Source organism: Tenrec ecaudatus, chromosome 3, assembly GCF_050624435.1.
Source record: "Tenrec ecaudatus isolate mTenEca1 chromosome 3, mTenEca1.hap1, whole genome shotgun sequence".
NCBI classification, from domain to species: Eukaryota; Metazoa; Chordata; class Mammalia; order Afrosoricida; family Tenrecidae; genus Tenrec; species Tenrec ecaudatus.
Genome location: NC_134532.1, coordinates 1906545 through 2050723, shown reverse-complemented (window position 1 = coordinate 2050723; position 144179 = coordinate 1906545). Strand labels below are relative to the sequence as shown.

At 39.4% G+C, this 144179-nt stretch overlaps 1 protein-coding gene across 2 annotated transcripts; it reads right to left on the bottom strand.

Annotated features, from left to right (window-relative positions):
- Positions 1 to 87268: 87268 nt before the first annotated feature.
- On the bottom strand, positions 87269 to 142601 carry GUCY1B1 (guanylate cyclase 1 soluble subunit beta 1). 2 transcript variants are annotated; one of them, XM_075543632.1, is made up of 15 exons: positions 142400 to 142601; positions 141718 to 141791; positions 130602 to 130748; positions 127034 to 127134; positions 125003 to 125121; positions 109993 to 110190; positions 106448 to 106678; positions 104412 to 104528; positions 101966 to 102099; positions 98449 to 98646; positions 93869 to 94106; positions 91926 to 92066; positions 91241 to 91395; positions 90807 to 90933; positions 87269 to 88489 (listed from the first exon to the last, which is right to left on the bottom strand). In XM_075543632.1, the coding sequence occupies exons 5-15, from the start codon at positions 125093 to 125095 to the stop codon at positions 88466 to 88468; spliced, it is 1656 nt and encodes a 551-aa protein (XP_075399747.1). In that variant the 5' UTR covers positions 125096 to 125121; positions 127034 to 127134; positions 130602 to 130748; positions 141718 to 141791; positions 142400 to 142601; the 3' UTR covers positions 87269 to 88465. The 2 variants fall into 2 exon arrangements, with proteins under 2 accessions (XP_075399747.1, XP_075399746.1); XM_075543631.1 differs by lacking the exon at positions 130602 to 130748.
- Positions 142602 to 144179: the final 1578 nt, after the last annotated feature.

The window sequence follows — 144179 nt, the reverse complement described above, 5'->3', positions numbered from 1 at the left end:
GGCAAACTTAACAAAGGAAAGAAAATTAGAAGATGCAAATTTCCAGAATAAGAGATGAAAAGGGCGGCATCACAACAGATCTAAACAAAATAACACACCTGTAAGAAAAGCTGTACTACAACAAGTTTGATAATGTAGAAGAAATGGACAAATATTTAGAAATACAGCATATACTTAAATTAACACAGAGGGAAGCAGAAAACCTCAATAGACCCATAATAAGAAAATAAATTTAAAAATCAGCAAGAAATTCCCAAGCAAGAAAAGTCAGGACTAGATGAATTTACAGCAGTGTTTCTCAACCTGTGGGTCGCGAACACTTTGGGGGTTGAATGACCCTTTCACACGGGTCACCTAAGACCATCAGAAATATTTCCGAAGGTCTTAGGAACTGAGACACGGCTTCTCTATCTGTCTCTAGGCAGGTCCGCCCACATGCAGATATGCTCACATATGAGTATGCAGCGTGATGATATCAGAACACCAACCCCATCACATACACCCTGTGCAAATACAGGTGTGTTTGGCAGGGTTGGCGCCATATCCTACTTATGCAGACCAATCAAATATGTGTAGAGAGCAGCTACTGTGTAGAGAACAGCTGCTGTGTAAACAGCAACCACTGCGTAGAAAGCAGTTACTATGTAGAAAGCAGCTACTCTGTTAAAAGCAGCTACTGTGTGGAAAGCAGCAATATTGGAGGTAAAATGACACTCCATGAATTATAATTACTGGATAAATGTAAAATCATGTACTGTAAAATCATCAAATACTGCAAAAAAATATATATCTGTACCACGGGAACTTAATCTGGATGCTGTTCAGTCTTTTTATATTCAGCTGTGGTTGATGTGACTACTGCCCCCTTGTGATAGTAACAGGTATGTAAAAAAATTCAGAGAATGGTAAATCGTAGGAAAGTTTAATGAACTGTATTGACTGAACTAAACCATGTGTCATCTTTTATATTAGTTAAGCTATTGTTATATATTATTTTCATTAGCAAACCATCCCATGACAATGGATTATGTAGAGAAGTACATTTAGAAAAGAAAATATAGAGAGGAGTTTTTACAGTATGGTTTTACCCAAAGAATTATAGCAGGTATTGAGAAACTGCAATGTGTTATTTGTTGTGAAGTTCTATCAGCTGAATCTTTGAAGCCAAACGAATGAAAAAGGCCATTTTGATAGCAAGCATCGAGCTTTGCCAGCAAGGATGCCAACTATTTTAGAAGCAAAGCTGATGGACTCAAGAAAGCCAGACTTGACACTGGTGGCAAGTGCCACAAACAAATTGTAGCAGCCATTGAAGCTTCATATTTGTTGGCACTCAGAATCACCAGAGCTATGAAACCTCACACCATTGCTGAGGATTTACTATTGCCAGTGGCCAAAGACATTGTTCGAGTTATGATCAGAGACGAATTTGTTATGAAATTGAATGCAACTTCCTTATCTAATGACACTGTCTGCAGAAGAATAGATGACATATCTGCTGATATTCGTGATCAGGTTATCCAGGAAATTAAATATGCTCCACTTCCAATAATTACTATCTAGCGTGATGAATCTACAGATATGGCAAACTGTTCACAGGTACTGGTTTAGGTGAGGTACATTAATGATGGCAATTTTAAAGATGTGTTTCCTTTTTGCAAACCTCTTGAAATGACAATTACTGCACGTGATGTATTTGGCACAATGGGTTCGTTTCTGAAAGAGCATAAGAGCTCTTGGGAAAAGATTTGTGGTGTTTGCACTGATGTTGCTCCAGCTGTACTAGGATGTCGATCTGGATTTCAACATGTGGTACTGAATGAGTCACCAAAAGTCATCAGAACTCACTGTATGATTCATAGGCAAATATTAGCAATGAAGATGCTACCACAAGAATTAAAAGAAGTAAAGAAAAGCCTCCTAAGTTCTGTCAATTCTGTAAGGTGAGCACCATAAACAGTGGACCATTTACATGACTGTGCAATGAGTTGGATGCACTGAGTAATGCTCTGCTATTTCACACTGAAGTGAGATGGTTGTCGAGAGGAAAAGTTTTAAAGCATGTTTGAGCTTCATGATGAACTCAAAAAGTTTTTTAATCAGAAAGCAAGACCGCAATTTGAAGCACTTTTTAGTGATAAAAGTGAACTGCAGACAATAGCTTACTTGGTTGCCTTCTTGAATGAATTAAATTGATCATGCAAGGATCAAATGAACATGCTTCAATGTGTCTCAAAAGACCCAATCATTCCAAATGAAATTTCAGCTTTGGCAAAAAAAAAACAAAAACCCAAAAAACCCCTGGATGAATAGAAAATTAACATGTTGCCTGCCTTATCTGCCTTCTTTAAGGAACATGATATTGAACCAGATGAAAAGATTACAATGATAATTTCTGTGAAAAAACACTTGCACATGCTTGCAGATGAAATCATTGTACTTTCCAAATCTACCTGACACCCCATTTGCACTTGCCAGAAGCCCATTCATAGTCAAAGTTGAAGATGTTCCTAAGACAGCACAAGAGGAGTTCATTGAACTTATTAACAGCGATGCAGCAAAAAATAATTTCTCTGCCATTTACATGCCAGTTACAAAATTCTGGATATCAAGTGGATATCCTATTCGGTCTGAGACTGTGTTGTGCCTTCTTCTTCCATCTCCAACAACAGATCTTTGTGAAGCAGTGTTTTCCAGCTTGTCGCCTATTAAGTCTAAGTACAGAAGTAGACGTGTAGAAGATGATCTTCATTCTGCTTTTGCAAAGACTGCCCTGAGAATTTCTGATTTCATGAAAAAGAAGCTACCTCAACCTTCACGCCGATGTTGGCGTTTTCCGCATACTGCTTCAAAATGTTGCAATGTAGTTTGCTGTTGTTATATTAAGATACCTGTGCTACACCATGCTTCAAGACAAAATTTCATTTATTTGTAATTAGAAATAAATATTTTATAATGTATAATTGCATATTGTTTTTGTGATTAATCACTATGCTTTAACTATGTTTGATTTGTAACAATGAAACTACATCTTGCATGTCATTTACATTATGATGCATAACAGTAGCAAAATTACACTTATGAAGTAGCAATGAAAATAATTTTATGGTTGGGGGTGACCACAATATGAGGAACTGTATTGAAGGGTTGAGGCATTAGGAAGATTGAGAACCACTGCTCTAATGTAATTTGACTAACTTATCAGGAGAGAACAATCCCTGGAGAATGACATGATGTTTGGTAAGGCAGAAGGGTAGTGAAAAAAAGGAAGAGTCTCAATGAGATGGATTGACTCAGTGTCTGTGACAATGTGCTGAAACATAAGAATAATTGTGAGGCGGGTGCAGGACTGGGTAGTGGTTTGTTTTGTTGTCCAGTAGGTCACTATAAGTCAGAAATGACTTGAAAGCACCTCAGAATAATATTAACAACATCACTTTGGTGGTCAGTGACCAGAAATGTTGTAGTACTATATTAAAGACATAATATGAGTAGAAAGCCAAAGAGCATTTGCAAGACAGGGAAGAACAAAGCAGATAAAAATGAATGCCAGAAGAAATTCTGAAAGTCTTTAGTAGAGAGTAACTAAAGCAAATGGAAGAAATGATGATGTGAAAGGGTCAAACATTTCAAAAGGAATCTTAAGAAGAGAAGCTAAAATATTATAAAGAAATGTGAGACAACCTGGAGTTGGAAAATCAAAAGGTATTTCTCAAGCTGAAGGAACTGAAGAAAAAATTCAACTATGAGTTGTAATATTTAAGGATTCTATAGGCAATTCATTGGCTGCAACAATGAATCTGAACATAGCAACAATTACTAGATGCTGAAGGACTCAGAAATATTTTTTCTGTTGCACAAGGGGTCAATATGAATGAAAATTGGCTCAGTGGTATGTAACAATAATACAAAATCGGCAAAATATTGGACCATACAAGAAGTATCAAAAGAAAATGGACAGAATACATATTGTACCAAAATGAACTGGTTGGTGCTGTGGTAGTTATATAATTTTATGTCAATTTGAGAGGATTAATAGTGAAGGGGTGGAGTTTAGCCTGTCGATCAAGTCATAGCCAATGAAGCCTCTGTGTGGGCATGGCCTTCTCCTGAGGATTCTGGGAACTCCTGCATTCTGTCTGTGAGATATCTCTGTGGAGAAGACACATGGAGAGAGGCTGATGGAGCCAGACTTCTGGAACTAGAGAAGCCACACTTACAATGCCACTGGATTCACAAGATTTCCCACCACTGGCCTGCGATCTTACTGCATTCAGGGTTATTGCAAGTGTTTTGTGAGTCTAAAGTGGACTTTATAGCTTGATATCAGACATTGGGCTAATATCAGACTTATGGACTTGATCTGAACTGAGCTGGGATGTTTTCTCAATATTCAACTGCTCTTGTATATGAAGCTCTTTCTTACACACATATGAATTTCTATGGATTTGTTCAGGTAGCATTTGATAAAGAACCAATGGTACTGAAAGAAAAAGTGCAAAGTGCATTTAAGGCACTGACAAAAATAAGGCTCCTGGAATTGACACAATACTAATCAAGATGCCTTAACAAATAGATGCAACACTGGAAGCTCTCTCTCATCTATGCTTAGGAATTTGGAAGACACTCATTCCGAAGAAAGGTGGTCCAAAGGAATGCAGAAATGATCAAGCATTTTAATACTACAAACTTATAAATGAATGCAGTCATACATGATATGGAATGGTGAGAAATTAAAATCAGATTGAAAAGATAATGTGGGATGGGGGATCATATGAATCTTGACTGAAATCACAATATACCAAAAAAATGTTTACTGTGTTTTGTTTACTACACAAAGATATTCAACATAACAATTTAACAGATAGCATTGTCCAGAATTGGAATTTTAAAACACTTAATTTTGCCCAAGGAGCACTAACCCATCGATAAGAAAGCAGTAGTTCTTACCGAATACATGTATTCTGTGTTGCTTCAAATTTGGGTGGGGGATAATTTGTATTCTTTCACCATATTATTCCTTCTGTATTTGGACTATATGAAGAACGTTTAAACCATCAGGAAAACAATGGAAACTTTAGCAATTTGTGTCTATCCTGATGTACCTCAGAAGACATCTGGTTATCTGCTGTAGAAAAATAAACCATGAACATCATAGAGCAGTTTTATTCTGACACATATTGGTTGCTGTGTATATACAAGGGGGTGCCCCCACAAACAGAATCTTCTCCCCAAAGCTATGCATTCATTTTTATTAAACCAAACAACCTTATCACCGTCAAAGTACTCTCCATTAGACTTAATATATTTGTCAAACCTATTATTCCATTCTGGGAAACACTTTAAAACTCATCTATTGGGATGGCTTACAGCACCTTTCTTGTTTTTTTCTTCACTTCTTCTACCTTGTAAAATCACTGTCCTTTTATGTCCCTGTGCATTCACAGAAACAAAAAAAGTTGTATGGAGCGAAGTTGGGTGAGTATGGTGTGTGGGGCAAGAGAAGCATGCTGTTTTTTGTCAATAACTAGTGCAGTGAGATGGCTGCAGGAGCAGGTTCATTGCCATGGTGGCAAAACCAGTGCCCTGTCTGCCACAAATCAGGCCTTTTTTATCACACATTGTTATGCTACCTTTTCTGAACCTCTAAATAAAATTCTTAATTGATTAACAGTGTGATCTGGCGGAATGGACTCCAAAGGCACTACAAGTCAACATTTTCATCCATTTGGGAAGTTGACGGACATCCAGAACAGTTTACCATCAATCGACATTTCACATTTTAATTGAGGAAACCATTCAATTTTTCTCATATCGCTGTCCTTGTACACTGTGTTCAACATCACAACAGTTTCTATCACATTTTTTCTGAGCAGGAAACAAAATTTCACAGCCACATGCTCTTCTCTTACATCGGCCATCACAAAATAAATGAGGTCCTAGGGAGACTGATTTTATGAAAAAATTCACTGCGGCCAGAGAGAACCTTTGCTGGTGATGGCACTGGGGACACTAACTCAGAGCGAGTTGCTTGATGCTTCCCTAGCTGGAAAAATGCATACTTCAAAATTGCCACTCTGCCCTTCGCAATTCCTCTTATTTGGGGGTAACCCCCTCACACACACACATGCACACACACACACACATACATGCACCCACATACATGCACACACACACATACACGCATGCACACACACGTGGTTTTGAATTGACTTCAGAGCAACCAGATTGTAGGTTTACTTAACACCTGTTACTGATATTTGTACTTGGGTTTCCAATATATTTATGGAGAAGTAGATAAAGAATAAAATCAAGAAAGAATGAAAAAGTAAACTAAAGGTTATTCCATTCTGAAGTATTTGAATGTTGAAAAGTTATGCATAATCTGAAAAGGTCATGCATGTAGCTGTAATCTAACACAAAAGAAAAGAATTTCAATGGAGAAATTCATTTATCAAGAGATTAACCTTTTTCCTAAAATCTTTGATTTAGGGTAGCTTTCTCAGGCTCTTCGATATACAAATACGACCCTTGAGATGATTTCATTTATGTCCATATAAGGCTAATTTTAACTGCTCGTGCTGAGAGTCAAAGAAATATATACACAAATAGTGTGTCAATAGTATGGGACCTTGATGGTGCTGTGGGGGTAAGCATTATGCTACTAGTAGAAAAATGAGGAGTTCATACCCAGCAGCCACTCCTAGGGGGAAGATAAGGCTCAGTCACACTAAAGCAATTTTTTCCTGTCTTCTGCTCACTTGCTATGAGTCTTAAGGGATTCAGTGGCATTGGGTTTTGTTTTGTTTTTAATGTCAATGATTAGTACTTAAATATTTATAAAACATAACACGATAGTGGCAAATCCAAGAAATGCTGTCAACAGAGATAGGTGCAATTTCTCATTCATGTCAAGAGATGGAGCCATTTATACACTAAAATGTGCATTCTGAAAGTTATTATTTAATCTACCACATTTTAATACTTTTTCAGTATTGCTAATAAATACTTGGCCCATGTGATTTATTAAATGCATATTTATTTTTTCATTCATTATTTCTTCCTGTAGAGGTATTTGCATTGTATTGGTTATTATTTCTGTTCAAAATAGCTTCATTGGTTACTATAAAAGAACTTCAAGCAAGAGAAAAAAACACCTTTATCGCCAACATTTCATTACAACTGCTGTTGAATAAACATTGTGTTGAAGAGAAAAACAGATATTACAGCTAAGCTAGGCTCCGGTGGGTCCCCGGAGGGTCATGGCCACTCCACAGCCATGCACATTGGGAAGATTGCCTTTCCACCTGAGGAGGCCATTTCCTAAGGACGCTTTGTGTTCGCGCTGTGAAAGCCCTAGGAAGTACAGCAGTCTTAGTTTGCAGCTTAGGCATTTTATGCAGCAAAATATGGCACACCAAGCATTTTAATGGCCCCGTGTTTTTCTACCTCAACTGTTGTGGTTTATATAAAGGCCACAAAAATGACGAGGGTCCTTGCGGAAAAGTGAATATACCCCTTACTTACTGAGAATTCTTGCAAACTGAAAGAGAAGATCGAAAAGGTAAAGAGAAAAATCCTCAGAACAGTTACAATGTTCATTTCTTTCTTTCTTTTTTTAATCGTTTTATTGGGGCCTCATACAACTCTTATTACAATCCATATATACATCAATTGTGTTAAGTGCATTTGTACATTCATTACGCTCATCATTCCCAAAACATCTGCTCTCCACCTAAGCCCCTGGCATCAGCTCCTCGTTTTTCCCCTCTCTCCCCCTCCCTCAGGAGCCCTTGATAATTTACAAATTATTCATTTGTCATATCTTGCCCTGTCCGACGTCTCCCTTTAACCACTTTTCTGTTGTCTGTCCCCCAGGGAGGATGTTATATGTAGATCCTCGTAATCGGTTCCCCTTTCCACTCCACCCTCCCAGTATCGCCACTCACACCACTGGTCCTGAAGGGATTACCTGTGTTTTCAGTTCCTATCTGGATTACCCTGGATTACCTGTGTTTTCAGTTCCTATCTGTACCAGTGTACATTCTGTGGTCTAGCCAGATTTGTAAGGTAGAATTGGGATCATGATAGTGGGGGGGGGGGCAATTTTCATTTCTAAAAGTTATAAATTAGCCATTTAGTCCCCATGAGAACTTTGATTTCCAATATTACTTGCACTTAAATACAAATATAAGTAATGTCATTTTTCTTACATTGAAAAATAATATTTTGTATGAGAAAAATTGTTTAAAATTTCACTAAAAGCTCCAATGTATTATTGGTTTTGGTTTTAGTTTCTATTTGCCATGTAACCTTGGTTTTACTTTTAGAATACTATAAAACTTCAATGCCCTTAAAAATTCAGTTATGAAAATCAGCATTTAATGAATTTCAAGGCTAATTACATAATTACAGTGAATAACCTTAATAAAGACAATAAAAGTTTTCTGCTTTATAGACTGGAAAGCAATTTATTAAAAACAACAATAATTATCAGAACACCTTGCCTTGTTTATTTACTAATTGTCTAAAATAATAATAATAAGCTGTATTAAGATCCAATAAATAGCTAAGAACTCCTATGAAACCAAAGCAATTGCCAAGGAATAGATTTATATTCCATGGATTGATTTTTGACAAGTAAATTTGAAACATATATTTGTTTTTCAGGGAAATACTTATCTCCTGAAATACTTTGTTTGGTCCAGTAAATGGTTACCAGATTATAATTCCCCTGATTCTGCTAATACCTCTAGGATGAAGGGTGAGAGTTACCAAGAGATTGAGTTGTCCTTTTGCCAGAGTGAATTTTTCACAAGGTCTTATTTATAACCCCTAAAAAATATGAAAAAGAGCTGATTTCCCCCTTATATTCACAAGATCATATTTTAAATTTCTTATTTTATCCTATGACTGTGCCACATATTTTACATTTTTTGTAAAAAGAGTGTAATATTTTACATTATTATATCATACTTTACATTAATATAGTTAAACATATATTACATTATTTGATACTAAGAACAACGTGTAGGAGCTAGTATAAAAGTTTAGTTATCCTTAACCTAATCATATTAATAAATTTTTTCTGCTTAGTACAGTTTTATGGCATAATTATAATATAATTGTAATTGTTTCTTAGTACTTTGAAAATGAAAGACATCGCTTATATATATATCATATACCACTTATATATCATGTATGTCCTATGAATTTTAATAAACCTAGCTATTGAGTTAATAGTAAGTTTAAAATAAATTAATAATGGTTAGTTGAACAAAATACTTCTTCAAATAAAGCAAAGAAGATAGAAGTTAATTCATCTATTATGAGCATTTATGCTATCATTTAAAACTCAAAATTTTAGGTCATTTTCAAAAGTTCCTTAAATTTTTGCAATTTACCATACTATCAATAAATTATAAATGTGCTGAAAATAGCTAATAATAGTTATTAACCATTTATGGTAGTCAAGGTAATGCTTTATACCCTTTATGAATAAATATTCATAATAAACTCAAGAAGCAGATAGTAAGGAAGATAACTGTGTCAGTTAACAGAAAAGGACTGAAGTGTTAGATCAAGATAGAATATATTCGAAAGGGTTCCTGGGGGGCAGGGTGGGGGAGGAGGGGATACAGGGGAACTGACACCAAAGATTTCAAACAAAAGGAGAATGTTTTGAAAATGATGGTGGCAACAATTGTACAACTGTACTCGATCTAATTGAACTGTGAATTACTAGAACATCTGTAAGAGCTCCCAGTAAAATGACAAAAAAGAAGAGGAAGTTTGGATGAGGCTGGTCGGGTTATAGCTAGCAAGACCTGGCCTGGAACAAACTTCACAATGCAAAGGCCATCTCAGTCTCTTCACTCTATTGCTACCTTCCTTCAGAAAAGGGGTGCTTAGTGTTTCTCCAACAAATAAACATAATTTCTGAATATGTTATATATTTCCATAAATTGTTGAATGGTTGTCTTTATTGTCCTTACCAATTAACTATCAATTAACATGATTTGATTTGATCATTTATTATTGTAAATTAATTCACTTGCCAATGAAGTAGACAAATGTTACTAATCGTGCAGCTTTAAACAATCTTACTAAATAATGGATAAAGATAACAATTGTTTATATTTAAAATATCTGAAGTTATAGAAGTTATAGTCAGCCATTAAGTAAAATACTGTACCACCAAGATTACTTGAAGAACTGATTACTTTTTAGCACTGTTTATTAAATAAGTCGGGTGTTTTTTAAAGTTTCAGAAAAATTGTGATACTTCAGAATCAACGAGTATTGGAGAATTAAAGTAACTTTAAAAAATTAAGACATTTTGAAGAAAGAATATAATTATATGATGACACTAGAACATTTAAATTAAAAGTAGGAATCACACAAAAGATATATTATCCATTTTTCTGAATAACATAGCATTGTCTTATTAGAGCTATGCAGTCAATTTTTAAAATTTCCTGATTCCTAAATACTTCACTCAAATTTTAGTCTTTATATTATATATATATATATAACAGGTAACGTGGCCCCAGAACCACGATATATTTGGTCCTTCAATGCTCCGCTTGGATTAATATGACAAGCTTTGATTTGAGAGGCAAAGATCTGCCCTTGTGAGTGAGGATACAGTAAACTTTCCCTTAGCACTAATCCCCATGCTCAGGGTAAACAGAGCCCAATCAAATAAGAATCAATCTGTACAAAGCAGCAACTCCTGGAGTGCAGCTTGCAGTTGGACTATACTCATATAAACTCCTAATATCAACAGTACCTTACATGTCATGGCATAGGATAAATTATTGATGTTATCAATGTAGTCATTCCTAACGGGATGATTGACAATGTTTTTCTTTTGGCATTTTTTAATGCTTTGTTTGATTTTATTTATTTGTTGTTGTTGATCTCATTTGTTCTGGTTTTGTTTATTGTTTTTATCATAATATGACCACCGAAGCAAATGAGTCATTCATAACCTGGGGACAAGCAGATGGTTTCTCAGCTCCCAAGTAATTCTAACCCTAATCTAAGAACAGCTAGTTCTTATAAGAAGGCTTTGCTAGAAATTTGTCTAGAGGAAATGATCACTAAAGATAGTGTGCTACAGCAAGCTTTGTGAAAAAAAGTAGATGGTGCCCGGCTATCAATTGTAATAGCGTCTGGGGGTCTTAAAAGTTTATGTTCAAGGTCACTAACCCAACCAAGGGGGGGGGGTATTGGTTATATCTTGATAGAAGAGGGAGAGAGGAACAAGACTTCAACCCATTGGGAAAAGACGTGAATGCAGCATACCAGAATGAAGCAGCTAACCAACAGAGGGGTCTGCATGCTGGCGCCAATCCTAACTACATGGCCCCTGTCCCCACTCCCCGCCTCTGTCCCCCCATCCAGAAGATGCACTTCAGGGGACAACACTGAAGCTGCAGCCTAGTGAACGGGGCACTTCTGATCAGGAGCAAATGAAGATGGAAGGAGAGAGAATGCAACACTTCCTGGCTCACCAAACTCCAAGGATGATATTCCGCCTGAGAGCAGCCAATGCACAGATGACCATAGGGCCAGCCCCACCGCCAGACACGATGTCCTTCACTGACTCATCTCACTACTGAGGACAACACTGGAGACACATGTAGGAATTGTGTCCGATCTGACCCCACTACTCTGGGGTGAAACACTAAGGGTGTGTAGCAGGGCAGCAAGAGGAACAGAGTGACAAAGTCCCTGAGAAATATAAAAAATAGACTTTGAGGTCAGGGCATGACACCCCATCAGATTCGAAGGGAAAACACTCATAAAGGTCAACAGACAGACCTGGAAATATTTACAGACTTCTTTTTTTATTTTTGCTGTTGATAATTTTTGTTGTTGTTATTGTTGCTGTTTTGGTTTTTGTGCTCTTTTGTTGTTTTGTTTGCACTGTCTTGTTTTTGTGCTCATTATTGTCACTGCATGTCTATGTATATAAGTTAGGCAAATTAACAATCTAGAGGAGAAAACAACAGGACTGATGGTTCCAGGGGGGCATGGGAGATGGGGAGGCAGGGGAAAGGAAGGGGGGTGACAACAAATCGAGGGTCAAGGGAAGAACAAGTGATCTAAAATTGATGGCGAGGAGGGCATAGTATGCCTGGTGGGACTTGATCAAGAGCAATGTAGCTGAGAGGAATTACTAAAGCCTGAATGAAGGCCGAACAAGATAGTGGAACAAGAGGAAAGTTAAAAGGAAATAGAGGAAAGAACTAGGAGGCAACGGACATTTATAGAGGTCTAAATGCAGGCATCTACATATGCAAATACATTTATATATAATGATAGGTAAATAGACCTATGTACATATATTTTTTAAGTAGTAAAGCATCATATTTGTTAAGTAGTAAGGCATCAGACGGACATTAGACCTCTACTCAAGTACCCTCTTAATGCAAGAACATTTTGTTCAAATAAACTGGCACTCTGTGATGCCCACCTTCCCTGATACAATCCCTGAAGACAAAATGAGTGCATAAGCAAGTGTGGTGAAGGAAGCTGATGGTGCCCCGCTATCAAAAGATATAGAATCTGGGGTCTTAAAAGCTTGGAGATAAACAAACAGCCATCTAGCTGAGAAACAACAAAGTCCACATGGAGGAAGCACACCAACCTGTGCAATCATGAGGTGTCACAGGGAAAAGGTATCAGGCATCAAAGACCCAAATCCAAAAATCATATTGAACAGAATGAGGGGGAGGGTGGAGTGAAGACCCAAAACTCATTTGTAGACAATTGGACATCCCCTTATAGAAGGGCCACAAGGAATGAACGAGTCAGTCAGGGTGCAGTATAGCACCAACGAAACACACAACTTTCTTCTAGTTCTTTAATGCTTCCTCCCACCTCCCGATCCCCACCCCCACTGTCAGGACCCCAATTCTACCTTACAATTTCGGCTAAGTCAGAGCATGTACCCTTGTATAGACAAGAGATTAAAATAGTGGGAATCTGGAGAGATAAACCCCTCAGTACCATTAATGAGGAGTAGCAATTCCAGGAGCATTGGGGGAGAAAGAAGGAACCAATCACAATAATTGTCATATAACACCTAACCCCCAAGGGGATGGACAACAGAAAAGTGGGTGAATAAGACATGACAAGAATAATAACTGATAAATTATCAAGGAGTCAAGAGGGGGCGGGGAGCTGATAACATGGGCTCAAGTAGGAAGAAAATGTGTTGAAAAGTATGATGGCAACATATATACAAATGTGCTTGACACAATGGATGGATGTACGGATTGTGATAAGAGCTGTAAGAGTCACAATAAAATGATTTTTAAACAGGCTATGTTCAAACAAGCAGCTAAGTGAGGAATCAGTTAAGTCCACAAAGAAGAAGCTCAGCAGCCTGTGTGATCCAAAATGACAATAACAAAACCCAAGAATAATGAAGGCAAACGTATCAGAGCTTAAACTGAGAACACCCAACTTGTAGAAGGCTATGGAGGATGTGGGGAACCCAAAATCCATCTGCAGAGTTTCTGGTTGGATTGGGTCTGTGGCAGATCTCTCTAGTCACAGAGGAGGGACTCAAATAGCTCTACTGTCAGGGATGGTTATAAACTTATTCAGGTGAATTGAACCAAGATATATTATAAAACTTGTTCAGTTGACCTCTCTCTGAACCAAACCTGAATTTACTCTATGTTCAAATATTTCTCGGTTGTTCTACATTTATCCGGAAAATTAGAAAGGGTAACTTGTGTGAATTAAATTCTATTCAGATACAACTGTTTTCTTAAGACTTTAATGTCTTTGTTTAAGAACTCTGGGAAAAGATAATGTTTTCCCTTTTTGAAAGACCATTACCATTGCCTAATTACCAAAAGAAATTTGACTACAACTTTGCCATTTCCACCTCCTTTCATGAAGTACACAATATTGTTAGGAACCAGAGCAAAATTCGGAAGGCGATCTGGTTGTTGGTAGTCCTGGGCTCAGTCTCACTTGTGGTGTGGCCGATATACAGTCACTTGGTTAACTACTTCAACTGGCCAACCACAAAATCTGTGGAAGTTCAATATGTGGAAAAAATGGAGCTCTCAGGTAATTTGGACAGGTAAAAATTATATTTTCTTATACAAAATGAATCCCAAAACTTTCCTAGGGTGGCCTCTTTTGGCTGGCTGAAGTAGAATTTTATTAGGCAATACAAAAATGCCAAATCATTACAGTTTCTAAAATGCATTTTAAATAACAAATGTAGGGGAGAAGAGACTTACAGTTTTTATGTTTTCCTATTTTGCTTCTTTATCTTCCTTTTTACATTTTTCTTTCCTTTACACCTATCTTCACAATCATATGTATATGCTAGACAACACACAAATGGATTAAAAATCTTGATTAACAAGAATGATTGAAAACAAGCAATTTTAATGTAACATAACCGCAGAATAAAAGAATGATTATGTATGGTAGTTACATAATCTGGTGTCAATTTGGAACTTGAGAGTATTAAGAGTGAAGGGGTGGAGTCTAGTCTGTCAATTGGGTCATAGCCAATGAGGTCTGTGTGGGCATGGCCTCCCCCTGAGGACTCTGGGAATTCCTGAGTTTCCTCCTTGGAGGCAGGAGACACACACTCTCTCCCTGCTCACTCCCTGAGAGATGCTCAACTGGCATGACAGAATGCAGTTCACTGATAGACCCTGTGCCCTGGGAAATGGAGAAGCCATATGGAGGCCAGTGCTCAGGCGCTTCTCTCACCACTGAATCCACAAGACTTTGTACCCACTGGCCTGTGATCTTCTGGCATTGGCAACATTCTATGTTTCACGAGTCTAAAAAGAACTTTATAGATTGGTGTCGGACATATGGGCTAATATCAGACTTGATCTGGACTGGGCTGGGATGCTTTCTCAATATTCAATTGTTCTTGTATATAAAGCTATTTCTTTCTTTTTTAAAAATCATTTTATTGGGGGCTTGTACAATTCTTATCACTATTCATACATACATATATTGTGTCAAGTGCATATGTACATTTGTTGCCATCATCATTCTCAAAACATTTGCCTTCTACTTGAGCTCTTAATATCAGTTGCTCATTTCCCCCCTCCCTCCCCACTTCCCACTACCTCATGAACCTTTCATCATTCATAAATTATTGTTACCTGTCTTATCTTACACTGTCCAACATCTCCCCCTACCCTCTTCTCTGCTGTCCATCCCCCAGGGAGGAGGTTATATGTACATTCTTGTAATAGGTTTCCCCTTTCTACCCCACATTCCCTCCACCCACCAGGCATCGCCACTCTCACCACTGGTCCTGAAGGAGTCATTTGTCCTGGATCCCCTGTGTTTCCAGTTGTTGTCTGTACCAATGTACATCCTCTGATCTAGCCAGATTTGTAAGGTAGAATTGGGATCATCATAGTGGGGTGGAGGAAGCATTTAAGACCTAGAGAAAAGTTATATGTTTAATTGTTGCTAACCTGCACCATGACTGGCTCATCTCCCCATAACCCTTCGTAATGGGGTATCTGGTTGCCTATCAATGGGCTTTGAGTCTCCACTCTGCACTCACCCACATTTACAATAATATGACTTTTTATTCTTTGGTGCTTCATACCTGATCCCTTTGACAGCTCGTGGTCACACAGGCTGGTGTGCTTCGTCCATGTGGGCTTTGTTGCTTCTGAACTAGATGGCCACTTGCTTATCTTCAAGCCTTTAAGACCCCAGATGCTCTATCTTTTGATAGCTGGGCACCATCAGCTTTCTTCACCACATTTGCTAATGCACACATTTGTCTTCAGTGATCATATCAGGAAGGTAGGCACCCACTGATATGATTTTTAGTTCTTTGTTGTCTGATAACTCTTCTCTTCAAACTCTCATGGTCAGAGAGGCTGGTGTGCTTCCTCCATGTGGGCTTTGATGCTCTCAGCTAGATGGCCACTTGTTTATCTTCAAACCTTTAAGACCGCAGATGCTATATCTTTTGATAGCTGGGCACCATCAGCTTTCTTCACCACATTTGCTTATGCACACATTTTCTTCAGCAACCATGTCGGGAAGGTGTGCATGACGGAATGCCAATTTAATAGAACAACATTTTCTTGCATTGAGTGGAGACCCAATGTCCATCTGCTGCCTTAATACTAAACCTATACATATATGAACATAGATCTGTTTCACCACACTCTTATATGAATACATTTACATATGTACATTACAGTCTTTAGGCCTTTATAAATACCCTTTGTCACCTAGTTATTTCCTGTAGTTCCTTTTACTTTCCTCTTGTCCCACTATCATGCTCAGCTTTCTTTTGGGTTTCAGTAATTTCTCTCGGTTACCTTGCCCTTCCTGAATCCTTATCAGGCCTCTCACACCCTCCTTGCCACTGATTTTGGATCACTTATTGCTCCCCTGTCCCTGGTTGGTCAGCATCACCTCCTTACCTCCCCCTCCTCCGTGGCTCCCCAGAACCATTGGTCCCTTTGTTTTGTCCTCCAGACTATTCATCCAGTCTATCTTATCTAGATAGATCTGTAGAGATATTAATATGCACCAAAAATCAAGCCATAGCAAGATAGGTGATGAGTGAGAACACAGCGATGACAACAAAAAAGGAAACCAATTACCCATAGAAGAATAAATTAATTAAAAGAAAAAAAAACTTTTAAAAAGAAAGAAAAAACCTGTAAATAGATCAAGGTCTGACTTTTGATCTCTAGGCTTGTCCTTCAGTCAGATCTGATGGGGTACCATGTTTTGGCCCCAGAGTCTGTCCTTTGCACTCCCTCAGGGGCTCCCTGCTCTGGCTCCCCTGTTTCTCTGCCGCATGCCTTTAGTGTTTTGCCTCGATGTCACAGGGTCAGACTGGGCCAGTTCTGACACTAAGTCTCAAGTGTTGTCCCCCGTAGGGCCATGGGTCAGTGAGGAACATCGTGTCTCATAGTGGGATCAGCTATATGTTCTACTCTGTGCATTAGATGTTCTGAGGGGGGAGATTGTCCTCTAGGCCTGGTGGGCAAGGATGCGCTCCACTCTCTCTTCCTCCCCATTCATTTGCTCCCGTGTGCTCTGATCAGACATGTCCCCCTCCCCTAGCTGCAGCTTCAGTGTCTTCCTCTAAAGTAAATTCTTCTGGGAAGAGAGGCAGTTGTACAAGTAGCTGGGATTGGGGCCGAGCCCTCAGGCCCCTCCAACAGGCTCCTCTCTCCATGCCTGCACACTGCATTGCATCCCAGAACACCAGATCTAAGTCTGGTCCTTCTTTTGCTGTGGGGACACAAATGATACCCTCCCCTTGGGTGGGTCAGTGCCCTATTCCCCCGCCACACAACCCTTCCCCCCCCATTTCCCTCCTTTCCCCTCCCTCCTTTTTATTTGTCTACAAGCACAGACTTTTTATTCAGTATTTCAACTTGGAAAGTTTGGAAAAGGTCTAATTGCTTGTATGGTTGGTTTGCTGAAACATGGATTGTGTGGTCTATAACAAGTCAAAGGGAAGTACTAGATCTACCTTGATACAGAAGATATTCAAAAACTTAGGGAAAGTAGTATATTAGAGGAAATTTGTCAAGATAGGTCCATAGACCACACATGGCGTGTCTGAAGACAAAACCTTTGTGCCACACAGTGAGGAACATATTTTCAAGGGGAGCTCTAGCAGATCTGAAGACAATGCTGACTGTTGTTTTATGGATCCAATTTAACGGTGGGAAATTCCCTAATTGAATTAGGACACCTAATGACAATGGGGCTGATTAGGCTCATGAGGGTGGGGGCCAAGTGACATCTCTTAATCGACACAGACAAGGTGGGCATGGTTAGTACATGGACTCCAAAACCCACATCGCCACCATTGAGTACAGGTGGACTCCTAGTGACCATATTGCACAGGGTCGAGTGTCCTTATGGGTTTCCGAGACGAATTCTTTACAAAACTAGGAAGCCTTGTCTTTTTCTCCAGATTGTCTGGTGGTTCACAGGCGGACGTCAGGGTTAGCTGCCCAACTTGGACCGCCAGGGCTTCTCTACCACAGTGGACAGTAGTTTGAAAGCAGCAAACATGATAGCCTGACTTTTTTTTGATTACATTTTGCTCTTCTTCCCCCTGTTTTTTTTTTTAATAAAACCTCCAAAGCGACTACTTAGGTTTGAAGGATAAGGAATCTGATGGGATATTTTGTTTTGTTTATGCTTTCTATAAACATGCTGTGTATATATTAAACAATCTATCTCAAGGAATGAAATTAGCAACAATATCCTGTGAAGCCCTCCATTTCTTTTGCCCCCTTCCACCATCCCTTCCCTTTTCTTGTTCCCACCTCCATCCGTACTCCCTTGTCTATTGGTGTATAAGCCATGTCTCGTCTTAGTTTTTCTTTATAACAATGATGATATTAAATATTTATCTTTGTAAGACTGAGTTTGAAAAGCATACTATTCGTTAGTCTTGTTCCTGTCTTGCTGTGTTTAAGAGAGTTTTCTTTTCTTTTTAATTTTTTTTCCAAAAGAATTTTATTGGGAACTAATGAAGATCATGACCTTCCTTTAGCTCTAACACATCAAGCAGTAGTGTACAATTGCTATCACAATCAGTTTCAAAACATTATTTTCCTCCTTGAACTCCTTGGTATCAGCTCCTCTTTACCCCACCATCCTGCACTGTACCCCTCCCCTGTATTCTATTGCTGTCTCTCTAAATCCATGAATCCTGGGCTTCATATACCTAAGACAAGAAAAGCATATAACAAAAATTCAAGAGGGTTACCTTCAATGACAAAATACATCTGAGATAAACCTCAATATGGAGAAAAAGGAAAAAAATACACAGAAAATGTTGAAAACCAGATCAGGTTCTACCTGCTGCATAAGAGTCCGCAGTATGAATGGACCAGAGGTTGTTTATCTATTCCTGGATAGTTGAGATTTTGTTTGTTTCCAAGTGTTTGCTATTTTCAAAACAGATTTAATAAGCATCGGTGTACATTTGTCTATTCATGTTGTACTGTTGATTTCTTTAGGGTATACACCTAGGGGAGTGACTGCTGGATCATAAGAAACATGTGTTTACACTGGTTTACGGAAGTGCCATATTGATTTCCATACTGGTTGCCCAATTCTGCAGTCCCACCAGCAATATAAAATTGGTTAAAGGTGTTCTGATCTCTCAACATCCTCTCCAGCATTCCTTTTCTGTTTCATTGAATTTTGGCAAAACTATCAAAGTGAGATATCTCCTTGTTGTAATTTGTATTTCTCTTATTGCTAAGGATCACAAATATTTCTTCATATGATTGGTGGGTGCCTGCATGTAGTCTTTGGTAAATTGATTACTCGTGTTTTGTGCCCTTTTTTGGTTGGATTATTTGTATTTTTCTTGTTCAGATGTTGTAGCTGTCTGTAGATTTTGAAGACTAGTCCTTTATCTGATGCATTATTACTGTGTTTCCCCTCTCCAATATGTGGCTTCCCTGTTGACGCTTCATGAACTCTTTTGATGTGCATAATTATAATATTTAGTAGGTCCTGATTCTTTATTTTGTCTTCTATAGTGTGGATATTTTTCATTACTTTTGTTAGTGTGCTTACGCTTTATATTAGAGTCTTTAAGTTTGTCATTTTTTTCATTGATGGTCTTAATATTTATGTAATTTAGATTTGTTTTTGATCCGTCTTGAGTTTAATTTTATACACGATGTGAAGTATGAGTTTTATCTCATTCTTTTGCAGGTGATGTTCCAGTTTTCCCACCTCTTTTTGTAGAAAAGCTTATTTCTTGCCCATTTAATGTGTTTTCATTCTTTTTAAAAATTTGGGTGTCTATAACTACTTGGGCTCTAAATATCTCATTCCTGGAGGGGTTGTAGAGATTAGAGCCACCATCAAGGACCTGAAGGAGGCAGGAATGATGATTCCCACCACCTACTCATTAAATTTGCATACTTGACCTGTGGGATTGTGGAGGTGATCTTGAAGAAAGACGGTGAACTATCAAGAATTGAACAAGGTGGTAACTACAATTTCAGCTGCTGTTGCAGATGTGATTTCATTGCTTGAACAAATTAATACACCTCCTAATACTTATATACAGCTATTAGCTCTGCCCAGTGCCATTTATTCAATTCCAGATTCACAGGCATTTTGCCTTCATCTGACAAGGGCAAAATTACACATTAATAGTTCTCCCTCAGAATTATATCAACTCTTCAACACTATGTCATAATGTAGCCTGCAGGAAACTTGATCTTCCACAAAATATCATACTCATCAATTACATTGATGGTTTGATGCCGATTAGACCTAGTAAGGAAGAATATCAATGACTCTAGATTTATTGATAAGATATCTGTGTGCCAGAGGGTAGGAATTAAAATTTGGACACCTTTCTCTTCCGTGAAATTTCTAGAGGTCCAGTGGTGTTGTGCTTGTCAATATTTTCCTACTTAAATGAAGGATAAATTATTGCATATGGCCCCTCCCAAACCTAAAAATGAAGTACAACGTTTAGTAGGCTTCTTTAGATTATGGAGGTAACATATCTATTATTTATCAAAGGATTCAAAAGCTTCTTGTTTTGAGTTGGACCCAGAATATGAAAAGATTCTGTAACAGGTTCAGACTGTCGTGCAAACTTCTCTGTCACTTGGGCCACATGATGTAACTGATCCTAAGGTTCATGAAGTGTCAGCAAATAGTAGTAAATAAAGGAGAAAAAAATTAAATGTTTCCCCTCAGTTACTAATAATGTTGTAATTCAATGTAAAAGCTTTTTTTATCCAAACCATTTTATTAGGAGCTAATCCAGACATCATACCACTCCATTGTTCAAACATATCAAGTCGTGTTGTACAATTGCTACCAAAATCGGTTATAAAACATAGTCTTTCTCCTTGTACTCCTTGAAATCAGCTTCCCCTTAAACCCCCACCTTCCCTACCACACCCCCAAGGAATCATTATTCTGGTCGTTTTCTCTGTAGATTCACCTGTCCTGGGTATCATACACCATCAAACATGGAAAAATGCATAACAGAGAGTCAAGAAGGCTACCAACAATGACAAGATACAACAGAGATAAACTCCAATAAGAAAAATAATGCAGAAAATATTAAAGACCAGATCCAGCCAGAAGTTTATCAGAAGGAACATCAAGTGACAAGGTTTAACCATTCAAGTCAGATTTATCATTTTAATCTATAGTCATCTCGCTTTTTTATTTTAATCATTTTATTAGGGGCTCTTACAGCTCTTATAACAATCCATGCATCCATTGTGTCAAGCACATTGGTACATATGTTGCCATCATCCTTTTTTTGTTTCTTTGTTTATTTTTTTAAAATTATTTTTATTGGGGATTCAAACAACTCTTTTCACAATCCATATATACATCAGTTGTGTAAAACATATTTGTACATTTGTTACTCTCATCATTCTCAAAGCATTTGCTCTCCACATAAGCCCCTGGCATCAGCTCCTCATTTTTTCCCTTTCCCTCCCCGCTCGCACTCCATCATGAACCCTTGATAATTTAAATTATTATTTTTTCATATCTTGCACTGTCCAACATCTCCCTTCACCCACTTTTCTGTTGTCCATCCCCCAGGGAGGAGGTTAAATGAATATGCTTATAATCGGTTCCCCCTCTCTACCCTCCTCTCCTTCCACCCTCCCAGTATCACCACTCTCACTACTGGTCCAGAAAGGATCATATGTCCTGGATTTCCTGTGTTTCCAGTTGCTTACCTCCCAGATACGATTGCTGAAGACAAATGTATGCATAAGCAAATGTGGTGAAGAAAGCTGATGGTGCCCGACTATCAAAAGATATAGTGTCATGATCTTAAAGTCTTGAAGGTAAACAAGCAGCCATCTAGCTCAGAAACAACAAAGCCCACATGGAATAAGCACACTAGCCTTGACCACGAGGTGTTGAAGGGATCGGGTATCAGGCCTCAAAGAACAAAAATTCATGTCATTGTGAATGAGGGAGGGGGAGTGGGGACTCAAAGCCCATCTATAGGCAACTGGACATCCCCTGACAGAAGGGTCATGAAGAGGAGATGAGCCAGTCAGGATGTAGCGTAGCAATGATGAAACATACAACTTTCCTCTAGTTCCTAATGCTTCCTCCTCACCCAGTATCATGATTCCAATTCTACCTTATAAATCTGACTTGACCAGAGGATGTACACTGGTACAGATAAGAACTGGAAACACAGGGAAGCCATCATCCTTTTGAAAACATTTTCTTTCTACTTGAGTGAGCCCTTGGTATCAACTTCTCATTTTTTCCATCACTTCCTCATCCTCCCACCCTTATGAACTCTTGATAAATATTATTTTCATAACTTACACTGTCCACTGTCTCCCTTCGCCCATGTTTCTGTTGTTTGTCACCCTGGTTGTGTGTGTGTAGGGTTATACATTGATCATTACATATGGTTCCCTCTTCCTCCCCACTGCATTCCCCCTACCCTCATGGTATCTCTACTTCCATTATTGTCCCTGAGGGTTTTCTCTGTCCTGAATTCCATGTGTTGAGAGTTCTCATCTGTACCAGTGTTCATGCTCTGGTCTAGATGGATTTGTAAGGTAGAACTGGGGTCAGCATAGTGAGGGGTGGTGGTAGGAGCATTAAAGAACTAGAGGAATATTGTATGTTTCATCTGTGCTATACTGCACCCTGGCTGACTCGTCCCTTCCTTGTGACCTTCTGTGAGGGGATGTCCAATTATCTATAGATGGACTTTGGGTCTCTTCTTGCCCCCCTTCGTTTGCATTGATATGATTATTTGTTTGGGGTTTTCTCATGCCTGATACCTATTCTTGTTGACACCTTATGATCACACAGGCTTGTGTGCTTCTTCCATGTGGTCTTTGTTGCTTCTTAGCTAGATGGCCATTTGTTTATCTTTAAGCCTTTAACACCCCAGACACGGTATCTTTTAATAGGCAAGCACTATCAGCTTTCTTCACCACGTTGGCTTATGTACCCATTTTGTCTTCAGCGATTGTGTTGGGAAGGTGAGCATCACAGAATACCAGGTTTTTAGAACAATGTTCTTGCAGTGAAGGAGTACTTGAGTAGAGGCCTAATGTTCATCTGCTACCTTAATACTTAACATATAAATCTATGTACATAGATCGATGTCCCTATTGTTATATATAAATATATTTACATATGCACATGCCTGTATTTAGACCTCTATAAATGTCCTTTTCCTCCTAGTTCTTTCCTTTATTTCCGTTTGCCTTCCTCTTGTCCCACAGTCATGTTCAACTTTCATTGAGCTCTCAGTAATTCCTCTTGACTACATTGTATTTGACCAAATCCCACTAGGCATTCTATCATCATCTCTTAAAAGATTTCTAAAACGATTTTGTTGTTAATATTCATAAAGTCTAAACAGTATGACACTTAAATAGTTTATGCCTGTATTTTTCACATATTCGATGGTTAAAAGTGATCATAAATATTACTAAGGATTCTGTGTGATCTGACACAGGAAGTGTTTGGTGGTGGATGATGCCTCGCCAGACGCCTACCCTTAAGTATTAAATAAAACAGAAAGGTAAGTGCTACCATCAGAGTTTCTGGGGCCATTTTGAAATGTGGGGCAAAGTTGAAAGTAACCTCAAAGCCACACGCTTTAGTTATTCCTGGGCAATGTGGCTCACAAAATGTTCCTTTCCCCTCCTTCTAATACTGTTCGGCTTTATCTCATTATTTTTAATCAGTCTATCCACATCGTCACCAACCATTGTTGGTAGAGCATACAACACTTTAAGAGGCTATTTTAAGGTGCCCTCCTCCTTAACATTTTTATCTATTGTGTTCATGCCCCCACACTAGTTATAACTCTTTTTATTTCTCTGCATAATTATTTTGTAAAGAATCCAGTGGATATTATGGGAGAGAGTAATTTGAGTGTGTGTAGCATTTAGAAATTACAGGGATTTAGAGAAAATTCTTTACACACTGTCACTTATTCAGACAGATGGAAAACTGGTTTAGCTTAAAAGTAGCTATCTCATTCTATCCTTAATTTGGAGCTCGCCCTGTATGTGTATCCACAGGCTACTGCAAATACAAATACTCAACTTCTCAGAAAATCGCAGGAACACTTTTAACCAAGAGCTATGGTTATTGGAGTTGGACTATTCTGTAGTTAGTCCAATATCATCATTACAGAACATTAATGGTGTCTCAGCAGGTAGAAATCAGAAGAGGAGCTTTAGATAGTCGCAATAATTCGATCTCTTTAAGGAAGACCTTGTAGTGCTTGAGACTAATAGATATCGGGGGAGTTTATGATGTAAGGACTTTGGAGTGGTGGGCAGAGGGAAGTAAAAAGCATTAAAGTGAATGTTGACGAATATGCTAAACATTTGGATAAGTAAATTGCTTTACTTCATTCAGTCTTATTTATCTTCCAGGAGCTTATGTTTCCTAGAGTTACTAGTTATTTTGATGGTTCTAGGTATATTTAACATAGGACAGAAGAGTATATTTTGTCCCAGTCTCCTTTATCAGAGAACAGATTACATTGTCTTTTGTTCTCCCCAAGAGCAAACTAAATGAAGCAAGACATTAATAGTGTGTCTTTGTGAGCATCACTTTAAATTCTGGTTTGAATTTCAGCTTGGTTTTGACTTGTTTAATGATCTAGGTTATTTTAAGTAAAAATAAAATACAGTTTTATGAAAATCATACAAATATGCAATATAAATTCATGTAGGATATATTGAAATAAAATTTATGTCTGTGCTTATTATCAACTAAAATGAATATATTTTTCATCAAATAGTTATGAAATTTTTCTGTATATTAGACATGGTTCTAAGTGCTGACAAAACACAAGCTCATTACTCCTCCTGGAAATCAATGGAGTTGTGAATCCAGCGCTATCATGATGTGGTCTATTAGTCCAGTTGCAAGGGGTTTTGATCACTGTATATTGAGTTGTAATCCATATTGAAGGCTGGGGTCTTTGATCTTTATCAGGAAGAGCTTGAAGTCTTTTTTTTAAATTCAAGTACGCAACTTGTGTCATCTACATGTTACAAGTTCGCCCCCACCCCCCTCGATCCTAATGCCTTCTGGATATAGTCCAGTATTTATACTTATTTGCTAGCAAACAGACTGAATTTGTATTGATGAAAAGACACAACTCTGATGCACAATTTTCCTGATTAAAAGTTGTTCTTGTTCTACACAAACAAGTGACTCAGACTAGATAAAACACAAAGCATGGTTTTTGTGCAAACATTAGGATTTGATAAATACTTTCCAGAGTACTACCTTTTTTTTTTTTGAGGAGGGGTTTATATCTTCCTTTTTTCCTATAAATCTACATAAATGAGGAAACCGAGATTAATAGACATTACCTGAATTAGCTAAAGTACATCCACACGTAATTTACAGATGTGCTTCCCAAAGACTGCTTTCAAGCATGAGTTGCTCCCAAGACTTTAATTTTCTTCATAGCTGCAGACAAAGTTCAAGAAGAAAGACACACTTGGAAAAGCAAGACATCTTACTAATCAACGTTAGTTTGTTTTGCTCTTTAACTCGTTATAATCCCTTCACAGTGAGCATTTCCTTATTGCAGGTCAGACCCTTCATAGCCATTTGTAAGTGGAAAATTCCACTTTGTTTCTTTTCTGGATCAGTGACTATGCATGGTTGCTAGCCTACTAGCCTTATAGACTACAATGAGGTGACAATAAGGAGAAAAGACTAATGTTTTGAAACTACCAGAGATTGAACCATAGTCATAGCTGATGCAGAAAAATTGGCGCAGACTTGAGTTCAGATAAATGTGTGGGGGTGATAAAGAGATGAGAAAGAATATGGCTGTCGCCTTGTTATGGGAGACGCAGAAGAGTCTTTTCAAAGCAATACAGTCAGCCACCGTCTGAGTGGGACACTGTGTCAGACGCTGCCAGGCAGGAGAGTTGGTTGCTATGCAATGGACACTACCAGTTTTCTAACTCACTCCAAATCCGCTGATTCTTAACCATCACCTGTGGGTTTCCAAGATTGTAAAGGTTTATGAGAGTAGAAAGCCCAGTCTTTCCTTTCTCCCACTCAACTGCTGATGGTTTTGAACTGCTGACTATGCGAATCACAGCCCAATGCATAATCATTACACCACCATGGGGTTCTCTCCTCGCTCTCTCTCTATAAAATATATAATTATATTGTATTTTAATATATAATTATATTAAAATATATTTGTAACATAGTTGCTATTATGCTATCAAGTAATATAATATTATTATACATAATTATATTTTGAAATTTAATTATATATTTATTATATATACATACATACATCAATGAATAGAGAGGACAACATAAAAAGTACACATAATGTGGAGGAAAAGACCAGTTCCCCCACACTAATCATGGGTTCAGTAAGCGCCAATTGTACAGTTAAGATATATAAAGATTATAATTATGTCATAATAAAGATATATAAAGATTATTAAAAAGCATGAGAGATAGAAGAGAGATTGAAATAATGGAGTCAGACACATTTCATAGTAGCATGCTCACCTCCTGGATCTGACCAGCCAGGTCTGCACACAGCGTGGGCTGAGGGCAGGAGAACAAGGCGAGGTAGGGTAGAGACCCCCGTTTGTTGCAAACCAAGACTTATATCTACTTAGGGTTGTATGATTACAGGTAACCACATGTCACAGGAAGGGGCACTATAATAGGCATACACATCATAGGAAGGAGATGTATGATAGGCATAAGTGTAACAGGAAGGGGATGAGCTAGGGGTGTGCACATGATAGGAAGTGAAGGGACTAGAGGTATACATGTGGCAAATGGGGTGTGCCCTAAATTCATGATGGTGGCCTAGGCCTAACCTTGGTCACCCTTGAGTGGGCTTGGCCTCCCTGGGCTCTCCTTCAGGGAAGCAATTTACTACTATCCTTATCAGAAGGAAGTGGGCCCTACTTATTGTGGGATAATGGCTTGATGGCTGATAACCCTTAGGGAGAATATGCCGGGACCTGTTTCTGTTGACCTCCAAGTTGAAAATAATTTGCCATGTGTAGCAAGCAGCTAAATTTGGAATATATTTGGAGGAGACAACTTAGGAGAAATCTTTCTGTTTCCTACAATTTCCCCTTTTGTTTTATATATAAAATTCAAAAGAGCCACAGTGGCTACGTGGTTATTTTCTATACATTGAAAGCTGTCGAGACAAATTTAATGACCAAATTAATATAGCTAAGCCAAAAACTCAGGCTTATGGCAAGCATTTTGAATCCAGGCATGGGGGATCAATTTCCCCTATGCCCATCTACTATTGGGAGAAGGTATGAGAGGATTTGGATGCCGTGGCAGGAAGAAATGGAACCAATAGGAATATCTGCTTCTATAGCGAGATAGAATCGACCATTTCCTAAATTTAAGGCAGCTCAGCTTTAGGGGAGAAACTGTGGAAATGATAGACTACCGCAGGAAAATGTACTCAGACTATATCTCCAACTACCAGAGTAGCGGTCTTCCAGCGATGGAATACTAGTCTTCCAGATTCCCTCTGTACCAGTCAGGGAATAAGTCCCAGTTTTATTTCCCTACAATGCTAGTATCCCACATTTCCCCTCTCTGCATTATGATTAAGGTTTAATAATGTCATAGAGGCAACATGGTCTCTCTTCATATCTCTTAGCTTCCTATAGAAGCGACAAGAGACTGCGAGCATAAAAATTGTGATAAGCAAAACAGTCAGACTGGAACTTAAGCTATGTGAAATGCTTTCAGCCCAAGCTCACGGGTCCAACCCTGCCATGCCATTCACCAACTGCTTAATCATATCAGAGCCAGGGGACGCTTCATGCTTTTCTTTGAAGGTATGGAAAATAGCCTTTTTAAGCTGATCAACATTTGATGAAAGGTTTCCCTTAAGCCCTTCCAAGTGTTTTCTAATCAAATCCCAATTGTTCAAGGTCATATCATATATAGAACATAAGATCTGCAACAGTCTAATACAATTTAACTTCAAATGATAATGAAAGTCCGTAATCTGATCTTTCAGCAAAAGAACAGTCTGTTGTAATAGTCCAGTCACTAGTGTATACAGTGTTCGGTTATGATAGATTCTGATAACGCCAGCAATGGAAGAAAGGATTGTGTTTCAGGATAGCAGCAATCTCCATTCTCAAGAGCCTGCAAGTCTTCTTGATGTTTTGGATGACTTCAGTAACAGGACAGGGTCAGGTCACGCATCAGCTGCCCTCCTTTCTTCTGGGCCTTGATGACTGAAGAGAAATCCACCTAGCTCCTTTGTCCGTGAAAGCATAGGTAAACCGCCCCTCTCTTCGGGGTGTCAGCAACTTGGAAGCAGAATTATGATTAAGATTGAGTGGCTTCTCCATCTCTTCCTTGACCATCTTTCTCCAAACATGGTTACATCCTTCTAAAGGGAGTCCATCAGCTTTATTCTGCTAAAACATAAATGCATAGTCCTTTCTCCAGGTGACAAATGGACCTGGATCCCAACTGCAATTTAGTCTTCTTGGAACCACCTTTCTATCCTGGGACACTGGCTTTCCAGATTCCCTCTGTACGTGTCAGGGATTAAGTTGCAGTTCTACTTCCCTCCATGTTAATATCCCACAACAGAATGTGTTGAAATTTCCCTAAATGCATGGTTCAATGTATATTTGTATTGTGTCCTAAACTGGTTTCAAGGTTTCCTTACAATTAAGTAATATATGTATGTAGGTAATTTGTAGTTAGGTAGCTATAGCTAGTAGGTAAGTCTTTTTTGTCAATATTTTTCTTTATAAGATATTAAGTCTTGCAATGTTACATTCATTGCTTTTGAGATAATGGACTAGAGTGTGGCCTACAAAGGCTTTATAGCTGTGTTTCTTCTGTACTTCCTTATTGATTTATTTTTAATTTCCAGCATTTGTATAAAAATCCCTCAGAATAATGAGACATTAAATATTACAGATGGCCTAGCGGAGAAATTGACCACAGAATATAAGTCCACTTTTATTCCTATGTACATTGAAACTATGTACATAGTTTCCATATAGATAGTTATATATACATAGACAGCAAAACTAAAAGCAAAACCAAAAATAAAAATAACATTTAATTCAACATCTTTCTGAATTCAAGATACACAATAACAAATAGTAAAACGTTCCAGTTATTTCTAAACCTGCTGAAATATTTTTCTGATTTGCAAAATATTTTATAAGTAGAATAGTTTTGAGCAATAATAATGGCTTATAATATAAAAACATTTTGTTAAGAATAGTTCAGATTTTTAGAATCCAAAAGAAATGTAAAAATTACTAGATATCACACTACTCTAAGAATTGCTCCATTTTGATGATGATCCTTTCATTTATTCATCTTACTACAAATATAGTACCTTTCAATACATGACTTTTTTACATAAACAGAATCATATCTAAGTGCCTTAAGTACTAGGGTAACATTTTCTTTTTCATTTTTGGTGGGAGAAGCCATCTTCTTAAAGAACAATCTCTTTTTTTTTGCTTACATACCCTTGCTCTCCAATAAATGCAAATTCTAAAGTAGATTTTATATATTCTATCAAACACTTATCTACACATATCACTTTGTAATGCCTATGATATGAATCGTTACACTTTTCATTTCATTTTTGATAACTTCATATATTTGTACACTTCCACATATTTTGTACAGTCCACATTCTGATTAAAATAGAAGTTTGCAGCTATTTCTTCCCATTTTGAGTTGTACATATTAGCAAATGAAGATCTTTGAAGATTTTGTTCCACTCATGTCTTTAAAGTCTACTCAATTTTGAGACCAGACATATTTTGTCTGTATTCTGAAGTGAATGGCTCGTCTTCTGGCATTGTACCACACAATACCCTGTATTAGTCATACAATTTTCCCTTGCGAATTTTTTTCAGAAATGCTTATCAGGGCCTCCTTTGAAATCTATCTTAATCTGGGATTTCTGCTGAATCTGGTCTATCACAGGTGACCCTGCTGACACTTGAAATAACACTACTTTAAATTTGGCCAAACACATAATCTACTATTTTGAATCCAATCAACATATTATTCCAGGAAATACAAATTAAACAAGAATGTAATTGCATTCTTGGCTTAAAAGGAAATTTCAAGATCGATCCTGAAGCACAATGTTGTCTGTGATATAGACCTCATAGTCTATTATAGAGTGTCATAGACTTATGTCTGCAAAGAAGTCAAGTTAATGCAGCTATTACTCAAATCTAAACACCAACAACTAATGTCAAAAATAAAGAGCGTTACCAACTTTTATTCTCACTTCTTTAGTCTAAAACTGCTCAGATATGCAGTCAAGATTCATTGAATGGCTGGTGACTGGAATGGGAAAATTAGAAATGAAGGATGAATAGTTGGGAAATACATTCTTAATAATAGAAACCACACTAGAGACCACGTGATATAAATTTTTAAGACTAATGACTTATTCCTTGCAAATACCTTTTTCAACAATATGAATAGTAACTATCTATACACATGGAACTTACCAAACAAAATACAAAGTAAGCATATCGACTACATCTGTCGGAAAAAAATATGGTGGAAAGATTCAATATCATCAATCAAAACCAGGCCAAGGTCTGACTGCTAGGCAGACCACCAATTTCTCATATACAAGTTCAAGTTCAAACTGAAGTTGAAGGAAGTTAAAACTAGCTCATGAGAGTGAAAGTACAACTTTTTAAGTATATCCCACCTGAAGAGAGTGACCATTTCGAGAAGAGATTTGGAGGGTGAAGACTCATGACTGAAGACTAGGCTAGTTGTGAGACAGCATCAAGGCTGTCATAAGTGAAGAAACCAAAATGTCATTAAGAGACAGGAAGGCTGGAAAACACCAACGTGGTTGTTAGAAGAGCCTCTGAAACTCACTCTTAAGTGTGGAGTAGCTAAAATGATTGGAGGAAAATGATGCCGTAAAACAGTTGAGCAGAATTTCAAAGGACAACTTGGGAAGACAAAGTCAAGAATTATAATGAAATGTGCAGTGAACTGATGTTAGAAAAGTAAAATGGAAGAGCATGTTCACTATTTCTTAAGTTGGAAGTACTGAGGGACCAGACATATGCAAGTAGCCATAGACACACATACACATGCACATGTGCATTTTGTAGGAAGGTCGGAGCTATTACCTATAGTCTTAAAGAAGTAGAAGATGTTATGCTCTGAAAGAAACTAAGTGTCAAGGTCTGGCAAACAACTTCATAGCTGATCATTCATCAGAGGATTTTGCAGAATAAAGGGTTTGTTTAGGAGAACAAAGGTGTTCAGTGAAAAAGCTAAGGAGTAACCAGTTCTTGAATATTTACCAAGAGTCCAAAGCAAGGAACAGTAGGGAAGTCTATTGGAAAGTGGTCTAAATGAGAACTGGAGCCAGGTCCCACTTCGAGTAGGGCTTATTTTACAGTGCATATTTATCTGAACAGCCGCCTGTGCTACGGGGAACAAGGCAAGATTTAAAGTAGAGAAGCTAAGAAACGGGCTTAGAGGTTACTGGCCTCAGACAATTACAAATCTTGAAACAGTTGCCCGTCGTTTTCACACCAGGATTTCTTGAAACAAATCTAAGTATAAATTTAGTTTAAATCTGAATCATTGCTTTTGTGATTGCTTGACAGTTCTCCTCAAAACGATGCTTCCCTACCTCTGTCCTTTCCAAATGTCTGGAACTTTATGGACACAGAGACCTGCTGAAAAGTTCTTATTTTTAACAGACATCTGAACTCAGTGGCTCCATATATCAAGAAAACAACCCTACATTTTATGATGCTTCGTTGGCTCTATTCATATTACAATATAAACAATACTTCGTAAGAAAAGAGCGATGTGACTTGTTAGTCACTGTTTTAAGTAATGAAAAGGTATTCATAAACTTTAAAACACTGTGACAGCTACACTGTTATATTGTTATTTTCTCTGCATATTCTGCCATGACTTTCATTTCAGATTACAGTAAACTAAGGGATTGTGTACAATGGGAAAGCATAACTCTATCTGCCTTGTGCCTTGTGAGAAACAGAACATCCAGCCGTATTCCACGTTGCTAAGCCAAAAAGCTTTGAAATATCTCTCCATGCAGTTGAATAAAAGTCAAGAGTATATCAGGTACTCTTACTAATATTGTAAGTAATTTCAATTAGCAGGAACATTTTCTTGACTCGGATTTCCCAAACTCAAGAAGTAAGATGATGATCAAAGGCTGCACTGGTTTTCGTCGCTGAATTAACAACAGCAGAATCACATTTTATGGTATAGGTAGGTAACACGATATCTTTTGACCCCTTAAGTTAATGCTGAGAAAAATAAATGACACTTTCTTGACTTGCTCAAGTATACACGTTTATTGGCTCAACTGGGGAATATAATAAGGCTAATATTATTGAATGCTTTAGAATTTGAAAACCCATTTTTAAGCATTTTAGAGTTTGAGTCTCCTCATAATTATATAAGATGAATGGAGCAATAATTGTTATTCTCACTCTGGAGGAAATTGGCAGACACTGTATTTTAAGTGACACTATGAATCAGAAAGGAACTTGGTAGGTGCGGGGGGATTAGACCAGCTATCCCGCATCAAGCTGGGTTCGAACTGAGGCGTGCGGATGAAAGGAAAAGAAAGAGCTATGTACAAAGCATGGGATCGGGAGGACTCCAATCTGATGGACTGAAGTCTCCAGTATATTCAAAGCTTGGTTTTTATACTCTTCTTACACAAGGGAATTGGTAACAAAACAAACATCAAAGAACTTAAACATTCCTAAACTCTTATCTATGCAAATGTTACTTAACTAGTCACAGTTTCTTAACCTTAGAATAATAAAAGCAGGTTCAAAAACAATCACATGGATATGCAAGATTCAAGAGAGCCTCAAAGAGATCTTAAATAACTGAGTTATCCCTCAATGCTTTTTAGCAGCAAAGTCACAAATAACAGTCATTTTGCAATGCTTTTGTCTGCAGAGACACAGAGGCGCAGGGGACTAAATAGTCACCCATTAGTAAACACCTTGATCAGCCTGATGCCTCCTACAGGTGGGTTAGGCTCTGGGTTAGCAGTTAGAAACCAGCAGCCGGCTGCATTCGATGGAGAGGAGACTTTCTGCTCCAGTAACGAGTTACAGCGTGGACACATTAGGAGCAGGACATTGTTTTGAGTTTTTTATATGAGCTGGAGTAAAGTTAACGGCAATGGGTGTCACCTGAAGATGGTCACTGACGATAGGACAACTTATGTGAAAGGCCCTTGACTCTGGTCCCCATGTATCTGTTAGGTAGCTTAGCCAAGGGATTGGGATGTCCATTGACGCATGCCCAGGAGAGCCAGCATAGGACAAAGCTGGATTTTCCTGCCGGTGGGCACTGATGGGCTTTAAACCTGGAGCAGCCCACCTGGGCCAGGTGATTGCAATTCAGCCAATGGGATCGACCTGGGGTCGTTCACCACGCCTCCCCCAGGAATCCTTGAAAAGGCAGGAACCGAGAGGGAGTGGGGGTTGGCTGGTCTTGTCTTGTCTGGTCGTCTTGTTTTGGAGGAAACTTGGGAGAGAGATCTTTGCGTGACCCTGAGCAGTCTCTGCCAGGCCGCATGGTCAAAAGAAATCCTATGGGTGCCGCGTAAAACCTGATGCTTCTTTGAACTCTCATTAAATTCACTTGGATCACGAGCCTGGCTTCGGCGTGAATTCTTTCTCATGTGGAGCCAAGGACCAAGGCTGAAATCTAGCCAAGAGAGAGAGACCTTACATATCTTCCAGAGGGATACACAGCTCTAACTCTCCTGATGAATCGAGCATTAAGTTAGTTCCCTCTGCTATATAATACTACTCTTTGATTAAATAAAACTTCAAAAAGCACTATGTTTTTGAAAATATCAGATAGCAACCTTAACATTTTTCTCTTTTTTATTTATGACTTTAAGTCTAGGGCCTGAAACAGCAACGTAGTGACTGATGTATGATGTATGATGTATGATATATATTACATGTACTATTATATGTAATTGATATAGTGATATATACTCTATATCATATAACAGATTTATTTATTAATTTAAAGATTCTTTTGCTTTGTACTTAACTTAGGGAACATGCTTTGAATAATTTCTTAAACTGCTACTGGAAAATTCTATGGGATCTGCTCAAATAACAGGGTGAAAAAGTAAATTAGTGATAGTTGACAAATACTATCTCCTCATGGAAATGCCTAGACAATAAAGTGGTATGCTCAAATCAGACAGATACAGGATTTCTGTTATGACTCGGGGAGGGGATTGATTGTGAATGATTAGCAGGCGCAAAGAAGCAAACGTTTGCAATGTCATCTATCTTTTCACAAATGTCTGTAGCACAATCATTTCTTTGGATTGCATTTTAATATGAGAGACTTATATGCTTGCAATATCATTCCTATTACTTTAAAATATAAGTGAGAAGAGCATGTTGCGTGGCTTTTGGCTGATTGTGATCTGAGAGTCATGATCGTTTAGTGGTAGAGAAAGGCCATCATTAAAGGAAAAATAAAAGTTCTCGGTGTCCCCAGGCAATTAGAGCCCTTTTCCTACAGCCCAATACCCAAGATAAAGTGTCCCCAGTGGCAGCATCACCCACTTGCAGAAACGTTTGCTTGCTGGTTTTCTTACAGCAGATGTTGGTAGCCAACCTATCATATCACTGTGTGTGTAATAGGGAGCTGGAGGCAATCTACACATCAATGTTGGGGAGAGAAGTAAATGATGTAAATGCATGTCGGAAGGATATGTGGCAGAAATATATCTTAGATTAACTGCATCCACAAGATTATTGATTGTGGGATTATACAGAGACTTTTGTTGAACCAGTTTGATCACAGGTATAGAGCTTATTGAGTACATGACCCCAGTGTCTACTGGATATGCATTTTGCTTTTGTTGAAGATGCCTGAAATGACCGCATGGACTCTTCAACCTCAGAAGTAGTTGGGGAATACAAAAGGGTCATAAGAATGCTAATAGTCAATTAGATAAATTTTTGCTTTTCTCTTCACAATGTTTTCAGATTTTTTCACAAGAAAATCACTGTACTATAGCATTAAAAGAAAGTGGTATTATTCAGTGGTTCAATAAAATGCATTGTATATATCTATTTATCCACATATATGGAAATGGATATCAATTCATATATTTTAATGCATGTTTATTCTTCTATTATGTAAGAATAGAAATAGGTACTGTTTGGGTTGTTTGTTTTATCGCCAGCATCGAGAATAGTAGAGCTAACATTGTAAGCATTTTATAAATCACTTAATGGATAAATTTTATGTAATAGAAAAAGACATTATTTATGATCAAATATGCAAATCTGACTGGCTAAGTCAACTACATAAGAAAGGGTGTGCCTACTTAAAAAATAACAATATGTGTAATTTGTGCTATATCAAATGGACATTTTCATTTACACTACTCTTCAACATGTTTTTTTTATCTAGGGGGTTCTAATATGCAACTGACTTTGGAAGGAGTCTCTATATAGGTGGATACTTAAAACTATTCAACAATTAAGTCTATAGTATAAACACATCATTTTTTTATGAGTTTTGAAAATACGTCCATGTAGTGCTTTAGTACAGAGAGGCTATGCACGAGTGGTAGTGTCCGCATTGTTGTTATAAAGCATCACAGTGGCAGTTTCCGACTTGGGACAACATTATGCACAATGGGAACAGTCCATAAGGTTTCCATTGGCTGGTTTTCAGAAATAGATCACCAGGCCTTTCTTTGTCTTCGTCTGGAAACTTTGCTAAAGCCTGTTCAGCATCATGGTAACATCCACACCCTCGTTGACACAGGTGATGCCTGTGTTGATGGTACATTGGCCAGGAATAAAATCCAGGACTCCCCCACGAAAGACAAGAGTTCTTTTAAAGCACCCCTGCCCTCAGTGTCCTTAGTCTCCCTCAGGAAGTCCGTTTACTTTCAGCCCACTTAGAAGAATTCACTTAATGATGAATGGCTCAGCAGCCTCCCATTTAGTAAATGATAATAATTCTACTTCACATTCCTGAACCCCAGCTTCTTCCTGCATAGATGACTATAACTCTGGAAACTCATAAAATGTTATATTGAGGATTACATTTAAGAAGGCATCCATGAGAATGGACCAAAGTAATCTGTCAGTACTTACATTAATGTACTGTGTATCACATTACATAGAAATTACAATCATGGGTAAGGTGGTTTAGAGAAACTGTCCCACCTTGTTGTAACCAATGAGGAAGTTTGTCATATCACTGTGTGCATAACAGGGAGCTGGAGGCAATCTACACATCAATATTGGGAAGTAAATGATGTAAATACATGTTGGAAGGCTATGTAGCAGAAATACATCTTAGATTAAATGCATCCACAAGATTATTGATTGTGGGATTATAAAGAGACTTTTCTCCAGCTTTGTCTTCCCCAAAGACATGTCAACCATTAGGGGATTTTTGCTAACGTATGGCGGGAGGTCAGATACTTAGAGACATCCTCCCTGAAGACATTCAATTGCCAGACAGGTAGGCCCCACTCTCCAGTGTTGCTGTTGACAACGGGCTTCTCCCTGAAGGCTTGGGACCATTATCTTGGTTCCTGTAGGTGGGGTTTACACCCTACTCATAATGGATTTTATGGAGAACAGATCAAACCGGCTAAGTGACTTCCAAAGTTAGGCTGCCATCCTGAATTTAGGATCAGCCCATCTTGTCACATATGTACCCCAAATCCCTCCTCTTCTATTGCATGTATATCCCTAGATTGTCCCCATATCATTGCTGTATAACCTATAGTGCAACCCCTTCCTGTGACGTATGTCTTTACCTGTAACTAGTGGGCTTGCCCTTCCCCCAAAGATATATTGGCCTGGGTTAGCAATAAAGAGCTCTCTCTCTCTGTTCCTCCCTTGGCCTCTAGTTGGCTCCCCCTCTCCTCTCCTGTCCTTGCTCCCCTGTTCCCTTTCCCCTCATCCTCCTTCCTTTACCCCTCTCTCCACGTGGACTACCAAGAGGGGCTGAGAGTAGCATTGCCACTATGAAATGTGTCTGACTCCATTATTTCAATCTCTCTTCTGTCTCTCATGCTCTCTAGAACTTTAACATTATATATATAATTATTAATTATAATTAATTAATTAATTAATTAATTATTAATTAGTTATATAATATATAATATTATATATATATATAAAACATATATATATACACAATTGTATCTATAAAACCCATGATAGTGGTGAGGGGCTGGCACCCTTCCAACCACAATTGATACTCCTCTCTTTGTTGTTCCTGAGTTGATTCTGACCCATACTAGTGACTCTGTCTAGCAACCCTACTAAGCAAAGCAGCACTGCTCCATGGGGCTTCCAATTAGCACATCATTCTCCTGTAGAGCCAAACTGTCTCAGCCAAAATGTCTCAGTTAATAGTCAACACTTAAATCACTATGTCACCAGAGTTCATTCCAACATTGATAGATCTTAAAATGTAATGCAGATTGGGGAAAAATTAAAAACACAGTAAGTCTCTACTTACCTATTGTACATTGTTATTCTCTCTATGTAAATTAGATATGCATGCACGTAAAAGAACATATACCATAACATAAAAGAACACATAACAAAAAATTAGATAGATTAGAGAAAATGGAAAATTTCTTGAAGCATACAACTTTACTCATGAAGAAATAATAAAACAAAACAGACCCATAACAAGTAAAGGACTGAATCTCTAATCAAAAAGCTCAGAATGAAAAGGCCTAGATCAGATGGCCTCGTTATGGAGAGCTACCAAGCATCTGCATAAGTGAATATAATACTTACACTTTTCCAAACAATTTAAGAGGAAGGATTGTTTTCTACCTCTTTCTATGATGCAAGGATTTCCCTGACACCCAAACCAGGTAAAGACACTACGCAAAGAAAGAATACTATGTGTCATTATATCTAATAAATATATATGCAAAATCATCAACAAGTATCAGTAGACAATTTTAAAATAGATCACAACATGATATACGATGATCAAGTGGAATTTAGCCACAGAAATATAAAGGTATTTCAACCGTAGAAAAGCAATCAGTATAATATACTACATTAATAGAACAAAAGAAATAATTGTGTAATGTTGTCAACTGATGCAGAAGGAACATTTGAAAAAATTCACTATCTTTTCATGACAAAACCAGTGAGCAAGCTACAAATAGAAGGAAAATTCTGTACAAAATAAAGGGCAGTTATTAAAAACATACAACTAACCTCCTATTCAATGGAGACAGATGCATAATAATAAGAGCCATTAAGATTAAAAATAAGGACAGGATCTTCACTTTCACCGTTACTATTCAACATCATTCTGGAAGTCTTCTTCAGGGTAATTATATAGGGGTGGGGAGAGGAATGGCATCCAATTCTAGAAGTAGGAAATGAAACTATCATCTCCTTCCACAAATGGCATAAATCTCTACATGCAAAACCCTATGAAATTCAAAATAAATGCAGCAAAGTTGCAGTTTTACAGAGTTGGCAGTGTCTTTATACAGAAACAATGAACAACCTATAATATAAATTAGGGAAAGATTAATATTTTCAATAACATCTAAAAGAATAAAGTAGGAGTAAATTTCAATAATCCCATTGAAATGAATTTAAATCGTAATTTAAATAAATTTAGATAAAAAACTTGTGCATGGAAAAATAGAAAAATTACTAAAATAAATTAAAAACAATCTAATAAAGAGAAACTGTATACTCATGGACTCAAAGGCTTAATATAGTTGAGATATTCTTATTCATACTTTTATTTGAATTCAAAACCAATGCTTATGGAAGCAGCAGTCAATAAATCAAATTAAATATTGCATTTGGAAATTCTGCTGCACAAGACTTCTTTATAGTATTGAAGAGCAATAATGTCACAAAGAGGACTCAGGTGCGCCTGAGCCAAATTGTGGTATTTTCAAATGATCCATGTCTATGAAGTTGAACAGTGAATAAGGAAGACCCAAGAAAAATTAATACATCGGAATTATGGTATTGTTGAAGAAATTTGAAGGTACAATGGGAGCTACCAGAAGACCCACTAAATCTGTCTTGGAAGAAGTATAAACAGAATTATCCTTAGAAATAAGGATGACAATACTTGCCCTCACATACTTTGGAAAAAGAGAAATAGGTAAGACAAAATGGGTTGATACAGTGACTACAACAATGAGCTTATTAAACATAACCATTGTAGAATGGCACAGGACTGGAAAGTGTTGCATTCTGTGGCGTTTAGAATTGCTATCAGTCAGAACCAACTAGATTGCACCTAACAACTACAGCAAGGAATCAATGGAATAGAATTGATTGAGTTTTTAGACGGTTGAGGAGACATTCACTGAACAAAAAATAAGGAAAGTGATAAGGGAAATCAGATGCGATAGAAACAACTTTAGATGGAAAAGGATGAAGATGAAATCGACAAAGCTACAACAGGCTTTTATAGTACATTTTTTGCTGATGGAAAGGAGGTTGAGGATGAGCATCTCTTCATCTAAAAGGCACCATACAATGCATTTCATCCATCTCAATTGGTTGAACTTAACCCATTAGCACCAAAAGAGGAGGGGGAGATAACGAAGGTGTTAGATAAAGGTGCTGAATATTCTTTAATGAGATGTTTGGCAGGAAAGATGATTGACTTCAAGTCAAAATCACTTTGCCAGGGTCCCTGATAAGGGATCTTCAGTTCTATACTATAAATAAGTATAATGATCTGGTGGTGGGGAACACACCTTTATTAGATGATGGTAACAAAGACATTGTTAGCCTTGCTGTAGAAACAGAGCACAAAATCTGAGAGGCCAAAATAAAACGTGAAAACTCTGGTGTCACTGCGTGGAAGGCATTAGAATTAACATGAAATAGACCGGGAGCAAGAAAGTGAAAGGGATGCTACGGCTCATTCACTTAGGTCTATGATCATAATTGAAACACTGGGATGCATTTATATGCAAATAAAGGATTTTGCCATTACTGACTTAAAGTCTCAGGATTATCAATTTCATATTCTGTGAGATTTTATTTGTTCATGCTAAATAAATATTTTTAGTCTAATTAAAGCACAAATCATTTTGAAAGTATCTTCAAATGAATGCATCAAGACTGGAATCTTTGCTAGAATTCTAACACTGTATCTCAGCATCAATTACAGTGGAAGCTATAAGTCACCTGATAGTGCAATTACTTATAATTCTTTTGAGAGATACTGGTTAATATGTTAACACTCTTACCGGAATAAAAACACTTTTCATAAGTACAGAGAGGATGAGATAGAGGCATGAAAGCCTGGGTAAATCGATAAGTATTACATAATCCATACGAATATAAATGGTACCAGAGGAGAAAGAACTTTGAAGTGGGTTCTGTTATGTGGGAATGATAAGGAAGGTAAATGATATTGTAGCCACACACTTGTTTTCACACCTAAAATCATAATCTTTTTCCTTTGGGCACACTTGTATAAAGCCTGGGATTACACAATTGTGTCCTCGAAGAAGGAAGCTTCACCATGAAATTACTCTTAAAATACAACTATTGTTTTGTTATGTATTGTGTGTGTGCTTATTATTGTTTCTGCATGTTTATTGGCAGAATAAACCATCAAGACGACAAAACAACAGGACCGGCAGCTGCCTGCGGGGGAACACAGGAAAGGGGGAGACAGGGAAAGTAAGTAGATGTTAACAAACCCAGAGATAAGGGAACAAGTGATCCAAAATTGATGGCAAGGAGAGCACAGGATGCCTGGTAGGGCTTGATCAAGGACAATGTCACTGAAAGGAATTACTGAAACCCGAATGAAGGCTGAACATGATTGTGGGACAAGATGCGATTAAAAGGAAATAGAGAACAGAACTAGGAGGCTAAGGGCACTTATAGAGGTCTAAATACAGGCATGTACACTTGTAAATATATTTATATATAACAATAGGGAAATAGATCTGTGTACATATATTTATAGGTTTAGTATTAAGGTAGCAGACGGACATTGGACCTCTACTCAAGTATTCCCTCAATGCAAGAAAACTTTGTTCTAATACCCTGGCATTCTGGGATGCTTCCATTTTACTGCTGAAGACAACATGGGTGCATAAGCAAATGTGGTGAAGAAAGCTCATGGTGCCAGGCTATCAAAAGATATAGCATCTGTGGTCTTAAAGGCTTGAAGATAAACAAGTGGACATCTAGCTGAGAAGTAACAGTCTACATGGAAGAAGCACACCAGCCTGTGCGATCATGAGGTGTGTATGGGATCAGGTCTCAGGCATCAAAGACCCAGAAAAATAATCATATCATTGTGAATGAGGGGGAGTGTGGAATGGAAACCCAAAGCCCATCTGTAGATAATTGGACATCCCCTTACAGAAGGGTCACAAGGAAGTGAAGAGCCAGTCAGGGTGCAGTATAGCACTGATGAAACCTACAACTTTCCTCTAATTCCTTAATGCTTCCCCCCCTCCCCACTGTCACGACCTCAATTGTACCTTACAAATCAATATAGACCAGTGCATGTACACAGATACATAAGAAAGCTGGGAACAAAGGGAATCTAGGGCCTATAAACCCCTCAGACCAATATTGAGTGTAGTCATACCAGGGGTGCACGGGGAAGGTGAGAGGAGAAAGGGAGAACCAATCACAATGATCTACATATAACCTCCTCCCAGGGGAATGGACAGCAGAAAAGTGGGTGAAGGGAGATATCAGTCAGTGTAAGACATGAAATAATAATAATTTATAAATTATCAAGGGTTCATGAAGGGAGGGAAAATGAGCTGATATCAAGGGCTCAAGTGAAAAGAAAATGCTTTGAAAATGATGACATCAATAAATGTACAAATATGTGCTTGATACAATGGATGGATGTATGGATTGTGATAAGAGTTGTAGTCTGGCTAGACCAGAGGATATACACCAGTGCAGATAGGAACTGGAAACACAGGGAGTCCAGGGCAGATGATCCCTTCAGGACCAATGTTGTGAGTGGCGATACTGGGAGGGTAGAGGGAGAGTGAGTTGGAAAGGGGGAACCGATTACAAGGATCTACATGTGACCTACTCCCTGGGGGATGGACAACAGAAAAGTGGGTGAAAGGAGACATCAGACCGGGAAAGATATGACAAAATAATAATTTATAAATTATCAAGGGTTCATGAGGGAGGGGGGAGCAGGAAGGGAGGGAAAAATGAGGAGCTGATGCCAGAGGCCTAAGTGGAGAGTAAATGTTTTGAGAATGATGAGGGCAATGTATGTACAAATGGGCTTTACACAATTGATGTATGTAAGGATTGTGACGAGAGTTGTATGAGCCCCTAATAAAATGTCTTAAAACAAAAATGAAAAAGAGTTCTATGAGCCCCCAATACAGTGATTTTTAAAAATAGAGCTATTTTGGGGATAATGGATGAGAGAAGACTCCATATGATATAGCTTACTTAGGATGAAATGCTGGTCCACTGTCTATGATGGATATAGTCACATATTCTCTATCTTTCTAACATTTCTCATTCCTGGCAATGAACAAAAGAGTCTCCTTTTAGGGAGGCTATGTCTGTTACTTGTCTGTTGGTAGGCAGTGTGGCTGAACCAGAAATGTTCAACAGGAGAGGCCAAGTTTGAGCCAGAGAAGGTAAAAGCTGGAGAGACAGAAATTGTGACAGATGGGATGGATGAATTTAAATGATCAACGACACTGGGAATGCGGTCATCATTCTTTTCCTGAAAAGGGCCTTCATGCAAGAGAATCAACATTTATCATAACTCAGATGTGGTTTGGAGTCATGAACCATGCTGAGAAGAAATATACCCTGAAAAATTACTTTTATCCTGAGATAAAGTGAGCTGAAGCAACCTTTTAAATTATCTGAATCATTCCACTTCAGTTAGTTGAAGAATAAAAATCAACCAGCATGCCTCAATGTCCTGCCTGAAAAAGGGAAATTAAGAATCACCATTAAGATTGTGAATTTTGGAGGGTGTTATTCTGTTTGACATAGTGATACTTGTGTGTGAGCATATATCATTGATGACTCACTCATGGACTCTCCACAAAGTAATGTACCCCGAAAAATAAATCTACTAAACTAACAATCTCTAATGGAAATATTGTATTTGATGGCAGAAAATATACATAACTTACACACACAAAGTAATTCCAAAGTGGCAATTTCATCTATGAAATTTAACTGATTTTGGTACCAACATACCAAAAGGAGCTTCGGAAACAAGATAGAATTTGTTGAGTCACATGGACAAACATTTGCTGCTGATGAGCTGCAATGTAGTTCTAAAGGATGGAGTATCATTCACTCCTAAAATTCCGGGTACCCTGATTTATGAAGAGCTTAGTGATATCTCGATTGAAGGCTGTTTCTAAGGCTTGTGGAGATTCAGGGTAGAGGACTTCATTTGTAAAAAAATTCTATCCAGTCAATCAAAAGGCAGATAGTCAGAATTTCACAACGATACCTGAAATCTTATGATATTGAAAATGTGCCTCTTGAAAGCTGGAAGAGTTATGTTCCCTACCTCCTACATGGAACCTGAAATGTAGTGAGCAGGGGCGTCTGGTAATGACCACAGTAGCAGGAAATAGATTTTAGATAAACTTGGATCTTTTGCTAGAAGAAATACCATGATGAGTTTAACTAAGGTGTCATGTATGAAGCGTAATTTGAATCTTTTAATTTATATCTTATTAAATATTTTGGCTTTACTTATAGCCAAAAATCAAAATAAACTTGTGAGTGTATTGAAACAGTGTTAGCGTATTGAAACCCTGGTAGCCTAATGGTTATGCAGTGGGCTGCTACTATCAAGGTCAGTAGTTTGAAATCACCAGCCACTCTATGGGAGAAAGATAAGGCTTTCTACTCCCACAAACAGTGACAGCCTTGGAAAGTCACAGGGGCACTTCTACCATGTCCTATATGGTCACTCTTAATTGGAAACTACTCAATAACAATGAGAAGTGTGAACATGCATTCTGGAAGTCATTACAAAGTTCTCCGTCAATGTCTTATTGTGGTGAGTTTGCATTGCTTAAATACGACTCTTCAATCCATTTTTCTATAACTCCTACCAAATTACTGAGTAGGATCATGCACATGAGGTACAGAGGACTCTACAATCAGGGAGTGGTCAGTTTCACCATTTTACTAAATAAAAGAGGGTCATCTTAAGGCAGGTATAGAGAGATTCTGCTGATGCCAAGAGACCAGAGATACCAACGGAACATGTGCAAGACCTCAGCATAAAGACAGCAGAGGAACCACATAGAGCAGAGCAGAGAAGCTGGGTTGTGTAGACCATAGGGCAGTAAGATGATGGTCCAGAGCTCCAGTGGGGCTTCTTGGCCTACTGAGTACCAGAGAGAGAATTCGTTGCTGACTAAGAGGTATTGCTGGACCAATGACTATATTCTTAATGTTTTGATCCTGGCTTACGGTAAAATGTGAACTTCCCTAATAACATTCCGGAATCATGAGCATTGTCTATGAGTTCTGGGTGGTCATTGCAAAGGATTATGAAATCCAGCAGTTGAGGTCCAGTGCCATGGGAGAAATGACTGGTGTCAAAATAGGGCAATAGAAGATGGGGGTGGAGGCATGTCTCACCTCTGCCTTGTGACAATTGAGCTTGAGCTGGTGTGAAGTTGGATTCTCCTCCCTAATGAAGCAGGAAGAGGATAGATGTGCCCCCCAGTTATCCATGTAGTTTGATTGGCCAGAGGGAAAAAGCACATTTAACTCTGGAAATATTACAAATGCAGCTAAATTCCTGTATCAAAATCTATTTAAAAGTGTAAAGAGCATTGAATAAATGGTCAAATAAAAAAATTTGTTAAAATTTTGATTATGATTACTTTATTTTGGTTAGGACATTTTACTACCTCATTAGATGATACAAGTCTTCAGTGATCATTAGTGCGTTAGAACATCTATTTCTGTGCATGATGTCTTAAGAATTATAAGAAGTAAAAAATAAAATTAGAAGAAGTATTAATGGGTAGTTAACTAGGAGATGGTGGTCAAACTTCACAACTGGTTTTGTGGTCTTTCTTTCAGTCTCTGGGACAAATTTCCTCAAGAATTCAAGAATTACAGTGACATACTTATCCCTTAACCACGGTAAATCAAATTGGGCTAAGGGTTTTGAATACTACCAAGCACTTGAGTCTTGATTGTGAAGTGATTTAGTTAATAATGAATAATCAAAAGGTGAAGGAGCCTGGAGAGCAAAAACGGTTTGGGGATTGGCTGGCACCTTCAGTGTTAGTCCAAACTCACCTGGGAACTCCAGAGAAGGCAGATCTAGTGATCTGCCTCCATGGAGACACAGCAAGGAAACCCTGTGGAACACTTCTCTTCTTTAGTACATGGGCTTGCCTTGTATGCACTGCAACAGCCACCACAGCAGGACTTGAGATGTAGCTGGACTGGGGAATGAGCACTAGTCACACTCTCTGAGGGGGACTCAGTGATGACCACGGTATGCAAGAACTGAGGGGGTCCAGCATGGTGCTTCATTAATGTGCATATTTTGAGAGCAGAGTGATTCATGGGTCTCAGAATGTACTCTTGAGAATGCAAGCATCCCTATTATCAGGTGAGATTTTTGTTTCAGCTTAGATCCCCAACCCCACACTACACGCATGTGTATGCCTTGGTATTCAGGTTGTACCGGAAAAATTCACTAGGCATTGCAGTGCAAGGTAGAATTTTGGATGCCCTCCAAATTAAACTCACTGTCATTGAGTGGGTTTTGATTCATAGCAACCCTATAGAGCAGGATAGAACTGTCCATGTGGGTTTCGTAGACTGTAACTGTTAAGGGAAGTAGAAAGTCACAGCATTCTCCTGAGGAATGAGTGATGGAGTCCATGAATTTGAACTGCTGACCTTGTGCTAGCAGCCCAATGCATAACCCACTATACTACCAGGTCTCCTTTGGGATGTCCTAGAAAACCGAAAATCATGGGAAAGGAAAGAGAAGCTGTAGTTGAAACATAACCAAGTCTATGCATAGCTTTGGTTGGACTCAGTAATTAGCAATGCTTCTAGTAAGACTATGCTGCCAATCAATGGGGGATAAAAGTGTTCCTACTTGAACCCCGTCCCTTTTAACATGATTAAAAGTATCTTCCATGAATCGTAGTGCTGTGAAATTCAACAGAGGCGTTGGCCACCTCTTGTGTCTTGTTTCTGCTGCGGTGGGATAAGATTAACCATGATGAATGTACTGTTTACTGGGGGAAAAGAAAATATTCCTCCAGAAAAAATATGTTGGCTGCTCTATTGCTATGTTTGATATTCTTTGAATAGTGGTCTTCAGGAATTTATGATCATTTTTATGAGAGGAAAAAATAAGAAAAAAGTGTTCAGAGAAGTGAAAACATATTTTAGAACCATTCAGAAATGTAAATAAAGTTATGTAGCCAGAATAAACTGTCTCTAAACTTTGCAAAATATGTCTAATCAAAATTGATCCACCATCTGTGCTGCCAAGTCATTGCTCTACTAAATTCATGCAAATTTGCTGAAGCTTCAACTCCATACCTTCCTCTTAAATGTCATGTGATCTAATGCTTTCATATAAGTCTTAGAAAGAATCCAAGGGATTTTCTGGGAATGCCTGTATTTAAAATCAGAATTAGAAATGGGAAACGAAAATTAGAGTCAGATCAAAAGAAATTTGAATCTTTAATTCCAATTAGAATTATTTAAGATAGATTTCCTAGAAATTAGGGAGTAGGAGTAAGAAAGAAAATAGGCACGGCAAACATCACTCAAAAATGTTCATAATAAGTTCCGTGATAGTCCTCATAAGGACCCAGAAAATGTTACGGACATCCATACTCCATAAATTCTTAGAGTTCTACTGTAAGTAATTACTTAATAAAGTAAACAGATCATAAGTGAACAGACTAAGTAATTCAAATAACTGAAAGCATTTATAATTTCACGATGAGCTCAAAAAGACAAGGTTTAACTAACAAACCATATCATTATTTCAGTGACAGAATGACCTGAGTACATAAATATCTCTTCCTAAGGAAGAGATTCTTGTCATTGATCTTGTCATTTTTAGGTCAAACTCATCTTCAGAAAGAAAACTACATTTCCTACCCCCAAGTCCAAAGGTATATTTGCATCTATTGTAACAAAAGTGTACAATAGCATTCTATTTTACCCTGAATTCTAGTTTGACTACAGTCCTCACATGAAAAGTTAAAAATACAAGGAAAGTAAATTATATTTTATAATGCTTGCTGAAGAAATAGAAACTAAGGGTAGGTGAAGAGAAATGACTACTCAGATTACTGGAATCTCAAAGTAGACTTCATCCCTGCAGAATGAATTGTTAGCACTTGGATAAACAAAGATTTTGGCCTAACAGAAGCAAAGCAAGAAAGCACATGCAGTTGCATGTTTTATAGTGTCTTTGAAAAACAGAAAAGATATTAGCCTGGATGGAGTGTAAAGAAAATAGAATTGGGTAGTTGAGATTTCTTTGAATAAAAACAGACTGATCCGATTATTGGAGTACCTGAATTCTTATTTAAGATCATTGAAATACACCTGACAGCAAAATGAAGAGCCATCACCGTCCTTGAATGGGCTAGATTGTTTGGGGGACCAGGGAGGAAAAACTATTGCCAAGTGTAGGAGGAGAAGATAGGGACTTCTAATCAGAATATGAACTGTTCAACAATTCTGGGATTCAAAACAGCAGTATTTAGGAAACTGAAGAATACATATACATTACTCAAAAACTCACTGTCATTGAGTTGATGCTGACTCATAGTGGCCCTATAGGACAGGGTAGAACTGTCCCCTTTGAGTTTCTGAGACTGTAATTGTGTACGCAAATTTACTTTTCATTCAAAATTCACTGCCATTGAGCCAATGAACAAATGATATATAGACATCTTCTGTTTGTCCTCAAAATTGATTCTTTTATGATCAAAAAGCAAACGAGAAGAGACCCAACATTTTACAATTAACCCACATGGGAAAAATTAGAGATTGAAGCCTTGCAATGAAGTCTAGGAATGGGTCTATCAAACAATGTCAGGAGCCTGATGATTGACAGTGGAATATTGACAGAACTGTGGAACAACAAGACATCTTCAAATGATATGACTAGCCACTGAGTTTGAGCAGGGGCCACTATGTTAGGCTGGGTTTTCTAGAGAAGCAAACACTTGTATGTGTTTGATATAGAAGAGATTTATAGCAAGTAACGGTTCACACAGTTGAAAGAGTCCATTAGTCCGCTCTAATTAAAGTCAGGCTTCTCCTGACTCATGGAAGCTTTATGAACAGGAAGCAGGATGAAGAAGCAGAGGCAGCAGGGGGCATTGCTAGCAGATGCTGACGTTAATGAATCCAGAGTTGGCTGAATGAATCTTCCATCCGTTGTTGGCTGACAGCTCGTGGGATGAGTAGGCAATGCAACAGATCAAGCAACCAGACACAAGATCCAGCTCCAGCAGAAAGTGAAGGACCAGACAGAATTTGATTCTATTCAGTCTCTCTCTCATACAGAAGGCCACACCATCCAGGAGATGTCATCAGGATTTGACCTGTTTGGTAGGTTAGGTTCCACCCTTGCCCTTACCCAGAAGAGTCTAGTTGACATAATCTGTAACCACCACAGACCACCCTTTATCAACTTGACACCTGCACACAACCCTTTAACCAGATGTAGTTAGAAAAGACAATAATAAAATTATATTTTTATTATATTTATACCTTACCTGGCACAACTAACACAAATACACTTCAAAATCTAAGTGTACAAAATAAAGGATATTTGGTACATACATACAAATAGAAATTACTCATAGCAATTATAGTTCTCTTTTCTGAAGCTGATCATATGGGAGTAGCTGGTCTTTAGAACTACCTTCTACGACTACACATTCCATATTTCCTTTGCATGGCAGTTATATAATCTGTTGTTAATTTGAGAGGATTACGAGTAAAGGGGTAGAGTCTAGTCTGTCAGTCATTGTGTAACCAATGAGACCCTTGTGTGGGCATGACCTTTCCCTGAGGATTCTGGGCATTCCTGTATTTCCTCCTTGGAGGCAGGAGACACTCTCTTTTTCGGCTCACTCCCTGGGACACATTTCTGACAAGAGAAACCACATGAAGCGACCCTGATGCAATGAGAGTCCTGGGAGCTGGAGAAGCCATGTGGAGACTCTGCCAGTGCTGAGATGCTTACAACGCCACTGGATCTGCAAGACTTCCAACCGACTGGCTGTGATCTTCCTGAAATCAGCATCATTTATTGTGTTTCGTGAGTCTGAAGAGAACATTATAGATTGGTATCAGACATATGGGCTGATATCTGACTTATGGACTGGGCTGGGATATTTTCTCAATATTCAATTGCTCTTGTATATAGAGCTCTTTCCTATACACATATGAGTGTGTCTATGAATTTGTTTCTCTAGTCTACCCAGACTAACACATGTTTCTATGAGCAATTAACTCAGCTGTCTATGGTATTCTGTTTGTCCATGAATGGTAGTTTTCATAGAAGCACTGTGTGCAGGGAAATCAAATCCATATCCAGAGTAAATGTCTACTACAATTAAAAAAAATACTGCCAGTGTCCTGATGGAAGCATTCCTATCAATCTGCCACCAGATTTCTGGTTGGCACCCTTTGGCACCCATGCAAGGATGGTCTCCTATATTGCATTCAGTGTTGGTCTCTGCTGCTGGTGGATTGGTTACTCAGCAGTGGCAGTAGCCAAGTCAGCCTTGGTGAGTGAAAGTCCATGTTGCTGAACTCCTGCATAACTTCCATCCCTGCCACCATGGCCACTTTGTTCATGTGCCCATTTAGCAAGGACAGGAGGAGCAGGGGGACCAGGATAACTGGTTTCTAAAGAATACATCATTCTATCCACAGAATTATTAAAGCCCTCCTTTGCAGAGGTAACCTTTGATGAGAGGTCACATGAGACACAACTCTCTTCATTTTTGACCCATTTGGAGTTATTTGCCCACAGTATCCACACATCCTGTCACTAAGTTCCCAATCATGATCCTTCCAAGTCTATGACTTATCCAGCCAACCCATAACACAGCCCATGAATCAGTGTATAGTACCATATATGGCTATATCGCCTTCCAAGCAAACTGAGTAACCAGGTGTATCATTGAGAGGGTTTCCCTTCACCACTGACCTTTAGGGAGATCCAAGAAAGGGGTTGTAGTGCTTCTGCTATTCACTCTTGAGGGGTACCTGCATATCTTGCAGATCAATCACAAATTTTCCGTTCCTCAGTCAACTGATCATCAGGAACTCCCCAGGAGGCCAGGAGATAGGACTGGAGACCATAGGCATTTGGTCCACTTTTTCATGTAGCTTACTTGTACCTCCAGGTCTTACTCTAGCCCTATCTCATGTACACTGCTTCCATTTAACGATGGAGTGTTGCTGTACATGTCCAACTTTATGACTCTGTGGCAGTAGCCACGCCATAATGGGCAACTCAGTTTGAAATGGTGACTTGGTGGCCAATGGTGATGTAGGTGTTCCATTTTTTTTTTTTTCAGAAAGGGAGTAGCTTTCTGCAGAGGATGGCAAAGCTTTGCTCCAAAGTCCTAAGAATGTCCACTGGGATTCAACAGTAGAGGCCTGCCAAAGATTAAGCTGCAGCTCTGTCTGCCACTGACACGTCAAGTACGATTGGCCCAGCTGGATCATATGGCCCAAGTAGCAGAGCAGCTTGCAAGGCAGCCTGAACCTGTTGAAGAGCCTTCTCTTATTCTGGACTCCACTCTGACTGACAGCTTTTTGAGAACTAGATGTACAGGTCAGCTTAGCACACTCCAAAATCCAAAGGCATTGTGTTTCTTTTTTAGTTGTGGGAGGGATCAGATGCAATAACTTATTTTTATCTTTATTAGGGATATCTCAACATTCCCACCCCACTGGCCCCTTCGAAATTTCACTGAAGTAGGAGGCGCCTGGATTTTTGTTGGGTTAACTTTCCACCCTGTAGAATGCAGATGTTTCGCCAATAAGTCTGAAGTCTTTGGTACTTCTTTCTAAGTCCAACAAACATACTGCTATCAGTGTAATGTGCCAGTATGGCATCTGCTGTGATGGAGGAGACACATAGGCAAGTTAAATGGGGATGTGGTGGGCATCACCATGTCTGCATCCTTCAAATTCTTCATGGTGGCACTACTCTCTGTTATTGTTTTTGGTTTCTATTGTCCTAGGCAGAGACAGTTCTAGTGGCTTCCACTGGCTTTTCCTACCATAATAGCCCTTATTCCACATTTCAGAGGTCCCTTATAGGGGTTCTGTCAGTTGCTAAGTATGTCTATTCCAATAATTCATTCCGAAATTTGGGAAATTACTACAGGATGGGCTTGGGGGCCCAATGGACCCACTGTGAGAAGAACCTGAGCTAAGACTCTGTTAATAACTTAACCTTCATATGCTCCCAGTCTGAGTGGTGGGCCTTCCAGATATGTTGGATCTGCTGGGATTACTATCAATGCAGAATCAGAGTGTAGTAGTTAAAAAAACAAAGTCTGACTATTTCCTTTTCCTTAATGGACAGTCATGATTGTGAAAGCCCGCAGATGCCTTTGGGGAATGCTAGGAGAAAGACAGAGTATAAGCCACTGACTGGCTAGTGATGACCTTTCTCCATGGGGTCTGTCCTTCCCTTCATTCAAGGGGGTGTTGGTCTGCAAGCTGGCTCAAATCTGGAAGATGATTGGGGGGTCATAACTCTCTCTTTCAAAGATTCAACTTTGACTGATGTTCACTTGTTCTAGAATTTTTCTGCTTATAAAGTTCCAGTAAATATTAATGAGCTTCCCTGTTATTTCACTCCTAGGAACACCCTGCCTAAGTAGCCTATGAATGCCACAGGTACATATGTGCCAGGTTATTCTGATGACTACTTTGACTTTGCTGTCCATTATGATAACCACGCCTACCCTCCCTCTGTTGATTGAGTTCCACAACTGGCCTCTACCCCCACAGGACCCAATCAATCCTATTGCAGTCGTGTGTCTTAATTAACTTAGGGCAGTTCCCACTGTCAACCTGGCAGGCATAAAATAGCAATCACAGGCATCTTCTGAGATGCTGGGACTCCCTTAACAAATGTGTTTCTTATTGTTGTGGTAAAAGGTGTGTTCTTGGGGCACATCCTTTATGAGTCTGTGGGTTTATCCTGATAAATGCACTCTAACATGCCAACCTCTCTAAGCTTTCGGATGCTTTCTTCTATGCGATGCCAAGGTAGGTCTGGTACTTCAAAAGGACATAGTACAGCCACTTACAACCCATGTTTCAGCAAGCAAACCAAATCGACAGGTTAGACCCTTCCTAACCTCTCTGGCTAAAACATTGTATGAAGAATATTCACTTAGTGGACCTATATTGATAAACTCATACTGATCCAAGCTTATGGTTCTTGGACCACTGTCCCATACCTTTAATAATCATCCCCATACATAGTCTTTAGGTTTCTTTCTGCAGATATTAGAAAATGCTAGGTGTTCTTTGGGAATAGAGGGTTATTTCTTCCTTGGTCGCCATCGGAACTTTACCTTTCAGTACTCTCTGTAATTTAAGCCTAGGGTTAATTTTAGAGGCCATGATGAAAAGGAGGGGTATTTCCTGGGAACTGAAGCACTATCATGTAAGGCATCTGCTCAGTCAGTGCTCCAGATACAGCCCCAGGTGCTATGCCCATATACACAGTTGGGCTAAATCTCAAGTGTGAGTGGGGGGTGGGGAATAATGAGTTTACTGAGAGTGGATTAATGTCTTCACATAAGAGGAGTGGCACTGGTGACTGGAGTAGCTCAATGGAATCTCAGGGCTCAATATCTCATTGCACCCCAAATTTCAAAGTTCTATTTCTTTTCAATCAGGGGTCTCACTTTAATGGTCCGACACTGTTCTAAATGGAGAATTAAGCTGACGTAATTCAGCTACTTGTGTGATAACACTCTGGGTTTGGCTTTCAGTAAAATTAATTCTGTTATTAGAAGAGACAGCCTTTTTTCACAAAAAAAAAAAAAAAACATAGAAGATTTGAGGACATCTATATGGTATTTGAGCAGAGCTTCCAAAGCTCTCAAGGAGCCTTGGTTACAATTTGGACTGTGGCATACCTTCAGAGTCAATAAATCACAGGTAAATATTTGTCTTTGATGGCATTCCACAAAGTGTGTGGGCTTCAGTTACTATTGATGTCAAATGTCTTTTTGAGCTATCTAAAATTCTGGTGGGTACGTTCAAGGTCATCTCTCCTATTGACATACTCTGGTGGTTTGCATGCTACTATGATTTCCAAAGCCATGAATACCATGGATATTCCCTATTCCAGCAGGGCCACACTGGTATTAAGTGTCAACTGACTTTACAGAATTAGATGTTTCAAAAAAGAGATGAAGTAAAAGCAGTAACATCTAAGGCGTTCATTCTACTGTGTCACTTAAATTCAAGGAAAAGAGGGGAACTCCACACGTTTGGGCAACTTTTTAAAAAATCATTTTGTAGGGGACTTGTGCAACTCTTATCATAACCCATCTATCCATCCATTGTGACAAGCACATTTGTACACTTGTTGCCATCATCATTTTCAAAACATTTTCTTTCTACTTGAGTCCTTGGTATTAGCTTCTCATTTTTCTCCCCCACCCTCCTGTGCGGGGAGGTCAGATGCTAACAGACATCCTCCCAGAGGGCGATCAATTGCCAGACTATATGGCAGGCCCCACTCCCTGCTGCTAAAGACACTGGACGCCTGCAGTCATCTATTTGGTTCCAGTAGGTGGGCTTTACACCCTACTTATAATGGTTCCTATGGAGATCTAGGGAATAGGTCTAAGTTAAGCCGCCATCCTAAACCTAGGATCCGCCCATCTTGTCACATGTATAACCCCAATCCCTTCCCTTCCTATTGCGTGTATGTCCCTCGACCACCCCCCTCTCATTTACTCTATTACCCACAGGACAACCCCCTCCTGAGACGTATGTCCTCACCTGTAATTAAGGGGCTTGCATGTCCCCAGAGAATATAAAAAGCCTGGGCTAGCATTAAAGATCTCTCTCTCCCTCCATGTGGATCATCAAGTGGGGCAGAGGTGAGCATGCTACCTTGAATCCTGTCTGAGTCCATTTATTTCAATACTCTTCTTCTATCTCTCATGCTCTCAATAACTTTACTATGATCTTTACTTATTATGGCTGTACAATTTCGCCTACCAGACACGTAATGATGTGTTAGGGCTGGCTTCCCCTGACACCCTCCCTCCCTCACAAACCCTTGATAATTTATAAATTATTATTATTATTTCATGTCTTACACTGACCGATGTCTCACTTCACCCACTTATTTGCTGCTCATCCCCCTGAGAGGGAGTTATAGGTAGATCATTGTGATTGGTTCCCCCTATCTCCCCTCACCTTCCACTTCCCCTCTTGGTATGGCTACTCTCAATATTGGTCCTGATGAGTTTATCTGTCCTGAGTTCCCTGTGTTTCCAGCTCTTACCTGTGCCAGTGTACAACTTCTGGTCTAGCTGGATATTGTAAGGTAGAATTGGAGTCATGATAGTGGGGGAAGAAGCATGAAGAACTAAAGGGAATTGGGCAACTTTCTTTTGGGGGATTTCCAAAAATTAACCTTGGTATTTTTTTTTTTCCAGAGAACACAGGGCTTATTTTGAAAAAACTGCACTGAAGAAAAAAAGGGCGGGACTACATAACAATGAATTTTTTCATCATAAAATTTCACCTGCTCCCAGCTCAGTCTTAGAGAGTATCAAAGGCTGCCCTATAACAATTCTGTTGGAAAGCGTTACTCCATCCACCCTACATCCCTGATTTTATCCCTTTAGGTTTCTATTTGTCCTCAAAATTAACATCGAGTTTAAAAGAACCAAAATTTGAGATTTTCATGGATGTCAAAATTGCTGTGGTATAAAAACAGAAGACTGCACATTTTCTTGAGAAAAAGTAAGAGAGATGGAAATAACATCTTCAGAAGTGTACATTTGACTGAAGAAGCCCTTGTGGTGGTGCCGTGGATTATGCACTGGGTTGGTCAGAGGTTCAAACCCTCCAGATGCTCCATGGTGAGAGGAAAATGAGGCTGTCTGTTCCCACAAAGATTCCATTTCAGAAACCTTAAGGAGAAGTTCTTCTCTGTCCTATTTGAGTTGCTATGAGTTAGAATCAACTGGATGGCAGTGGGTGTAAATAGAGCGCAACCATTTGTTATTTATTGGGTTACCCCACATTTATAAGAGAATTTAATATCAACTAAGAAACTGAGAAAAATATGACTGATAAAGGCAACAATTTATGAAGCAAAGATAGCCATTGTAGCATTATTCATAATAATGGGGGAAATTAGAATTCATATAAATATTGAATGCCAGATAAATCACTATATCACAAAATACTAATATTCACTGTCCTTGAGTTGATTCCAACTCACAGCGACCTCATAGGCAAGTGATGAGGGAGAACTTTGCAGAAACATACAAAGTTTTCAGAATTACATTTAGAAATGAATGTTTTTAAAAAAATATTTGACAACTGCACTCGGTAAAGGGATACTCAGAAACTTCTTCTGATTCCCTAGAACACGTACTTTCTTTCTCATAATTAAAATATTGGATCTTAATCATAATTCAAATACTGGATGCCTCGGGTAGTAGACTGCCATTTTGTTTTCTGGAATGTAGGTTACATGAACCTACCATCACCCCAAATACTGGAAGTTCCTTCTTCCAGCTGCTCTTCATCCAAATATTTGCATAGTTAACTACTTCACAATATTCAAATATTTGCTCGTCCTTCACCTCTTCTTGAGTACAAGCTCATTCTCATTTTCTAATTACCAGGAGTCTTATATCCCCCACTCCTAAAAACCCTAGCTTTATTTTTTCCTGTAAAATGTACCACTTTCATTTCATTGACATGTATTACATTTTTTTCCTCTGCTTCCCTTGCCAGATGGTAATTGTCAAAGGACCATGAACTTTGCCCATGTTGTACACTGATACATCCCGTGCTCTTACACCAGAACCTGGCAAACTGTAGGCGCTCAATTAATATGTGTTGAGCAAACAAGTATTTCCCACCTAAGGACAGAAGAGCTGCACTGGAGAGGTAACTGACAAACAATAGGTAATGGCTTTGATCCTATAATTCAGTCCATCCCAACTTTTAACTGAGTATGTATTCTTAGCTATGCTGATCTGGCTATAAAATATGGTCTACCAAGTACACACATTTATACTATATATAGAAAGATAATATATGCACTCTATAAACATTTTAAAGTCTTAGAAAAATGCTTATATACAATATTGAGTGGGAAAAAAAGAAGGAAGCAAATTGGATAATCCAAAACTCAGAGAAATTTAAATGGGAAGGAATACTGTAAATGAATTACTGACATTGTTTCTTGAACGTATTTTAAGGAAAAGGAAAAAAAACAACTATATTATGCATAGTGTAATTGAGTGAGTCATTGTGGGGAACTGAGAACTGGTAAGAAAGTACACATGGACACATTCTCTATGCTTATTTTTTAAGGAGTCTGGGAGGCCAAGTCTCTCTTAGAGGGAGGCCTTCATGACCATGAGTTGGAGATGCAACCCAGTTACATTCTCCTAAGTAAAGCTCTTCACCATGATGTCCCCTCCCCCCCGCCCCATAATAGTACCAATATTAAGATGCTGCTTGCAAGCACATAGTTGCTACGATATGCACTCGAAGGCTTAAAGGTTGTCTGTTTGAAGGCTACCTGGCTGAAGGTTGTCTGCCATTGAGAGCAAGGAGACCCTAATGTCTGTCCCACCCTAAGTAGGGTCCACTCTCTACTAAGGATCATCGATTGTTCCCCTGGAGAAGAGCTCATGGTCACTTAAGGTCAAGCCAGCTCAGAGACAACCAAGGTTAGGTTGCCTTCTTAACTCAACCTGTCCATCTTGTTATGCATGTCCCTTGCTGTCACGTGTGTGCCTCTAGTGCCTCCCCTTGCTATTGTGTGTAGACCCCTAACTCGTCCTCTTCCTGTAATGTGGTGTCATGCATGAGTGTCACGTAGCTTGCATGCCTGAGATGATATGTCTGTGAGACAGTACATTACTTCCTCACTCTGCTTCCGGTTGCCATGGAAGAGGTGAGCCACGCATGTCTTGTCTGGTGTCCCTCTAATTCACCCTTCAACACAGCCACCCCTGGGATCCATTTGATTGTAGATGCTGATCCCTACAGCCATTTTTATGTATGCAAAATACTTTTTATAATGGGAAGAATTCCTTAGTAAAGCTTTCAGAAGAGTTTAGTTACAAGTACCTGATGGTTAATCTGACTTTTAGTTCCTCTATTCTGACTCTCCATAATTCTTTTTCTTGTAGTTCTTCTGTGATTCACCACTTTTTTTAAATATCAGGGCAGAATCATGGTTTTTGTTAAACTCTGGGTTATAAACTAATATTACCCTTATTTATATTGTATTATAATATTATGAACTAATATTACAATTATCTATTTTGTGTCACAAATCAGCAACATGAAATCAGGCCTTTTCTTTTGTAGCAATTTGACATAACTTGAGTTAGGATCAGATTTCTACTAGAAACTAGGTTCTTCATCATTCATAGCAAATTACATTATTTTCATAAAGACCTTAAGCATCTCTTTCATGAAGCTACCTACTTCTGGCTGTTTTTTCCACCCCTGCCTTCACGTGTGTACTACACTGCTGTGGACTACCTAATTTTCCTTCATGGACTTTTTTTTTTTAACTGCTGCCTCATTTTTCTACTGCCTGCCTTCCTTTCAAATATCACCCCATAATCTCTCTACTTCTTTGGTTTTCTATCTTTGTTTCCCATAAAGACTTCTCCTAATTTTGGTGCTATGGATTATGTTTATGTATAATTTATTTCAATAGAGAGGCAAGTTAAGACATATGACATAAATGACATTAAAGAGGTTTAATCTGACTCATATAATTCCACTCAGATATTAGTGAACTTATTACTCAACAATTTTTTGTTCAACGATTTTTAAAAAGGCAAACTAAGGTAGCTTTGAGATCGTTTGATCCATGAACAAGTTACCTTTCTCTTCTCAAGCTTAAACTGTCTGTGACTAGTGAAGTCCTTGTATTCTTTCCATTTGGCTCCATAGAAGTAACAGTATGTTTTCATTGCCAAGACAAACCTGCAAAACTCAATTATTCTTCCAAAATGTAAAATATATTCCATTTAAGACATCTAATATCATTGTCTAAAATGAAAGTTACAAAATTAAACATAAAATAACACATCTTTTGGTTTATTTCCGTTTTGCTCCTATTATATACTTTTGAAAATACCAGTAATTTCAAATGTTAAATTAAAGGTATTATATGTTAATTATCTTCATAAAATATTTACAGTGTTTCATTCCCTCAAAAATGTAATAGGCAAAATGTATAGAAATCTCTAGCAAATGTATCTTGATTGCCCTAAATATTTAGATACAATACTAATATTATTAAAACTTTCCCCTATTCAAATGTTGAATTAGCATACCAGAATTATAAAGTTCATTAATTTCATACTGTGTGCCAGATATTTTGTTCAGTCCTTCTGTTCATAGTATTTCTGTGATGTAGTTTGTTATCTTTAACTTCCAAATGAGAAAGTGGAGACTATTTAAGTTAAACAGTTTGAATCATCAATTCATAAATAAGGATTTGAACTCACTGTACAAAAATTGTACCTTTGCATTTGTGTAGGAAATAGATTTCAATTAACACATTTTTCTCCCTTGAAAAGGTTGAAAGATATTCTGAAAAATAAGTCCTGGAAACTAACTAACCCTGAACTCTTTAATTTAAAAGAATTGATAGCATTTTTTTTAAAGGTACAATAAATGGATTAAATCTTCGACTCAATTTGTATGCCAAAGACACCAGAACCCTACCAGACCATTTACAGGTTTGGTTATTATATAGGGAAATCACACCAGGCTTTGTATTTTTTGAGAAATGCAGAAAAGTCAAATTAATGAACAGTTCAAAAGAAAGCTCATTTTCCAGTCATAGTAAGGCAAAATAAAGGTAAGTCAAAAGAATTAAAGGGAAACCTACTTCCTCATCCCATGCTCCAACCCACCTCACCCTCATCTTCAGCCTCATCCCTTTCCTCCATGAAAGAGCTTTTCCACTAGTATTTGCCCCCCTCTTGGCTGCGGTCTCTGAGTCTGAGACACCATGGCAGAGTTGAAGTTCTGTTTCTGTTTCTTAATCATCTCAGGAGTCTACTGCCCTCTTGTGGCATAAACTTGTTCACAGCCCTCTCTTGGTCCTCGCCCCATACACTGCTCATATTGTCCTTAATCTTATCATTTTATCCAAGTTGTTCAACATTTGAAGGAGTTATTAGAAAATAGTACAGATTCCTTTCCTAATCTCGTGAGTTATTGTTATCTTAAAATGAAGAATTAAATCAAGTTGATGTGATATAATTAAGAGAGACCAAAAAACAAAGAGTGCGGTGTTATTGTTAGGTTCTCTGGAGTCAGCTCTGACTCAGAGACCCTATGCATGTACACAGAATGAAACACTCCCCGTTCATTCGCAATGCTCACAGTTGTGTGTCTGAGCCCGTTATTATAGGCACCATGTTAATCTACCATACAAGGCATTCCTTCTTTTTGCCGACCCTCCACTTTACCAAGCAAAATGTCTTTGACCAGCAACCGGAAGTGAACTGATGAAACGAAGTATCTCCAATGTTGCTTTTAAAGAACGTTCAGACAGATACTTCCTCCAAGACAGTTATTTGCTTCTTCCCATGGAAGTCCATGGTATATTCATTCTTCTTGGCCAGCACAATAATTCAAATGCATACTTTCTACTGTGGTTTCCTTTATTCATTTTCCAGCTTTTGCAGGCATATGAGGCAGTTGGAAATGTTGAGAATTGATGTTGTTTATGGTTATGCATAAAGTTTTTTGGCTTTTTCCACTGCAACTGGATCATCCTGGGTGACATCCATCTGCTGGTATTTGAAATACTGGTTGCATAGCTTCCAGTGTCACAGCAGCATAGAAGTCACCACGGTATAACAAACTCATAGATGAGCGAGAACAAGACCATAGAGTTCTAAATTTAATTTCCAGATCTGACATTTAATTAAGTGATGCATGATGATGGGTGTATTACTCAATCTTTTAGCTTCCTAATAAATAAGGGTTGAACGTAGGTTTATTTTCATTTATTTTAAAAACTCATTTTCTTGGGGGCTCTCACAGCTCTTATAACATTCCATACATGAATTGCATTAAGCATATTTGTAGGTATGTTTCCATCATCATTTCACTATGGTTTAAGGTGGGGGTGGGGGGAAAAGCCAACAACTAAGCAAAGACTAGGAAGAAGAGGAGAGAATGAGTCACAAGGGTGTCTGTCTGGAGGGAAAAGTTTCCAGACTGAAAACATTCACAAAGGTCCAAAGGCAAAAACCTGCAAGTAGGAGTAACAAGGAAGCTCCATGAGCAGAGCAGGAAGACCAAGGAAAGGAGGGTGGAGGCGGTCCAGGTTCCTGGAGGGCATTGCAGAAAGTGTGCTTTCACTCATGAATGAAATGAAAGCACTTAGACAGCAGGGGAGTGACACCATCAGACCTTTTTGTCTGTAACTCCTTCAGTGTAAAGTTGAACTTGGCTTTGGAAGTAAATAAATGTGTCCCTATTACTGCTCTCAAGCCTTGAGGCTCTGGAAGGAGGTGAGCTCTGTGTGCAAGATCTCTTTAAATTCTGGTTATATTTCCAAATTATTCAAATTGGTTGTGTCATTTTACCTTGATCAACTGTAAGGTTTTAGTGACAAGGACACATTATTATCTAAAGCTTGATCATGGAAAGCATCTACAAAAAAAAATCAATTGGCAAAGTCGGTTCACAATGTCTCTACATTTTACGAAAGCTTATGGATAATGAAAATCCTGAGATAATTTCATAAACGTTTTAGTTTTAAGATAAAGACCATTATTCTTTTTGATTTTGGTAAGGCTAATGGGACAGTTCTACTCTGTCACATAAGGTTACTATGAATCTGACTAAATATCATCTAACCTAAACAACCAGATAGCTGTTGAAGATTAAAGTTAACAATGAAGTGGGCTTTGAGTTTCTTACTAACCCAACCTCATTGCCATCAAGTCAATGCTGGTTCATAGTGAACCACTGTGGGTTCCCAAAGCTATACCTGTTTATGGGACTAGAAAATCCCATCTTTCTCGGTTGGAGCTGCTTGAGTTTCCTAGGTAAATATAATTGCCATCTTAAGGCAGACTAATAGAACTTTTCAAATTATCAAAGAGTATAAATTCAAATACACACACTCTGGAGCTAGTGGTAGGAATGGAAGGTGTTTATGGGTAATTCTGGGTAAATTTAAATGACAAAACAGGTAGTAAAATGGCATCTAAGCTCGAATCTTACTATCATAATCAGGTTGAAAACAAATATAGATCCTATATAAAAAGTAAATCTATCATATAAATTCATATTATAAAAAAGTGCATATAGCAGTAGACCCTTGAAGTACACAATCTCTTTACATCTATCAAGATTACAATATATATACAGTAATAATAATTTCTAACAATGAAAAATTGTTCCTTTAAGTTAATATGAATACAAAGAAACTGATATTCCTATAGGGGGACCAAGAGAGATTTGGGGACACAGGGACTTAGAAAAAGAGGAGATAGAAAAAACTCTGAAGTGTAGAGTTCTGTTTGGCCAGTGCTGGGCTTTCTATCAACAGAACAAATAACACCTTTCACATTGTTAACAAATTAACAGGTACTTTTCAACTTGTACAAATATCACACTCCTCCTGAGTGTCATATGAAAGAATGATCACTTATTTTATTAAAACACCTTCTAATTACAAAAACTTTGTGTTCTCCACTGGGATTGAAAAGAGATGTGGCAATTCCTGACCTGTACTCTTTCAAGGTCCATTTGATATGAAAATCAAGAAGTGACTGAATTTATGACAGAATGGGAATGTTGTGATATTCGGTGCTATGGGTATAGGAATCCCATAAGTAATTTGTTGGCTGCTCACTAAAGGTCAAGTGACCTTAGAAGAAGCTTCACAAAAACAAACAAACAAACAAAGCAAGAAAAAGGAGAAGGCAAAGAAAGACTTGACAGTCTACTTGCACAAAAAACAAGCAAGCAAATAAACAAAAGAAGAATGGTCTTTAAAACTCATGAAGCACAATTCTGACACACAAAGGGGTTACCATAAGTCAAGTTCACCTTGGCACACCAGTGCTCTTTTGTGGAAGTATAGACCCAATTTGATTGAGAAGTCAAGGGGATGTCTTCTATATTTCTGGTAGGATGTTTTTGAAGTCTTAGAATAAAAGTTGGCCATTAAGCAACATCATGCAGAAAATATTGAAGTTTCCAATGACTTCATTTTGCTACGGTCGACAATCAAAATGCATAGAAGCAGCAGTCAAGAAATTAGATGGTGTGTTGTATTGGGCAAATAGGCAAAATACCTCATTAAGGTATTAGTTAACAAAGATGTTACTTTGATGACTAAGGTATCGTCTCCCAGGCATCTGTAAGCTGGTGTGGGTAGTTACACAATTTCACGTTAACTTCATAAAAGAATGAAGGGGTAGAATGTAGCCTGTGAATCCGGTCACAGCCTGATTGATTCCCTCTTTGTGGGCATGGCCTTCTCATGAGGATTCTGGTAGCTTCACTCTCTTGATTCTGACATCAGAAGAGGTGGGTTTCTCTCTCTCTCTCTCTCTCTCTCTCTCTCTCGCTTTCTCTCCTACATCTTCCTGTTGACAAACCACATGGAGCCACGCTGATGGGAGTCAAAGTCCTGGAGATGTTTCCACTGCGATTGGGTCCACAGTACTTTCCACCCACCAGTCTGTGATTGTCCTGCATTCTGCATCATTGCATGTGCTGAATGAGTCTGAAGAGGAATTCATGGGCTAGTATCAAACATATGGACTAATATTGGACTTGGGGACCTGACCTGGACTGGACTGGGAGGTTTTATTGATGCATAATTACTTATTGATATATTGTTCTCTCTTACATATATGTGTCAATGAATTTGTTCCTTTTGTCAACCCGGACTAACACAGCTGGGTAATAAATAAGAAAGAACAGAAGAATTGATGCCTTTGAATGATGGTGTTGGCAAAGAATGGTGAATCGATCTTGTGGACTGCCAGAAGGACAAGCATATTTGAGTTGGAAGAATAGCCAGAATGCTACTTACAATTTCATATGGCAATGCTTGGTCTCATGCACTCTGGGCATGTTATCAGTGGAGGGGGCGGGCAGTTCCTGGAGAAGCGCATTGTGCTTGGTAAAGTAGAGTACAAGGAAATGAGGTAGATTCAAAATAAGAGCTATTAGCACCGTGGCTGCGGCAATAAACTCAAACAAGGTAAGGATTGTGAGGGTGGCACAGGAGCTGGCAGTGATTCACTCTATTCTAAAGGGAGGCTGTGAGCAAGAGATTATTCAAAGACGCCTAAAACCAATCAAACAAGAGACAGAGTGACAAACCTGAAACATTCCTGAGATCAAACCCCCCACAAAGAAGATTAACATATTGGCACTGGTGCCCGGAGAGGGGCGGCAGGAATGTAAAGCCACCACTTCATGGAGGTCTGTCTCTATGTAAGGAGCTGACTACATACAACTGTTAGATGCCATAAAGCCAATTGAGACTCATCGAAACGCTATGCACAATGGAATGAAGCACTGCCAATCCTGTGCTATCTTTATAATTACTCCTACACATGAGCCCGTTGCTGCTGGCACCTGTCAATCCATCTCGTTGAGGGACTTCCTTTATTTCCACTGCCACAGTCAAAAAACACAAATAAACATCTCTCTGGTATTTTCTGCTTTCAGCCGATTATCCTGAGCACGTGCTTTTCCCTAACTGTAGGGTTGTGCGAATTTCACGATAATATTTTACTTTGTCTTCTTGAACTGCCCTTTAATTTTTCTGTTCAGTTCTTTGACCTCATCATTTCTTTCACTTCATTCATAACTACTCGATGATTAAGTGCATGTTTCAGAATCTCCTCAGATAAGCACTTTGATCTTCTCTTGTCTTCTCGATGACCTCTTGCTTTCTTCATAAATGATGTGTTGATGTTCTACAGCTCATTGGGTCTTCTGCCATTATGAAATCTATGCTTGAAATGTTCTTGAAATTCAGGTGGGATAGGCTCATGGTTGTGTTTTGGATTTTTTGGATGTGTTTTTATAGTCTTCAACTTCCAAATGAGCTTCCATATGAATAATTGATGGCTATTCCACAGTTAGTCCATGGCCCAATTTTAACTGCTGATATTAAGCTTCTCCATTGTTTCGTTCCACAGATGTAGTCAATTTGATTCTTGTGTATTACACCTGTACCAAGTCCACATGTATCATTGCTCTTTGTGTTGTTGAAAAGGCTTTTATCATGAACAAGTTGTTGGTCTTGAAAAATTCTATCATGAGCTCTCCAGCTTCATTTCTATCATCAAGACCATATTTTCCAACTACTGTTTCTTCCTCGATGTTCCCAACTTTTACATTCCAATCACCAATAATTATCAATGCATCTTGATTTCATGCTGGATCAATTTTAGACCGAAGACATTGGTAGAATTCTTCAATTTCTTCATCATTAGCCTAGTGTGGTGATAAATTTGAATAATAGTTTATTGATTGGATTTTCTTGGAGTCTGATAGATATAATTTTACCATGGACTGCATCATTTTCCCAAATAGATCTTGAAATGTTTTTTTGACTCTGGATGCCGTGTTATACCTCTTGATTGTCTCATTCCCAGCATAGTAAACCATATGATTTTCTGATTCAAAGTAGCCAGTAGCAGACCATTTCAGCTCACTAAAGCCTAAGATATCAACTTTTACATGTTATATTTCATTTTTGACTACTTTCAGTTTTCCTAGATTGATATTTCATACTTTCCAAATTCTGCTTATTCGATTTTTGCAGCTGTCGCTTCTCACTTTGGGTTTTCCTCCATCAGTAAATGAAGATTCTGAAGGCTCTATTCTCATAGGCTCGACTTAACTTGGGTCATCACTGTTGATTCTCCTTTGAGAAAGCAGTTTCTCCTCAGTCACATTTCGAGTACCTTTCACCTGAAGGGCCCACCCCCAGGCACTGTCTCTGACAATATTCTGTTTCCACTTCTTAGGTCGTTAGTATCTGACAGTGTTTCCCAACTATGCATAATGTTTTCCTTGGCTACTTCCTTTGGAGTGTAGAGCTGCGCTCTTCTTCAATGCCTGTTCTTGGTCCGGAAGCTCTGCTGAAAGCTGTCCACGTTAGGGGACCCTGCTGACACTTGAAAGGCCAATGACGTAGCATCCAGCATCACAGCAACACACAAGCCACCAAAGTGCTGCAAACTGACTCCTGAAAAAGAAAAGCAACCCAATGAATGTAATCTCATTCTCTTTTCACAGCCCAGAGAGTTCACTGTGGGGTTAAACAATGCCATCTCGCTCTCAAGCCGACAGCTATGTCCTTCACTGTTTACTTTGGGGAATCTCTTGCTCCATCCTTTATCAAGGCTTCCTTATGATTCACATCCATTTTATACTTCCTGCCTATGCCCGAGGCCTCCAAATCCTATTTTCTGGGGCTGTTAAAAATATTTTGGGCCCCAAACAACCTGTGTATCTCTAGTATAAGCCTCTTTAATTACCTGGCCAAAACTTTGTCCTATAAGGTTGCCATGAGTCAGAATTGATTCAATGGAAGTTAGTTCTTAGAAGTCTGGGAGTTTAGTTGAGGAGATCAGAGGAAATTTGTTCCTGTGTGCACAAATTATCTAATAGTCATCATTTGCATAACTTCTGAGGTTAACATTTTGGAAATAAACCTGTCAAGTTAAAAAGAAATGTAGGTTGGCTTGACAGGCAAAGAACAACCTTTCACAGGAACAGAAATAAAAAGGAGGATTGGAAAGTGGGTGGTAACTGAACAATGAACTCGATCTTAATAAAGTCTTTGCTTTATCAAAAGATAATAGATAGGTACTCCTTAGGGTTTTGTAATTGTTTCTTATTGAAAAATTGCACAAGAATTGTTGAGCTAAAGAGCTAGAACCTCATGATGCCTGTACAAATGATTAAATTGCAAATGTTAGCAACTTATAAAAGTGCCGTTTATTTTCCCTGAAGGATGTTTCAAAATTTCCCTCCTGTAGAGCTTATTCTCCTATGTATCTCCTTTCACCGCCAGTTAGATGACATTGTAGAGCCCCAGAGGAGGGAGATGTAAAGGTAACGCGTGATCCATAATGACTGTAGCCAATGGCTACTTTCATTTTCAGCTAGTCAACTACTTTGCTATTGGTCATAAACAATAAGCTTGCGATTCAAGCTGCTGGCAAGAAGAAGACAACAATAAAATGCATAGAATTATTGATTTGCTGAAAATTTGTTATTAATCATTTCATCGGGGGCTTTTACAACTCTTATAAAAATCCATTATTCAATTGTCTTAAGCCAACTGTACATATGTTTCCATCATTTCCGAAGCACTTTCTTTCTACGTGAGCCTTTAGTGTCAGCTCCTCTTTATTCTCTCTGAATTATTCACTTTTATGGAAGACTCACTCGCTAGCCTGTTTCTTTAGACTTCTCCTGCCATGTACCCCAGGCCACTGAGAACCCACACTGTGGCTGCTAGGCATGGAGAGGTGCTCCAGGTACAAAACATTGCTGTTAGCTGCCGTCGAATCACTTCTGACTGTCAATGTCAGAGTGATAGAATAACTTTCAAGACTTAAAACACAAAGAGGTAAAATAGTTCAATACTTTTGTATTGGTTATATATTGCAATTGTACTCTTTTGAACATATCGGGTTAAACAAAATATGTAAAATAAGAAAACAATTAAATCGATTCTGGCACATAGTCAATGCTATTAAATCAATCTGACACATAGTCACCCTATTCCAAACCAAATTCACTGATACTGAGTTGATGCCAATTTATATCAACCTCATAAAGACAAGGCAGTGCTGCTCCTGTGAGTTTTGGGACCACAATGCTTTACAGGAGTAAAAAGGTGGTTTTGAACTACCGACCTTATAGCTAGCAGTCCAACATACAACCACTACATCACCAGGGCTCTCATAGTCACTACAGAACAGACTCAAACTGCTCCTCAAGGTACCAAAGGCTGTACATTTTTACTGAAGCCAACTGTGGGGCTGTTGGATCATGCAAAGTGCTGTCTTTTCAGCTAGCAGATGAGGTCGTACACTCTGCCACTAGGGTGCCTTAAATATTATCGATTACACGTGATTTTGCCCACTTCCAGTTTTTAAAATGTAGCTACTCAAAATTACTCAATGTAAAATTCTATGTGAGCTATCTGTGAATGGTACTTGGGTCAATTATATTTCTATTAGCATATGTTCAGCTCCTCCTAGGTGTTTCTTAGAAACATGAAAATAGGTATTCTACTTTGGAGGAAAAACAACAGCAATACCAATATGTAAAGGAATTACAATGTACATAATTATTTTATTTCCCCTTATTGAGAACAAAACACAATGTCATCAAATGCTGGCAATGCGTTTCAAAAACGTAATGTTTCATACAAACAGGCACCATACAAAGGCTTTGGCAACCAGACTCCAAAAATCGTTCAGATGCTAGAATTTCAAGGTGCTAATTTCTTTCCACAAGTTACGAGTCCATCTTTTCAGACGGAAGTGGAATTCTACATATTTCTTGAGATGCATATTTTCTTTCTTATCTTGTCTGAGGAGGAGAGAAACTCCTTAGGAACTCACCTGACTAATTCAATGTAGAGACCAGGAGAGGAGAATCAGTGATTGACTAAGATTTTACCTTAAACTATAGTTTAATCTGAAATCTCCTTGGTTGTGTTATCTGTATTAGTAAATTCAAACTGTATGTGACCAAACCAAAGCTCACTTCCTTTGAGTCGATGATGACTTGCAGTGGCCCGATAGGTCAGGGTAGTACTGTCCCAGTGTGTTTCTGAGACTGTATATGCTTAAGGTTCTAGAAAACTCCGTCTTTATCCTGGAGCTACTGGTGGTTTCAAAATGCTAACCTTATGGATTACAGCCCAGTGGCATAACCACCATGCCACCATGACTCTACTGGATGTTATTTAAAAAAACCAACCAAACATTTGTATTGGCACATCATCCATGTATCATATAAGTCAATAGTTTTATAACAAGCAGAGTTCTATCATAACAATCATTACCAAAAGTTAGAATATTTTGTTCCTTATTGTACTCATTGTTATTAGCTAAATGTTTCTATCCAGCCTCCTCTACCATACCCATGAGAGTTATTAATGATTATTAATTCAGTTACTGTTTCTATAGATTTACCTGTTCTGGATCTCAAAGACAGAAAAACATACAAGAATAAGAACAATGACACAATAACAAAGTAAAACAGAGGAAAAACTTCAATAGAAAATATTAAAAACTACAACAAATTTAAAATGGGTCAAAAGAGAGATCAAATAATAAGGTGTTAAAATTTAACCTAACTACGTCTGCAATAATTCCCTTCCCAGCGTACTCTGAATGAAGCAAGGCTAGTCACACCCCTAGTCTATGGTCACAGGGGGGTCACCGGAGGCTTAATCTATGTGTGAACCCTGCACATGGTTTTGGACTTCCAGAGTCACTCATTGCCTTCTGTAACCCAGATGTTCACAATTCAAGCTCTGATACTATTACTTGTTTCAGATTATGGTTTTATTATTCACAATCTTTGGATCACACAAGCTGGTGTGTTTCTTCCATGTGAGCTTAGTTGACACCTCACTTAGATGGCTGCTTGTTTGAAAACAAGCTTTAAGACCCTAGATGCTATTCTTTCTAATAGCCGGGCACCGTTGACATTCTTTGTCACACTTTGCTGTATCACTCATATCTTCTGTATATCTCTTCAGGAGTGAGAGGAACAGGAGGGCCAGATCATTAATACTAATTGTTCTTAGATTGGGGATAGAGTTAAGTGTGAGCCACAAATCCATTCATATAATTATGGTGTGGTTTTTTTGTTGTTGTTTTTTACTGCCATAATTATGGTTTTATATTTGTCTCTGATTCACCTGGGGAATAAGGTAATTGTATTGATAGTGTCAATACTTTAGCCAGTGGCATAGAAATTAAAACACTTAAGTATAATCCAGGAGTGAACCACAATGATGAATTGTTGGCTTGCACAAATTAAACTCTTAAGTGACTGCGCACTACTTACACAACTAATGGGGGTTGGAGATAGAGTAAAACTCAATAATATTCATTGGCATGCTTGCTGAATAAATGCATGTCATAATAAAGCAAGGTGGGCATTGAAATAGTAGGTATATGATAGTTCCAGCCCATTACTCATTGGGAACCGTCAAGGCCAGAGAGCCAAGCCAAAGTCCAAGGACCATCAATCAACTCTATGTCCTTGGGGCAGCAGAACCTGTTTCTTCTCATTTTAGGGAGTTTCAGCCCAAGGACTACAAGCAACTTTGAAGAAGAGTCCAGTTCTCTTACTTGGGTTTCCACATTGAGTCATTCTGGTGTGGATGTGTGAGCCTTGAAAAACAGCATCTAAAGTCCCAGTAGTCTGTAGCACATGGACATAGTCACCAATGTCTAGATAGAATCTAGGTTAAAAGTGTTCTTTTAGGAAGATTGTACCAGACTTATTCTCCCCTTAGTTCTTTATAAATATTGTTAAATGTTTCTCCCCCATTTCACCCCCCCCCAAATGGGAGGTTGCTCCTCCCCACTTTCCTACCAACAGAAATGGACTAGCCTACTATGAGACATGCATATTTTCCACCGCACATTTTGAATTTCCAGTAAGGTCTACTTGTCCCTCTGCTGGAGTGTTTGTTGATTTGGAGTAGCCTTAGCAAAAGTTTGTGTGCCAGAAGCTCAATGATGATCTTCCTCTCCCCACATCTTGAAGCACTGACTCTAGCTGAGATGAGTTCTCCTTTCTCAAAATAATTTTTTTTGATGCTGACTCACATTGATCCTACTGTCAAATGTTTTTTTAAGGTATAAAAATAGAGGGGGAGATATACGGTTTGTGGGCACTAGGCAGGCTCTCTATCACATCATTTGGCAGACCAGATTAGAATATTACCTCACCTGAGCGCAGAAGCTTACCTTCATCTTGGTGTTTCTCCTTATAGTAGTGGACTCATACAATATTTGTCCTTTTGTGATTGACTAACTTCACTCAGCGTAATGTGTCCTGGTCCCTGAATGTCATGAGATATTTCATGGTTTCAGCTCAGTTTCTTAGAGATGCATAGTTTTCCATTGTGCATATGTACCATTATTATTATTTATTATTATTATTATCCATTCTTCTACATTTGAGCTTTGGAGTTGTTTCCAGCTTCTTGCTATTGTGAACTGTGGGGCAATGCACATTGGAGAGCATCAGTCTGTTTGTGTTCTGTCTCTGATTTCATTGGTATATAGAGAGTGAAGGTGTTGCTGAGTTGTATTGTATTTCTACTGCCAGTTGTTTCAGATATCACTGTATCACATTTTACAATAGTTGTACAAGCCCACCAGCAGTACATATGAGTTCACTGACAAATTTTGCCTTTAAATTTTGAAAGGTCATTTTCTATTCCAAAAGACGATCATAGATTTGGGCTCTTGTCCTGCTAAGATAGGCCACAAATACCATTGTCTGAATGCCTAAAATGACTGAAATAAATGTTCTTTCCTTATTTTTTGATAAGAGTCCCCAGAGTATAATGGCTATGCATTGGACTGCTAACTATAAGACCAGCGGTTTGAAACCACCAACTGCTCCTCTGGAGAAAGGCGGGCCTTTCTACTTCTGTAAACAGGTTCAGTGTCGAAACTGGGCAGTTCTCCCCTGTCCTGTAAGGTCACTATGAGTCAGCCTTGACTCAATGGCAGTGAGTGTGGCTTTTTGGTATTTTTAGGTAATCAGAAGCATAACTATTGATTAAAGAAGTTGAGCTTAAATAACACTAATTTGGTAAATAATTTAGACAACTTCTTGAGGTAAGTGTGTAGATTAATATTAGCATGAATATACTCATGTATAAGCTGACTTTTTCAGCACCTTTTTATGCAGTTTTTGTGGTAAAATTAGGTGCCTTTTCTGATATTCAGGTCAGCTTATATTCAAGTATTTACAGTATTTTACACTGATGTGGGTCTAGATCTGAATTCTAATTGGAAGTCAAATATCCTCACTATCTATCTGTTTTATTCTGATTTATTTATTTCTTGGATGTTAGGTTTGAGATCCTTGCACTTACCTTCCCATTGTTTCTTGCTGCTTAAGTTAATACAGATAAGGCTAGTCTAGGATTCTCCAAAAGGCCAGACCAAAATCCTTGAATCAATCCATTGTAATATATATATGAAAATTTCGAAGCTGGAGTTTGTCATCTTGTTTTTTTCTTCTTCTTACAAATTAGATAACGGAATCCTAAAATATTACACACCTGAGCTCTGGTGGCACAGAAGGTTACACTTTGGCTGCTATCCCCAAGGCCAGCAGTTCAAAATCCACAGCTGCTGCGTGACAGAAAGTTGAGACATTTCAAAACACTTCTGTGGGAAAGAGAAAACCTGATGAAGAGTGGAATTGAAAAGGAGATCTGATTCCCTTTTGTAAGAAAAAAAGGAAAATTCAAAATCTATCTTAAAGTATAATGCTGTCTCTGATAGGGAACTGTTAGCAAGACAGAGGTTGGTGACACAGAGAAGAGGTGAAAAAGGCAGGAATCTGACAGACATGGTAACACAAAGGTGAGGTGGAGACTGGTTTCCTCACATACCTCTCCAGTACAAAGAAAAGTGAAATGCTGACAGACATATTTCTTATCAATGAAAGAAACATGACATAGTGGAAAGGCTGGGTGAAGAAAGATGGGGTGTACACACTACCCCAATAATGGCTGAATAGACTCTTGGGATTTTGGTCTGGAAATAAGGGTACAGCATGAAGCCTGGGGTGGTAGAACACACATACCTGGAAAAAGGAGATATACTACAGAGGACCCACCCATCACAGAAGATCTGCCTGATGTCCTCCATTAGTAGAACAAAAGGGCTGGCTCTACATTCCATCAAGCCCTTTGGAATCTTTTCTAAAACATCCCCGTTCAAAAAATTCACTCTACCCAAACCTATTTCTGGATCCTGTTCTGAATTGTGTCCCTTGCCCGAAATCTTCTTGTAAGGACAAGAACTGAGGAGTGAAGAGGTTTGAAACTCCTCTCAGTGACGTTAATACTTATATGCCTACAAAGAAATCCAGTTAATTCATATTTACAAACCAACTACTAAAGCCAGTGATGAGAAAGTGGAAGAATTCTACCTACTTCAGTTTCAAATTGATAAGACATGCAATTAAAATGCATTGATAATGATTGGTGATTGGAATGCAAATTTGGAGACAAGGAGGAAGGAATGATAGTTGAAAACATGATCTTCGTGATTGAGATAAAGCTGGAGGTGACATAATAGAATTTTGAGAAAACAATGACATCTTCATTGCAAATACTCTTTTCAACAACACGAGCAACAACAATATATGTGAACTTAATCAGATGGAATACACAGGAAACAAATAGACTACATTTTGGGGAAGAAATGATGGAGAAGCTCAATATGAATAGCCAAAATTAAGATAAGTGCTGACTATGGAACATGCCATAAATTACCATAATGTAAGTATAGACTGAAGTTGAAGAAAATTAAGGTATATCTAGAAGAGTCAAACTATGGGTTCTTGAGTTTATCTCATCTGAATTTCTAGAATATTTCAAGAATAAATTTGACTCATTAAAACAATAATAACAGAATGCCTGACAAATGGTAGGATGGCATCAAGAATATAATATATGGAGAAGAGGAAAATGGCATCTAGTTAAAACTCACCCGCCCCGAGCTCCTGTTGCCAGATGAGGAAATTGGGAGGTAAGGTAACTGGGAGATGGAGTCCTGAAATTAGAACTAGGGTACTAGGGTCTGTCATGAACCCCTTTTTTTGTGATTTCTACTCACAAAGCAAATCAAGAATGCATTAAATCACTCGAGGTTCAGCAAGCTGGGCTCATGGGCTCCAGTTGAAGAGCTACACCCACCCTTTCCCAGCAAGTAGCGATTTCTCCAAGCTGATGCCCTAAAGTCGACATAATCCCAGACACGAGGAGAATCCCACACCAGAACATTCCGCGTTGTTAGTTTCCTTCAGTGCATAGCCTGGGGAGTTGGGGTGGTAGGTGCCATCATTTGGAATGGAAGGAGAAGCAGAAATTTTCCTGAGGCAGATTGTGGTGTGGGAGAAAATAGGTGGATAGTCATAGTCCAGGGGTGAATTCAGTTCCAGTTGGTCAAGAAGGAAACAACACCTCTGATAGGCTGGATCGCTTCCTCTGGTAGTCAGCATGATAGCCCCAAAATCAGGACACCTCACAAGCATAATATAAAAAGAGTGAGAATATGTATTCTTGATAAAAACTGCAAATCCCAGGCTCATTGCTCAGCTCTAAGTAAGCATGTAGAAGGGGTCCATTAGCATAAATCAGCATAAGGAGCCCACACCAAGGAATACCAGAATTTAACTACAAAGCCTTGAGGCTTACTGTGTAACACAGACCTACTGAAGCAAGTCTAATCTTCTCACAGAGCATAGAGCTACAGCTCAGAGCCAGGGAGGCAATTTATTTTGATTCTACTCTAGCTAGCCAGGGACAAAAATAAAATTTTTTTAAATCCTCTGATCTCATAGGGCACCAGCACACTGGATAGGACAAGCTTACCTCTCAGTGATCCCACACATAGTCGGTAGAATCTGGGGCCCTACACAGGGCTGTCCTGACTGTAGTGCTACACAGAATACAAAGCAGGAACACTGGGGAACTCCAGCACTCAATAAGGTGGTGGAAACAGATGCCTGGCCACTGTTGCGATCTTGCTTTTGAGGGTAAGCCCACCCAGCATCTGTGTGGCCCTACATCACGTGGGCACAACACCCTGCTACCTTGAAGAAGAATTGGAATTCATCCAGCCCCACGGTCAGGTGACCAAGACCCTGTTATCTCCTTACTTACCACTCTATTTCTTCTTTCTGTGTTCTCTGGCCCTTCTATCTTTCCCACCACAGCCAGTCTCAATGGGCACAGGTTTGTTTGTTTTTCTCTTTCTTTCTTTTTGATTTTTCCTCTTCTTTCCCTTTCTTTCCTAGCATACGACACTGCTGGCTTCCAGGCCGCTACTCTCCACCTAGGGCGAATCAACCCAAATAGCCGGGGGAACTCCAGCCTGCCCTCTGTAGCTGTGGCAGCCATCTACATGCTACAAGCTGCTGAGGAAACCTCCTTCAGACCTCTAAGGTCATCTTAACAGTTAGAGCAATTCTGCCCAGAACCACTAGGTAAGTGCATTAAAAGGGCACACCCACCTGCCATCTTGGGACACGGTTTAAAGCGCTGTGGCTCCACATTCAGGCAATTAGGATCAGCTCTCTCTTTATTCTTTATTTTTTCCTTCTCTCTTTACCATCACCGCCAATCTTAGTGAGCACAGTTCTGTTTTTCTCCTTCTTTCTTTCTTTCTTCTCTCTCTTTTTGTTCTCTTCTCCTCTCTCTGCTTTTTGGATTCTCTCCGCTCCTCTCTTTCCTTCTATCTGTCACTGTTGGAAGGGAGAGCCGCAGCCTGCCCCATGTGGCAGTGCTGCACACAACATGGTATGGAGTTCAGCTATCTCCTTATCTTTTTTTTTACCCTCAACTTTTCTTTTTCTTCTTCTTTCTTTCTTTTTGGTATTTTTTTCACTTTTTCTTCTTTGCTCCTCTTCTTTTATCGCTTCTTTTTTTCCTGCATAGTTTCAGCAGATTCCGTTTTTCTTTTTTGTTATTTTATTTTTTGATGGTTTTTACTTTTGTTTAGGCTGTGCATTTTTTTGGTGAGTGGGTGTTAATTTGCTTGGCATTTTTGCTCTCCTCTCTGTTTCTTCTTTATCTCTTTTTATTCTCCTCTCCCTCTCCTTCCCTTCACAAGCCACTATCAGCCCTCAGGCCACTCCCCTCCACATAAGGCAACTCAGAAGGTACACGTGTGGTAGCTCCCATCTGCATTTGCTGGCATTATTTGCAACTGGGGAAATCATGCCAGTCCTCCATACACCAAATGGCTCAGGGTTCTCTTTTTCAAATGTCTGGGTAAACTCCAACCTAAACCCCGAGGACCTACAAGGGATTAGGGAGAACCATCGTTGGGGCTCCATGCTGCTGTGGGAACATCGACCCAGCCTCCAAGGTGATCTTTCTGACTAGGGTAAATCTCCCTACCACCTACTGTGCTGTACACCAAGGAGGATACAACCATACGACCTCCTCGGCACTCCAGTTGCAGAGGGAAACACCACACACCACCGAAGGTGCTTCAAGCTCCATGAGACAAACCACTACAGCTTATGAAGAGATCAGCCAGTGAAAACAAACCCTCCTGGTCCCCAACAACCCGACCAGCATCACATGAGAGGACTATCCCACTCATATTCCAAATAGCAGAACACTGGTCAGCTATGATAAGCATGAAACCACAGGACGATATAGTGGTAGCCCAACCCCCCCCACTACCCCCTCCCCCCCAATACAATGCTTATAGAAGCACACATACAAATTCCCCAAGAGAGAGCCCAGTGCTCTTCACTGTCTGGAAAATGGATCCAGGCTCCTGTAAAAGAACACATAAACAGCAACCAGTCCTAACACCCTCAACAAAAGGCAGGAGAAACAGAAGACAATGCCGGAAGAAGTCATGAACCTAACGATGTGCATAAAAGGAGATATTGACCTGCCACAGGAAGAAATTCTCAGAATGCTGCTTGGAGTCATACGGGATGAGGATAGCAATACAGAAAAAGGATGAAATGATAGAGGAGTTAAAGGCAAAACACCAAAGAGAAATACAATACTCAAGGGATGAAATAACAAAATCCAATTCAAATTGATAGACTTTGCCAACAGACTTGAGGACGCAGAGAATCACAGCAGTGTCCTAGAGGATAACCGAGCATACCACAACAAACAGGAAAAACGGTCAAATAAAACAATCAGAGAAGCTGAAGAAAACCTGAGAGCCATGTCTGATGCCATGAATAGGAACAATATTAGAATACTTCGAGTCCTGGAACAAGACACAATAACAAAGTCAACAGTGAAAATAGCGAGGGAATTCTTATAGATAAACTTCGCCAGCTTAATAAATGAAATACAGGCAACCATTCAGGAGGCTGAAAGAACACCAGCCAGAGTAAATCCCAAGATAAAGTCACCAATACACATACTAGTCAAATTATCCCACTAGGAGGCAAAGGAGATCATAAAAGTAGGTTGGGAAAAGCAAATAGTCACGTATAAAAGTACCTCCAATAAAAGTATGCTCAGACCTATTAACAGACATGGTTAAGAAAGGGAGGGAATGGAGTTACATATTCCAAAAATTGAAGGGGAATAAGGCTAACCCAAGAATACTATACCCGGCCAAATTACCTATTAAGATAGATGGAGAAGAAAGAGTATTCCCAGAAAAGGCAAAACTCAAAGGAATACATAAAAAGAAATCCAACCGTACAAAAGATCCCTGCCAATCCATTATGGGGAGATCAATACTCACGGAGTGCAAATAAGAGACCATCACATAGAACAACTCCACCCATAGGGCAACAAAGAGAAAACAGTCCCTGAGATAGCATTGGCTCAATAGTGGAAATAGGCAAAAATAAACCACACACATACAACACAAGCGCACAAGATAGGTAGGTAGGAAAATACCCAGCACAAAAGATACAATATGACATCATAAAATCCACAGATGGATGTAATAACACTAAATATCACTGGCTTGAAATCAGGCATTAAAAGGTATAGACTAACAGACTGGCTCAGAAAACATACTCCATCTAACTGCTACCTACGGAGACACATCTCAAGCTTGCAGACAAAAACAGGTTGAGAATTAAAGGCTGGAGAAAAATATACCAATCAAATGGCAATGGGAAAAAAAGCAGGGCTAGTGATCTTAATATCTGACAAAATTCATCTCAAGATAAAGGCCATAACAAGAGCCAAGGAAGGGCACTATCTAATGATCAAGGGAACAGTAGAAAAAGAACCAGTGAGCATAATACTTATATACGCTCCTAGAAGAGACGCAAGAAATTCATAAGCAATACACTCTAAAAGATAAAAAGGAAATCACAGGCTCAACAATTATAGTTGGTGTCTTTAATACACAACTCTCTTAAAAAGATATCACTGGGAAAGAAACTCAACCAGGAGGCTACAAATTTAAAAGCACAATTGGACGACTTGACTTATTAGATATTTTCAGAGCTTTCCACCCAAATGTAAATAAATCACATTCTTTTCAAGCTCACATGGCACATATTCGTATATGGACCACATGCTGGGACACAAGTGGAACTTGAGTAAATTCAAGCACACAGAGATCATACAGATGTCTCTCTCCAATCTCTTTGCCATAAGCCTGGAAACCAACAGAAGGACAGTGAAGAAAACAAGGGTAAACAATAGGAGGGTGAATAATTCTCTATTGAAAAAGGGGCGGGTATTGACCCAGATCACATTTGAAATATGGAAGTTTCTAGAAACCAATGAGAATGAAAATACGATGTACTAAAACCTTTGGGACACAGCAAAGTCATTTACCAGAAGAAGGTTGATAACAATAAATGCACGGATGAAAAAAGAAGGAGGACTCATTGATGATATGCTGGCACAAAACTTACACCAATTAGGTCAGAGTTAACAGAACAATCCTACAAATAGCAAGAGGATACAAATAATAAAAATCAGAGCTGAGATACAGGACAGGTAAAACAAGAAAACTATGGAACAAGTCAATGTACCTAAAAGTTGGTTCTTTAAAAGGATTGACATTTGCTAGACCACTGGCAAACCTAACCAAAGAAAGGAAGGACCAAATGTCAATTGCAAGGATGAGGGATGAAACAGAGGATATTTCAACAGACACTAATGAAATCAAAAGGACAATTACACAGTACTATGAAGGCCTGTACTCTAATGAATCAACAAATTGGAAGACATTGCCAAATACTTGGAAAAACCATCCCTCTCTAGACTATCCCAGATGGATGTCAAGAACCTCAACAGACTGAAACCAATGGAAGAAATAGACAAGGTTATTAAGGGATTACGAAACAAAAAATCCCCAGGGGCAGAGGGCTTCACAGGAGAATTCAATAAAGCATTCAGGGAAGAACTGACACCAATTCTACTCAAATTGTTCCAGAACATCAAAGCAGATGGCAAACACCCAAACTCTTTCTATTGACAAAGATCCCACAAGAAGTGGAACTACGGACCAATATCCCTAATGAACATTGATGCAAAAATCCTTAACTAAATACTGGTCAATAGAATATAAAAGCATACCAGAATATAATTCACTTTGACCAAGTGGGATTCATACCAGGGGTCCAGGGATGGTTCAACCTACAAAAGACCATCAGTATTAATCACCACACTGGCAGCAAAAAAGATAAGAACCATGTGATAATGTCAATAGATGTGGAAAATGCATTTGACAACATCCAACACGCATTCCTATTTAAGACACTCAAGAAGATAGAAATAGAAGTTAAATTTCTCATTATTATACAAGTTATATATGAAAAACCAACAACCAACGTGGTAGTCAATGAAGAAAAGACGAAAATAATTCCACTGAAAAAGGGGATCAGACAAGGATGCCCATTGTCCCCACTCCTATTTAACATCGTATTAGTGGTCCTAGCTAACAACACAAGACAAAGAAAAGCCATCAAAAGTATCCATATGGGAAGGAAGAGGTGAAATTATCATTCTTCACAGACGATATGATTCTATATATCGAAAATCCCCTAAACTCCACAAGTGGAGTGTTGGAAGCAATAGAGGAATATGGTAGGGTGGCAAGATGCAAGATCAACAAACAGAAGTCTATCAGTCTTCTATACACATCAGACAAGATCACAGAAGAAACAATCAAAAAGGTAGTAACTTTTACAGTAGCCTAACACAAACTGAAATATCTAGGGATATACCTGACTTAAAAAACAAAAGATTTGTATGAGGAAACTTATAAAGCACTGTTACAAGAAACCAAGAGTTATCTCAACAAATGGAAGAATATCCCATGCTCGTGGATTGGAAGACTCAATAAAATAAGGATGTCAGTTTTGCCCAAGGCACTATATAAGTTCAATACTATACCAATAGGAATACCTACATCCTTCTTCAAAGAATTGGCGAAACTAATTACCAACTTCATATGGAGGGGGAAGAAGCCCAGAATAGCAGTGAATTCCTCAAGAAGAAGGACAAAATGGGAGTGATTGCTCTACCTTATTTTAGCATGTATTATATGGCCAGTAGTCAAAACAATGTGGTACTGGTATAACGACAGATATTCAGACCAATGGAAAAGAGCTGATGACCCAGAAATAAAAACATCAGCATACAGGCAACTGATCTTTGATAAGGGCCAAAAAAATATCACATGGGAAGCGGATGCCCTGTTCAATAGATGGTGCTGGAAAAAATGGATATCTACCTGAAGAAAAATGAAGCAAAACCCTTACCTCACTCCATGCACAAGAATAAACTCAAGGTGTATTACAGACCTTGAGGTAAGACCACAAACAATTAGGACCATTAATGAGAGAACTGAGACAAACCTGAAAACCTTGGTACAATGAATACCTGTGTACATAGAAAGAATTCCCCAATAGAGTAATAAGAGACCCCACTGAGTGGGACAACATCTTTAACAATGACACATCAGATAAAGGCCTTATTGTTAAAATCTACAATACTTTGCAAGCTTACAATAAGAGAAAAACTAACTGCCCACTGAGGAGGTGGGCAAAGGACCTGAACAAAAGTTTCACAGGGGCAGAAATCTGAATGGCCAATAAACATATGAGAAAACATTCCCAATCATTAGCCATAAGAGAAAGGCAAATTAAAACAACTATGAGATACCACCTAACACCCTCAAAGACAGCCCAATTCAAAAACTCAGAAAGCATACAGCCACTTTGGAAATCTATTTGGCAATTTCTTAAACAGATACAAAGTGAACTACCATATGACCCAGCAATCCCTCTACTGGGCATATACCCAGAAGATGCAAGAAACAAACCCCGGTCAGACACCTGTGCACCAATGTTCACAATTGGAGGGAGTTGGAAACAACCCAAATTTCCATCAACAGATGCATGGATTAAAAACTGTGGTACATACATACAATGGACTACTATGCATCGCTAAAAAGCAGTCATGAATGCATGAAGTATATCGCTGTATGGGAAGAACTGTATGAAATTATGCTAAGTGAAGTAAGCCAAGCATAAAAGAACAAGTACAACATGAGTTCGCTGAGATAAGTTTAAAAAAATAGCGAAAGGGGCACAGGGAAAAAGCTACTGTATGCAAACATTCCTTGGGTGAGGTCCAGGTAGTATAGCAGAGTCCAGACCAAATCCAGGGGTACATATGGGAGCCAACTACAAAGGAGGATGAGGAGGAAAGGGGGGAAAAGGGATAGAAATGTGTAGCGGAGGAAGAGGGCACTAACACACCCAAGGGGAGGATATTGTTTATATCTCCACAGTGAAAGTGGGACCAGACTTCAACCTGGTGTTCCAGGAAGTGAATGCAGTGTGCCGGCATGGAGAGAGGAGCCAGCCAGTGGGGGGTCTGAGGGCCAGGCCCCAATCCCAGTTATATGGACAACTACTCCTCCCCTCAGAAGAATTTACTTTAGAGGACAGCACTGAAGCTGCAGCTCTGGGAGAGGGACATGTCTGATCAGAGCATATGGGAGCAAATGAAGGGAGAGAGAGTGGAGTGCAACCTGGCCCACCAAGCCTGGAGGATGATATCTCCGCTCAGAACAGTCAATGCACAGAGTAGACCATATGGCTGAGCCCACTATGAGACACTACATCTCTCGCTGACCCATGGCCCTACAGGGGACAACACTGGCGACTCTGTGTCAGGATTGGCCAGTTCTGATCCCACCACAGTGAGGCAAAACACTAAGGACTTGTGGCAGAGCAACAGGGAGAGCAGGACAGGGAGCTCCCAAGGGAATGTAAAGGATAGACTTTGGGGTCAGAGAGTGGCACCCCATTGGACTCAACTGGAGGATACTCCTAGAGGTCAACAAACAGATCTTGACCTATTTACTGATTTTTCTTTTAAATTAAATTTTTTAACCATTGGTTTTCTTTGTTGCTGTTGTCGTTGTGTTCTCTTTTGTTGCTTTGTCTTGTGGTGCCTTGTTTTTTTGTGCACATTATTATCTCTGTAGATCTAGCTAGGTAAGATAGGCTGGATGAACAGTCTGGAGGAGAAAACAATGGGACCGATGGATTCGGGAGGACATTGGGGAGTGGAGGTGGGGAAAAGCAGGTGGCGTTGACCAACCCAGCAACAAGGGAGCAACAAGTGATCCAAAATTAATGGCAAGGAGGGTGTGAGAGGCCTGATAGGGATTCCTCAAGGGCAAGGTAACTAGGAGAAATTACTGAAACCCAAATAAAGGCTGAGCATGATAGGGGGACAAGAGGAAAGTAAAAGGAAATAGAGGAAAGAACTAGGAGGGAAAGGGCATTTATAGAAGTCTAAATATAGTCATGTACATATATAAATATATTTATATAGAAGTGATAGAGAAATAGATTAATGTGCATATATTTATAGGTTTGTTATTAAGACAGCATATGGACATTGGATCTCCACTCAAGTACTTCCTGAATGCAAGAACCTTTTTTTCTAGTAAATTGGCATTCCACGATGCACACCTGCCCGACATGATCACTGAAGACAAATGGGTGCATAAGCGAATGTGGTGAAGAAAACTGATGGTGCCCAGTTATCAAAAGATATAGCATCTGGGGTCTTAAAGGCTTGCAAATAAACAAGCAGCCATTCCGCTCGGAAGCAACAAAGCCCACATGGAAAAAGCACACTCACCCTGTGTGACCATGACCTGTCGAAGGGATCAGGTATCAGGCATCAAAGAACAAAAAATCATAACATTGTAAATGAGGGGGAGTGCAGAGTGGAGACCCAAAACCCATCTGTAGGGAATAGGACACCCACTTACAGAAGGGACGTGGGAAGGGGATGAGCCAGTTAGTATGCAGTGTAGCATCAATGAAACATACAACTGTCCTCAAATTCGTAAATGCTTCCTTCCCCCCAGTATCATGATCCCAATTCTACCTTACACATCCAGCAAGACCAGAGGATGTACACTGGTACCAATAGGAACCAGAAACACAGGAAATACAGGACAGTTGATCCCTTCAGGACCAGTGGTGTGAGAGGCGATATGGGAGGGTGGAGGGATGGTGGGTTAGAAAAGAGGAATCAATTGCAAGTGTCTACACATAACCTCCTCCCTGGGGGAAGGACACCAGAAAAGTGGGTGAAGGGAGAAATCAGACAGTGTAAGACGTGACAAAATAATAATAATTTATAAATTATCAAGCGTTCATGAGGGAGGGGTGAGTGGGGAGAGAGGAGGGAAAATGAAGAGCTGATACCAAGGGCTTAAGTAGAGAGCAAATATTTTGAGAATGATGAAAGCATGTGTACTTGACACAATGGATGGTTGCATGGATTGTGATGAGTTGTATAAACCCCCAATAAAATGATTTTTTTTTAATGATTCCAAGAAAGAAAGAAAATGTTTAGGATTGAATGTGGTTATAATTGTACAACTCTTCTTGGTATGATTCAATGATTAAATTGTATGACATGTGAATGAAGGGCTAATAAAACTGTTAGGGAAAATGTATATGAAAATGTAAAGCTTATAAATATATGTGAAACATATTTTTAAAAAATAGTGGCTTATTTATGTATGTTTATTAATGCATGTGCTGCATAGCAATAAAAAACCATACTCACTACAAAGAAAAAAAATTAACATCTCTGAGATGTGGAGCATCTCACAATTTATGAGTGGTCACAGATTAATTTGCCATACTCCTCCACTCTTTAATTGATGTTCTATAAAACACACCAATAATCAACTGTATTCTCAATTCAATAAAATGTGTTTGCCTTTCCAAAAAAATAAAGGAATATAATACATGAAGAAAGCAAACAGTCAGGTCATTGAGAAGGCAGAAAATAAAGAAGAGATCAAAGAGGATAGCAGGAGAGATTTTGAAACTTTGTCTTGATCAGAGGGTGCTAGAGCAAATGGGCATAATGATGAAGTCAACGAGCTACAGAGAAAATTTCAAAGGGCAGCTCAAGAAGACAAAGTAAGGTATCATAATGAAATGTGAAAAGACCTGGAATTAGAATGGTCAGGAAAGGAGAAAGACTCATTCACAACTGAGATATGCAGATGACAAAACCTTGCTTCCTTACTACAAGGAGGATTTGAAGAGCATGCTTAGCATATCAGGCTGAAAACACTGAAGAAAAAGATTCAAACCCCAAGGAGCAATAGTGAAAGAATCCATGAACAAAACACTGAACAATGTAGGAAGAACCAAAAGAACATCAAATAAATATATAATAACTGAACCAAAAAAGAACTATTCAACTTTCAGCCATTTCACGAGGTAGCATATGATCAAAACTGATGATACTAAAGGAAAACATTCCAAGCTTCACTGACAGCATTAGCAAAAAGCAAAGCTCCCGGAATGGGCAGAATACCAATGGAAACATTTCAACAAATTGATGAAGCACTGAAGTATTCATTATTCTATGCCTAGAAATTTGAAAAACATATACCTAGCTGACTGGACAACACCATATTTGTATCTAACACAAAGAAGTAAGGCCCAACACAATTTGGAAATGATCAAACAATATTATTGAGATAATATGCAAATAAAATTTTACTGGATAGCTCAGCAACACTTGCAGCAGTACATCAACAAGAAACTGCCAGAAATTCAAGATGGATATGTAGCATTGCTGACATAAGATGGATCTTGGCTGAAAGCAGAGAACACCAGAAAGATTGTTTACTTGTGTTTCATTCACTATGTAGAGTGTTTGTGTGAATAATAACAAACTATGGATAACATTAGGAAGAATTGGAAAAACACAATTCATTGTGTACACCTGCTATCTGTGCACTGACCAAGATGAAGTCCTTACACAGAATCAGGGACTACTGGATGATTTAAAATAAAGAAAGATCTGCTGCGGTCTTGTATCCTCTCGTCATATTATTCAATGAGTAAGTTGAGCAATAATCCAAAAAGGTGACCTCTATGAAGAAGAAGGTGGCATCAGGACTTCAGAAAATTTATTAACAACCTATGATATGTAGGTGACACAACCTTGCTTGCTAAAAGCAAGGACTTAGAACCTTTGTTGATAAAGATGAAGGACTGCAATCTTCCTGATGCAACTCGATGTAAACAAAACAAAAAAAGTCCGTCAGCTGGACTCATGGGTGACATCATGATAAATGGAGAAAAGATGGAAGTTGTCAAGGATTTCATCTTGTATGAATTCACAATCAGTGTTCATGGAGGCAGCAGTCAAGAACTCAAACAATATATTACATCGGGCAAATATGCAGCACAAGATCTCCTGTGTTGAAAAGCAAGGTTTCACTTTGAGGACTAAAGTGTACCTGACCCAAGACATGGTGTTTCCAATAGTCTCATATGCATGTGAAAATTGGACGTTGAATAAGGAAGACAAAATAGGAATTGATGCATATTACATAACCTTAAAAAATCTATCCAAACTACTGAATTGTATGGTACATGAATTATATGTCAAAACTTTTTAAAAACAAAGAAAATAAAATAGATGCATTCACATTATAATGCTAGTGAAGAATATTAAACGTATCATGGATTGCCCAAAGAATCTTTATTGAAGGAAGTTCAGTCCCAATGTTCCTTAGAAGTGAGGATGGGGAGACTTCATCTCCAGTACTTTGAGATATGTTATCAGGAAAGAACAGTCCTTGAAGTGGCCATCATACTGGTAAATAGAAGGGCAGCAAAAACCAGCAGTCTCTATAGGAGATGGATTGACATGTTGCTTCAACATTGGGTCCAAACATTAACAATTGTGCGGTGGAGTCAAAAACAGGGAGTGGTTTGTTTGTTTGTACACAGAACCACTCTGAGCTGGAACCTGCCTGATGGCACCTAACAACAATAACACCAGACTACAGAATTGTACACTTCAAAACTCAAGTCCTTGAGTCACCAGACTATATAAAGGCAGTCAAGGGATTAAAAATAAATTGTCTTAAATATAGGAAAGCATTAACAGTAGTGTAATTTAGGTGGTGAGTGTATGGTTTTATTCTGTCCAGTTATATTTCTTGGTTACTGTTGTTAAAAAAGTATGCAAGCCATACAATTCAGTAATTTCTACTTATACACTTAAATGGCATTGATTGCATTATTAAAACTTCCAGTCCTCTTGCTCACTCCTATACTGACATCAATGACCAATTCCTTTCAGTTTTTCTTTTGAAACTCTTTTTTTTAAATGAAACTCAAGACTAAAGAATATCTGTCATTAGACTTAAAAAGTTTGCTCTAAAATGAAATTTAAATGGTGTTCTTTATGTTCTAATTTTCCTTAAGATGGTGGGGAAACAATTTCATGAAAACACTAAGAAGAAAGTAACAAAGAGGAAAACCACCAACAGTCACTGGTGGCCGCACAACAGAAAGATCATGTATTCTGACGACTGATTAGTGTCCACTGCATCCTTAGGAAGGGGACCCGTGCAGTGCAGACTCAATGGCAGAAGCCAACGCAGTGCGTGGAGGTTTTAGGAGGAGAGAACCCAGACACACTGAGCGTACACAACTAGAATACAATGAAATCCTTCTGAAATAAAAAGAAAACAGAAAAAATTGTTATAAAGACAATAGCGCTTCGGGGAGATCAATGCAATACTGGACACACAATTCCCTCTTGAACTCTTAAACTACTGAAGATGAGTCTACACATGGTCCAGTGCCTTTCCTTGGGGCCTGTGGACGTGTCTAAACACGCTGAATCCGTTCCGGCGATGTTTGGAAGTGCTATGTCTGCCACTCTCAGTGTCACATAATGTAAACAGATCCCAATAGCGAACAGGTTAAAATGAGCACTCTGGGTGTGCTGCTAGGAATCATACCTAGTGGCAGCGCTAGTTGACATTTTTAGAGGGAAGCCATTACAATTGTGCATCACGTTTGTCAGCTGTCCGACATGTTGTGCTTTTCTTTAGTTACTTTGTTATATTTTCCGGTCACAACCTAAGAGGTAAGTGAAAACTAGTAGGAGGAAAGTATAGGCAAGTTTCGGGTAGAAAAGAATGATTTTAGTTTTATAAATACATTAAACAAAATAAATGTTTGACTAAAAGCAATTATATAGTGTTTTAATTATCCTATCCATATTCCAGAATCTGCACTTCAAAATATAACTTTAACAAAATTTGTAAATGTGATGTGGCCCGCCTGAATCTTGCCTGTTGTACCCAATGGCCCGCGTTTTAATTGAGTTTGACACCCCTGACTAGACCAACATCAAACTCAGCCTCTGTCTCAATCTCTCCCTCTTAAACTCTGTCCTAATCTTACCAAGTCACTCATTCTCTGTGTGTTTTATGCATATCTTGAACACATCGGAGCACTATGAAAACTGACTATTTTAATTATTTATATATGTCTCTGTCATACTTTATATATGTCTACTTCATACTCATCTAGTCTTGTTTACCTCACTTTGTTGGTACAAAATAAAATCAAAAGCAGCATTTAAGACCAATCTACTTAAAATTAGCCATTACAATTTTGACAGTAGTAAAAGAATAATTTGAAGTGTACATTATTTAAAATGATAAAATATGTTTACGAAAATGTCATTGATAGAATGAGAACAGGTATTTGAAGTACTACTTCCTCAAAATGAAAACCTCCTAGAGACAAGTGGAAAAAATAATTTAATGCAGATTCTTATACACACATTAACGTGGGACATTTATACACATATTGATGTGTTGAAATTTTAAGACAAATAATATCTTACAGAAAAGCAGATCCACTATATTTTATAAAGATAACAATTAATAAATTATATGAGATATTTGAGAAAAACAGAACAATTATTAATGTCTTCTTTGTTGAAATTAAACTAATGTTTCTGAACATGGCGTCCTCAATATAATCACAGTCTTTTAAGTTACCAAAAAAAAAAAGAGAGAAGAACTTCACTTCTGGGAAGAAAAGACCAGGAAAGGCTCTTAAAGAACTCATCCCAGGAATGTGTTTCCAGGTTCATTGTTGGATTGGGTTGGAGCCCCAGACGTTTAGCTGAAGCCAATGCAATAGGTCAATGTGACATCGCATAGCTATCGATGGTGGTTGCACAGGATCAAAGATAGCAGTAAGAGAGATACAGTCCAAAATGACAGAAACTTCCAAGAAATCATAATGGCCACCGAATTTGAATTCACAGCCACATATGTTAATAACAGAAAAGATTAGTTCATCTTTTTGAAGGAAATTTAGCAAATTTCAAAATAGTTACATCTACTGAGCATGATAGATGAATTTTGACTCTGGAAATCTGAATATAAATTGTCTTTTCCCTAAAACTTCTGGTTCATTCCTTTAGAAAATAATATCCATAATGATATATGCCAACACCATATAAACTTTGTTATATGTTAGTCATTGATATATATATATATTTACACATACATATGAAGCACTAATCAGATTTGGTTAACCATGCAGTGCATACACATGGCCAGCTACTGTTCAATTTGACTGAATTAAGTTCAACAGGTACTGATTGAGTGCCTACTACTTGCACGTCACCATGCTAGGTAAATGCTTGTAGTAGAATTTCAGACATATGTAGGTCACATCCTCCACCTCTAAAGCTAACCTTTAGATACACTAGAAAATAACCTAAGACCTTAAATGACACAATCAAAAGCGGAGCTGAAGGTAAACGACGAGCAGTGAGAGCTATACTTAGGAGGAAGGTTCAAGATCACTGAACACAGACTGTGCAAAACATGGATCCACAGTAGATGAATCGCTACTAGGATTGGCACGAGTCACGGGACAACTCCAAGCTCATCTGTATTCCTCTTTGTCACACCATCCAAGCGTCAGATATCATCTTGTTTTGTTTCCTGAAAAGTGTAAAAGAAATAGGGGCTTAATTTTTGACATGAATAAACTAGTCGAACCAAGAAAACCAAGGCCATTGTCACTATTCCAAGCAGAACTGCTCCACCGGGTTTTCTTGGCTGTGATCCTAACAAAAGATGACCACTCCACTTTCTCCTTTGGTGATGCTGGGTGGGTTCAAACAGTTAACCTTCCAATTGCTAGTGGAGTGCAAACCATTTGCATCTCCCTGCACTGTTCCACCCACATATAGTCGTACCCCACTCCTGATAGATGCAATGAAGCAAGTCACACGATTGTTTACCAGACTGCAGTCTATTGAAGCATGCAATAAATAGCATTATGGAAAAGTTGGAAACACTGGGAGGATACTAATAATGTGACACAGAGGCATGAAATACATATAGATGCTGTAGGGAAATGGTGGCCATAGAGTTGCTTGATGTATGGTTGTCATAAACCTTCAATTTGTTTAAAAAAAGGCAATTATCTGTGAAGAGCAACAGAAACTGAACACAATAAAACAAGATATGCCTAGGTTTTTCTCGCTGTAATATTACGGTTAGAATTGATATTAACCCTGATTGATATTAACAGGTTTTGCTAATACGGTCAGAAAAATCCCCACCACAATTCTGAATGAAACGTCCTAACACCGAGACTTAGTAGCAGTTAAAATATAGCTTGATTTATCACAAGAGCATCCATTGGCATGTCAACCCATGGCTTAATTATTTAAACAAAAGCTGAAAGAAAATATGAATACCCAAACTCACCATTTCATTCCCTTTAGCAGGGGTTCTCAACCTGTGTGTCGCGACCCCTTTGGGGGTCGAAGGACCTTTCACAGGCGTCGCCCAATTCATTACAGTAACAAAATTACAGTTATGAAGTAGCAGCAAAAATAATTTCACCACAAATGAGGAACTGCATGAAGGGGTCATTGCGGCATTAGGAAGGGTGAGAACTACTGATAGATGTTTTAATAAAAACACTTTAAAGGAATTTATAGTACATAAAAAAATATAATGAACCAATCTCAGTCCTCTGAGGAAGCAACACATCAGCAGGGCACAAAGTATCAAACTTGCTTGTGAATTAACACAGTGTGAGAAGGTGGCCACTGAGCATCACTTTAGTGGGAAACCAATCCCACTAATGTGGAGTCTAATGTGGATGGCCTGTTGCCTGAAGTCCCCTCACATGATGTGACCCCAGATGCTACATCTTTTGACAGCTGGACACCATCTTCTTTCTTCACATTTGCTTATGCAAATGTTTTCTTCCATTTTGTCTAGCCATTTTGTCTTCAGCGATTGAATCGGGAAAGTGGGTATCAAAGAGTGCCAGGTTACTTACTAAAACTAAGTGTTCTTGTGTTAAAGGAGGCCTTGAGTAGAGGCCCCAAGTCTGTCTGCTATCTTAACACTTAACATATAAATATATGTACATTGACCTCTCTTCCTACAGGATCATATTTTACGTGTGGTCTATGGTTGATTTTGTGCTACAACCTCAGAACTGAGCAATTGCTACAAAGACTGTATGGTCCACAAAACCAAAACCGGTTACTATATGGTCCTTTATAGAGAAAACTTGTTGATCATTGCCCTAGATTATTGAGAATGCATATTTGTTCAGATTATGATAGAAATATAAATACCAAAATGGACTTGAAAAGAAATAAAAAGCTCAAGGGCAAAACGAAAGAGAAATAGTTAGAATACAACCACAGCACTAACAAGAACCCAAATCTTCCCCAGGAATCATGCAGATTCTGGGCAATACATGTCAACTTTCTCTCTAGAAGAAACACGCACGGGACTAGGATTTTCTCCAAATTCCCAAACACTCCACAGGGAGATAGATACTGGTGTTAGTCCCAAGAACCATCTCAAGCTTCTTAGTTAAGAAAGCTCCCATGAACTGCAGCCTGGACCCAAGCCTTGTGCTGAGCTCCCCACTGACTTAGAGAATGGAAGGAAAGGGGCAGTGGGTCCCTCAGAGCCCACATACCAGAATGCTGTTTGGGCCGGATTACAGGGGAAGAACAACAACAAATCCCCCGCCAGGTTTTCAAAATCTTGTGTTTTATTATTTGTTTTTATTTCAGTAGAAGACAAAAGTAGGTGATCATAAAATTTCTAAACAACATTAATTGTTCCAACTACTGAATAATATTTGGGTATTTCCACTGCCTTCCAGAAGAGTTAATGTCTGTAAGAATTAATTTTATATGGCATATATTTTTGGAGATTCTAATTTACCTCCATATTTATATTACCTTTATAAAAAGAATTACTCTTTGATTCATCATACCTCAGTTCCTGTATTTTTTCTGGATAGAAACCAAACTTGCATTGGCTCTTTTTTGCCCTTCATGGACACTGGTCCCCTGTGCTCCAAATGGAATTGCGGGTCTGCGTTTTCTGGTGTCATAAGACATCTAAAAGACAGTAGGGCGAGAAGAATACAAAGGTTGTAAGGAGCACGTGACACAGCCCCAACATAGAAATGGAGACAGGACACCTACTAAAGTTGTATTTAAAGGGAACCGAAGGCTTTAGCAACAGCTTCTATGGTGGCGTGGAGCCGCGCAAAAGAGAAACAATGACCAAGCCTTCTCAAAATAACACACAAATGTAATGCTGAGAGAGGCCGGCAGTCCTTCAGAGCACAGTCTCTCAGAGATTACACCTCCGGAAGAGACATTTCCCGTGGAGATCAGTTGTTATCAAGGCATTTCCTCTTACCTGTATGTGTATTCGGACACATTTATTTTTCCCTTTTCTCCAGTGGTTTCTGTTCGGCTTGTGAGGTTAACAGTATTCCCAAAAAGACAGTATCGAGGCATCCTCTGTCCGATAACACCTGTAACCACCTCTCCAGTGTGAATCCCTATTGTTATCTGCAAAAAGAAGACCTGCGCTTCAATCACCTCTATCCGGTACACGCTGACTTTTCTTTACTTTCTTCTACGGCATAATGCAGACTCATCATTTAAAATCACCTAAACCCTCTAGACACTCTCCAAGTACATGCAGAACAAATCAAAACCCCAAACAAAATCTCCTGAAAGTTCCATCTTCCAGGAAATATCTTCTCTTTCTACTGTTTGAAGATTTCAAAGACGTGAATATGGCAACTTACATGATACACAACTAAGAATTTTTAGGGAATAAATCAGAGTGACAGTCAGCTTCATTGCATGCTCATGACTAGTAGCACACGAGGAGCTCAGATTATTTCAAATAAGTAGAGAAAATTCCCAACTCTATGAAAGAATATGAGTGCCGTGGGTTTAATAAAGTATGATCATTGTTATATTAAGGCCTCCTTCATTATACACATCAAACAATGTCTGCCTGGTCAGGAATCTGAGTCAATGCCCAGCAAGTGTCAACTGCCGCTATGATAGTATCTTTTCTATTTACTGACCTGAACAGATTCGCCATCTACTTGAACTTGACCAGCAATTTCCAGCATGTCCAAGGCGAGATGGCAAATGGATCGGGCATGGTGGATACAAGGTTCTGGTAAACCACTCACAGTCATATACTTATCGCCCACGGTCTCCACCTAACGCAACACGCATAGACGGTCACTGGTTAGCATGAAAATGACTGCTTCGTTTACTATGCTTATGCAAAAACAAATGTTTCAAAACCAAGGACACCAACAACTGCAAACTGACCTCTATGAAATTATTTTTAAAATGATAACGCACTCAACTCCCACAAGACACAATCTTATAAACATTTGTATTGAATTCACACATGCAGTACTTGGAGTCTTTGATTACAGGCAGATTAAGATGGAGCATTATTTTTTTTCTAGGAAGCACTAGTTTCTTAAATCAGGTCTTAAAATTCAATTTTGTTGTTGGGTACATTGAGTCTATTCCAATTCACAAAACCAAACCAAACTCACTGCCCTGGAGTCACGGTTGACTCAACCAACCCCCTGTGTGTTTCCTAGACCTTAACTGTTTATGAGAGTAGAAAGTCCAGTCTGTCTCCCATGAGGTTGCTAGTGGTTTCGAACTGCCAACCATGTGGATCAGAGCCCAACACATAACCACTAAACCACCAGAGTTCCAACTCATTGTGACTCTTTAATATAGACTAGAGATGCTCAGAGGGTTTTCTAGGCTATGATGTTTATGAGAGCAGACCGACAGGTCCTTTCTCCCATAAAGCTACTGGGTGGGTCAATGGTTTTCTTAGCAGCTTTTGTACTCCCCAAGCTCCTGTTATAATCCAGTAAAATATTTTATTACCAACACCCCCATCACCACCCCCTAAAACACTGATGGTATGATGACATAAGGGCCACTGTCTTATGCACAATGATTTATCATGGTCATTATTCATTTACTTTTTATGATGTGCTCACCAAGTGCTATACTATACCTTAGATAAAGACTATAAACTAAATAGTCCTTGTAGCTCTTTTATTACCTCAGATGCCTAGGGGAGGTTTAGCTGCATTCTTGCCTTTATGAAGTAATATTCCACTGACTTATTTTCTCCAGGAACACATTTGTTTCTAATGAAACAAAGGACAGAAATTCCTTATACATGTTTATCTTCAAGTTGATGTTATCTGAAGGCAAATCTGAGTTCCAGGACCTTTCCCATGATCCATGACTTTTTTCACTGTCAAATTTATGAATGAGAATAAAAATCTCTTGCAGAGCACTAAAGAAAATGTGTTTATACTTAATATGATGAACAACCTGTACAGATTTGTTATCCTTAAGTGCAAATAAGCTGCTCAGCATTTCATTTTGTACCAAGAATCATCTGTTCCATGAAACATTCATTTTGGTTACAAGGAAGAGAAAGTTTTTAAAAGATGTAATTATTTCAGAAAATGGTAAATGCCAAATAAATGTAAGCTTTTTCCAAGGCTGCGGTCACATTAGTCATAAAACTAACAGCAATCCTTCCCGAGGGTAGGAGTTTGAAATTCCAGATTCTGAAAAGCACCATATTAGGCTACAATGGGAGGGCAGGAGGGCGGTGCTGGCTCAGTGGTAGGATTTTTGCCATCTGTGTGGGAGACCTGCGTCTGATTCCTGACCAATGCATATCATGCTCAGGCACAACCAGTCCTGTCATACCCAAGTGAAGGTTTGCTTATTCCTATGTTGCTGAACAGACTGCAGCCCAGCGTCTGGACTAAGATGGACTAAGAAGCGAGACCCACAATCAACTTTCAAAAACCCTTCAACGAAAACTATATGGATCTTACGGACCGAGTGATTGAGTGATCATTGGATATGGCATGGGACTGGGCAGTGTTCCACTGTGGTGTGCACACGTCAGGTGCTCACAAGACAGCAGCTCGTAGCAGCAATAGACTAAGATAACACTTGCCTTGTAGACAAAGGGATTTTTCCGTGAATCAGTCAGGGTGTCAAATCTGGTATAGAGGTCGTTGAGAAGGTTGACAATCTTCATCGCCCCTTCTCCAGAAGCATGCTTGCTACAGAAGGTGTTAAAGCCCACAATGCCACTGAAGAGAATGGTAACATTGTCATATCTTTTGGCAGGCACTGGGCGCTTATGTCTCAGCTCATTAGCAACAGATGGAGGAAGGACTGAATACAGCAACCTGTTTGTTGGGATTAGAGAAAAAGCTTTTAAGAAGAGCGAGGGTAATTGGGGTCTTTCTATTCTCCTTTTCGTAGAACATCACTGTCATTTGTACTGTAAACACCTGGATTCTGGTAGAATAAGCTCACAGATTATTATAAATTATAAGCCACATTTATAAATAGACATATAGGAATTTAAACAAGGTATTCATGTTAGTCATGGAAGACATTTCCAAACCAAAGCAAATCAAAATAAACAAAGCAAACAAAATCAAGGACTGGAAAAAGAAATTCAGAGTTTCCATTTGTACTCCAAAATTCTTGGTCTGCTGTCACATAAGAGGACTTCAGAAAGTTTGTGGAAATTTTGAATGAAGAAATAATGGAGTTTTTTTCATGAACTTTCATGAAGCCCCTCAAATCTACCATGAAATGTTCTTTGTATGGCACATTAATAGAAAGCAGGTTACATCTCAGGAATAAGAAATTTATATTAATTTTACAATAAATTTAACTAATATTGTTAGAACTAATAACTTACAATAATTAACTAATATTGTATGAAGCAGGTGGGTTATCTCTCTAGTTCCACTTATGGTTCATTGTGATATGTAAAAAGGTAAGTCAAATTTGAGTTTGAATATCTGAAATGGAGTCAACGTCTCCAGCGATGTTCCTAACTACCAGGAAATTCCTCCAGCTTCCATTTGTAACTTTTACAACAGAAAACATTGTATACAATATTTAAAAGCTAAATTTTGAATATAGAATAGAAATACTAGAAGGACTTGGAAAATCAACCAAAATGTTTTGTCATTTCACTACCTAGGAAATCACTTAGCTACAAAATAAGATCTATTTTAAGTCTAACATTTAAAAAATAAAATAAGGATTCTTGAGGTACAATTGATAACACAGAAGCTAGATACTTCCAGAAAACCAACCCAAAATGAGGGGATGCAAAACAACAAAAAAATAATAGTTATGTGATAGATATTTATAGGTATTGGGGTTGTATCAGAAGAAGCTCGTGTGATTCAGACAAGAATCGTGCTAGGGTAAGGAGAGCCAAATAGTTCTTACAGGAAGTGAAGTATTGAATTCTCCACCAAGATAGCTTATTATGTAATATTAAACACAAATACATTAAGAACAAGGGTAAAGTCATTTAGGAACTTTAGAGATTTAGGGTTTTTTAATAAATATTTGGCAGCAAGGCTAAGCTGTCTGCATTATGAGTATTTTAAATAAGTATTTGTTCAAATATATTACTTGAAAATGGAACATTCTTACCGTTCATCACAACTTCATCAACCACTCACAAAAAAGAATCATGAGATTGTGTTATTTTTGTTAATGTCCATTAGGCTAGATTCATATCTGCCCAGCCCTAACATACCATAGATACTCTTGTATAAGCCGAGTTTTTCAGTACAAAAAATGTGCTGAAAAACGGGTTCAGCTTATACACGGTTCAGTGGTACCCCAGCAAGGTGTAACATCTTGCTGACTCCCCTCCCCAAGTAATGGAACGAGTGCCCATTATCTCTCAGGTGACTGCCATTTCTCCACTGTTCATTCAAAGCCCCACTGACACTGCAGGGCTTTGAATGTTTTTTTATTCACATCTAACCAATCAGAGCCGTCCTATGATGTGGACAGCTCCAATTCACAGAAGCACCCATAGTGATTCACTTATGCCGGCAGCTGAACTGGTAAAGGATGTTTGTGGCTGCTCTCCATCTCTCCCCTCTGGTCTCTGTGATCATTCACATCCTGCCTCCCCCTGCCCGCACGGACTCCTCCACCAGACTCCCCCACCTCCTCCCAGCTAACACGTCAAATGAGGGGACGGGGCATTACCATGAAAGTTCTTTTTCAAAGTCTTGTTTTTTTATCCTATTAGAAATGGATACTCTTGAACAAAAGCAAAAACACCGGTCATATGAGGCTGGTTTCAAAATGAAGGTTGTGTCAAGAGCAGAAGAGAGCAATAACAGTATTGCAAGCAGGGAATTCTGTGTTGATGAAAAGCAAGAGAGGGAGTGGCGGAAAATGAAGGCTGACTTGGAAAAGATTCCAAAAGCTAAAAAAGCTTGTCATGGTTTAACGTCTTTTTATGGGGCTCTAGAGAGTGAATTGCATAAATGGGTTATGGAGTGTCATCAAAATGGTTACGGCGTAACATGCATGGGAATTCGCATACGTGCTCTATAAATGGCTAAGGATGACAAATATAAAGCACCAGGCATTGAAACATTTGCTGCGTCAGCAGGATGGTGTACCCGCTTCAAGAATAGGTTTGGCCTACTATGTTTGAGACAGAACAAAGATTTCCCAGAAATTGTCACAAGACCTTGAAGAAAAAATTATGTCATTCCAGTCATATATTATAAAACAAAGAAGGATTTATAATTATGACCTGGCAGATATTGGGAATATGGATGAAACTGCCATGATTGTTGATCTAAGCAACAGAGCTGTGGCAAGTTTAGGAGAAAAAAAATCACTTTTCTCAAAACCACAGAAAATGAAAAATAAAAAACACTTTACAGTTGTTCTGTCATGTTTGGCTAATGGAACTAAGTTGCATCCTGTCATTATTTTTAAAAGAAATACCTTGCCTAAAAAGATCAATTTCCCACCAAGAATTACTGTGCGTGCACATGTTAAAGGCTGGATGGATGAAGACGGAACCAAAAAATGGCTGGAAGAAATTTGAAACTGATGACCAGGAGCAGCCTTAAAGAAAAAGCCATTGTTACTTGTTTGGGATATGTTCAGAGCCCACCTATCGGATGACATAAAAAAATTGGCAAAATCTAGCAAAGTTACTTTAGCCGTTATTCCAGGTGGGCTTACATCTGTACTGCAGCCTCTGGATGTAGCTTTGAATAAGCCTTTTAAAGACCGTGTGCGAAGGATGTGGCATGAATGGATGGCATCTGGTCAAGCCCAACTAACAAAAGGAGGAAATCTCATGAAGCCTGACATAGAGTTAATAGCAATGTGGGTTCGAGATGCATGGGAAGACATTCTGGAAGACGTGGTGCGACATGCCTTCCAGAAATGTAGTATTAGTAATGCTATGGATGGCAGTGAAGAGTGCACTTTGTATGAAAATGACAGCAGTGACGGTGGTGATGACGACGATCTCAGTGAGGACAGCGTCCATGATGACCTCACACCAGCTGAAGCTCTGCATTGGGATACGGATGATGATGAGGAATCCAGTTGTGAAGGATTTTAACTCTACATTTTAGCTTGGTTGCTGATTGAGCTCAGGGAATAGTACTCTTAAGGTATCATTGTTGACACCTTATTGTTTTTGTTGAACCTGTTTTCTCCTTACTGTGCTGGTTTACTAATGTTAAATGACTTGTTGTCCTTTTATTTATGTTTTCTATTTAAAATAAATATTTAAATACATTACCCCACTTATGTCTCAATTGTTAGTAATTTTATTTTCATTTATTTTGATTATTGAAACTCACTAATAGTTTCTTCATTTTCCACCCTAGGCTTATACTCGAGTCAATCAGTTTTTCTGGTTTCCCAGGTAACAATTAGGTGCCTCGGCTTATACTTGGGTCGGCTTATATTCGAATATATACAGTAATTCATCTTCAGGAGAAAGAACTATTTGAGTATAACGGTCAATTCCATGTTCAGTGTAACCCTCAGCACCCAGCTAGGACCCAGCACAAAGATGTCAAGCACCTAGTTCTTTCCTGAATTGATCACTGAGTTAATAAATGAACTTTAAAAAGTCATTGTATCTAATCAATTCTAATGATACTTTCAGTTTTAAAAAATTATACCCTGTCCATTTGGCTTTAAAAAATAGAAACCATAGTCTTACTATCCTCAGACTGATTTAATTCTGAGGGTTGTCTTTGTGACTAAAGAGCTATGTACCCTGTGGTTTTTGTCTCATTATCGTGTTCGCTCTAGCTCTTGTTAGGTGCCGTGCAGTCAGCCTGGAACTCTTAGCAGCCCCATATGCAAGGGAACAGAATGCTGGGCGAGTCAGACTCTTGTGATACATCCTTATCTACTCACTGCCATTGAGGGAATTCCGACTCATAGGACAGAATAGCACAGTGCTCTTGGAAGTGTCTGAGACTGTAAACCTTTCCAGAGCAGACAACTTCATTCTTTCTTTCTCAGAGTGGCTGGTGGCTTTGGACTGCCCATCTGGCAGTTAGCAGCTCAATTTTTTTTTAGAATACAGTGCCTGCTCATCAAATGAATTTCAGGAGTAGATTGGTAGGCCGTTGTTGACACTTAACGAAAGGAGAATCTCAGTATAGCAAGAATAGCAGTTGTGCCTTTCTAGGACACCGGTTAAATTCTTACGTGTCTGTCTTTTTCTTTTCATCTTCTAGGGCTCTTAATGTGAGCTGCAGCCTGTCTGTGAGGATTTCCAGTTCTTGGGTCAGTTTATATTCCTCTCTGAATTGTTCTCCCAACAGGACAAGATCTCGAGTCGCATCATGAAGAGGGATGTCACTCAAATACAGACCTCTTCTGGTCAAATCATCCAGATTCATCACACTGGTGGAACACACAAAACAACATGACCAAATTAGCCCAAGTCCTGTGACACATTCCCTACTCCTGTCAAGAAACATAATCCATTTAAAAGCTCATCCTGGATGAAAAAAAATATGAAAAATGACATGAAGAATATGGATTTATTCTTTCATATGAGTAAAATGTACCCTAAAGTGGACACATTGAAATAGCTGCAAACTGACTGTCATCAAATCAATTCTGATTTATAGCCACCCTATATCTTTGCCAAATGGCACTTTGATGGTGTCGTTACTCTAAGCAGAAGGACCATGGGGAAGATTACTCATCAAACTCAAGGGCTTCACACCAGGCTGTTATTTATTATCACATTGCTTCCTTGTTTTGTTTGAAGAAAAATGTGTATCTAGGAAAATGATGTTTACTTTTGAGAAACGCGTTCACTTGTGATTTATGAGAGCCTTGTGACTGACTGGTTTTTCCTTCGGAACATGATGATTAAAAGTTTACAGCCAGCACTTCCGTCTCAATTCTACCTTGCAAACCTGGTTAGACCAGAGGATGCACAGAGGTACAGATGGGAACTGGAAATACAGGGAATCCAGTACAGATGAACCCCTCAGGACCAGCAGTGAGAGTGGCGATACTGGGAGGGCATGTAGGGTAGAAAGGGGGAACCGATCACAAGGATCCAAATATAACCTCCTCTCTGGGGGATGGGCAAAGAAAAGTGGGTGAAGGGTGACACGGGGCAGTGTAAGATAAGATAAAATAATAATTTATGAACTATTAGAGGTTCATGAGGGAGGGGGTGAGTAGGGAGGGGGAGAGGAAAAAGGAAAATGAGGAGCTGATTCAGGAACCCAAATGGAAAGCAAATTTTGAGAATGATGAGGCCAATGGATGTATAAGTGTGCTTTACACAATTGATGTATGTATGTATTGTGATAAGAGTTGTATGAGCCCCAATAAAATGATTTTTTAAAAAGAAGGAAAAAAAGATGTGAAAAAACAGTTTACAGCCAGATTTATGATCCCTCTTCTACATGTATTTTATACAGTAAATATGTTCTGACATATCTTGTATGTGTTACTCTTACTTCCCATTCTTATTTCTTTTACTATTTATTTTCTTTGACTAATTTTTCTTGCCTACTTAGAAAAGTATCTGAGATTGCTAATTGTTTTCATCTTTGTAACTATCTTAGCTTACTTCTAAGAACAATGTAATGATGCTTATAAATTCAGTAAAGAACTTAAAAGTAAAAAATTGGCTGGTTTTTATTAATGCTTCATTTTGCCCTCTGGCTAAAATATACTAAGGTTTTATTATCAGTTTGCATACTTTAGATGATGCAAAATAATTATGTCTGGTCATTCACAATATGTATTTCTCCAAAATTACATAATTGAAGTATGATTTTCCTGAAGCATCTTGGATAAATAAAAGATCTCAAATATATATACATATTATGAGCAGAACTGCCCATAAATCAAAACAATAAATCAAAACAAAAATTAGCACAACAACATAGAAAAATTATCAGACGCTTACTCATAAAGTACATAAACTTTAGATTGGTTTTGTCAAAATTAATACACAAATAAAGTCCACTGCGAAATCAAACCATGTGTAAATAGGTCCACTGTCTGCTAAGTGACACAAGACCTGCTCATGAAAGAGGGAAAGAATGAAAATAAAATTATATTTAAATTGAAAAGATAGATTAGAAATGTTCAAAATGAACTAGATTCACTGACATCAAGTCCATTCAGACTCAGAGCAATACTACCTACAATCCTGAAGACTGTAAATCTACATGAGAGCAGACAGTCTCATCTGGTCCAGACTGTAAATCTATATGGGAGCAGACAGCCTCATCTGGTCCAGACTGTAAATCTATATGGGAGCAGACAGTCTCATCTGGTCCCCATGGACTGGTGAGTGGGTTGAACCATCAACCTTGTGGCTAGCCAGCCAGTGCTATCTCAGAGACTCGCTGGCCTCCTTTCATAAGGAATTGCAAAAGCTAATTAAATTATAAAAATTTCATTGTTCTAAGCACATTTATTATTTTTAATGCACTACAAAGACAGTTTTACCTTTACTGCAATTGATTTGAAAGAATCTATTTTGCAAGTAAAAGTGTTTTTAATTGACAGCTCACTTTATGTATTCAGTGTGCATAGAGATCTTTCAAGTCATGAGCAGGTCCCAGAAGACCACCTGAATGTGTAGCTATGTGATCAATTTTTACACACTGAATTAAACAAAAATTGTTTCCTCCCATTTCCAAAGAAAATTTTCTCTCTAAAAACAGAGATTTTGTCTACTAATGTTTCTAATTATTATACTTATTTTAAAAACAGTTGTGGAACTTGTGTGATAGTTTAGGTATTTATAAAACTATGTGTTACTAAATGTATAGTTATTATTATCTTAAAATGGCTAAAGAAAATCTAATAATCTTTGTAATAAACACCTTAGTTTTATTAGGATAATTGTAATGCTACATTGAATATGACTTTTTTCCTAATATATATATAAAATATTAAAGTAAAGAGACAAAACTAGAGAATAAAAATAATTTGTGTTTTTAGTCCTCATTGGTTTCAGTATATTTAATCTTTTATCAATAAATGGTTTCTCCTGTGTCTTCCTGGTTAACGTCCTTCCTAGTAGGATGAGAGTTACTTAGTAGGCAACATTACGTGTTTCCCCATGCATAGTCTAGTAGAAGTCTTTTTTAAAGTGTGAAAAACACTCATCTACAAGTTTTATTCCTCTGCTATTTTGCAAATATTTTCTATAGGATTAAATTTCACAATCTATTTTGAACAGTACACCCTGATTAAGGTAATTAAATTATTTCAACATAAAATAGTTCTAACCTATATTTAAGTTGAGTGATTTTACAGTTTTTAATACTAGTACTGTGGAAAATATCATTTATGGGGGCCAAAGGCCTCCATACATTGATGCCATCATATTAAATATTTTATTGAATTAGTTTTCTACTCTACGTGATGCCGCTTTTGAAGGTACAAAACTACAGAATTAGGTAATGACAGATTAGTTATCTCAAAATCTAATGTCCTAAATTAATAAGCAAGTTGATTAATGCATACCAAGTAAATCAAAGTTATTAGCAATTTTTCTGAGTATATCAGCACATATTAAATTAGATTATCCTTGTTATGAAAGGGCGTAAAACAAAGGTTATACAATATAACTATATTTCAGAATATATTGATGTAATTGAAGAAAATTGTATCAGATTGCCATTGTTATTCACTGAAGAATAATTTTATTAATTATAATTCATCTAGATGTTATTACCTTGGTGAACACAGGAAAAGTATGCTATCTGCTTCCGGTAAGTAGATCATTTGACCCTTAAGACGCAGGCAGCTGATCTCGGTCCCAGTGAGTTCATCTTCGCATTCTAATTTCTCTACATCCAATAGTCCTTCCTAGAAAAGGCAAGACACAGCCATTGTCTGGTGTCTTTCCCCCTACATAACAACTCCTCCAAATTAAGGGCACACGCACTTCATTTCCCAGTAAACTAGAAGGAGAAGGAGTGCATCAATTAGAACAGGCGAGCTATGTCCCCAGAGCTCTGATAGTGGCATTTCACAAAGCCTCAGGCAAGTGACTTGGCCATCCTGATTGAAGTTAGCACTCGTGGGAGTCCTTTGTGTGATTCTTCAGTGTGATTACAAGATCACAAACCTCCCTTGCATTCATAGCATAACTGAAAGTCCTCACTTCCAGGCACATAAAGCACGTATTGGCAAGGAGTGCCTTAAAAATCGTAACCTGGGTCCTCTAGAGAACTACTCTCTACTATATCACAGAACTTGGGCACTATTTAGGCTATCCACAGCGGGCTTGCTTTTTTTTAGTCATTTTATTGGGGGCTCATACAATTGTTATCACAACCCATACATTCATCCATCATGTTAAGCTCATTTGTACATTTGTTGCCATCATCATTTGCAAAACATTTGCTTTCTACTTGAGCCTTTGATATTAGCTCCTCATTGTTACCCCCTCCCTCATGAACCCTTGATAATTTATAAATTATTATTATTTTGCCATAACTTACACTGTCAGATATCGCCCTTCATCCACTTTTCTGTTGTCCATCCCTCAGGGAGGAGGTTATATGTAGATCCTTGTAATTGGTTCCCCCTTTCTACCCCACCTTGTTTCCACCCTCCCAGTATCGCCACTCTAACCACTAGTCCTGAAGGGATCATCTGTCCTGGATTCCCTGTGTTTCCAGTTCCGATCTGTACCAGTGTACATCCTCTGGTCTAGCCAGATTTTTAAGGTAGAATTTGGATCATGATAGTGGGGGAACGAAGCATTTAACTAGAGGAAAATTTAACTAGAGGAAATTTAACTAGAGGAATTTAACTAGAGGAAAATTGTATGTTTCGTCGTTGTTACCCTGCATGCTGATTGGCTCATCTCCTCCCCATGACCCTTCTATAAGGGGGTGTCTAGTTGCCTACAGATGGGCTTTGGGTCTCCACTCTGCACTCCCCCTGATTTACAATGATATGCTTTTTTGGTGTTTGATGTCTGATACCTCATCCTTTCGATACCTCATGGTCACACAGGCTGGTGTGCTTCTTCTACGTGGACTTTGTTGCTTCTCAGTTAGATGGCCGCTTGTTTATCTTCAAGCCTTTAAGACCCCAGATGCTATATCTTTTGATAGCGGGGAACCATCAGCTTTCTTCACATTTGCTTATGCACACATTTGTCTTCAGTGATCATATCGGGCAGGTGGGCACCCACTGGTATGAATTTTTGTTCTTTGATGTCTGATACCTGGTCCCTTCTACACCTCGTGGTCACACAGGCAGGTGTGATTCTTCCATGTGGGCTTTGTTGCTTCTGAGCTAGATGGCTGCTTGCTTACCTACAAGCCTTTAAGACCCCAGACACTATATCATTTGATAGCCCGGCAGAATAAATGTTTTATCACTTCTATCCCCCCCCAAAAAAAAAATGACAGCAAACACAACAGAAAATTTAAAGAAGAAAGAATCAGTGGCTTCACGTAAAGTTTAAAAAATACCTTCACAAGTTCTTTTTTTACAAAGCCGGTACTGTAGCTATACAAGAAGTAGTAAAAGACGGTGACTGTGTTACAGGCAAGCGGCTGTCATACATATCAAGGCATTCTCTAAAATGTGCTTCTGCTAGTTCTTCAGTTGATACAGTTCCACAGCCTCTCAGACAAACCAAACATCATTAATACTGCCTTTTGAGCAGGCCTTCCTTTGAAATTTGATTTTTATCTCTCTCTGTCTTTGCATCTCATAGGATGTTGTCACTCTTGGCTTACCAATAAACAAGGGCACATGGGTGTTCTGGCTAACGTTAGTGAGCGATTTCACTTATTTTTACTGCATCAAAGATTTTGTGTCTAGGTATGGCTGGCATCTCTCTCTCTCTCGCCCAACCCCACAGCTTTTTAATTCCTATAGAATTAAAGACATTTTCCAAATTTATACAGGCTTTCTTGCACTTCTACGAATTTGTAGTGAACAATTCCGCATCAGCTTAACATATGAAACTCACATGAAACAGTTTTTTACTACTAATCAGTATATACAGTTAGTTAGTAAGCATCCTTACCTAGCATAATTGATAAGCTCCCTCTACCCCCCTCCACTTACTGTGCTAGCTAAATTTTCCTCCTGCTCCCTTCTCATTTGTAACAAGCCTGACTTACTTACATTTAATGAAATCAGAAAATACTTACCTTGCTTCGCAATACAAAAACCGTGTTGATGTGGGAGAGGATCCCATGGAAACTAATGTCAATATGAGGACGGACCAGAGAGAAGACAGACAGAAGGCTGCAATTGCCAGGCTGAAGCTAAAAGGCACACAAAAAGAGAAGGACATTTCACTGGTCAACAGGATACTAGAGACTTTATATAAATCATTCCAATTGTTTAATCAAAGCAATTACAATTATTTATATAATTACAGATGGAAAAAAAGTTATTACTTTTTAAAATTAACTTTTAGTTTATTTGGACTTAATCCACATACCACACAAATCAATAGTTTGCGATTATTATTTTATAGGAAACTTAACAAAAAACCCAAATATTGACCTGTGCAATGGTTAAATGGACATATACTAGTTGTGTGAACATGGAACCTAATAGGGTTTTAAATGAAGAAAATCAAATATATATGTGTGGGGGGGGGTGGGGGGAGCTAAATTATCCAATCTACAGCCATTACATTCTCTCTTGTGACAACCCTAGAGGACAGAGTGGAATGGGAACCCCTTGTGGGTTTCAAAGGCAGTAAATCTTTCCCCTTTGGAGCAGCTGGTGACTCCCAACTGCCGACCTTCTGGTTAGCAGCCCAGTGCATAACCCACTGTACTACCAGGGCTACATATGTCAAATATCAGCTAATGCAACGAAGAAAAACATTTGGAGGAGTACAGGCTGCATTTTAAAATGTAGCATGACATGTTAAATGTCTAATATTTAAAATGGCACTTAAGTTTCTCAAATACCAGCAAACCCACTCCAAAATTTTTTCACGAAAGAAAAATGAATAATAATGCTGTTGTTTCTAGTCTCCCTTAAGTTGGTGCTAACTCAGATTGCCTTTTGTATAACAGAATGGAATGCTTCTGAGGCCTACACCAGCCTTCCAATTGTTGCAGCTGCTGTGTTGATTCACCACATAGAGTTTCCTTTGTTTCCAACAGTCTATCAGATAACATATCCTTTTCTAGTGATTAGTCTTTCCTGATGATTTTTCTGAGGTTAGCAAGTCAGTCTTGGGATCCTCAGTCCTTGAACATCGATGGTACGTGACACTGGGATCCTCATATCCTCCGTATCAGGGTGTCAGACCCGTGGAGAACAGGCAGAGGGAGGGGAAGGAACAGCCATACAAAGGAGGGGGCAGGAACAGCAAAGTGGACCAGGCAGCACACTCTTCTGCTGCCCGGTGAAGAGGCTTACGTCTGACTCCATGTGCGCTACCCATGAATTCTAAAGTCTTTCTCATAAGCAAAGAACACCTCTAAAACAGGTCTAAAAGCCAGTAGATGAAATACAAAAAGAAAAGAAAGGATGGGAAATAAGAAAGAGATTTTACACCGTGGCCTCAATAGTTCAAGTTGGACAATGTAAGTTTTCATCTTTACCCTAATAGTTCTCTTCTAATTCTTTTCTTACTAAACCGTGATAGATTCTGTGTTATTCCATTTAGAGATTTTTGTTTGTTTTTAATCCCATCTCTTCCTTGGTAACGCTCATGATCAATACTGGAAAGTATGTTCCCCCAGAGAAGACATTTGCGGTTTAGTGGTAAAATTTTTGTCTTCCGGGTGAAAAACTCACTTTGATTCTCAATCAATGTACTGCACGAGCACCAGCTTCAGTCTGTAGAGGCTCCCATGTTGGGATAATGTTGAACAGTTACAGTGACACTAACAGACTAAAACAGACTAGAAAGGAATTTCTGGTGTCCTGCAGCCACCCTCCAGCCAAGGAAAACCGTGTCGTTCACGACATTCATTCTCTTGGGCCTAGGGACACCAGCAATCAGGGCCAGCTCGATGGCTGTTAACAACAAAGATGTCCCAGGAATATTCAACAGGTGAAAGATGAGTCTTGTTAGAAAGTTACTCACTGATTCATTACAACACCTCCCGCCTACTCTTCCTGCTGTCCCCATAAGTGATACAACACAACACCAGGGTCCCGGGGCGAGTCGCAGCATACTCAAGGCCACCCGCGTGAAAGGACAACGCCACCGCACCTGTGGGAGCACTCTGTAGATGGCGTTGCCGCACTGGGTGACCACCAGGTCTCGGTCAAATATGATGTGGAAAGGAAAGGCTTTGCAGAAGGTAGACGGGCTGATGCGTGACTCCTGGGTACCGTTTTCTTCAAACCGGTCGAGATCTTCATAGAAATCCTCTTCTTTGGACTCTTTTTCTTCAATTAGAAATTGAGTATGATCGCACTCTTCATTTCTTTGTTGAATCACCTGCGTGTCAAAAGAGCGAAACAGTGTTATCTACGGGCAGTTCTGTTTAGTTGAAATACTTAATATGCCTTAGACACTGGAGAAGAAAGTTGTGTTTTGGGGTTTAGTAACCAAAGTTTAATATGAATATGCAAATAATACACATGTCTACGGGATCCTCGTGGCATAGGGAGTTCTGCGTCAGACTGGTAACCATGAAGTCAACAGTTGGGGCCCAGCGGCCAGGAAAAGACGAGGCTGTCCACTGCCCTAAGAACTTACCATGCAGAAACCAAAGGGGGAGTTACATTCTACACACAGAGCTGGCTCAGAATGGAACTGACTGGGAGACATGGGGTGGTGGAGGATACGTAGGACATGTTTAGAGTAGAAGAAAGTCTGTTCATTGATTTATGAAATTTAAAGGCACTATTATAATTCTCGTATCAAGCATTCATTAGTTTATATGGCCTCTGTGGCAGAATTAGGAAAAGGTGACCCCTATTCATTGGTGGGCTGCACCCCTCCAGCCAGGCGCACTCATACAGTGAACACGCTACACAGCCAGCCAGAGCGGAAGGTGGAATTCAAAAGAGGCACATCGTTCTTAAAAGCCTTTAAAAAAAATCTATCAATTTGCAGGTATATAAGATTAAAACACTGAAGTAAGTAAGACACACAAAAAGAGGCATCTCAAATATTGCTAATGGAGAGTGTTTTGATGACTGTGTCTGCAGGATAATACATCCTCTCTGAAAGTGAGCTAACTTCCCATCTATGCTGAGTGGCCCTGGATCTGGGCTTTTATGCATGCTGTGTAGATTTGAAGTGTAGTATTGCTTTGAGCTTTTACTTAGCCATGTTGTGCTGGAATCGGGGAACAGAGAAGTCGCAGAGAAGAAGTATCCTCTGGACTTGCATGGAATCTGTAGTTGTTTATTAGCACTGATAGTTTGGGATGTTGACGCATTAGCATATTCTATACAAACTCCAGTTGCAGGTAACTGTATGATTCACTCACTTTATACAATATTAAAGTTCTTTGGTGGCTTTGATTTATTCCGGAGTCCTAGTCCAGACTTCTGAAATATTTACATATCTAAATTATTTTTTTTCCTCTTAAATTTTTTTCAAAGGGGGAGGGGGGAGTGGGGAGGGAGGGAGGAAAAAAAGAGGACCTGATGCAGGGGGCTTGAGTGGAGAGCAAATGTTTTGAAAATGATGGGGCAGAGAATGTGCAGATGTGCTTTATCCAATTGATGTATGCATATGTATGGATTGTGATAAGAGTTGTATGAGCCCCTAATAAAATGTTTAAAAAAAATAAAACTCTGTCTTACAAAAAAAAATTTTTTTTCAAAGGTCTTGTTTTAACTTCCAGAAGTATCTTTATGTCAAAAAGGTTAACTGCAACAAGGTCACAGCTACCAATTCTAACGTGAGAAATATTGAGCTGTACCTTGAAGCACTAAACCAAACAAAAATTAAAACAGGATCAGAAAAAGCAGCTTAATCAAAGCAAAAAAAAGCAGCATTGAGGACACCTTCAGTCATATTGGGGGTGCATATAATTAATTATTTCGGTAAAAAGAGAAAGACAGCAAGATAGTAATTTCAGGCTTGGCTGTTAGGTTGACACTTGCTTTTTTCTACATGTGGTAGTTACATAATCTGTCAACTTGCAAAGGGGTGAAATCTAGCCTGTCAATCAGGTCGTAGCTAACGGGGCCACAGTGTGAACATGGCCCTCTCCTGAGGATTCTGGGAACTCCTATCTTTCTCCCTGGAGGTGGGACACACACACTCTATGCTTAGTCTTCCTGCTGACAAGGCTCCTGGAGCTGCACTGACAGAGCCAGAGCCCTGGAGCTGGCGGAGCCATGTGGAGACCTCTGCCAGCACTCAGATGCTTCCACTGCCACTGGATCCACAAGACTTTCCACCCATTGACCTGTGATCTTCCTGCATGCTGCATCATTGCATGTGTTGCATGAGTCTGAAGAGGAATTTACAGACTACTATCAGACATAAGGGCTAATATCAGACTTATGGACTTGATCTGGACTGGGCTGGGATGTTTTCTTAATGTAAAAATTGCTCTTGCATATAAAAATCTCTCTTACACGCATATGAGTGTCTCCGGATTTGTTCCTCTAGTTAACCCAGACTAGCACACTATGAGACTACTGAGAAATCAACATTATTGTAGCAAATATTTTAAATTGCATAAGTACAACAATGTAGTAGTTTAGTGAGAAAATTATATATTAAAATGACAGCCTGAATTTGCCACAAGACGGTGCATCCTACAATAGACGCTAGTATCCATGGAGAGCAATACTCTAATTTGTTCTTTAAGCCTCAGAGTGGGAGTCAGTGATCAGCATAAAAAAGGGAAAAAGAGCCATATTTTATCTCCATGTAGTTGCCATGGAAGGATATTGCCCAATTCATTACCCTTGTGTATATGGCGACTGCTAAAATCGAGTTTTTACTTTTGTAAGCGAACACATCGCCTGCCATTTTATAAATTAAACAAACACACACAAAAATGACTTTCTTTGTCTTAATAATATGTTTGCCATATAAATTTGAAATCTGCTTATCCCTTTGAATTATAGATGTTTACTTACAATTTTTTGATCTACTTAGGTGGGATTTCTGTATTTGGAATTAAATCAGAGACTAGACTTCTTAAAAGAGACTTAGAAACATTATTATACCATCTCTCGGTGGGTGTTAAATGCCAATTTTTCAGTCAGCAGACCAGTGTTTCATCATTTGTGCCATCCAGGGAACTTTTCTTTTTTTAAAATTAATTTAATTTTTTTCAGGGAACTTCTGTGTTATCAAGTACTAAAGATGGTTCCTTCTTGAAAATAAACCTCATTTAAGAAAAGGCTTACAAAGTGAGGCATTTCACTTGTGGGAGACAGACTAAGAAATTCATAAAGAAACTTCAATCTGTAAACGACTGTCTTAAATCATTTTAGGTGCTTCTGATACATATGGTGGGCTTTTAATACTCCCAAGGCAATAGCTCTGACCGTCACAACCCATCTCGCTTTCTAGCTGGTAGGAGAGCCTACAGAGAATGCAGGCTCAATTGTACATTGACTAGGGAATGTACAATTAGGAAGAAAAATCAGTCACAATAAGGGGGAAAAAAGGCTGCATCATGCATTCCAGGGCCAAATATAGAAGATTTCTGGTGTTTCTACTTTTAGGCTTCTGTATACCAGGCCCACTAGCAAAGATGACTGAAGACATATGAACAGACGCTCGTTTGTAATAGTCTGAATATTTTCCCGAGCGTCTCCCGGGCGGATCATTACCTTCATGTCTATCTCAGTGCCATGTATCTGTTGAGCTACGGTTTTAATGATCCCAATGACGATATCTTGGAGCCCTTCTCTCTCTGAATAGTAGTGCAGAATAAGCCCTTTGCCCTTTTCCGCATCCGTGCACCGAAAGGAAGGTGCGCGCATCCCCGGGTAGATGGTGGCAAGGTGGTCGTGCAGAGCATCAAGGTTCTGCAAGGCAAAGGAACAGCGATGGATGAAGACTGCTTCCACAATGACCGCTGCGTTCAGGAGCGCGAGATGGAGAAGGAAGACTCAAATCTGAGCATTCGTTGGCCAACCCACCACGTAAAATGAAAATATTTGCTTCACTGAGAGAAGAGTATCTGTAAGGCAAGAACCATAGAGAAATCAACACAAACATGCATAATTAAGACAAACCATTGTGGCCATTAATAGCTAATGCATCTTATAAAACGATAAGCAAGCAAACATGACACAAAAAGAATTCCCAAAGCAGAAAAATGAAACGAGGTTTTCCATAACGCAGCCGCAAATACATGAATATTTATAGGCCTTTGGGGAAGCTTTGTGTACATTTTGTAATAAACACTATGAAAGGCCCCAAATGACCAACTGACATATTAATTATAGCTTTATTTGCATTATAATCTTAAAATTAAGTTATTAACTTTGAAAGCCAGATCAGATTTATAAGCATATAAAAAAACATTTGATAGGATTTTCCAAATAATATTAAATGCCAGTCTTCCATTTCTTTATGTTCATTGATTATGCCATTGGTATAGGAAAGCGTCATGGCTACTTTTGAAACTGAGGATCTGAAAAGATTAAGACATTTGTCAATTATTTTCTAGTAGCCTTGATAAAAATTTAGAACATACCACATCTCTTCAGCATCCTTACTTTTCCTAAATATACAAAACTGATAGTAGAATCACCTGAATGATGAAAATTGTACATTTACTTGGTCCAACATGATTTTAAACTGACATCGAGTTCTCTGAGTGTGTGTTACATATAACTACACACAGACGCCAATAGCATAGTGTGTGATTTCAGTTCAAGGTGACATTAGATGTGCATAGAACTGGGTTTAAATCCTAACACTGTTATTTCCTAATAATGGAATCAATGTACCTAACTTTTGTAAAACTTTACTTCTCCTGATAAAACAGAGATCACACAAATAGTTTATACAAAGTATTCAGCGCATGAGAGGCACAGTAGGTAAATAACCGCTCTTTCAAGATGTTCCCATGCTGAGCACATAAAAAAGCAGCTAACTGGGAGATACTTGGTCAGAAAGGTGGAAAAACAGTAGTTCTCTTTGCCGCTGATGATTAAAATGATCTCTCTGGTCCTGTGCATTTCCCAGACTGTAACTCTTTACTGGAGTAGAACGCCTCATCTTTTCCCCAGGAACAAGTGGCGTTTTTTAACTGCTAAACCCAATACGTAATCCACTACACAACCAGGACTCCCAATCTCACCATCGATCGGACCCCCGAGTTCTTAAAAGCTGAGAACTGTCCCTGGCCACAGTGAGAGAGAGATGTCGAGCCAGAAAGTTAGACACACCGACAAAGATACAATGCCCTGCTATTGGGTCTAAAATGTAAGGACGAAAGAAAAAAAGCCAGTGCCAGCCCCCAGCTGTCAACCAGCAAGGAAATGTAAACCTCAGTTACTTCACGACCACACAGCATTGAACTGTGCCAACACCACATGGGCAAGAAAGCAAATTACACTACATAAAAGAACACTGCCCACTTGGCCCCTGATTATAGCCTCTGGCAGCTGTACTGGACTTCTGACCTAAAAATGTGCATGGTTTCCACCACTTAATGTGTAGTACTATGTTATGGAGGCAAGGAGAAACCAATACACCAAGCAATTTATTTACTCCACAAGTCCCAGAGATCCTAAAAGTACTTCATGTGGTTGCATAGACTGAATGGTTCATCTCAGGATAAATTCTCATGGGAATTCTTCCCGTGAGAAAGGAAGATCTAAGAACTGCTCTTAACAACTGGTCTACATCAATTACACGTCTACTAATGTTGAGAGAAATCGGATGAGAGAGATCTTCAAAAGGGATTCTTGGTTGGAACTTTCCTTATATAGTCAGGCCTCGCTCACTGTGGCTCACTAAAAACAAAAGGAAACTGTAATCAAACAGCTTGAAATTTATACATTTTCCAGTTTCCTTTGAAAAATGTTAGGATATTTCATCAGTCGATAGGTCCATGTCCCTTTCTACTTATCTATTTCATGTTGTGTTATAATTTAAAGTTATCATTTGTACATTTTTTCATAAAGTCCAATGACTGTCATGAGACAAACCAATTAAGCGTAATTTCTGTGAGCGTGGGTTGGGACAAATGGCAAAATACTCGGCTTTAATCAAACGAGTTGGCAGTTCGAGTCCACCCAAAGGAACTCAGGAAGAAAGCCATTACTACCCACTTCCCAAAACATCAGCCATTGACAATCGCATGGCTCCCAGTTCCAGTCTGACACACACGGATTGCAAGAACTGGAATCAACTCGAAGGCAACTGGTGTGGTGGTGAGGTTAGCTGCCCCCCTCATGCGGAGGGAGGCAAAGAGATGGACGCAAGTGACCCCAGAGAACCACGATGAGTCACACAAATGCCGAGCCAGTGCATTTGCATTAAGATCATCATTAACGTTAGTGCCCATGAGTCATGTATCACCCCATTTGCATGCACATTTAAAAAACCACTTCAATGGAGGCGACCTCACCCCAGTGGGATCAGTTTCTCATGATGGGAGGAAAGGGAGATCATTCAGTTGCTGTCATACAAAACTGCGCTGCGGTCACCTCAAATCAACAGACATTCCTACAAGAATGATTAGCAAACCTTAGTAGAAATCCCAGCCTTGGGGAGAGGGGCATGGGTGGGTAAATCCACCCCCCTTTGAAAAAGAAGCAGACGACTGTTATTCCAGTCATGGAATTGGTGGTCTTTGGACTTTGGTTCAGACCTCTTGTTTTTAGGGTGCCCAATGAATGGTGGCCCGGAGCTACCACATATTTACCGTATATACTCGCGTATCAGCAGAGTTTTTCACCACGTTTTTAATGCAGTTTTGTGGTAAAATTAGGTGCTGATATTCGGTTGGCTTATACTTGAATATATACGGTACTACTTCAATGCCCTCCTTGCTTTATTATCTACCTGTATTAATTTGGTAGGCATGGCTATGCCTTTGTGAATGAGAGTTATTGACATGTTGCCCTATCACCGACTCCCACTGTTCACGTAGTGGCCAGTCATTTAAGAGTTTAATCTGTACAAATCAAGAATTCGTGTATTGTAGTCTGAAGCCGGGCTTCTTGTTGTTAGGTACCATCCAGTCAATTCCAACCCATAGTGACCTTAGACTTGATGGACAACAGAAAGCCTGAAACATTCTCAGGATTGCTCCTGTACTTGATTACATTGCTGCAGCCATGATGTCAGTCACTTTTTTGGAGAACCGTCGCTTTTTGGCTGCTCCTCTACTTTATCAACATGATGTCCCTCTCCAGGACCGGTCTCTCCTGACAACATGTCGGAAGTAGGTAGACAGTCTCACTTCCTTGCCTCTAAGGAGCACTCTGGTGGTACTTGGTCTAAGACAGATAGGTTTGCCCTTTTAGAAGTCCGTGGTAATTTCAGTATTGTCCGGTACCAGTGTTCTAAATTCAATGCCACTGGCTCAATTAATGACACTATTAACAGAATTAACTCATGACCTGGGAGGGCAAGGGGAGGGGGCAGATGATTTATAATGTTTTATAATTTATTTTTTTGTTTTATGTTTTGTAATCCATTTATAAAATAATGAGATCTCTAAATTGAAAGAGAGACATACATAAACCATAGGTATATGAATGGATTTAGGGTTTGTACTTAATTCTAGCCAAATCCCCTTTCCTCCCCCTCTTTCTCCTTTACCCTCCTTTTATCTCTACTCCCACATCTGTTCCTGAGGGGTTTATCTGACCTGGATTCCCTGTGTCATGAGCTCTTATCTGTACCAGTGTACATGCTCCGCTTTAGCTGGAACTGAGAGGCAGAATTGGGGTCATGATAGTGGGGGATGGGGAAGTGTCAAAGAACCAGAGGAATGTAGTGTATTTCATTGGGGCTATACCATGCCCTGCTTGATTCATCCCTTCTTTGTGAACATTCTGTGAGGGTATGTCCTTATGTCTACAGATGGGTTTTGGGTCTCTACTCCAACTCCCCTCGTTCTCAACAATATTTTGTTGCTGTTGTTTTTTGGGTCTTCTGATACCTGTTACCTGATCCCATTGACACCTCATGATCCCATAGGCTGGTGGTGTGCTTCTTCCATGTGGGCTTGTTGCTTCTCTGCTATATGGCCGCTTAATTAACTTCAAGCCTTTAAGACCCCCGACACTATATCTTTTGATAGCCAGGCACCATCAGCTTTCTTCACCACATTTGCTTATGCCCCCTTTTTGTCTTCAGCAATCTGTAGGAAGGGCGAGCATGTGACTACCTTTTCTATCAGACAGAAAGCATTGTATTCTGCTACCTTGTTGACTGAGGGGTCTGTTTTGTCATTTTTGTTAGTTTCTTTCTCGTTTGTTTTTGGCTTCCCATTGTGCTTTGTATGTTTTTCTGCATGAGAAACCCAGGACAGAGAAACCTATGGAGACTGTAACTGGATTAATAATTACCTAGGACATGACAAGGGAGGTCGGGAAAACGGGAGGCTAACACCATGAGTACAAGGAGAAAATGTTCTGAAACTGACAACTCTTCCAAATATAATCGAGCAATTAATTGTGTGATATGTGAAGGATATGCCAATAAAATTATTTTAAAATATTGGATACAAAAAGAGGCAAGATGTTCCTCTTATCTTCTGTGGTAACCTACTCTCCAGAGATTTTCTGTTGTATTGGCTGTCCATTTAATTAAATGGACAAGAACCAAGCTTTCTGGGTGTGTAAATATTTAATATCACTTAACAGGCATTGATTTTCCTTAGATAGCATCTAACATAAAAACTCTCTTGGGATTTCTTTAGTTACAGCTTTCCCTACTTAGCTTTACTCTCTGAAAAGAAAAGTGGTTAGCACTGCCGATGAGAAGGGCCTTCTTGATTTAAAATTAAACTATTTGTATTCCAGTCCAGGCATATTGCTAATAAATTTACCTTATTCATAGCCAGATCATGCAGCAACCTCAAAGACCACACACACACACACACACACACACACACACACACACACATTCTTAAAATAGCAAGGGGAAAAATTCTTCACATTTTATAATGCAGTTTCAGCTCAATAACTGTCAACCTGACTGCGGCAGTGCATTCTAGACGCTCAAAGTTACAGCTCAAATCTGGCCAGCTGCTTTATTTTTAAATATATCCATGCAAGCAGATAAACAAAGGCTTTGCATGTCAAAAACAAAGAATACATAAATGGGTATGAAAGCCAAAGAGATATAAAACAAATTCTTAACATATACAAGAAGTTTATGGGAAAATCCCATTAGCGTTTAATTTCACTTTTCCATGAACTTTGTGAAGCCCCCTTGTATAGCAACACAAGTAGATTTCTAGGAAACAGTGAAGAAAATCATAATTATTCTTACATCATACTTAGTGATATAAAATTAGAAAACAGGGAATGGATAAGGATTAGGTCCATTCATTTAATTTACCAGATTTGTTTTGAAAAGTCTGAGGTCTTGAAATTCATTTCTCAATGTTCTAATATCACTTCACTGTTGGGGTACCAACAAAATGTCCTTCCTAATCCGGAATCCCGTGGTTGATAAATTAGGCCAATCTTGCTACCTTATGATTAACAGATGAAAAATAAATTATGGTAGCCCTGGAGACACTGTGGACTTCCAAGTTTAGTAGACTCCACAGATGTACAAAAAGAAAAAGGTTATTATTTCTTTAAGAAAGACTTTACATGTTTATAATGTTGACACCCTTGTAATGTTTGAAAATAAGTAACAATTTTTCTCTTTGTGATGTGCTTGCCAAAAACTAAGCGCACACATAATTATAAAAGCAAGTCTCCAGAAGTTAGCTACTTCATTCCCTTTTTTGCCAGGCAGCTAATTAAAAATCCCTACGCAGGTTAGCACACAGACCTGGAACTATCCATTGGTTTTTTTTGTTGTGGTTGTTTTTTCCCTTTTTCTTGTTTGTTTGTTTTTTTTTTCATTTTTCTTTTTCTTTTGCCCTATGTCTATCTACTTAAGATAGGCAGGATGAACTGATTTTAAAAAAATCTTAAGCAGTTCATTTCAATGTTATCGTAAGACCTGCTTGAAAATGGTGAGGCGAGCTTTCTCAGTCTTCCAGAGTCCTCATCCTAGTGGATGGGGAGAAGAAAGTCACTTGTGTTATTTAAAGGTTGGATCTGCAAGAAGCTTTAAAAAAAACCCGTCACAAAGGAAATAGGATGGAAAGTGGTTTTTGCCTAAACTTATTCTTATTTTCATATCTCTGAGAATCATATATTATGGAGAATGTTTGGTCAAATGTTAAAGTGAAACGTAATTTTAGAACTTGAACATTACAATAATCAACACAAGCAGGATGGTGTAGTGGGCCACGCATCGGGCTTCCAGCCTCCAGGTCAGCATTTGGACCCCACAGCTGCCACAGAGAGAAAGACACGCCTTCTACTCTCATGAAGAGTGACGCGTCTCGGAAACCCACAGGGCAGCAGTTCTGTCTTTCCAGGGATGTCCTGAGTTGGAAGCAACTACATGGCAGCGAGTTTAATTTTGGTTTGGCACAGGAAATTAGGGCCCTGGTGGCGCTGCCAAGTAAGCATTGAACTGTTAACCACAGAGGTCAAATCTAATGGTAGGTCCACTAGGCGGGTGAGCAATATGCTCCTGTAAAGATCTACAGCCTCAGAAATCCTATGCAGAATCTCTGTGAGTCAGCACTGAATCATTAACAGAGAATTTTCAGTGGTGTTTACAGTAAATAAAGTGGAGGAATCGGAAGCTCTAAGGTCAGGCTATGCACAACACTGAGACGGGGCAACTAGGACGTTTCTTCTCCGAAGTGTTTGAGAACTAGGTTTCCAACAGAAAAGACGTAGAGAATCTTCACTCTCGCTCAACATACACTCACGCGATAATCTAAACCTCTGCCACCGAGTTGATGCGGACTGATAACAAGCGTGTAGGGCAGGGCGAACCGCCCCGTTGAGTTTCTGAGACTACAGCTGTTTACAGGGGTAGAAAGCCCTGCCTGTCTCCTGAGATTGGTGATTTCAAATAGCTGCCTTTGGGGATCACAGGCAAACGTGGATCCTTAGCCTCCAGGGCTGCTTTCAATCATCTCAAGCACGCTTTAAAATCACATTGGTACAACAAAAAATGGTACAACAAAAATTATTTTAACTGGGAGTAATTTTTACAACTACATATGCATCATTACAATCTGCTCAAAAGAAAATATTTCAATTTACAATAAACAGCAAATAAATAGTCATAGAAAGACTTGCCTGTGTAGCAGTCAATGATTTTAAAAAAGAGTCCAACCTACATAATATTACACTCGATAACTAGTCAATATAGTATAAGCTTGTGAAATGTAAATTATTAAAAGATAAAACAATTGTATAATTCTAAAATACTTACCTCCCTTTAAATATTCTTTTAAAAAATCAATTTCCACTTGTCAATTTAAGAAATTCAGGTTGTAGAAAGTGAAATTTTAGATACACAGAAAGCATTTCCTCTTGAAACTCAAAAGTTATGAAAATAAAATTAATAGTGCCTTTTCCCCTAAGAACTATCATAAATAATTTTGGAAAGTGTTTTGGTTTTACAGCTGCTCGGGAAAATCTTCACATCACCTAAAATAACACTTTGCATAAACATTTAAGCATTAAGTCACTCATCAATCTCAGCTTCCTCCTAGTGCACTGGACAGATGGCAAGGTTGTGTTTTATAATTCAAAGCCTAGTGCTGACAGGAACTGAAGAAAATCCCACTGCAAGATGAACAGGAGCAGTAACAGAGAAGCTGTCAAGTATACAGGAAAAGTGAATGAGTGAAATGTCCACACCTCAAGACTAGGAGAAGAGGCCAGTGTCACCAGCAAACAATTAAAGAAGGATTTGTTATTTAACTGAGGTTTCCCTGCACATTTCAATATGCCAACAATTGCATTTCTCATTAGCGTCTATGATTGTTTATTCCCTTCCCATTTTTTATATGAAACCAGGGAGTCTTTGCTTCTTATTAAAAGGTCATGTGAAATTATTGGAGGGGTAACAGATACATGATTTAATAATAATGCAAATCTGACTGAAGGAACAGGAGATAAAGCACTGAGGAGGATTCTATTCCTCAAGATTTAAGGAAAGAGAATAATATATTGATGGTCTGTTAGATATTTTCTAGATTATATATCTGAATCACAGTCTCTCAGATCAGAGTTAAATCTCTGTACTTACTCTGTTTTGAATTGATTTACAGTCCATCCATTCCCTGAGGTCATTAGCTCATCTATTTTAAGCAATGTCCTACTCAAACGCTTAAGACTCATCCACACTCATGTGAGACCAAGGGCAAACATACTAAATTCTAAAGGGAAAAAGTATACAGACTAGTGATCCCATTATCGATTGCTATGTAACAAGCCATCCCACACGTATTGACTTATGGCGATCATTTAGTATCATCTCATAACTTGGCTGATTGGGCTCAACTGAACAATTGCTTTTGCATGGAATCAGATTAAAAAAAATGGGGCTGCATCCATCGGAATGTTTTACCAGGTCAATGTTCTGTGATTTATCACTCAAACTCTGGGTTGCTAGAGGTAGCACCAGCAGAACAATTCTTTCTACCCAGGTAGAAGCTTCAGCCTAAAGAAAAAACAAGTCTTCACAACTGAACCCATAAGTAATGCCGTGATAAAGAGAGGCAACACTGGAGTTCCCAGGGACTGCATTTCACTTGGATTGGCAATCAACCGTCCTGTACCCTGCAGTCAACAAAGCAAAGGATGTATTGCACGGGGAAAACCTGCTGCCAATGTGTGGAAAGGCGAGGCCTTCACGTTGAAGCTTTCAATTGCCTCCTATGAATGTGAAACCCGGACAATGAATAAAGAAGACCAAAAAAGAATGTGGTGCCTTTAAATTCATGTGTTGGCAAAAACTACTGACTATCCCATGGGCTGTCAGAAGCACACACAAGTCTGTGTTGGAGGCAATCTAGCCTGAAAGCTCACTCTCAAGTCTCCATCTTGTACACTTTGGACACGTGATCAGGAGTGACGTGTGCCTGGAGATGGACATCATGCTTGGAACAGCACGGGTCAGAGAAACCTGGGAACAGCCTCTGTGAGACAGAGGGGCTCAGTGGTTGCCACAATAGACTCAAGCATAGCAGTGACCGTGAGGAGGGTGTAAGACTGGGCAGTTTTGTTTTATTGCAGCAGAGTGGCTAAGAAGCTGAATAGTTTTCATGACACCCAAGGACAAAAACAGACTCCTAAGCATTCTTAGAACAACTATTCTCAGAATTTTCAAAATATCACTTGAGGCATGGTCTATTGGTCAGAAACCTTATGAATCCCACCCTAAATTCATGGGGAAAGGAAGCCCATATCTTGAGGGGAGTGATGACATGTTACAAAAGAGCATTTTACACAATGTCATACATATTTTAGTAAAATGAAACCACCATAAATGCAACACAAAATTGAAAAGTGGAGCTAAGATGCATGAAGTAACTATCATCAAACTGGACTTTGCTGCCAGTAGTTTTCCATATACTGTATGCAATAATTGAATGAATATATGGACTCACAAGTTATTCTTAGTTTAAGAGTAAGGAAGGGAAAAGCAGAGAGTCTGTTGAGGAATATCTTCTCATTAAGACACTTTATCTACTTAAAATGTACAAAATCCCAAAATACAAATAAAATGTTTACTTTTCATATGTTTTTGTTAACTTGTGTTTTCAGTTACTAAACCAACCCCAAGTTATCATAAATTCCAAGTATTTCATTATTTAAATTCTTATTTCACAACTTGCTGTTTCACACCAGACTTAGTAAATGCCAAACAATTTAAAGTTACTTAGCTCACTTTAGAAAACTCTAATGTTGCAGAGAAGATTCTTTTAGAAATACTCATTTTTCTTGGTTTATATATTTTCTTGTTTTATTTCATTCATTTAGGACTTTTAGCTGTTTTTGAAAGTTTCAAGGAGGCTATGAAGTAAGCATTTGATAAACTTTTAAAGTTAAAATTTCAAACAGAAGAGAGATTGGATAAAGAGGGTCATGAATTTGCTATAGGTAGCCATGTCTTTAAAAGTTTGATGCATGTTTGGTCCATTATCTCATTTGTTCAGTCAAAAGAAAAGATAAAATTCACTTGAGAAGATATATTTTCCTGGAACTTAACTATAGATACTGTCTATCCAATGGCCTCAAGTACATTCTGACTCAGAGGACAACGATCAACTGCCCTGTTGGTCTTCCATGATGTTCAGTCTTTACGCAAGCCTCCAACCTCTATGCAATAGCAGGTGACTGGGTGCATCATAAGAAACTGGAGGAGAATGGGAATTTCAGAACCCCCATTGGGGGTTCATGGGGACCTTGTACACGGGTCAAGAGACAGCTCTGCAAATACAACAATGCGATACTGCATGGTTTAAGATCAGGAAACGTACGCACAGGGTTGTGTCCCTTCACCATATTTAATCTGTCTGCTGCTGCATTATATAAAGAAGAATGATAGATCAATATTTCAGAAGGTTTTTGAACAACCTGCAATACACAGATGACATGACTCAGTTTACTGAAAATGAGGACTTGAAGCATTTGCTAATGAAGATCAAGGATTTCAGGAGTTAGTAAAGATTACAACTCAATATCAAGAAAATAAAAATCCTCATAACTGGACCAATGGGTGATATGATAAAAGGAGAAAAGATTGAAGTTGTCAAGGGTTTCATCTTGCTTGGATCTATAATCATTGCTCAAGGAAGCAGCACAAGAGGTCAAACGACTCATTGCCACAGAAGACATACAGCTTTCAAAAGCAAGGGCATTACTTTGAGGATCAACATGCACCTGACTCAAGCCATGTTATCTTTCATGGACTCATGCATGAGATGTGACATTAAATAAGGAAGACCAAAGAAGAAGTGATGCATTTGTATTACGGTGCTGACAAAGAATCTGGGAAAGTACCATGGCCCACCAAAAGAACAAACAAATCTAACTTGGAAGAAGGACTGCCTACATTGTGAGACTCTGGTTTGCAGGAGGCAATGGACGAGAGTGGGCGCCCAAGACGCGGTGGTGGGAACAACATAGGAAATAAGCCTCTGGTGAATTCCCTCTATCCGCAATTGAGGGATGGGAGGAAAGTGGTTCCTAAAAAGAGTGCATTGGACGGATGAGTATAGATGATCAAAAGGATAAATCCGACTTGAACAGTAAAACTGTCCGTTGATCCCCACTCTCATGCATGCTGGGCCAGATCTGGTTTTCAAAATTTTTCTGTATGTTTGTTTTGTTTCATTTGCTCATATTAGGATTATCTCAGAGGTGTAATGTCATTGAGGGGCACCTCTCAAAGTTGTGCCATATGTTTTTCTGCTTTGTTATATGAAAACCAGGACTGATGAATCTCGCAGGGCAGCAAGTGGAAGAAGGGTTTCGTGGGGAGGAGCAACTGTGGTGGTGGCAGAGGGGGTCAAATGGAGACAATATCAAGGAGTCCAGGAAGAAAAACAATGTTTGGAAACTGATTGTGGTAGCAATTGTACACTTCTACTTGACATGGTTGAACTATGGAATGATATGATATATGTATTAATTTCCAATTGATAATAAATTTTTAAAATCTGAAAACTAACTAACTAAAATAAAGATATTTTGTTTGGCTTGATTGAAGAGGAGCGTGAGGGATGGGTATGAGATATAAACACCTTTAATTATTTAAAATATTTTCAATAAACAGGCTGAGGGCTTTCAGCAAGAAAATAAATATGATGAGATATGTTTGTAAAAAAGGCACTACAATTTTAAACGTAACAGATTGGAGACATCATGAGGGAAGACGAGGAAACATTCTAGGTCATTATAAACTTTGCCAGGAAAGTGGAACACGAAATGGGTACTAGTATCTAAAACTTCAAGTTCAGTATTTAAGAAATGGAACACAAAGGATTTGGTAAGTAATTAAATAGAACCCAGTCAAGAAAGACTCATACCAATGGGAGCAGACTTTGGAGGTCATCTGCAGGGAGGGGCGGGCCAAGGAGGGAAGATGAACAGTAGACTAGAGAGTCAACATATATGAACCTGGGTGAAGTAGTAGATAGTCATCCACAAGAGAGCAGGTAAGGCAAGCTATGGGGATGGGAGGGAGTTGAAAGCTACTTAAACTGTTGCCTTAAAATTTTATTTTCTGGAATGTAAACCTCCACCTAATTCACAATAAAATATATTTTCAAAATAAAGGGAGAACCAGTCACAAGGTAGGATATTTAGCAACCTCCCACCCCTCTTCCCGAGGGGGACAAATAACAAAAACGTGAATGAAGGGGGAAACGGACAGTGTAAGACAGAAATAATAATAATAATATATAATTGATCAATGATTCACACGGATGGGAGGGTAGGGAGATAGGGCAAAAAGAGGAGCTGAAACCAAGGGCTTAAGTAGAAAGAAAATGTTTTGGAAATGTTGATGGCAACATATGTACAAGTATACTTAATACAACTGAATGATAGCTTGTTATAAGATCTGTAAGAGCCCTCCAATAAAATGATTAGTAAAAATGCATCAAATTAAACAATTGGGAAGAAACAGGCAGTTAAAGAGAAAGAAAGGTTACAAAGTTGTCTTAAAATAAGGTCAACTTTATTTGACTCTTTAATATGTGGTATTTACCATAAGCAACGTTTTATCCATTTAAGTAAAAAACCCCAATTTGCAAGAGGCCTGGGGTCATTAAAAAAAGGACATTGCTTGGTTTATTTTATAGTCACTTACACAGAATACATCCATTTATTTACTATGCAAGTAACCAAACCAGAACACCAATTTTATAGAAAAGCAACATTAACGTATTCAGTTTGAAATTATGATAGGCAATTTCAAAAAATAAAAACACTAACAAAGTAGATCAAAGTGTATAATATTGATAAACCCATATAACATTCTAATTTTTTACCTAATGGGGAAAAATGCAGTCTGATTAAAACACAGATTAACTAAAGCTGCCTATTGACTTTGACGAAACAAAATTGAATTTCAAACTATTTGAAGCATTATTGTCCATCCGACATAAAGATGAACCAATAAACAAGCAATTAGTGAGACAAGAGCTTTGTAATGCTATTTTTTTCTACTTGCTATATTAAAAAAGGAAAAAGCACATGGAAGGCATATTCATATTCAATGTAGCCCCATCTATCAAAAATGTTAACATTTCAGCACATAAGAAATATAAGAATTACTAATGAGCGATTCTATGTCTTCTTGTCGGTACTTCCTTGTTGAAACCTGCTGTGCATTTACACGGACAGCGCATCGCATCTCAAATGTGGCCCCTGGCTCTCCGACCGGGCAGGTCAGCGCTGGCGCAGCAGGAAGCAACGCTCTCTAACAAGGGTGTCAGATGATCACAGCGACTAAATGCAAAACACGTCTGAAATATAGTGCGCCGTGCCAATGGAGGCAGAGGATGCAAATCACGAGAGAGTATCTTAACGTTGAACTTCTGATAATAACAGGAATCAACTGAACAGCATGGAAACAGGGCACATGGATCGACAACTCCAAACGTCATTTTAAAGCATCCACGTGGGCGGCGGCAGTTAGGGGCTGTGGAGTCAGTCCTGCCTCCTGCAGACCCTGTGACCACAGCCTGCTCCTCCCCGTTCCTCCAGAGCCATTTCTTAATTTCTCATTTACATTTCTCCCAGCAGCTACTTCATCTGGCAGCTTTATTTTACACCAGCAGCGTGGTAAATCCACGTCAGGGAACTGCAAACCAGTTTCCATCGTGATTTAAGGCTGTCTTGAGTTTATAAGGAAAATGTTCCTGTGTAAACAGCACACATTTTGATTAAACACTCAGTTCTTATTTTGACTGGTAAATCAATAATGCTGCTGGATTGAAAGTAGTTTACATTCCCCCCAAACTTGGCTGCGGTTCAGCTAGGATTACACTGACATCATTTTCCAGCAAGAGCTGGCTGGCTGCTGCCAGCAGCCCGTTCAGAGCCATCCACTGCAAATAACCACATAATTTTCAGTGTGAACTCATTTCAAGGAGAGGGTCTTACAAATGCCAAGGCTTAAAAATAGGACAGTCGATCCAGAAATAGGCTCGCATCTACTGTGTAACTTCCCAGTAAAGAGGGAAAGAGAAAGGCTTTGTCTTTCACTTCCCCGGAAACTCACCCGGGAAGGTTTCCTACTGTCCTTTCTAGAGCAGACGAATTAACCTGCAACTCCAGGCAGCCCTTCTGGAGTCTGTTTGGGTGGCAGAACACCTGAATGCCTTTGTGATCACTTACACAAGCTTCTCATAACTCAGTGCCACGGAGTCAATTCTGGCAAATTCCGATCGTCGGCTTGTACAACCTAGACATGCGTGCATCATAAATAGGAAATAAGATGATTTTATGTCTAAAACCAGAAATCACAACTCTCGGGATGCATAACCATAAAAGAAAAACAGATGAACAAGTTGCAAAAGGTCATGTTGTATTTCTCCTAGACCATTAATTTTAAGCTTGGGCATTCAGTGTCAGCCTGCAAAAACAAAAAACTACAGATCAAGTCCTTCCAAATAATTATTATTTCCTGTGAATTATAAAAATATCACTAGCAGTTCAGGTCATCAGCAAAACACTCTTTTCCAGCTGGGTGAACAGAAGTATTCTACAGCCTATATTTAAATATTACCAACTCAGAACCTGTAGGACTTCAATTTCTTACCTGTAGAAATTCTCGGACGTTAGATCCCAGGACACGTAAGATTGTATCATAGCCAGACTCTTGACAAAAGACAAAAAACATCTTCCCAAACATTTGGAGGATTTCCCCAGCATTGAGATCTATGTTATAAATTTGAGAGAAAAGCATATTATAGAGACTATTGTTAATGAGAAGAATAAAATTAGGTTCATTCAAATAATTTAAAACTCCCCATCTCTGTTGCCCTTGGCATGGGTCACATGGGACAGCGCGAAGCAATGAAGCAGAAAAAGTCAACATACAGGTCAACAGGACAAATTTGTTCCTAGAAGACAGTAATCAGTTTCTGAGTGGACAAGAGAAACCATTTAACTGGTTTTGAGTTTTGTAAAAAATATTTATTTCAATATATTTCTTATTAAAAAGGTGATAGGTGCTTTTAAAATCATACAAAGTACACATGACTATTGTGGTAGGTACATAATCTCATGCCAACTGGATAAGTAAGTGTAGGGGTGGAGTCTAGCCTGTTAAGGAGGTCACAGCCTGAGGATGACTCCTTGTGAGTGCAGAATTCTCAGGAGGACTCGGAGCTTCCTCTCTTTCTCCCTGGAGGTGGACCACACACTCTGTTTCATCTCCCTGTAGAGGAGACACTTAGAGAGCTGAAGGGGCCACGTGGAGACCCACACCAGTGCTGAGATGCTTCCACTGCCACGGGATCCACAAGACTTTCCCCCCACTGGCCTGTGATCCTCCTTCGCTCAGCATCATTGCATGTGCTGCGTGAGTCTGAAAGGACTTTATGGACTAGTATCGGAAATATGGGCTAATATCGGACTTATAGACTTGATCTGGACTGGGCTGGGATGTTTTCTCAATATAAAATTGCTCTTTGATATAAATATTTGTCTTACACACAAATGAGTGTCTCTGGATTTGTGTCTCTAGTCAACCCAACTAACACATATTCATACAAATATCTTATTATTATTTTTTCCACTATAAAAATATGTGTACTTAATATTTGGTAGCATGTGGTTTATCCTATAAAAGTCTATTTTTTTCTTAATGCCTTATTATTAATACCTCAATAAATGATTAACTGTGTTCCATAACATCTACTTTAGTCATTCCATTATTCAGCTTATGAATGTGACAATTTATTTAACCAATGCACTATTTAAAATGTGAGCTTTTCTAATGTTTGATGATGTAAGTAACTGTCGTAAAAACACTTGCACATTCAGCTTAATGCAAAGAAATCTAATGATTCATAGAATTCAGGTTGCCAAATTATTCTCAAAACAAGAATTTTAATTTACCACCACCATAAAGCTAGATTTCCCCTTTTATTCCACCCTTAACAGTATTAGACCTATCATTTAAAACCTGCCAAATGTATGTGGAATCTCAATGTTCTTTGAATTTTTATTACTAATATAGCTGCATATTTTTCTTATTAGCCATATCTTATTTTTTTAATTCTTAGATTCCACTATGAGCATGTTTACTGTTCCAGTGATATTTGTCAAAGTTAAAAACCTGCCTTTTCTGGCTTGAGACTGCTTATAAAATCAATACTATGGGATCAGTTTCAGCAGTATTTTTAGAACTTGTACTCCTCTAAGTCTTTGAACTTGGCCTTCTTTAGCATGAGCTCTGTCTGCTGTAGACTTCAAGTTCCTGTTGTCTTGACCAATAGCTAATGAAACTGTGGTTGCCAAAGAGATTAGAGAGTAACATTCTCTGCCTCCCACATTTAGGGAACTACTGAATTTCTGACACTGGGACGATAGTTAGTGCATTAAATATCAATAATTAATTTCCTTCTCCAATTCCCCAGTTCCTTCTTCCCTTTCCTGTGAGGAAAGGGAAACGAGCGCGTTTCCCCTACGAGATAACAAGGAAGAGAACTCCGTCCCGCCCGAACATAACCCTGGAGGTGGATGAACACCTGAACATGACTGTGAGCATGCGCCCTGCACATCACACGCATGGCCTGGAGCCATGCACGCTGTGGGCCACAGAAGGGAAGTCGAGTCCACTTACTGAGAACTTTGCTGGCTGCGGCAACCAGATCGTAAGTTTTGGAATCATCATATATTATTCGGACAAGAAACTGTCCTTCTTCATCTAACTGAGCCTCTTTTCTGGAAAACAAAAACGAGAGACGCTGGAAGAAACTGTTGAAATCAACCAATAGTTACGATTGCTACTTTCACTACATGTCTAAGAAATAGTTTTATAGATGCGATATAAGTTTTGCTTTGGGGAAATTTGCTTACATGAGCATCCAAACCAAAGCAAACGCACTGCATCGAGTCAATTAGACGAGAACGGCCCCTGTGGGGTGTTTCGAGCGTAACTTTTTATGGGAGCAGAAGTTCTCCTTGTGGCTGGCTAGCTAGCTGCCCACCACATTACCCACTAGACCATCAGGGCGCTTTCAGCATCATGTACCTAACAGATGTGTGATGACGAGGAGATCTAAGTCACACCACCCTCACTCAGAGCGAAGATGACACCGTTAAGTATGTTTTATCAAGATGCAGACACAGTTAATAAAATCTCACCTACGTAGAATTCCAATAGTTAACACAATACTTGACACATGGAATACAATAAAGAAATAATTCTTGGTAACAGGTAAATGCTCAGCACATATGTGTGTTAGCTACTGTTAAGTCGGTTCCGATGCCTAGCTACCCTATGGATGAGACAAGAAACACTGCTGAGGCCTGGCCATCCTCACAACTGTTCTTACGTTCTTGTGTTTGAGCGCCTGGTGCAGCGACTGCGTCAATCGCTCTTGTTTTGTCAGTAGAGTCTCTGTATATAGCAAGGAGCCTTCATAGTAATATCAGGCAAGCACAAGACTTGCCAAGTTAGAGGCTCAAACCCACCAGCTTCTCCTTTTTCTTGAAAACCCTATACATGGTGGCTATGAATCAGAGTCTACTTGAGAGCAGTGGGTTGGGTTTTTGAAGTTTACATGTGCTATGCATTGCTCTAGAGGCAAGGAAAAATATTGTCAATAAAGTAGACAACAATTCCTGTGTCTTGGAACATATATATTCTAGGAGGGGAGATACATAAGAAAGAAGATAATGCTTTAAAATGAATATTTAAACTTAAATTTAATAATAATATTAATGGCAAGCACTGTAAATAAAATGTTAACAATCAGAGTAAGTGGGTGATGAGTTTCAGGTCTCCCTGAGACAGTGGCATGTGAGTCCAGGCAGTAAAAAGTCAGAGGATGAGTCACTGGCCACCTGAGTCCCATGTATTTCAGGTGGGGAAACACGAAGTATGAGGGGTGAACCAGTATGTTGGAGGAACAACAGAGACAGTGTGGCTGGACCAGGAAAAGAAATGGGGACAGAAAATGTATGGGAATGGGGCCAGACACACAGCAAAGACATTGTTTAGGCCTGGTTGGGCACTGAGCATGACAATGGCATTTCCTTCAATGAGCTAGTGGGGCTTAGAACTTGTGTGATGCCCACTGAGATTAACAGACTCTGGTGAAAGGGGAATCCGTCTGGATGCTGTGTTCAGAATAGACCAGGGGCTGCAGGGAGGTCAGTCCGAGGCTAATGTCAACCTTTAGGTGGAAGATGCCGGGGGCTCGGGTGCGAAGTGGTTCAAATCTGGATGCTTCCAGAAGGTAAATCCAACATAAGGGGCTGGCCGATCTGAGAAGAAGAGTCAAAGCCGACGCCATATTTTTGGCCTGAGCAACTGGAGTCCTGGGGCTACAATTAGGTGAATTTGGAGATCCCATAGGGGTGGATAGGGTGGGGTGATGATACAGGCCGGAAATCGCTGTCCACTGAGTCAATGCACTCTGGGGGTTTCCGAGAGTGTCGCTGTTTACTGCAGTAGAAGGCCCAGGCTGCTCCCGAGGAGCTGCCGATGGGTCCAACTACGACCCGCCACGTGGACCCCAGCCTCACCGTGACACCAGCAAGGTTCCGTAGACAGGCAGGAGTGGTATTTTAAGCATATTGATGCTTTCATTGCATCATATTGAAACCAATTTGCATGAATTTCTGTCGTCAATTGAATTTCTCTGAAACACTACCCATAAATGAGGTACACACAAACTGCGTAGGTCTTCCGTGCCAAACAGAGGAAAGGCCATTTCCTGAGAAATCCCCTCGCCGTCAATCAAAGCATTCCATCCGTCCTTCTTTTATCTTTCTTCTTAATAAAGTAAACGAATCTTTTTGCATGATTTCCTGGAGCCCGCTATGCTCCCGGGGAGGCGGGGGGCTGAGATATAGAAGAAAACAGCCACATTCTCTTGCTGAGTCCTACTGGAGTCCATCCAATTGTTCAGAATACATAGGCCTCTTCATTTGCGTTCATCTTAAAAAAAATCTTTAGAAACGTGGAGTCTCCTTTTCATCATGCATTTCACTCATGCTTTCCAGGAGGAGGATATTTATTAAGGACCGATCATGTCCCAGCAGCAGGAGCCCTGGTGGCAGAGTGGTTGCCCTTGGCTGTGATTGCTCCAGTCCACCAGTCGCTCCACAGGAGAAAGATGGGGGTTTCTACTCCTGTAAACAGTTAGTCGTCCTCGGTCTTATGAGTCAGTGTTGACGAGAGCAGTGTGTGTGGTTTGGTTTATTCTGTCCCAGGCAGCTTTCTAAGTACTTTCATCAATGAACAAAACAGAAGTCCCTGCCCTCATAGAGCATACAGTAGTTGGCAGAAATACACATCCAATGAGAATGTACCATTATTGAGAAGGGAAAAAGCAGAGCAGGATAAAGGGAAAGAAAGTAGAGATGAAAGAGGAAGGGGCAGGGTGCATTGGAGATTGGTCATGTAGACTTCACTGTCAATTATCTCTCTGACCCAGTTCCCTGCTTTCAGTAGACAATCCTTTGCTTTCTCCCCTGTACAAGTGGAAACACTAATTGGCTATGACACTACCCCTTTAGTGTGAATTGGTTTAATATGTTCAACAGAACAGAGGGATTTTCTGTGCAAAAAAGAAATTTATAAAAGTACTCTCTAAAAGATTGAGCTAAGGCAAGATGGCAGTTGAAGGAGTAGAAATTTGGGGGTCACCCGAGCCTTCTCAGTGCCTCTGCATTCACACCACTATTTTTTTCTGAATTATGGACAAATTTACCTTTGTGAATATCAATGAAAGTTAAAATTTCTCACATCTAAAAAGGCAGGAGTTGTGAAACCACTGAATTCTCACGAACTCCGGGTAAATTGTGTCCCGGATGTCTACACCCCCAAAGGAGGTTTAGCTCGAAAGAGCTACCAGATGAAGAGGCAGGAGCCATTCACGTTAGTGAGAGCTTCTGGCTTGGATGCTATTTTGTGTGGTTAGAGCCAGTCCTTCCAAGTGAATGTGTTTGTTCATGCAAGTGGTATGTAACCACAAGAACTCTCATACATGACACGGGTCCCTTAGTTGCAGACAATGCAGCATCATGATGTGTAATCACATGCTGCCTGGCACAGTGTGCAGCTTGGCATGGGAGACTTTAAACAGCCATGGCCCTAATTCCGAAAACAAATCCACCAACATTTGAAAATAAACAGATTCAAGTAGCTTCACCACACAAATAAATGACCCAGAACATACTTCCTTATTAACACTGCCTGGAGAGCACATCACGGTGCAGGATCTTCTCAATATATAGAAAATAACCAAAATTCCAGATTTTCTTCAGTTGTGCTGATTGGCAAATAAAATTGCCTTGAAAAGTAGTGCAGGCAAAATCAATTGATTCTGCAATCATTCGGATACACGTTTGAACATGCCAAGAAAAAAGGAAAGAAAAATGAATGAATGAATGAAAAAAGCTGTACACCGACATGTCAGCGATGGCCATGCTAAGTTGTTTGTCTTTGGAACAAAGAAAATAGAGTCTTCTCTTTGGAGAAAATATTATACGGTGATTACAAGCCTGTAAAATCACCAAACCCCACCCACTGTCACTCAGTAGATTCCGACACATAGCCCCCTGTCCAAATCTGTATTCCAGTGACTAGTAGCAGGTTCTGCAGTCTCCGGGTCTCAGTTCCCTTCTTTATAGAATGAGGGAGATGGAGCAATCTTTTCTATCGGTCTGGTGAAGATTAAACACGTAGGGCAGCTACAACAGAAATAGCAGAAGTGGGTCCCTTTAACAATAGACATTTATTTTCTTACAGTGTGAGGGGCTCGAGGTCCAGTTTCAGGGTGTCTAAAGTAGTGGAAAGCTTTCATTTGTGGGGAGCAGACAGTCTTACCTTTCCCGCAATTCAGCCACAGGAATAGAAGTACAATCACTGCACACATTTTTAGGAGACACAATGGAGTCCTTAATAGACCGTGCTGATGGGACAATATAGTTAGTGCTCAGTATATCTGAACTACCAGGTTCAAAATAGAATGTGTGGATGAGTATTCTTTGGTTTTTCAACTTGATTTCAGTATCGCAAACATTTATTTAAAGACTATGGCACTATCATGAAATAATGTATGCATGAAATTTTTATTGGAAAACCAATGAGCTCTTTCAATCAAAAAATTAATAAGAATTAAAAAGAGTACATTATTGGTCATCCTCCTGGGGCATAATGTGTAGAATTTAAAACATTGTTGAGAGAAAAAAAACATTATATAATCGTAAGCTGTCCACAAACCTCAATGCATGAATTGTTGAGTTGTAGAGATTAAACTCGAATAGTGGCTGGACACTCTTGACATGTGAACAATGGGAGTTGGTGGTGGGGCAAAATTTCCAATAACATTGATTTACACTGGCAGAACCCTGTCTACCAGATTAATACATGTCATAATAAAGCAAGGTAGAACTAAAGAGTAAGTATATGATAATATAGGGACCCCATTCGTTGGACACTCCCAAGGCAAGAGATCCTACCTAACCATAGTTCAATGCTCGCCAGTTCTACAATCACCAGTTCTAGAACCTTGGGATAGAAGCCATCTGGTTCTGAAACGTTTACTAGGGAGTTTCTGGCACAAGACCAAGGCTATGGGTGAGTGTGGGGTGAAGCCCAGTTCATTTAAAGGGGTTTCCGCATCAAGTCCTTCTTGTGTGGCCTATGGAGGATGATGCACACCTCAAAACAAGCAAGCAAACAAAAAAACAGTCTAAGGTCCCAGTGGGAATATAGTACATGGTCTGGGTTGGCAAGAGCTGCTGTCTCTAAAGTAGACCAGAGACACATATAAATTATAGCTATATGAATGTATTTGGGGGCTCAGACTTAATTCGAACCCCAATCTGAGAATAACTAGTTCTTGTTACATGGCACTGTTTGACACCCTCATGAAGAGAGATCTCTGAAGATGTGGGTGCCATAGCAAAGTGTGGCAAAGAAACTAGATGATCCCAGGTCACTAGAAAGCATCGGATCTGGAGGCTTAAAGGCTTGTCTTCAAATAAACAGCCATTTGAACGAGGTCAACAGGGCCCACATAGAAGAAGCACACAAGCCTGTGTGATCCAAGGATTGTGAATGCTAAAACCAAACCCAAAGGAGGGAATGGTGTCAGAGCTTAAAACATGAACATGCAGTTTTCAGAAGGCTTTGGCTGACAGTGGAAGACCAGTCTACTTCCACGGTCCACGCATGGAGTAAGCCTCCAGTGAATTCCCTCTGGTGTTTCCTTTGTTGTTTTGTGCAGTTTTTCTGTGTTTTATTTTTTATGATTTTCTTTATAGGAAAAACTATAGGTACAGGATTGGTAAAACGATCAATCCAGTGACTGTGTGGATGGTTTCTGGGAGGAGTATGGCAAGGAAAGTTGGGAGGATGTAGGGAGCTGATGACAGTGAGCACCAAAAAGGAGTAAATTCTCTAAAACTGATTGTAAAGGTGACTGTATAGCATTAACATAATTGAACTATTGAATTGTATGATATGTGAAATAAATGCCCATAAAACTGTTTAACATTTTTAAAATGTTAATTTTCTTTCATTGAATTCTATGACACTAACTTTAAATTGCAAGTTGTACACTAATTTAAACTTAAATATAAATGTGAAAACTCTATGAATCAAAACTCAACAGGACTGCCTTGTTTTTTCTAAGTCTGACCGGGTTTCAGCCTTTGTCGGGATACAATCTTACCACCTTTCTAATGTTCTCTGCACTGGAAAATATTTGGAAGCTCCTGCTCTGACAGGTTTCCGCATTACACAGGTTCTGGTTTTCACAGGCTTTACTGCCATCACTTGCCTTATATATGCTTCAAAGATTCCATCTGTACCAAGTCCAGTTTAGTAACTGTCTTGATTTATGCAGCTGGAAACCCAACAGTAGTGCACTCCATCATTGTACTGTGCTCGCATGTGACGTGAGATGTCTTCAAAGAGCTCTAAGTCCTCCAGAGAGAAATGCCATTGCCCTTTGCTCATACAAGAAGTGTCCATTTCAGCAAGATTTACATCTTTATGAAAAAGTAGCTGAAGGTGTCATTCTGGTACAACACATTTTGATTATAGAAAAAATTATGCAGATAAACATGTGAGTGCTCTAAGCCATGGGAATTAAAATACACAAAATAATTCGGTTATATACACTTATTGTGTGCCAACACTCTTCCAGGTCCTCTCCAGGCAATAAAGAGATGGTAAGAAACACACATGGGTGGATGATCCCTTCATGACCAGTGGTGTGAGTGGCGATACTGGGAGGGTATGAGGAGGGTGGGGTAGAAAGGGGGAACCGATTACAAGGATCTACACGTGACCTCCTCCCTGGGGGACAGATAACAGAAAAGTGGGTGAAGGGAGACGTCGGACAGTGCAAGATATGACAAAATAATAATTTATAAATTATCAAGGGTTCATGAGGGAGGGGGGAGCGGGGAGGGAGGGGAAAAATGAAGAGCTTATGCCAGGGGCTTAAGTGGAGAGCAAATGTTTTCAGAATGATGAGGGCCATGAACGTACAAATGTGCTTTACACAATTGATGTATGTGTGGATTGTGATGAGTTGTATGAGCCCCTAATAAAATGATTAAAAAACAAAATATAGAAAAAGAGAAGAAAAAAACACACATGGTTATGAAGATTAAAGTGTCATAGGCAACAAAGACCATAATCAAATAAAGATGTAAATTCATCATTAAAAATGCTTGTCTATACTATGAAAGAAAAGCACAGTTTGGAAGTGAGCGAAGCCTTATTTATGTATAGTATTTGTTTTACATTTTGAACCTGAACCAGCCACGTGGAAGGTTTGGGGAGAGCAGAGGAGGAGACATTCCAAGCAGATTGGGTATCCTGGCACATTTCAAAGCTTCATACAGTTGGGAGGGGCAGCTGCTGGGTCACAGAAATGATGAACACTCTCAGCTGCTAACTGAAAACTTGGTAGTTCGAATCCACTCAAAGGCTGTTAAAGTCTACGTAGGAAAGCATCAGAAGAATGTAATTGGGATCTATCTGCCAAAACCCAGCCAGGGAAAATGCTAGGCTGATGCCATAAGTCAAAACCAACTGGAATACAACTGGGTTTCGTTTGTTTGCTCTTTATTGTTATGGTTGAAGAACTAAAAGTTTGCCCATCAAGCTAGCATACTGGAAATAAGTGAGATGTGCAGACTGAAAGATCTCCACGTTCGTGTGATTCTGAGACTAGCCACCAAAGGTTTCAGTAATGAAATGCTTTAATATTGCAAGATTCCACAAGGAATCTAATCAGAATATGTAACGGAACGGAAGCCACAGTCCTAAAGAACGGTAAACGACTGAGAATGCATTCCCTTTTTATCTTGCAATTCTTTAGCTTCAATCATTTGACGCAGAAAAATAGGTATTCCATTTTGCTAGGCACTCGTAACAAAGGCACCATTCTTCCCCGCCTTGTTTCTTTTTTAATGAACAAGGAGGCAACGGAGCGAATGGAAAAGTGGCCAGTGCTCACGGATTCTGAGGAGGGGCCCCATTTACAGCTTGCCTTGCAGGGTTCCTCTGCTTAAGCGTGTTTTCCTGTTGATGTCTGCACAGTGTCAGCCCAGAACTGTCGCCTTCTAGCACACTGAGCAAACACATTTGTTAGCGTCCCTCCACTGGAGGGAGGTGAGACGGAGTAAAGCGCGTTCGTTTCAGGCGGCCTAGTTAATGTGGGCTGTGGCCACATCGAGGCGTATTCAGAGGGAGAATGGCACTTTTCTGATTTCTCCTCCGATGCTAATATGCAAAGCTCTTACTCTGATGTGTCAAGTCCAATAACCAACTTCAGTGACTGTTTATTTCTTCTCAAAAAGGGAAGACTGCATGGAGAAGGACCCCGTTAGGTTTCTCATCAAAGAAAATGCCCGGGACCAGGCTGTAAGCATGCTCATGACCCAGGCACCAGGCTGCTCACTGCATAGGACCTGGATGGTATGTGAACGGAGTTGGTTTGCAAGCATCAAGTTCCATATCCTGGAATAATGTTGAAGGCTAGAGAGTTTATCAACGGACATCTGGTTCCTTCTTTTTGAAAATCTTTCAGGAAACTGGCCAATCTTTCCACAAAAGAGAACCTAGATCTCACAATTTACTTACCAATTCATTCATTTGTAACTAAGATGCTTCTGGGTCCTAACATTCACATGCTTTCATATTTGAGTATATGTTCTAATTAGCTCCTCTTTCAAAATTGCTTCGTAAGTGTTAAGCGTGGCACCAGCAGAGCAGGTTCAGAGTTCTGACTCTTCAGTTTCCTGTATATATTTCATTTGACATTTTCAAAACAAAGCTTAATTATTAATATTTTTAATGTTGCTGTAAAAAAAAGCCCTTTCCTGTTTCAAAAGAATGTTTTAGCTTCAACTGAAATTATAGGGGAGGGAAACTTTGGATGAATTAAATAGCTTTACTCTATAAATGCTATTGAAAGTTTACAATGTACGTAGGACTATATCTACTTGAGAGCGGGTATTAAAAAGGAAATTTCATTCAAACCCTCCTGAATCTGAAAGTTGGATTACGATTTGGCAAAACATGGCACATTAGTCTGTTTACTTTCATGGATTTTGATAATATTAAGAGCACACGCTGAATTTTCAAATTCAAATAGGGACATAAGATCAATTGCAAGTAGCATTTTCTGAGAAAAACAGCACAATGAAATTAATATCTTTCTGTCATCCTCAGGATGGAAAGCTATTACCCAACCCTTCTCTTATTTAAACCAGGGAAATTTATTAGTGATTAGCAAGTTCAACTCGATGCACTAGTTTCCAAAGTTAAAGATGTTCATATACTATCTGACAATCAAAATGTTACCGTGTTTGCATTAAAGACAGAAAGATGAATGAGAAAATATCGCTTGACTTTTCATGAAAGTAAAGGCTACTGCATCTCTCGCTTTTCTCGCCTACTTTACTGCATGATGGTCATTTAAAATATGCTGAACAAGAATGAAATAATGAATACACCAAGGAATGAAAAAATATGCTGCCCTATTGAAGGCATGTCATAAAACCATATTAAAAAGATGAACTCTTTACAGTAAATGAAGCTGACTGACAACCAATCATTTTAAGCAATGATTCGGCTAGCCAGGGAAGATGAACAAATGACAGAAATTATTCCATCAAACATCTAAATATGGAAGTGCTTTTCTAATCATCTGATCGACGATTGAAATTGTTCTCATCATCTAGGTAGTAACCCTGGCTTCTTAAAGCATCCTCTGAAATAGGAGAGGAAACCAAAAAATAAGACTTGAAGGAGATTCAGAATGAAGGTCAGCAAACTACAGGCCACTAGCGCAGTTCGGACAGACAACGGTCACTGTGCTGTGGTCAGCTAAGAAAGGGGACCACAGGGTTATTGCTTGTATTTTGTGCCTTTGGGTAGATTTCCCCTCAAGTTGAGCCCCTGGGTTATGTCTTAATGTACTACAAGAATCATTTGTATTTTAACTTTTGGCCTATTGCAGCTAAATTTTTTCGTTTCTAGCCCTTTAGGAAGAAGCATGTCGCCCCTTGTGAGAGATCTTTTTTTTTCTTTTTCTTTAAAAGAGGAATCGAAAGCTCTTGTGAAATGCTTGGTAGACTGCTAGTAAGAGCGAGTATACACTGAGTTTAAAATTGAATCTGTTACTTAGAATTATTTTTGTCATTAAATATCTGGAATCCTTTCTCATAAAAGATGGATGATGTGTTTCCATCAAATAATACTTTAAAAAGTAATATAAAATTTTATAAATATCAATTTGCTATTGACTAAGACAGCCACCTTCAAACATAAATAAACAAATAGATCGATAGGTCTTTAAAAACATCAGTTTCTCGTACCAGTATCTTGGCCACCTCTGCCTAAAGTGACTTCCACTAGAGCAGTGGGTGGGGGGAGGTGGAGAGGTCAAAATTAACCCATGCACACTTCCAAACTACATCCTCAACATCTCCTTCCCTACTCCCTGCCCCTACTCCCAGGCAGTGAAAAGCTGAGCTTTCTTAAGTAGATGTCCTTGCAGGGAGGGAGCTTGCACTAATCCTGCAGGGGTACTGGACTGGAAAACAATGGTCGACTTTAATCCACTCAAAGCAGAGTGTTCATGCAAACACTGAAGGACAGCCAGAATGCTCCTTGGAGGCAAGTATGGTGATGCTTGGTCTCACGTCGTTTTGCCATGTGGTCAAGAGAGACTAGTCCCTGGAGGAAGACATCATGCCTGGTTAAGCGGCGGGATAATGAAAAAGAGGACGGCCTTCAACAAGATGGATGGACACAGTGCTGGACCAATGGGCTCAAACATTAGAACACTTGTGGGGATGGAGTAGGACTGGGCAGTGTTGTGTTCTCTTGTACATAAGGTTGCTATGAGTCGGAACCAACCAACGGCCATCTAACAACAAAAACACTAACTTAACGATACCCTCTCTTATTTAGTGACTAATCCCTATCCGGCATTTCCCATGCATAAGAATAGTAAACAACTCTACAATCTACTTGCTGGATTTATGATTTAATTTGAGCAATAATGAATGCCTAGGAGCTATTCAAGTGCGACAATACTGAGATGGTTAAGGCTGTGTCAAGTTGGCTGGACAATTATTCTTAGTGGTTTGGCACGTATGTAGTGATGTCCATTTCTGTGGGAAACAGATTTCTCCCAAGTGGTCTCCCCCAAATATATACCAAACTTAGTTGCTTGCTACACATGGTAAATGACTATACACTTGGAGGTCCACGAGAGTAGGTCAGAGGTTATCTCCCTAACAATCAGACTCCTTGAGAAGGATAGTAGTAGATTGCTTCCCTGAAGGAGATTCCAGGGAGGTCAAGCCCACTCAAGGGTTACCAAGGCCACCACCATAAATGTAGGGTCCTCCCTTCTTGTCCCATGTATACCCCTAGTCCCTCCCCTTCCTATTACGTGTACACCCCTACTTCATCCCCTTTCTGTTAAGCTTATGCCCATTGTACTTCTCCCTCCTATTGCTTCCATTGCCTACTGTACAACCCCTTCCAGTGACGTATGTCTTTACCTATAATTAGGAGGCATGCACGCCCCCAAAGAGACATAAGCCTGGGTTAGCAATCGCTCTCTCTCTCTCTCTCCTGCCCTCTGCTCTCCCATCTCTAAGTGTACCACCAAGAGGAGCTTAGGTGGGCATGCTACCTTGAAATGTATCTGACTTCTTTATTTTACTCTCCCATCTCTCCCTATTACTCTATGACTTTACTATAATCTTTACTTGCTATCACTGTCCACTTGCACCTGCCGGGCCTGTGATGATTTGTTAGGGGCTGGCTCTGCTGACACATTTCACATGTGTCACATGATTTTCACGTAAGAGCCTGTCGTTGGAACCTAACCATGAGAATAAGTGAAAAGACAGTTAACAGCATTTATATTACCGGGTAAGTAATCCTTGAGTTAATTTATAAGAAATAAAGACCTATAAATTTTGTTTCATTTTACCATAGAAACCTGTTTTGTGTAATGTGAATCACTATCACTTAGCAGATTAAAATACCACTTAAAGCTACTTAAAGGAAAATTAATGAGTTAAAGTACATTTAATTTCAAATGCGTGACTTATTTTTTTAAAGTAAAATGTAAAAATCGTCTTAGCATGATTTAACAGAGATGTTTTGTCAGTGGAATTTGTATATTTTCAGATATTTTATTATTCTCTAAGGAAAATATGGGCACTGCAAATAAATCTCTGGATAATTTATTTTTAAACTTCGGGCAGATATCCCAAAAAAGAACAATTTTATATCTCTGTGTGATGGTGATCTAATCTGAAAATGAGCAGAGAAAATATTGTTTGGTTTAATCACATTGTGGCTTAACCATAATGTTGCTATTGTTGCTGTTAGCTAGAATCAAGATAGCCCTTGGGGTCAAAGTGATGCTCAAATTCACTGGCACTTGGCCAGTTCTGACTCACATTGATCACCACTGTGAGGGGCTTTATAGGGCAAAGGAGAGCTGCCTTTTGGGGTTTCTGAGCCTTTAAATCTTTATGTGAGTAGACAGCTGCAATCTTTCTCCCCAAGCGGGTTCAAACCTCTGACCTCACAGTTAGTAGTTCAAAGATGTTCACCATCATGGCACCTCGTCTCATCACAGCCATTGTATATTGTGCTGTCGAAATTCTACACATAGTCATAACCATAGTACTTCTACTATGGTTATGAAACGACTATGGTTATGCATTAAATTAGGGAAAACATTTCGGATTTCTGTTTCGCAGGTGAGAAGATAGCATACAGCAGCTAGGCCAGCTCTCCTCATAAATTCCCATGAGAGCAAGGTGGGAGAGTGTGGTGACATTATAGAAACTAAAATCAATCTCACTAAGCAAAATGTGTGTCAACTGTTGAATGGAAATCCAGTCAAAAGTTTTCACTCCAGGAACAATGAAATGGTTCCTAAAAAGCAAAATCTAAGAATATTTTGTAATATCTAGCTTGTTCATTTGATTGAACTGCATGATTGCCAGATCTCCATTTGTCTTTAGGCTATTTAGATGGATCCTGTAGAGAAAATAAATAAGGAACCATGATGATGGAATGATCACCTGCTGGGTGCAACCCCCAAGGTCAGCAGTTCAAAGCCACCAAAGGAGAAAGACAGGGCTTTCTACTCTCATAAAGAGTTAAAGGGAAAGGAGGGGGGTTAAAGGAGAAACCAATCGCAATGATCCACATATAACCCCCTCCCTGGGGGATAGACAACTGAAAACTGGGTAAAGGGAGACATCAGTCGGTATAAGACATGAAAAAATAATAATAATTCATAAATTATCAAGGGTCCATGAAGGTGGGAGAGTGGGATAGGGAAGGGAAAATATGAGGAGCTGATACCAAAAGCTCAAGTAGAAAGAAAATATTTTGAGAATGATGATAGCAACAAGTATACAAATGTGCTGGACACAATGGATAGATGTATGGATTGTGATGAGTTGTACGAGTCCCCAATAAAATGATTTTTTAAAAAAGAGTTAAAGTCTCAGAAACCCATAAGGGTAAGTTCTACCCTATCCTATACAGTCGTCCAATCATTACAGACTCGATGGCAGTGAGTTTGGGGATTTGGTTTTCTGGAATAGGAGGGAAAATTGCTTTCTAGTGTAACCTGGTCATTCCTGTGGAAACGGAGTCCAAAGAAATTACTCTCATGTAACCAAATTTGATAGTCTTTCCAGGGGTGAAAGATGAGGCTGTCTACTCACATTAATAATTTACAGCTTCCTAAAGTCCAAGTGCAGTTCACCTCTGTCCTGCGGGGTCCCTATGTGTTGAAATGGACTTGAGGACAGCTCTACTTTATAGAACACAATTCCATCAGTGAGTACAGGACATCAGAAGTCATAACAACGCATTGTTGGGTGTGCTGGCACATAGCCTACCCCATTTGAACGCTGTAGTTTGAGAAGCCTTCCGATTAAAAAGTCCACACATTTTGGTATTGCTAACTGATGGTGCTCCGCTATATTGTATATTAAATGCCAGTCTCATCCATGCGAGAGCAAGAAGGAGGATTTTTCAGGAAATAGGTTGGTAAATATGCTTGTACCTCAGACAGGCTTAACCGTCGAGTGGGTGTGGTATTGCCCTTCATCCCTAGCGATTAACAGCTCTGGGATTCACAGTGCAGACTGAAACTAAAACACCCTCTTTGCACCCCCAGTTTTCGGCACAATTTAAAAAATCATGTCAATTTTGGAGAACATAGAGGCGGATAGTTCAGATTCGGCAATCTCTCTCTCCAAGAGAGGAAGCTGAGGCTGTCTGATCCTTTCCATTTTCACGTTATTTCAGAATAAATAAATGACTTCTTTGCTTAAGAAAGACCATCTGGAGATAACTGTTTTCGCAAACTGAAAGCGCTGAACAGGTTGAGGTAACTGCAAGGGGAACTACATTTTTGGAAGGGCCAGGACCTGCCGTGGTTTCAGGAGGCCTTGGGGGGGGGGTGGGGACAGACCCTTCCGGAAGCTTTCGTGGTCCCCAGGCAGTCTCTGCGTGGGAGCCAACAGCAGGCTGACAGACCGTGGGAGCCGGCGGAGCTGGCCACGCGTTCCCACGCTCGGCTGGGTCAGGAGGCCGCGTGACCCCTAGGGGCTCCTTCCACTGCTCGCCAGTTCCCAGGCCCGCCCAGCCCCCTCTGTCCCCTCCTCGGGAGCGTGGGAGCACGGCTGGAGCCGGTCCTCGGGCGGATGCCCCAGAGGGAGGCCAAGGGTGAAAGGCGCCCACGGGGCACCTAGCCAGAGCGCGTCACTTACTTGATGTCTTCCCACACCTGGGGGCCGTAATTGCGGATCACCAGCAGCTCCAGGGCGTGATTCACAAATCCGTACTGCGGACAGAGGGGGAAACCTGAATGTCAAGGGTCAGTTGTAGGGGAAGGTGCTGCGGGGGTGGGGGGAGGCTGGGCGCTGCCTTAATCTTTTATCCCGGCACCCCTGGCCACTCGGTGGTCCAGGTAGGGCGGTTGGGGCCCAAATGGAGTGGATTGAGGGGCCTAGTTCTCCCCCCAACCCCTAGTCCCAGGCAGACCCTCCATCCAACAGCCTCCCCACCCTCGAGCCACCTTCTTCGCCCGCTCACGTTTCACCCCTGGGCCACCTCCGCTGCGCTCTCCCCCCTCATCTCCCCCGCACCCGTGTCGGCCTGAATTGGGAAGCCCCGGGGGCACCCTCGCCGGACCTCCCTCTCCCAACTCTGCAAACAGCGGGGTGGCGGGGCGAACACGCCTGGGAAGGAAAAGCCCCCAGTGGGACCCCAAGCCCGGACACCTCCCCGGGCCCTGACGTCGCAGCCACATCGCTCGGCTGCTCGGCGGTGCGCTCCCCGGGTCCCCGCGCGGTGCAGCGGCTTCGCCCGCAGGCAGGCCCTGCAGGGCCGCGGCGCGTGGTCGCGGGAAGCCCGGGGGCCGAGGGTGGGGGGGGGACAGGGGGTACTTACCATGATGGCTGCGCCCGGAGTCTGGGAGGCTTCTCCCCCACCAGAGCGGGCGCCGAAGGGACCCAGGCGGCAGCGGCGGCGGCAACGACGAAACCCAACCTGGGAGGCAGCCCTGAATCCGGCGTGTGCAGGCGCCTAAGACCCGCCCTGATTGCCACCTCCTCGCGGCCAATGGCGAGTCGCCCGCTGGGGCTGGCGCGACCTCCGGGTTCCAGGCGATCGGCGGCGGAGTGGGGAGTGCGGTGGCCCTCCCAGCCGCTGCCGCGCTGCGACGCCTTCCCGCCCCCGCCCCGTGACAAGGCCTTCCATAGAAGCATCAATAACGAAGTCCCACCGGGAAGCTGCCGCCCTGCTCTTTGTAATAACTGAATGCAGTTGTTGTGGTCCTACTGTGTGTGCAGGGCAGCAAAAGCAAAGGAGGGTGGGGGTGGGGGTGGAGACAGAGAGAAGCCTTAAAAGGATTCATCCTCCTGTTTCTTGTGGTCTTGCAGATACCCATTTCCTCTGTGGCTTGGTTCAGCAATAAATAGCTTAGTAAGTACGCATCTTGTCAAACCCAGCTCTTCCCATGGGAATGGGGTGCCCTGCAAGATGCAGTGATGCTCTTGGGCTTGGCCTTCGTAGATTACTAGTTGGTTTGGTTTGGGTCATACAAAGTCCCCGCAAGTCAAAAAGCTGGCATAGGACGCGAATGCTCCAGGAGGCTGCCCGCTGTGTAACTGATGAATTATTTGGATAAAATAGGGGACTTGACACTATCCATAGCTCAGAGTCATCACTTCAAGGAGGATTTAACTTTCGAAAATGGGTCTCTCTTTCTGAGGTACCCGATGAACTAGAAGAGTGTGAACGTAAAAGCGAGAAGACGTTGGATTTACATGTCCTAGATACACATGTGTTCCCGGACCCCTGGTCACACAGTGACCAGGGCTTTGTTCTACTGTTTAGAGGCAGTAAACGCTAAGGGGCTGCAACCGACAGGGGCTCCGTGGGAGTAAGATGCAGAGATTACAACCATGGTATCTCTAAAGAGCAACTCTATAAAAGTCACTATGATTCAAAATCCATTTGCCACAACAGGTTTGGTTTGGAGTTGGTGTATTTTCTGTCTGGTATGGAGGTTAACTCTCTGCACCCAGAATCTGAAAATGATGAGAGGAACGAGACTTAGAAAGCACACAAGTACTGCGTGACAACTTGAAAGGACAAAAGGAAGAAGGAGAAGGCAAGAGTTGGTTGTAGCACCTCAGTCTCATGTAGACCTGAGAGATCAGGATGCTATTCTGAGCTATCTAGAGATGGAGAACCAGAACTGTATGCTGAATAAAAATTAAATCTGGAAAATAAAATAAGAATGAGTAACTTATTTAAGATGTTATCATTAATGCCACATCATTAGTCTTTCATGTGACAGAACACTTTACTCTATTGTGCTAGGTTGGGTTCTCTAGAAAAGCAAAATCAGTGATGTTTCTATTTGTATGTGCATAGAAAGAGATTAATGTGAAGAAATGGCTCACACCATTGTAGAAGTGGATAAGCTTAATCCAGGTCAAGTCAATGGGTCAGATGTCAGCGGACAGTGCCTCCTGACTACTGTCCTAAAACAGGTGACTCTCAGGAAGCAGGAAGAGCACAGGCTGGTGGATGCCGAGCTGAATGAATCTAAGATCCGCTGAAGGAGTCCCAGTTTGGCAGTCCGCTGATGGCTCCTGGGTTAAGCAGATGAGGTTGAGGAGCCAGATTCAGGATCCAGATCCAGTGTCAGAAGCGAGTTAGC

Excerpts from the sequence above, each read along its gene's own strand:
- GUCY1B1 (XM_075543631.1), bottom strand. Across the intron at positions 125,122-127,033 it reads CGCAGCCAGCAAAGTTCTCA|ATCTCAATGCTGGGGAAATC; the intron begins GTAAGTGGACTC and ends TTTATAACATAG. Across the intron at positions 104,529-106,447 it reads TCTACAGAGTGCTCCCACAG|CTTCAGCCTGGCAATTGCAG; the intron begins GTGCGGTGGCGT and ends TGTGCCTTTTAG.